Raw genomic sequence first — 127,291 nt, 5'->3', positions numbered from 1 at the left:
ACTTCACAAAAACAGCATCTAGAAAAAAAAATCACAAAAAAATAATTTTTCTTTTCTATGTTCCACGTCTGAAATAAACAGATGTGTGGCTGAGACTTGGATCCTTTCTGCAAAATATAAAAAAGTGCAAATTTCAAGATTGCAAAAGAAGGAAAAATATATGTGAGAGAAATGGGTCATGGAGACTTTGCTTTTACACTCATTAGACGGTACCAATGGTGACCTGCAGAGTGCAAGGCTGTGGTGGGGAAGGAGCTGGTTCTACCCTGAGCCCTTAGCTGGAGCCTTCAGGGATCCAGCCCACTGCCAGAGGGAGTGAGTAGGAGGGTGGCACTGGGCAGGCGCTTGCTGGGACAAGGAGCAGCCTGTCTGTGCAGGCACAGGAGTCCTGGCAGGTGGGAGGAGACCCAAAGCCTGCCCTGGGAACTGGGTGAAAAAGTCATGCAAGGAGGGAGAGCAAAACTCCATCCAACCTGGCCCTGAACAGGGTCGTGGCACCCGCAGCTTCTCTGGGCAACCTGTGCAAGGGCCTTACCATCCTCACAGGGAAGAATTTCTCCCTAATATCCAGTCTAACCCTGCCCTCTGTTAGTCTGAAGCCATTCCCCTTTATCCCGTCACTCCATGCCCTTGTCCAAAGTCCCTCTCCAGGTCTCTTGGAGTCCCTTTATGCACTGGAAGGGCCTGTAAGGTCTCACTGGAGCCTTTTTGGCTCCAGAATTAATAACTCCAGCTCTGTCAGCCTTTCTCCAGAGCAGAGATGCTCCAACTCTCAGAGCAGCTTTATGGCCTTCCCTGGAGTTGCTCCAACAAATCTGCAACATTTTTATTTACTCCATTTTTGATTTTCTCATTTTGCAGAAGAGGCAATCAAACTCCTGCCTCATTTTCAGCAAATACTTGAGCACAGTCCATTCAAAAACAGCTGATGCTCCTCCATTCACACACAACATCCCCCAAACTCCTGGAGCAACATATGTCTTCATCTCCCTCCTGTGTAATGTATCCTAAAGGACATGTGTGGCAACACTGCATCTTACCCCTGTAGCCTATGCCGCTGTACCTCGCCAGGGAGTAGCCTGCTCCCAGTCCTGATCTTTAGAAAGTTTGTGGGTTTTTTGAGCTGAGTAAAAAATCAGGTGAAGTGGAAAGAGCAAGCCTTCTAGCCCACAAGCTTTCTACAGTACTGGAAAGGTTCTCAGTGGAAAGCTGTGCCTGATGGGAAGGATTAAATGAGCAACCTAGATTGGCATGTTACTGCTGTACAAGAGCCAAAGAAAACCCTAAAGTCCCAAATACAGCTCATCCCCCCCCTGCAAATGCATCCATACCCCATGTTATCTGGCTGGGCAGCTCTGCCAGCAGTGAAGTGTTGGTGACTACTGCAGAAATTTTGACTAGAAATTACTTCTAAATGGCTTTCCTATGAGCTTCCTAAATGTGTACAAAAGGACAGCATAGAAGAGTAGGACAGCAAGAAAAAAAAAGTGTGTTAAAATTTCGCATCAACTGGCTACTTGTTTTTAGGGAAAACCAGAAATTTATGCCCCTGGTTAAGCTTATCATAGTGTGCCACCCACTTTTGGGGTACTTAGCAGAAATCATCCCAGTCATAGTTGGAACATTCGTTTTATTCCCACTGGCTTTCAGGTTTTGTTATTGTACTTTTCTTTGCCTTGGACACTCAGAATCATAGAACTGTTTAGGCTGGAAAAGCCCTCTAAGATCAAGTGCAACCATTCACACAATTATTAGTGTTAATTAGGGTTGCTCTGTGCCTTGTACAGTCCTCCTGCCCTTGAGATCAATCTCAGCCCAACTGGACAATGACAGGGGTTTGCTGGTGCACTCATCTCAGCTGCAGGAGGTTTGAGCCACGATTTGATTTATGTCCCACAGGGAAGTTCAGCATCAGGCATTTAGGGTAAGGTATATACCCTGAGTATTATTTGATCTTGACAGCTATGGGGTTAGAAGGACAAATGCTGCCAAAAACCTTAGTTTCTTTTCTTTATTGGCACTTATTCAGTTGCAGAAGCATGGGAGAAGAATTATTCCGATCTTGGTGCATAGGAAAAGCAGGATCAAGCCTTTCATTTTGCATCTTTAAACTATCAAGGTTTGGTTTTGCTCATGCAAAATTTTTTCATCCCTCATATGCTGCTGGTGCTGCATATGCTGGACAGGGGTGATGTACTTCTGAGTGACAGAGGTGTTTCTAGCTGCAAAAGAGCTCCTTTGATTCAAAATTCAAAAATGCATAGTTAGGATATGTGTAAGACCTTCAGTGAAGTGGATAATTTGGATGGTGGCCTTCTTTCTCCCATGAATTCTTGTAATTAGAGGTGTCTCATTAACCAAGAGTTGTGTTTTCTGCCTCGTGGCAGTTTATGGAGATTTGATACAGGTATTTCAGTTTTGTCATTTAGATACTTAACTCTCCTTGCAAGCATTTGTAGTTAAACTGCAGGCAGATTGTCAGTGAGATGTGATTCATGTAAATGTTCCTCATAAAAAACGACTGCAAAAGCAAACAGAACTCCAGGTTCACTGAGGAATATGAACAAACCAAGGTTTAACCAGCAATGAGTCAATGCAGAAATGAAGTGCCTCTTTATTGGTAAATAAAGGCTGGTTCCCTGCTTCTAAGCCCACGTGCCCCCAGAGGTTTGGAAAGTGGTGATGCAAACTGATGAGTCACCGTTTAGAACAATAGTTTCTTCATGTGAAATGACTCAGGATGAAAGGAAAACGGGTTTTTCAAGAATCTGATGAAATTTAAAAAAAAAAAAAAAAAAAGGACAGTTTTAACCCTGAGCTAAATTATACCGATTTTTAAAAGGTAAGGTGGTGTGTGCCTGAGATCAGGGGATCAGGTTGTACCTGATTTCAGCTAATTTTCTACTTCCAGATCATGCAAAAAACAATTAATACCATGTGTATGAACACAATGCATCTAACAACATCTCATTTAACACTGAAGTGTGGTCATTTGTCTGCACCACAGTCCCTGCCCTCTCCACTTTGCCCAGAGGTAAAGGTTGGTCCTGCTGGACAGAGGGCAGCAGGGCTCTCTATGAGGTCTGGGGATTCTCTTGGATGGGAGACGTCCCCTGCCATGCCCCAAAGAGCCTCTTCATGAACCAAGGACTCTGCTAGAGACAGTGCTATAAAAATAACACATCTATATTAGAGATGTGTTGTTATCTATAATATCATCTATATTAGAGATATCCCTCTTTCCTCCAGTGAGGGCAGAACATGCTGCTCTGTAGTTTTCATGGCCCCACAAATATCCATTCCAGGTGTTTTGTGGAGTATTATTGCAGCAAATATCACCTTAGAAATATGAATGCAAATATGTACATTTTTTCTTTAGGATTTAATTGCAACAGAACAAATAGGTAAAGGGAAAGGCAAGCTACAGTCTGTCAATGAAAACACCATAATCAGATTAATCCAGCAAACCAAAAACCAGGCTTATTTCCTCTCTGTACCACATGTATCACATGATGGGTAACAAATTTCCCAATACTTTTCCTCAGCCCTTTGTGTCCTGCACGTTGTGGGGTTTATCTGAAAAAGAAAGCTGTCTTTCTGGGCTGCTGGCATCTCCCCACTGCCAAGCACTTCATCCACAGTCCAGGTCTCCTTCCAGTCAGGCATGCTCCCGGAAGGATTCCTGCTCTCACTGCTTTCCTTCCATCCATAGGTGGCAGCAGGCATTAAAATCTTTAACCTCTCAATACTGATGTTTTTTTTTTAAGAGCTCAGGGAGTTGCGCAGCGATCTCCAGAACTACTGTACACAGAGCTGGTGTAAGAGGAGCGGATTGTTTTCAAGGAGTGAAGCATTCTTTGCAGCTGTTTACTGAATTGCAAAGACAAACAGCAGAAAGTCAAACTTGGGAGCAAGAAAGGGCAAATAGGCACCTATTTGGGGCGAACATACCCTTGCAAAGGGCAGCAATTTCATCAGATAAGCAGTTCTGGAAGACTAATGTGGTTAACAGCTTTCCCCTGCAAAAGAATGTGGATGCAAAAAGCTGCGGTGTGGATTTTAGCAGCTCTGCTCTAACTTGCTTCATTGTGCCTCTGCCTGCAGCTGCGGATCTCTCCTCTCTCTGCCGTGGTGCTGCCTGGCTGCTGTCTGGGTCAGCTACAGGCAGCAGGGCCAGCCCTGCATGCTGGGGACACAGGGACAGTAAGGGGCAGACTGGCTGCTTCTGCTCCAGCGGCACATGGGCTACAATCTGCTCCATGGTGGTGGTAACTCCAGCTCCAAAGGCTGCTCGGCATCTCCAGGTCCTGAGATCTCCACCCTGATGCCTCCACCTGCAGCAGCATTTCACGGGCTGCCCTGGGCTGGGCAGTGCTGGGAGCCAGCCCTACTCCAGCCTCCCACCCCAACTCCTTCTGAGGATGGAGCAAGGGGAGGAAGAAGGTCAGCATCACTGTCTCTACTTACATTAATTTTAGGTTGTGGGTCCCTGCTCAAACTGCTCTGCACATCCTGGGAACCATGGTGCCACGTGCCAAGCATACTCCAGTGGCTGACTGTAGTTTGCCTTTCATTCTCATGCGTGTCGTGCCAGTCTCACACAAATAAATCAGATGGTGTTGACAAGGACCAGCCAAAAGCCACGTGGGCTGGAGGCAGGGCTGGGAGGTTCCCGGAGTGAGGGCTCCCCAGAATGAGGCACAGCTTGCTTGGAGGAGGCAACGAGTCAACGGCCACCTCCCAGGGTGATTAACTGGGAATTGTTAAAGCATGGAGAAAGAAAAGCTCAGCAGCAGGTGCACTGGCCAAGGGTGAGGGAAGCCCTCCATAGAAGTCATTATACTTGTGAAAAAATTAATCACTGCTTCAATTGAAGGAGGTAGTCTTTTCCACCTACCCAGTAGCTGATGGGGTGTTCCTGGCACAGTAGTAATGACTCACTTGGAAACCACAAAGGTGACAGGAATTTTGACAGGCAATCTGAAGTAAAACCTTGCGAGCTTTACATGGTGCTTGTAAGATTAAATAGTAATAAAATGGTAGTTTCAGTTGTGCCTATATGAATAGGGAGCTCTGTGACTTGGCCTGGAGGGGAGGCATCCAAAGGAGAAGAAGAAAGCCTGGTTTTGTGGATGGATGTCTTGAGGCCATGAGGAAGCAGGATCAGGCCCTGTGAGCAGAGAGGCTGGGAGGGGACACAGTTCCATTGCTGCCTCCTTTAGGAGAGACAGAGCCCATCCAGCTTTCTGCATTTGCTGGAGTGGGGGCTGTGCTCAGCTGAACCTCAGGGAAAGGCATTTCCCCCACATTTCTATCCTCAGCCTCATTTTCTGATCCTGTATGGAAAAGTACATGCCAATTTAAATTTAACTTTTCCTAATAACATGATTGAATACATGTTTTACGCATCTGGCTCGCACAAGGCAAAGAGGTAATTTCATGTGGGGGTGCAATGCTGGTGCCAGTGCTGGGATGTGGGGACCGAGGCTGCCACATTCCCTGGGTGATCATTACCCCACACCACTGGCAAAGGGATGTCCACAGCCCCTGCTCCACTGCAGATCTCTGAAGTGAAGCACAACTGCTTGTTTACAGCCACGAGCTGGCTCTGCAGGCAAAATTACCCCTATTTTGACACCTCTCAGAAGCATTGAGTGACGGCTCTTGGAGAGGAGCAGCAGCTCCACTCAGGCTGCTGTTGACAGTTCCAGATGACAGGAATATGAAGGCTTAATTATGATATAATTAAGTTGAAGTGATCATCTCATGTCTGTTTAGTGTCTAACATAAAAGGATCTGGTGATCTTGGTCTAGTTTGCAGTGGCCTTTGGTTGGAAACCAGTAGTGTGGGGGTGGGAGTGGGTGCTGAAATCCTGGGAGGAAAGGGGGTCATGGAGAGGGGTCCTACCTGGGCAGTGGAGGCTGCTCAGGAAACTGGGCTTCTGCAGTGTTCTGCCTGTATTTGGGTGGCTTTTTACTTTCCCTCCTCCAGGAACTTCCCAGAGAATGATTTCTGTGTCAGTCAGCTGTGAGAACAGCCATTCTTCACCTGCTGTAGCATAAAATGCAGATTTGTGCATGACATGCTGTGGCTGTCCTGTGCTGCTGCCTGGATCACCCTCACTGGTCCTGAGCACCCATCTTCCATGCTCCCAATACCCAGGAGCACCAAAAAAAAATAAAGGTATTTTCAAGAAAAGCACTATTCAAACCACTGATGTATACTCCAGCTTCTTGGTAGCTACCAGTGTCGTATTTCCTTGGAGGCAAAGTTCAGAGGATGGTTCTTGCTGTCCAAGATCAGCACCTTCCCTGGGGCTGCACGGAGCCCCTGTGCTATGAGCACCCCAAAACTGAGCCTTGGTGGTGGCTGGTGCCACACAGAATCACACAGGATCAGAGATTATTGTGAGTTGAAAGAGACCCACGAGTATCATTAAGTACAGCTTAGCTCACAAGTAAACATTTCTCTCTCTTCCCACATGAAATTGGATTTTTCAGCCTTAAATTATAGGAGTATAGTTTTTAATTTATAGATATTCAAGATATCTTGACTATCTGAAGATGAAAAACTGTATTTATAGAGCTATCTATCTGTAGGCATCTATCCATATAGATATCTCAAGATATTCATTATAGATGTGCCTATAACATACTTTTATAAGACTAAAAACCTTTATACTTTAAGGAAGGTGTGGATGCTGGCACTGGTGGGTTGTTCAGCTGTAATACCTGAGTAGCTTCTGTGCCTGCTGGTGGGAGCTGACTAAGGAGAAGCTCTTTAACCCCACAGCTTCCACAGAGATTTGTTCCTGGGTGGTTGCTGGTGCCATCCAGCCTGGTTTGGTTGTTCTTCTCTCAGCAAGAGCGGGGTAGGAAACATTAGGACAGGTGTTAGGCCACGTTTGTGTTTTAAAGGCATTTCATATTGGGGTTCATATCTGCCTTGGGAGAACCTAGAGAGGGATTGCAGGTGAGTGGGGGACATTTGCAATTTAAGCATCACACCCAGTAGAAACCTGACCTGCTCAGGCTGGGGTCTGATCTATTATTCACAGCCTCCATCTGTCCTGCTGCTCCAACACACTGAGGGCTTGCAACTACTTCCAGAACAAGTTCAGCCATTCCCCTCTGGCTCAAGCAGTCCATGCCTTTAACCAAAAAGATCTCAAAGTGCCTTTTGACCCTGAGCTGGGGATGCAGCAGCTTCTGGGCAGATGAAACAGGGACTCTGTCTCTGTCAGGTGGATTCTGCTCCATCACAACAGCAAATGCTGCTTTTATTTGTTTTCACTATTTGTTTGCATTAACCACATGGGAAGTAGCTGCTGTACAGCCAAGCAGTGCTTGTACCTGACAAGAACCCACGATTTCAGACTCTCCACTCTTCCTATGTGGCTTTGCTGCATTGTTTGCTGCTCTAGTGGTTCACGTGGAGCTCACTAGAAGTGCCAAAGCTGGAACCATAGCAGAGTTGTCGCTCCATGGGCACAGTAAGTGTCACTGCAGGCAGCAGGACAGTTTCCTCAGCTGCTCCTGGGCTATCCCGGGGGGTGAAATGGCTCTGCAGGCACTCAGTATGGTCCACGTGGCAATTCAAACCAGCCCAGTGGCACTTCACTCCCAAAAATGCTTTCCCCAGCACTGGGATGCCTGCCTGGAGTCAGCAGTGTCCAGACTGGAGCATGCAGAAGTGGGATGTTCATTATCAGGATCTTGGCAATGGCCTTGCTGGGGCCTCATATTCCTGCAGAAAAGAGCAATTCCCACATGCTGCTACCACAAAAGCTGTTCCTTCATGCATAGCCTTGTGTCACTCTGGGTCACCTCTGTTCCCTGTTCCGAGACTGGTCTAGGAGATTTGGAGTGGGCCAGGGAAAACCCTGTCTGCAGCAGGCTGAGTGTTGCTCCTCTATGCAGGTATAGTTTATTTGTGGATTTATTTTGCCCGGTCCAGCTTGTTGGGTGATGAGCCACCAGGACAAGCACACAGGGACAACCTAGCATCATTTGAAGGAGCAGCAATGGCTCTGGTGTGCTGTGCAGCATAATCACCACCCATGGGGTTGAAGTGCAAATTTGCCATCAAACTAGACTTGAAAAGCCATAAAATTATTGTGGTAACATCTTCACACTGTTTACATCTCTAAGCAAAAAGTCTGCGCTCACAGAGCATTAGGAAGCTGGTGGTCTTCAGGCAGCAGTAGTGCTGAGCATCCTGGCATACCTCGGGGTCCATGTCCTTATCCCTGTCCCTGCTGCCCTTCCTGCCCCCCTCCCTGCTGCTGGAGTGGGAAGGTGCTCAGCAGGGCTGTGAGGGGAAGCTCTCCTGGAGCAAAGCCCTTTTCCACTGCAGCAGACCCAAACTGCTTAGAGAGCTGCGTCAAGGAGGGGGCATCTGGTTTGTCTTCCTCAAGCCAGCTGGCCCAGATCGACCACAACAAACCCCCAGCCTTCCGAAAAGCAGCAAAGTCTCGAGCGGAGCGGGTGGCTGTGAGGGCAGGCAGGAAGGAAGAAGGGCTCGGTTTGGCCAGCTCCCCCCGGCAGCATGTGGGGTCCTGCAACTCAGGCTGACACCGGCTACTGCTGCGGAGATGACTCGTGTTTCACAGCAAAGATGATGCTCTTGATGTCACCAAGTGATGCCTTTGCTTTTCTCCCCTCCCCAGGTGAAGGTGCCAAAGGCCTTCCAGTACTCCAGCCTTTATTACAAGGGCATGGAGTGACGGGAGAAATGGGAATGGCTTTAAGCTGAAGGAGGGTAGATTTACATTCGATATAAGGAAATGCTTCCCTGTGAGGGTGGTGGGGCACTGGCACACATTTCCCATAGAAGTTGTATCTTCCCCATCCCTGGAAGTGCTCAAGGCCGGGCTGGATGGGGCTTGGAGCGACCCGGTCTAGTAGAAGGTGTCCCTGCCCATGGCAGGGGGTTGTAAATGAGCTTTAAGATTCCTCCCAACCCAGTTCAAACTGTGGCTCTATGAAAACTGCTCTGAGGTCAGAGGATGGCTCTGGGGATGGCAAAGCAGGGGTCAAACCCTGCATGGGAGCAGCAGCACCACAGCTCCTCTTCATTAGGAGGGAGTTATGTTCCCTGCTTTGATGACTTGGGGACACAATTACTCATGCTGGTGTGGGAACTGGACATCCCCCGGTGCTGCTGAGCTGCACCGAGCTGCACCGGAGCTCAAATCCAGTATGTGGGATGGGGGTTAGTGATGAGAGGAACAAAGCTGGAGCTGGGTGGGGGACAGAAGTGTTTCAGTCCAGGCTTTTCTTTCAGTTTATGTTTGATCGTGAAACAAATTTGTCTGTGGAACATCTGAGCCTGTCAGTCTTCTTGCTCAGATGGGGGCTACGAGCATCCTAAAAGGCATCCATGGGCAGCCAGGCTTGGGAGCAGAGTCTGACGGTCAGAGGTGCAGGCAGTAACCAGTGCCAGCCTGCCCACTACCTTCGGCTCCTGGTGCGGGTACAACCTCCCCCGGCTTTCCGTGTTTCAGGTGTCATTCATTCCCCCACCCCTAGAGTTCAGAGTTCTGACTTTCATGCTGGCGTAAATCAAACTCTAAGAGCAAAATGTAAATGAAAATGCTGCCTGTGGCTGAGTTTCCATTTGTACCAGATCACAGGAGCACCCTCGTGGGGACAGCCCTGATCTGAGTGTCATGTCCTACAGGAGGACACAGTCACAGCCCCACACAATCTCCCTGGGAAAGACAAAAATAAAAGGATGGGGATATTTTGTCAGCAAAGCCCCTGCTCCTACTACTTCCCTTCTGAGGGCTGCAGATGCTAATTCCAGCTGGGTTTAGCCTATGGCTGAATTTGGAACATGCTTCAGTTGCTGCTGCAAGCAGACTCTTGGTTCTTTCCAGTCATTCAGCAGTCAGCCAATTCCTTGCTTATTCACCCCATGAGTACACCTCTCCAGGTCCTTTCCTCCAATTCCCTCATTTCTAACAAACTGTTTTCATTGATACATTACAGAAACCAAAAGGCAAAATGAGTTTGTATATGCATGACATTTTCACTTCTGCCATCTCAGCTCTCCAACAGCCAGCAAACACCATCCTCAGACTGGAAAATCAGCTGAAATGTGATTTCTGTGAGGGCCCCAGAGTGGTTCCTTGCTGAATCAGTCATTGTCCACTGAATTATCAAGAGATGAAAACCCTTAGCTAAGCCAAAGACTTTATGAAACTATAAAAAAGCACCAGTGAGCAGTCTCAGAAGCCAGTAATAGCATCCTAGGTTCCCCAGTTAAGAAGCAGAGAGTTCACTGAGTTTCAGGTTGCAGGTTGTTTTCCAACAGGCAGCTGTGAGCCAGGGGCAGCAGTGACATCTCCCTTGGTGTCAGGTCGGCTGTTACTTCATCATCACCGAATATCCTCTAATGCTTGGGATGGAAAACACTGCAGATACCTGTCAGGGGGGCTGGTGGGATGCTGGGTGGGAGCTGTGGTTGTTGATGGAGTGGGGAAGGAGTGGCCACTCCTGGCACACTCTCAGCTCTGGTAGTGCCAGTGCTATGGCACGCCCTTGCCTCTCCCAGCCTGTGCCCCTGGAGCTCAGCTATTTATACTCCTTCTTTCTCCTGGTGTGTTTGTATGAGCCTGTTTTGGAGTTCTTGTGCACCACACACAGAGCACTGGGGAGATGCTTGCAGGCTTCAGATCACAGCAGTGACCTAAGTCCTCACAGCTCAGCAGACATCTGGCTCTTGCTGTGCCAATAAATGTGTCTGGTGGTTGACTGTGCCTTGGTATCCTTGTGACTCAGCATAAAATATCAGCCATGGATGCTTTTGCTGCTAAGGGAAAACTGGTGCCAAACAGGTGATGCTCGTGTCACAGGGAAGAGTGTCCCGAACCTGCCTCTGGCCACACAGTGATGCTTCTTGGCCCTGTGCTGCTCTAGAACTGCTCCTGTGTGGTGGATTAAAAAATGTGATTGGAACCAGCTTGTTCCCCAAGGCTCTCCCTGCTTCAGGGGGGCTGGACCATCCCAGATCTGTGTGCTGGTCTCTCTGTGTTTTGAGGACTCCTGTGTCCCCAGCATAGCACCTGGCTCAAGCTGGCTTTAGGAATCCAGAGCACAAGGGCTGGCATCCCTGCTGCTGTGCTTTATCCACCAAACTTGCTCATTTTAAAGCTGGAGCTGCAAAAGTTGCTGATTTCCCTCTTTTAGAAATGCACTATTTATCCTGCTCTCTTATTAAGGTCAGGAATTCATCCCCTGCCTGCTGGTCGCTCTGTGGTGTGTCAGTATTGTTGTGGTATCCCATACAACAAAAACCTATTTATAGATGAGCATTCTTGGAAGGGGTTTTGATACCTTGTTTTCTGCAGGGAATTTTCTCTCTTGCAGGGTGCCGCACTCCAGCCTGCACAGGGACATGTTTGGATGGAGGCAGAGCACGTGGCATCCATTCCCACATGGATGGCTGGTGTCCTCAACATCTCTCTCCCGAGAATCATTTTCCTAGGAATTATGGCTGCAGATGTGTTATTTTGCCTTCTTGACTGGCTGCTTTTATTTTTCCCTGGAATAGCTCCATTTCATTGATCTAACACTCATGCTCAGTGTCAGCATTATAAAGTACCACTTAAAATATACACACAGGCAGTCAATTACTTGAATCTTTATTACATCTGGATGTACAGCAGCTACTCCTGAGGAAAAAATACTGCATCTGATACTCAGAAGAGTGGGTTTAGCTGGGAAACACCATCCCAGCACTTCAGGAAATGCCGAAATCCTGCCACTTTGGGAAACTTCATCCCAGCACTGCACACACCAGCAGAGCTCAGACTCCCCTAGGGCTTATTCCTCAGGGCACCCACAATACAAATAGTACCACCAGCACCTGACTTCTGATTTTGGAAGGGAGCTGCATTCCTCTTACTGCTTAATTCCCATGTAAACTCTGTTTGCATGATTTACAGCTGATGGCTGACAAGGTCCAGGATCTGTGCCCAAAGCACTCTCTCACAGATGAGGGATGGATATGGGCGAAGCTGTGGGCCCATCCTGTGCCCCCAAAACTTGGCTGGGGGCTGGGCATCTCCCCACCATGACTTCATGGTGGATCTCTGGCATATTTGGCTGTCTCAGGAGAAGGAAGAGCTCATGAAACCAATACCAGTCCCCTCTCATCCCCAAGCTATGGGAAAACGTACCTGGTTAAATCTTGCATGAAAAAATGCCTGGTTAGACCCTCCACAAGCCTAGTTTTCACTTGTGCATTAAATGATCGGGGTTTGTTAAATAGAATTTGGGATGGGCAAGATGGTAGAGGCAGTGTTTGTGAAACCCTCTGGATCAGCCAGGGTCGGCACTGGCTGCAGTGGGATTTTTCCCTTGTTTTGTGGGTTAGTCATAGGTTTGTTTATTTTTTTAGAGATTTTTTTCTTATTCATCTGTTGCAATCACAGCAAACACATCATTTCACAGCCCTACATGGAAATCCAAGACCAAGGAACTATTTTTAGTGCACAAAATGTCTCCTCTAAATGTATTAACTTTGGAAGAGTAAATATTGAATACGGTCTCATTGCATTAGAGACATTTATGCAGAAGTACAGCACCAGCAGTTTTAATGGTTAGGGGAAATTATGTTATACCACCAGCACTTAATCAAACACAATAAAACAAGGTCTTACTGCAATTCTTTCAGGATAAGCTGAAGGAAAATTAATTCAATTTCACATCTGTTGCTGATGATTTACTGACACTGGGGTGTATTTGACCCATTAGTATTTATGGTGGCACTTGCAATCAGTATGCAAAACATACAGGAACTAACCTAACATTTATTTTGCAATTACATTGAAATGATTCTTTGGCCACGTGCTCCAAACCAAGGTATTCAGCACCATCTGTGATGAGGATACTACAGGACAAGGCCTGAGTGAGCACCATAGCTAAGCCCTATGTGCTCTAACTGCCTACAAATTTATGTTTAGTAATAGTTTTTGGTAACTTTATGGAGGAATCATTTCTCAGGATGGAGTGGTGCTGCTGGTGGAGCCCTGTGCCCCAGGTCTGCCTGTCCCTGTCAGCAGTGCCCCTTGTGGCTGGTGGCCCTCCTCTGAAGATGGTGATGGGCAGCAGGATTGCTGCCTGGGTTTGGTACTCAGGGTTTGGGTTCTGGCCTCCTGTACCTCACTCCTTCAAAAGCCAGCTTGGGGGTTAGAAGGTGTCCATCTAAACAGATGTCAGATATCAGCTGCTGGGCTGTTCTTGGGTGTCAGCTTGGTTATTTTATCTCCTGTGAAATGGGGTCTCTGGGAGAGGAGGCAACATACAGAGGTGATGTAGGCTTTTTAGCAGCCTCAAATTCTCTCTTCCTTTGCTTGCAGGCCTTTCTGCTCCATTCCCCATGCCCATTTCCACAATACATGCAGCTAGACCATCCCACCCATCTCTGGTCTAATGCAGGTGCCAGGAGGTAGGGATGCATCTTCCCAGGAATGCTCTTCCACGAGCCTTAAATATTTTGGAGACAAAATCCTTACCAGTTTGTAAAGATGATGCCTCATGTGGCCCAGCATCAGATCTCTGAGATCCATCTAGGCTTCGCATCATCTCCTTGGACATTTTGGGGCTGGGAAAGGGATTGCTGTTTCAGGTTAAACAGTAACAGTCAGACTGGCCTTGCTCTCTGCTTTGTGGAATTGAACTCCTAAATATCTCCCTGCCTAGAACAGGTGAAAAACTTGCTGCAGAAGGCAACTCTTGAACTGTTTCTTTGACAGGTTCATGCACATTGCTGTGGGCATCACACCTGCACCAAGGGGCTCTGGGGACTAGACTGGAGTTTGAGTTCATCACTGGGGATGCCTGCAGAGCTGTGAGCAAGAACACAGCCCAGTAACAAAATCCTTAGCTTGCAATAAACCAATCCTTTGCCTTTTCATTGAAGAGCTACATATAAGACCATGGTAGTTGCCTCCACCTCCCAGAAGACCCACCTCAGATGAATGGTTTTGCTCTGTCTTCACTGTGTACTATGCCCAATTATCACCAACAAATTGAACTAAACATGTTTACTAAATAGCTCATTTTAGTTCAGCAGGTTGGACACTTGGGCAATTTTACACAAGAAAAAATGTGCCAGTAAAGGCCAAAAAAGTAGAAGAGCCATTCCTTGATGACTCAGATATTTGCTGAAGGTAGCACCCTTGCCTGTGGCCTCCAAACCAGCCAAGCATGCACATGATTTGGATCCCATTCAAGTTTTTAAAGCTGTGTGATGAGCCCTGTGCTCCCACACACTCCACAGGTGGAGGGTCAGACAGTCAACCACAGCCTCTATCATCAGTCAGAATGGTTTGGGCTGAAGGAACATTAGAGATGATTTAGTTCCAATCCCCTTCCATGTGCAGGGATGCCACTCACTAGATAGGTTGCTTGTTGGTATCAGCAGGATACAAGAAGTGTCTTACAAACAGGAACACATTGCTGGAATATTTTTGATTTCACAGCTTTTGCTCCCATGAATAGCAAATCTAGCAGTGTGTTTCCCTGCCTGTTAAACCAGCTCCTGGTGCAAGAAGCTGTTCCTCTGAGCATCCTGTCTCGCTGCAGGAATTCCTCTGCATGCTTTGCTTCAAGTCTGCAAAAAAAGACTTAAATCTCCACGAGAAAGGTGGCTACCTTGAATTACAGAAACTTCCAGACAGGGGGAACTTTGTGAACATCCTCTTGCTTGGACTTGCCCTTCCAGCTGTGACAAACATCTCCAGCTGTGTTTCCCAAGAGCTGGCTAAGATCTGGCAATGGAAATGTAATGGAAGTTCAAAACTTTGCCACTCACAGGCAGAGTGGCTGCATCAGCAGACTTGGATCAGCCCTGCATCCCCACAGAGATGCATCCCTGGGATGAATTTGCTTTGTGTGACCACACTCACTACACTGACAGCAGGTACACAGAAAACACTGCTTTTATTGACTGCATTTGCCAACACATTGAGGAATGCAAAGGTTTTTTTTTTTTCTCCATAAGCAATGGGCCATGGTCCCAATGTGTATTACAGCATACACTGTATCTAAACAGGATGAAAATAATGGCAGACAGAGCTATTCCAAGGCAACACAAATAGCATGCATAATACAGTCTCACACAGAACGAGTTTGGTAGCATTATATTGCTTTAAGGATTAACTAACATGGGAAATGTACAAAAAGGAGAAATAGGTTTCTGCATTAATGAAAAATACATTTTTTCTCTACAAAGGAATTTCTAATACAAGAAAATAAATATTGCAACATAAGCCAAAAATAATTTAAAATTGCTCTTTTCAATATATTTTCAATATTTCTCTTTTGTATTAACAAATGGCACATCACGTTCTTTGAAACAAAGAAAACAGAAGGGTTTCTCCTCCTGTGACATTCATATCGTTTCCTGTAACTGATGTGAAGTGGGTTGTTTTGAATGTGGAATGGTGCAAACTGCAGGGGATTTCCTTAAAGAACAACCAAACCTCATGCCCTGCCCTGTAGCAGCATATTCCTGCAGCCTGCATCCATCCTAGCTCCATTCTGCATCCAACCTTGGGGCGAGCTCCATGGGACAGCAGAGGCATAAAACAGGTGCAAGGGGGAAAAGAAAAGGAATAAATCAAAAGTTTGGTGTGGCGAAAATGGGTGTGGAATGGGAGCTGTCCTGGAGAAACTCCCTCAACCATCAGGGTTGGGGCTGGTGTGGGGCTGTGCTCCACCAGGGAATGATGCTTTCTGCATCCTCATCTCAACAGCTGCTGCTTCTCCAAGGAAACAGGTGCTCTTACAGTGCAAATGTCAATTCCTGAAGTTTATACATTTTAAAAGATAACATTTCTGTACTAAAATAAACTTTTCTTTAATTTCCTTTCTATTAATTTTAAAATACATTTACATTAACATCAAAAATATTTTCCTTGTGCATTTTCTCTCCAGAACACCAGACTCCCCTGCTCTGAGGACGGTCCAGGCAAGGGATGCTCTGGGGTGGCTGCAGCTATCCTGCCATGGTCCAGCCCTTGCTCAGCCTCACAGCTCACCAGAGCCCTTTTCCTCCTCTCTATTCCTGCCATCCCATTCTTATCCCTGCACCCCACCAGCACCCTTAGCCTTCCCCCCATCTCCTGGTGGCAAAACATGATGTCTGATGTTTAGGGAGTGTTTCAAACTGTTATTGCCCAATGCTGGAGGTTGGTTGTTCTTTAAAGTTTCCCCCCTTTTTGCTTTCCTGTACTGAGAAGACAAGTAGTGCAGAAGCTGATGAATGGGAACTGTGTACAGTGAAATTTGTGGATTGCTTTTTTTTTTTTTTACCATAATTGAGTGAAGCACACGGAAGCAAGATTCATTAAAAGGCAGCATATTGATTATTGTTATGACTCGTATACTAGGATACTGGAGCTAAAGCTAGCAAGCCTGATAAGATAAACTAAGTCCTATTTACGGTATTTAACATTATCTGAACATACTGAGCCTTAATTAATGACATTTCCAACCTCAATGGATTATGCTAATTTATAACAAAGGTGGTTCCTGTTTTATTGGTATTTTGCTGTTTCTTTTTTATTTCCCCACTAATAACTTGTGTCACTTTCCTCCCATGTGAGGATGATTCCTCCCCAGGCACGGTCAGTCTCAGCCAGGTTGGGCTTAGGCAGGGCTGGGCATCCCACCCGAAGCCCCCACTGGTCACCATGTCTGGGATCAGCTGGGCTGTCATCGCTGATCTTTGCTGCAGTTTTATCAATAATAAGGACTTTGGAAGGCTGATAAAGATGATGACTACAACATCAATCAAAATAGTCTCAAGAGTTTCAAAAAGAAAGCTCACAGTGAAATGAGCAAAAAAGCATTGGAAACCAAAATGTCAGGATGCAGTCTCGGAGCAGCAGCATCCCTCGGAGCAAGCTTGGAACCTAATGCCGCAGCAGTGTGGTATGAGTGTGTCTTTAGTCCTTGGTTGCTAAATAACTTCCAATTTTTTTTCATAATGACAAGTTTCCGGTTTCTGGCTGTTCTGCTTGACTGTCAGTATATTTCTTTGGCATCCACAAAATTCTTTGACTGATCGGTTTGACAATTGCAAGTTTTATTTTTGTTTAGTGATGGATTTAACCGGTTGCGGAAGTGTCCCAGGTTTGGGTTGGTTTTGTTTGTTTGGTTGGTTTTTTTTTTATTTTTTTTTTTTTTTTGGTTTTTTTTTTTGGTTTTTTTTAAGCATTTTTAAAAAAACAACAACAAAAGTTTCAGTGAATTCCTTTTTTTTTTGTTCCCTGAGCTCACACTGGGGTCACTCCAATAAAACACGTAGCATGACTTAACTGTGACCTTTGAAGCCAAAACCGAAGTAATGGTGCAATTAAGTGCAAACATGGAAATTCGCCTGACTTATAGGTAACATGGGCTTTTAAACAACATTTAAGGCTTGCTGGGGACATTTTATGCATTAAATTACTGTAATACTTATTATGTCAGCTTCTGTGGATCACCCCTCCACAATGAGTCAACAGCTTGTAACCAGGATTTAAGGTTTAAAAAAAAAAAAAAAAACAACAAACCAAAACAAAGGATGGAGAGGAATAAATTCACCATTTCCATTTAGTTGGAAAACGCAATGGTGATGGCAAGGTTTGCCATTTCCCCTCAGTGACGGCACGTTTGGCCTTGGGGCCATGGTTTTGGTTTGCAAGGGGGATTTCAAATGTGCTGCCCTGGCATGGTGGGACCATGGCAGCACTGGAGAGATGCATGGGCAAAAAAAATTGCTCAACTTCCCGGGTTACACCAACCCTGACTCCCCACGGTGGTTTTAAAGGACGCTTTCTTCCTCCATCCTGCCCCACACTTCCATTTTCCACTTCCTGATCCATTCAACTGAGTAAATAATTTCAGAGTTTCTAAGAACCTCAGCAGGGACATGGATGGGGAGGACTTCTGCATCCTGGCCCCTGGACAGATCCCAACCAGATGGAAAGGTGAGGGGAAAAATAATCACCAAGGGTTTTTTTCCCCTAAAAAGAGAAATGTAGCATTGCTTTCTTCCACCCCAAGCATTTTCCTCCAACAAGCTTTTTGTGCTTTAGTCATTATTTATTTTAGAATCACTTATTTAGCTTTCTTCTTTCTGCACACAGAGGTGGGAATTTCCCCTCCCACAGCTGGCCACTGCTGGACCCTCTACTCACTCCCTGCTCTGAGGACAACCATCCCAAGCAGAAATCTGCCCCTCATTAAATAATGCCCATTAATTGAACTGTCATCCCTGCAGAAAGCATGGGTACTGGTACCCTCCACTCTCTCAGCATCCTCGACATCAGTCCTGGCAGGTGCTGGGTCACATTCCCAGGAAGTGGGGTCTGGCAGGGAGCTGGGAAGGGACCACTGCTGTCACAGTCATCGATGTTGGTGAAGCTGAAGCTGTATCTCAGGCGTTTCAAGAAGAAAAAGACAACAGTGCCGAATTTCCAACTATATACACATATTAAAAACCCCCCTCGCCTTGCTACCAGGCAGAAATTGGACATGGCAGTTGGAACTGGGTTGAGGCCTCATCAAGCCGGCGTGGTCAGAGGAGTTAGGATGCCAGGATGCTCATCCTGACAATGTCCTCGCCAGCTGCATCCAGCTGGCCCCGCTGCGCCCGGCCACCTCGGGACTCCCCGTCCGAGTCGCTCATCTCGGCGTCGGAGAAGTATCCGTCCGTGTCGGCATCGAAGCGACGCAAGGGAGCTCCACCAGTGCTGTCAGCCTTGGGGGGCTGCGACCTCTGTGTCCCCCGACTCTCCTTTGGTAATTTGAACCGCACAATGGTTCTGGGGCTACCTATGGAGTCAGGCACTTTGGCTGCAGGGCTGGACTCCGTCTGAGCGCAGTGCGGTGTCTCCTCTTCCTCCTCCTCCTTGCTGACGCAGCCCCGTGTCCCAGCAGAGGGATGAGGCTCGGTGGCTTTCTGGAGAGAGCCCTTCTTGGCCACCTTTTTGGCCTCGCCTGTCCCTTTGCGGTCAGTGGGAAGCTTTGCTGCCCCTTTTTCCGACTTGCTTGGTCTGGAATCCAGAGTGAAGGGCTTGGTGGGATCATCTGAAAAGTGGCTGGCATTGTTAGTCCAGGACTCTGAGCCCTCTGGGTGGCCCCCACCCACTGCAGAGGGGCTGCTCCTTGGCAGCTTTTTCTTAGTGTTCGTTCTTGTTCTGCTTTTCACTTTCTTTGTGGCCTCGCTCTGCCTGAATGGGGACCTGAGGGAATGGTCCATCATGAAGCTCAGCAAGGTCTCCTCATCCTGGAGGAGCTCCTCGGAGAGGCCAGGGGTGCTGTCCTCATGGTGGGCGTTGTTGAGTGACCACTCGCTCATCGCCATGTTCTCGGCGGTGATCTGCACTGACTGTGCCAACCAGCTGTTGAAGAAGGTCCCATCGATGGGGAAGGAGGTTGACAAGCCTGGGAAAAACAAAAGTGGAAGACTGCCTCAGAAACTAGGAACAGCCATATTGCCCTCTACTGCCATCACCAACTCCACCAGAACTCCCTGGCACTGGAGAAACACTCGAAAGATCAGCTATAACACACCACACCGGCCACAGAGCAGGGTTTACTCCAGCACTGGTGCTGAACTTGGGGCTCACTGAAGTCACAGCACAACAATCTGAGCAGTCCCTCACATCCAACTCTCCACAAATCTCCCTGAATCCAAAATAAGCTCCTTCCTTCAGCAAAGATGACAAGCAACGACACATGCCAGCACAAGTGGAAACATTCTTGTGCAAAGGCAGAAGACAAACAATTCAAGTGTAAGTTAAAAAAATATGGTGACAGAGCAGGACTTGTGCCCTGACAACGGATGACAGGGTCCCCAGGACCAGCTGCTGCCAGGCCACCACCAGAGCCAAGCAGCCAGCATGGTGATGGGACCACTGCTACATCTGCAGGTCTGAGAACACCTCTAAAGGCATGGAAACTGAAGAACAGAAGCAGAGATGAAAGCTGGAATGGAAAAAGCTGAAAAACTTCCTGATAATGATCATTGAGAGCAAGAGTGAGCACTGTGGGCTGGGCTAATTGGGTCCAATTAACAATGAGAAAGGTGCATACCTACACAGGCACAGGCAATTTTAATCTCTGAAACAAAACCCCACAGGTTCAACAACTGATTTGGTTTTATGGACGGAGGAAAAATGAGGATTGGTTTTGGATTTCAGGAAGAGCTCTCCTTTGAAGGGTAAGTCACACCCACAATGTTTGCTGGTAGCAGTGACAGCTTTACATCACTGTCAACTGTGAGCAGCAACACAGGCTGTGACCCTGCACCTCCTGCAACTCATGAGAGCCTTTCTGGAGAAGACAGTAGCCCACCCTGACACCAGCTCAAGGCAGGGAAGGTGAAGCAGGAGCAAAGATGAACTTTGGGCACTGCGTGGTACCCAAACACCAAAAAGCCCTAGTTTTGTAGGCAAGGGCGCTGCCTAACTCACCTTCCCCAGCCCTTCTCTGATGACAGCAGTTCCAAGGGATGCTTCAAACCCTTCAGAAAATTCAGCAGGTTACAAGACCTTGCTGAAGCTTTGGGTTAAGCTGCCTGGTTTCCCAAGCTCATAGCCATGCAGCTTTCCTTTGAGATTCTCCAGCCTCCATTATTTGCTGGAATTTGCCCCAGTAAATCCAAAACTTCTTTAGAAAAGAACAGAGAAGAGACAGAATGAGTGTAAAAGTCCCATTTTCAAAGATCCTAAAACCCAACAGCTGTGAGGTGACCAGAAAGCAGCATAGTGAGACAAGCCATGTGCAAAGCAGAGCAAGGCAGGGTGGTCCAAACCACCAGACCTCCCACAGAAACGCTCTGTACCCCCTGGAGGGTTTTTTACAGCATCTCCAGACTGCCTGAGAGCCTCACAGGACCAGTGCTCCCCTGTGCCCCATGTGGCAGCTAGGCACACATGAACTCTGATCGCTTCCTGCCTCTGCTGGTGAAGGTGGCAGCACCAGAGGAAGTCAAGCAACAACCCAATTCCATGTAAAAAACATATGCAGTTGTCAAGGACCTTGTCCAAACCAACCTTTTCGTTTTGTTTCTTCTTTTCCCCTAGCCTGGCCTGCTGCTGTAGCCAATGGGGATGAGCTGGAGGTGGTTGAAATATCTGTGGGGCTAGGCTCCTCACCCCCTGAGCAAATTCAAGAGATGGATGTGCCTGACTCCTGGATGTTCCTGCACCACTGGCACCACCAGCATGGCCATATGTGCCATGGACAGTACATGAAACCTCACAGGCCACGTGCTGTACTCACCATCGCTGCACAGCACAGAAGGCATGGGGGAGCAGCCCTACCATGGGGTGGGTAAGTCTGATTTTATCACCTGAAAGCAAAATCTTGCTCCAGCAGTACATCACAGGTTTTGTAACACGTTCTCCCAATCCTGGAGCTACAGGGGGAAATTTTAAATCCCCTGCCCTGCCACTGAGCATGTTTCTGACCCAGTCTCTCTAGCAGGTCCTGGATAATTCAGGCTGATTCCCACAAAGGAGAGATGGAAGGTGTAACTCCACTGCGTTGCGTGCAGGAGGGATCAGGGGCTGGGACTCTCAACCCTGCTCCCCAAAACAGGGAGCCTCCAGCATCGCGGGTCAACTCTGCGCCATGAAATCAGACTTACCCAGTTGTCCCAAAACAGTTTCGTTGACCGATTTCCTTTTCTCTGTCTTCTCAGGACTACTTTTTCTACCATCTCTTCCTTTCCTTCTCGGGTCACTTTTCTTACCCTTTGTCTTCTTCCCAGTTTGCTCTGACATTTTTTAGGAAAAAAGCAAAATGCCATGTAAGATGAGGCATCAGGGATGCTGCCATGAGCAAGTTCCCCTAGGGCACACCCCTGCAGTGAAGACTTGGAGCAAACCTGCAAACAACTCCAAGCCAAAGGGAGATCAAGGCCATTCTGTGGCCAGCTGTAGGCTAAGGTCTCTACACGTTAAGAAAATCGGAATCCTGTAGGCTATGAAAAAAAGGAGATTTTAGCCTTGAAGAGGAGTGGCCAAAGGAGCAGCCCCACTGAAAGCAGGAGAGTTGCTGGAGACTCTACAGCCACAGACCTGGACCAGGAATTTGGGGTGAGGACCCACTAGGGAGTAACCCCAAATCCTGCCCAAAAACTTGCAGGAGCCATGGTGACCTACAAACCTGGTGCTATGTCACCCATCGCCAACAAGAGCACCTCCAGAAAGACCATCAGTGGCACAGCCAGACTGACAGAGCAAAGGTACCACCAGTTTTAAAGACAACCTTGATTTGACCTTTTGGCAAAACTGTGCAGGAGTGAAAAAACCCCACAGTCATATAAGGTACACGAAGTAGGAAAGATGACCAGGGTTGCCTATGGAAAGTTAGGGATGCAACTCTTAGCTGTACAGACATTCAGCTACAAATCAGCATTTCCTAAATAGCTTTGAACTTCTACTGGATTTATTCCTCTTGGGTAAACAGGACAAATACCCTATAAAAGTACAACTTGTACTGCCAAGTAAAATACTTCCAACAGTTTTTACTTACTCTGTTAGGCCAGAAAGTCCATGCAAAAACTTCTATTAATTTTCAGAATGGGAAGGATATTGCCCTTAAACCAAAATGTGGGTGGCTCATGGAAATGAGAGGTGAGACAGGCAGTTTTTCAAAGTCTGGCCCATAGGCTAAAAAATGATCTTAAGGAAGAAATCAGTTTATTGTGTCAGCCAGCAGCAAATCCTCAGCAGAGAGGCCATGGGGTGGACAGGTCAGAGGGAATAACCTCTGCCAGCAGCAGTGGAAATGTACTGGGTGAGCAGGGGAGGGAATTTGCATTGCACCTGCCTCAGTCTGAATTAACAGAGGATTTACAGTCCTGGAGTTGCCAGCCAGGAACCCCTCCTGACCAAAGGACTTACAGAAAGAAAGAAATGCAAAAGCAAATTTGATATTTGCTACGTTCCTGCCAAGTAAAGGGAGGAAAGCATTTTTCACTTCGCTTACAAAATCAAAATCTGATTTTGTTTAGACAGCACAATGGGGCTAAAGAGAAACCCGAGCAGCACTTTTTGAAGAGGAACCTGTCAAAATAGTAGCCGTGTTTCAAAGCCAGACAGTGTTTACTTTCCACTCTGTACAAGAAAAACATGGGGAAGAGAGGAGGGTTCATTTTACACAGGCAGTTCTCACCAATTTTATTAAGAATCTCCTGCTTAAATGATCATTTGACAGAGGGAAAAATAAACCCCTCCTGTTCAGAGTTTTGTGTGGGAGACAGTCCAAAAAAAACTTTGTGCCAAAACTGTCTTCGGAACAACCCCAACAGATCTTGGTTGATGGCTACCATAACAGCAATTAAAAACTAGCCTCATCCTGGTGAAATAATGGAGACTTCTTCCTTTCTCTTAGGAACCCCAGGTATGGAGATCATCCTGGTCAGGAGCTGTAGGGGAGGATGCCAATGGAACCATTCCCCACTTCCAAACCAGTAAGTGCTTTGTAATGCTGGAAAAGGCAGCAGTGAGTTATCCAAAGCTTTGGTTCCACTGGATGCCGAGTATCTGTAGCTCCTGGTATGGTCACTTGGGAAAGGAACTCCTTCTGAGCTCAGGACACCCTACAGACTGATGGCAAAAGGCACACGGGTCCTCTTATGCCCTCCTGGCGTGGGAAGGACCCAGATGCTCAAACCACCTGGAGATTCCAGGACCAAATTCCTGGAGCTGGGCTGTTTCCCTGGCAGCAGGGATTCACAGGAGCTGGGTTTCAGAGGAAGCAGTCAGTCCCTGCTCAGGCTCAACCAGTAAGTGCAACCCGGGAGAGACAAGCAGCTCAGCCTTGGTCAGAGTGAAAAAGGAAAGTGCAAACACCAGCCAGGTAGGGCAGGAGAGAAGAGCATCTGCATCACAAGATCTGAAGTGATCCCTTCACACCAATCCCCACCCAAGCCACTCTCCCACTGGGAGTTTGTCTCTCATCACTCTCCTTCAGGCAGAACAAACATCATGGGAACAGCAGCCATGCTTTTCTCAAGTACACCCATAACAGTTTTGGGATGGGCAATCACACAGCACCACCACTGGGCAGTGCAGACAACCCCAAAACACCACCTGCAGAGCTTCAACACAGCTCCCCATCCCTGGCTGGCATGTGCACCCCACTGATGAGGCTCCCAGCTTACCTACTCCAGCTCTCCCTGGGAGGAATTGCCAGCTCACATCCCACTGCTGCATCAGAGAGGGGGTTGGGCATGTACCCCCAAGGCATGTTGGGGGTACAGGTCCGCAAGGGCATTTCCAGCTATCTAACACCTTGTCTGCGAGAGAGGTGAGTTTAAAAACCCATCCTGGCAAACTACCCTGTTCCTAGCTGAGAGCTGCAAATGTTGGGTTGGGTTTGCCCAGCTGAACTAAAGAGCATCCTGAAGTCCCCTGCGATGCCTCCAAAACCCACAGAACCTGGCAGTGATAGCACATGGCAGGTGGTGCTCCTGGCAGAGATGCTGCTGGCTAGGGCGGTGAGGTGGGGATGCAGCTCAGGAATAACACGTGCATAATACGCTGGGTGCCAGGGAATGGATGTGCAGTGTGGGGTCTCCAGTTGGTGGGAACATGTTTGTGTGTGTTCAGGCTGGTGAGCTGTACCTCTAGTCCAGTAAGGACATGAAGAGTAACACAGAGTATGACAGGGACTGGGATTTACAGGACCCACATCACCCCAGAGAACACCCTGGGGTCCCAGCCACTACTGTTCCAAATCTCTGCCTGGCTTTGGCCATCAAGAGGAATTTGCATGGACCTGAGTCACAGACATCTCAACATACACATTCCTCAGCCTCCAAAACTGTAGTCAAAGGAGACTTTTGTCAAGGAAAGCTCAGCCCAGACAGTTCCTGAAGAAACCCCAACCATGTGATGGCTTCAAACACAACTCCAAAGCCACAAACATAACCACTGTCAGAAACAGCTGCCAAAGCACCAGATGTGGCTGCTGGAAAAACTGTTCTGCAGCCACAGGATCTGGTCTGCCCTGCCACCAGAGGCAAAGGAGGAGAAGGAGGAGGGAACAGGAGCTGTGGGCTTCGGCACTGTTTGTACAAAACAAGAAAAAAAAGTAGGACAAAAGGAAACCAGCTTAGTTTCAGCTCCTTAATATAAGTTTGCAGAGGCTTTGCAGTCAGCAGCATGATCTCCACAAATGGGTGTATGAAGTGGGGAGCTGCAGTTGACCAGAGCTAAAGGAGCTGGTCTCCTGGAGCAACAGACCCCCACCAGCAGCTTAACCCTTGATTCTTGACAGAATGCTCAAAGGCATCTGCGAAGAACCTTGTAGCAAGGCTTCCACCCTGTGCCAAGGAGACAGCTGCAGAGCAGTCCCCATGCCCAGGATGTGCCACCTCCTCCCAAGCAGCCCCACCTGACAGAAGTCACCAAATACTGTCTTAGCATCCCCACCTAAGCAAATGCTTGGTCCTTCTGACTGATTCCCTGGAGGGGGAGGATTAAGAGGGATCTGTGAAAACAAATAGCTCCAGCACTCCAGTCACCCAGAGTCTGGCTTTACTGAGTGTTTCTGAGTCAATATATGAACCATGTCAAAATAATGTATCAGGACAGGGGGCAGCTCTGCCTTCCATGGTGAGGGAAGCTGAGGAACACAACTTGGCATCAGTGGGGACAGTGTCTATGAGAACAAGATCTGTGGTACTGACCTGGGTAAAGATCTTTCTCAATAAGCTTCATCTGGAGATGGAAGATCTGCTCCTGCAGTTTACAAATGGTGTGTTTCATTTTCTCCCGTCTCGTCACCATGTAACAGAGATTTCTAACCTACAGAAACACAACAAACAGCGTCTGGTTTAGGCAGGGTCAAAGCAGGTCCCCTCAAGTTGTGTTGCTGTTCCTGCAGGGAAATCCCCACTCCCTGGGTTTACATCCTTTTCACCTCACTGTCATCTGTGCTGCACTCTCACCATGGCCCCTTGGGTGAGCCAGGGCTAGCAATGAGGGCTCTTGGTCCAAACTGTGTGATGCATATGGGAAAAGCCATGCAGTGAATAATTCCAAGCCTAAACGTCTCTGTCCTAGCTCCAAACAGCCAGGACCACACAGTGGGCAAGGAAGGCTAGCTGGCTTCTCCAGCATGGGCACTGGAAGTCTGGGAGGGAAAGATGCTGCAGAAGGAGCATTATAACACAGTCATGCAAAGGTACAGCACCAACCATTGTGCTGAGTCCTTGGTCCAGCAGCTGCATCATGCGCGTGTCCTGTTCACACCTGACACCGCCCCTGCACAAAAATTGCCAAATTCTATGAAGCAGCTTGGTGCCCCAAGTCAATGCACTGGTTCTCATCCACAAACTGCACCTTTTGCAAGGAGGGATAAACCCTCTTCCAGCCAGTGCAGGGAAAGGCCTGAGTTGGGATGGGGATGTCAGAACCTCACAGAACCGCCCTAAAGCAGATACCAGGAAAAATCATAGAAAATACAGCAAAATACCCTGGTGATGCTGACCCAGGTCAGCAGCTGGAGCAGTTCCCTACCTCAAATCTGGCCCCTCCACATGGTTATTCACACTTGCTCAACATCTACCTGCAAATCACTGGTGCATTTTGTCCCAGTTCAAGAACTTTAATTAACCGTGTCAGTGGGGTTGGAAAATGTTCTTTTAAAGTCCCTTTCAACCCAACCCAACCCAACCCAACCCAACCCAACCCAACCCAACCCAACCCAACCCAACCCAACCCAACCCAACCCATTCTATGATTATCTGAAGCTCCAAACACAAACAGCAAAGCACAAAATATAACTGCTCACGTGAGCCAGTATTAGCAGCAGCTAAACCCTGCTGGTGATAAACACCCCCAGTAGCACAAGATGACAGAGCTGTTGCTGATAAGTCCTAGCACCAGCCACTTGATGAGTATCAGTGCCATGCTTTTGCCAGCCCTGTGTAAGGGTGGCTGGAGAGCCAGGCTCCAGCACTGCTGCCATAATGGACATCAAGGCTTTTGGAGCAAGCAGAGGCTTTCAGCTGCAGAGCAGAAAATGCTAATAGCAACTAACATGATCTGACAGCATTTACTCAGCTTTCTGATGCTCTGAAAAGAGCAAAGCTGCCTGTAATGAGGTAAGGAGGAGGTGGTCTGAACAGAGGAATATGCACATGGGTATGTCCACATTCATGTGTGACCCTGATGTCTTTGATTCCCCTCCCTCCTGATGCTCACACCCTTCTCTATAGGGAATACTGCCAGCCTTCGGGGACTGTCCCAGTGTGGCCAGGAGCCTTTGTGCCTCTCACAATGACAGAGCAAGCCAGGACATTGTCCCACACTTACCTCGTATCTGCCACCAAAGGCTGTGAAGGCAGCAGGACAATTCCACCCAACCCCTAATACAGTCTCACTTAAGGACAATTTGGGAATATTTAGAAAAAAAAGGAGAAAAAGCTGCTCTTTTTGTTGTTGTTGTTGTTGTCGTTGAATCCCTAGCTGTAAATACAACACAGGGAGTTATATAGTATATTTTACTATGCTCTCTTTTTTTTTTCTTTCCGGATTGGAGAAAACATCAAACTATTTCTTTATGAAGAAAACAACTGCTTCTGGCAACCTGAATCTCCAAAAGTTTGGCTGTATCTCTTCTCTATGATTTGATATTTCTGAAAGAAAACATTACTTTAGCTTTGCTTAGAGACTGCTGGTATTTACCCACACTTACACAGCTCAACATCACCCAGTGCTGCTTCCCCAAGCCAAGTTTAGATGCTGGTGTGAAAGTCTGGAAACCACAGCTTTTTGTTAAAGCTAATTTAAACACCCAGTCCTTGGAAAAAGCTTTTTTAAAAAGGCAAAGAGGGTTAAAAAGGCCAAAAATAAAATGGGGGGACTTTATTAGGATTCCCAGGTAATAACAAGGAATAGCTTTAATTTGCTGACAGTGTGAAGTGCAGAAATGTCAGGGACTAAGAAATGACAGAGGGAATTGCCATTACTCTGGCTGTCCCTATGTCATCTGCTCTCTGCTTCAGCCTTCCAAACTCCTGGATCCCTACACCATTATCAGCCCCAAAATTACTTCTGCCAGATTAATTGTTGAAATTGCTAAAATCCAACATGACATTGATGTCCTGTGGACACCCTCTGAAAGCCTTCAGAGCCTTTCAGGCTGCTCATCTCTGATCCCAATTTGATGTGATTCATCACTATTTGCAAGTGAAACAGGGTGGCTGTGACCTGCCCCAGGTGCAGGATCAGATACCTGGGATGCTCTGCCCACGACTGGATTTAAACCCCCATCACTGGACTTTGATCTGGCTGGTGTTTATTGTTCCACTCTGGGAAGCAGAACAAACAAACAGCTCTTCCAGGGCCAGGCAGTGAACTCTCCTGGTATGAAGTTGCTAAGCAGAGGCTGAATGCTGATGGGCACACCCCACGAAGCCTGGAGGCAACTCTGGTAAATGAGAAATCTGGTAAAACACATAGTTTTGAGACAAAGAAATCAAAGAGAAGCTGCCATGGGCAAAGCATGGTATCCAGAGATGCACAATGGTTCAGTGCAGCTGGAAAAGCCAAGCTGGGAACAAGAGGAAGCAGCAGGGGGCAAAGCAGCCTGGTTTAGATTTACAATATAGAGCAGATGAGGGAAAAAAGTGAGTTGAACTTGTCACCCTCGGATCAGGCAGATGCAGCCTGTTGCTGGATGCACTAATGGTCCCACTAATGGTGGCACCAGCCCAGCCCAACACACAGATGGAAATGTGATAAGTAAAGGCAGGAAAAAAGAGGGTCAGACTAGCAGAGGGATGGCAATGATGACCACAGGGATGAAGGCCCACAGGATCACAGGAAAGAGACCAATAGGTTTAAACCCAACTACTTTTATACAGAAGGTGGCTCTCAGGCTCCAGGATCCACGTGGGAGGTGGGTGCAGCAAGGGACGAGGGCAGGTTGGTCCAAAGCTGAACCCCCCACCTGGACATGAACACAGTGCCCACCCACACTGCCTTTCTCCCCATAGGTTCAGTTATGCCACAGACCCACAGCAGCTTGAAGAGGGAGTTCAGGGATATGCAGGGGCAGCATCCCCACCACCTTCACATCCCAGGGTAGAGCATATCACCTACAGCACCCTCAGCCCTTGCTCAGGGAACCACATCCACCAGGTCAGAGCAATGCTATTTTCCTGGTTTCCTTCTTCCTCATTCCTAGAGATTCCCTAAGTCTTTCCATGGTTTTTGCACCACAGGTGGGTGGGTGGTCGGTCTAACAGGGACCTGGACAAGGGCAATGGATTCATCCTTCTAGCAGGAACAGGAGAGAGGGGACCAGGCAGGGCTTGGGTCTTAAGCGAAGGAGGAGGAGCTTGGGCTGTGCATGCCAAGCTCAGCATCCCTGCCCTGCCTGTCCCTGTCCCAGTGCTACCATGTTCTATGCCCATGTGCCCCCCCAGCAGCAGCACTACTGCACCTGTCCCCTCTATGCCATCTCCTCCAGGTTCTGTGTGCGCTTCTTCTTCCCCTGTGCTTCTTCCTCTAGCTGCTTCTCACCTTCACAGCTGCTCCTCCTCACCAGCCTCTGCCCCATCTCTGCTCATGCCCTCCATGCAGCCATGACAGCCAAATCCACAGGCACGATGGGGCAGCAAGCCCAGCCCAGGGGGCTCTGGCAGCACTTGGGCAGCGCTGCTTCACTAATGCTCCCTCTCACCCAAAAAGCTGCTGTAGAGGCTGCTGCTTCCTCTGCTGTGGTTGGGAGGATTCAAGGATGTCCTGCACCACTGGGAGCATCAGGTGCCTGCATCCTCCATCTGCATCCTCTGGCCCAGCTCTGCTTCCGCCATCAGCTCCCTGAGGAGCTGACCCACTTTTGGCTGCAACAGGGCAGGGGATGCCCAGTTCTCAGTTCTGGCCCTGCTCTCACTCTGCCTTTCACTCATCTTTGATGTTTAACGTAAGTAAATAATGATGTGTTCTCAAGTCTTGCTGCTGCAAAGCATCTGAGGAGAAACACAGGATAATTTTGTGGTTTGAAACTATTTAGGTATAGTGGACATAAGCTGCAGCATTATCTGCCTCCCATCCAGCCCTGCCAAGGCACCTCTCCCTGCAGACATTTGTTATTTTGAACCCCTGGCTGAGACGAACACTAACTTATTCCATCAATGTCAGTGTTTTGGCAGTGATGATGTGCACACACCGAGCACTGCTATGTTTCTGAATGAAGACAAAAGAATAAAACTGTCAGGGGAGTCAAACTGAGTCAGGGGGAACAGGGCTTGTACTGTCTGTGGTGCCAGCAGCCCTGATGGAGCATACAGGTACACCCCTGAAGGAGAAGCTGTACTTACCCTCTCCAGGTCTTGCCTGAGGTGCATGAAGAGCTTTAAGCGTCGGTAGAGAACATCCTGCTCTTGCTGAGCCAAGTTGTCCACTTCATCAGTTTTTGGTGTCAGCAGCGGTTTGTTGGAGTTTGCTTTCCTCTTCAGCTTCCAGTACTGGTAGACAAAATCCACCAGTGATTCACTTAAGTCAAGGTTCTCTGCCACCTCTGAAGGCTTCACAAGCTCATAGAAGTCCTCCTCCAACTGCTGGAGCTTCTGCTTCCGCAGCGTGACCTTCTCCAAGTCCAGCTGGGCTTGGTCGGGCTCTGTCCGTGCCTCCTCAGGCAACTTGGTGGCCCCGGTGCTGTGCTCAAGGCAGAAGGACTTGAACTTCACTTCATCATTGTCTGCAAGGATAGTCCGCATGTCGAGGTTGTGGTCGAAGGCGCAGGTGACGTGGAACGCGGTGACACAGGCGGGCATGGAGCACTGCAGGAGAAGGACAGGGCTCAGGGCCAGGGCAAGGCACCATTGCTGAGGGGACACTCACCAATACTACAGGCAACAAGGGCATGCCACAAACCCAGAGGGAGACCATCAGAGTGACACCAGCCATGAAATGATGGATGCTCCGCAACAGGAATTCCTGATAGAGGAACACCTATATTGACCCACTTGCAGAGACCCAATGGCCCAACACCCCAAACACAAGCAGAAGAACCCCAGGGTTCAACAGGTGGCATTTCCCCACCTGACCTTCTTTAATCCACCTCTGTAATGGGCACTGCTCATCTCTCACCTACCATAACCAGAAGCTTCCAAAGATTCTTCCAACAAGACGTGTCAAAGGCCAAAGAACAGCACAGGCCAATGGGATGCTGCCAGACTGTTAGTGGATTTCTCCTGATGGAGAAATGCTCACCTGTATTTCACCCTGAAGTTACTCCCCCTCTGTTTCCACATCTAAAGCAAATATGCCATTTTTACTGGAAGCATAGAGAATGTGGCAAGGTTTAGGAGTGAACATGGGATCTAAGAAGCAGCCAATGCTCCTAAATGCCTTCCTCCTCGGGAAATTACACACCCTTTAACTTGCTCCATTTAAAAAAGAAAGAAAAATGCAACTGGAGCAAAACACCACAAAATGAATGCTTCAGAACTTGTACAGTGGCTATGATGTTGTCAAACTTGCATCAGATCAATTTTTTAAACTATTTGCCTAACTTACCTCAGGCTTAAATTACTTTGGATCCCACAGACAACAAATCTCAGCCTGGTGTCCCACAGAGGAACTCCCACCAGCCAGCACTGTGCCTGTGTCCATGTCAGCACCTTCTCCCCCTCCACTCATTAACTACTTTTAATGGCTCAGAGTGTCAGGTAATTATTTCAACCATAACCCCTTAGAAATCAGTCTATTCCAGCTCCTAGCGACCAGTTAAACTGCAATAATGAGACATTTTAAGTGGGCTATTACTGTAGGCACCACTTTGACATATATAGAAGAATAGTTCTTGTGGGGGATCAAGATGCACTTGTGGCCTGAAGGACCAGGTAGAGGCATGTGAAATTTCCTGAATGTTGGTAACAAACCATTCAGTTTTACTAGGGCTCTGCTGCACCTTAATTCTCAAAAAGAAAAATATATTCTGGTAGTAGTTGAGGAACAGAAGCTTTACAGCTTTTTATCATCATCCCATCCCAGGGCTGGTGGATCACAGGATTCATCAGCCCTGAATCCTGCTCAGGCACCCAGGGGCGAACTTTTGACGTTGTATTTAGATATTTTTCTTTCACTTTTTTTAAGAGTCTGCTGGTGTTCAAGAAGCTGCCAGGACCAAGAAAAGTGTAAGCAAGCATTGTCCAAATCCTTCACTTCCAAAGCTCTGCAGGCCCTGCTCCAAAGCCTCAGAAAGTAGTGGGAAAAGCTGTTTGCAGCTCTGGCTGTATTAGCATGGCTCTGGGCAGCAATGCTGGGCACTAACTCCAGCAGGCACCACAAGCAAGGAGATTTTTGAACTCCAACATCACGCTTATCCTGTTTAAAAATGGCCACTTGGTCCTAACTTCAGTCTGAAATTGTTCACAAAAATATCTGGTAACTTGAAAACTCAACTCCTTCTGCTATGCTGCTGGCACTTGCTTGGAGCCTGGCATTGTGAGGGACCCACTGATGCTCCCTGTGCCAGCCCAGGGCACTCACCACCGCAACGGGCAGAAGGTGCTCGCTCTGCCACCCTGGCCATCCCCTGGGACAAGCCCTGTCACAGCCACATCAGCCACACATGCAGCTGAAGCACCAGCTCCGTTGTCAATTATTTATTTTTGGAAACGAAGGAGGGACAGAGGGATCCCAGCTTGACTTGCAGCTTCCAGATTTACTCAGGGCAGTCAGTATATTACATGCTGGCTTTTAAAGCACACACAGTACTGTCCCTTCTGTTTCTGCCATCAGTGATAAAAACAGCATAAACAATACACCCATGTCTTCTGCCAGGACAGTGTCCTGTTAACAGGAATAACCATCACTCCACCTTAGGAATAAAGCAAATCCAGTGACACTCATCCTGGATCTCTCTACTCCAACAGATGGCAAGCAGCACTTGTCAGAAACTGTGCCCAAAACACTGACAGAAAATAATTAGGCAGCTCAGCAGCTCAGGGCAACAAAGAAAGATACCTGGTTGGCCACAGCCACTGAGTGACCCTGGATAAACTAACATTACAAACATATTGATCCATCCTAGAATGGTGCTGGAATGAAGCCACTTGTGGCGGAAAGGAGGGATCTGCCACACGGAATAAACCAGGCTCAAAAGACTGGAGCAGCCCCTGCTTTGTTATTGATTGCACTTCATTAACTTACAGCACCTTTCATTCAAGGATTTCAGCACACTTTGCTTATACAGGCAAATCCATTTCCAAACAAAATTCTGAGAGAGAAAGGGTAAAAACTGCCCCAGAGATTTAATGTGGGCTCTTAGTCTTAAAATCATTCTAAGTGGGAAGAAACAAGAGAGATGATTTTAGTTGCCAAGGGTATTCAAACAGAAGTTTAGCAGCTTGCAGTGGTGCTCTGCTGCAGTCTGGGGCTGAGCGGAAGGAAGCAGCTCCTCCAACAGACCTGTGAGGGGAGCTCAGGAAGGAAAAATTAATTACCGGTGCTGAACACTGGCCAAGCCATCAGACACAACACTTCTGCATCTTTAAAAAACTACCATGTGATTTTTCATGACCACAGATGGTCTGGAGCCTGGTAGAGCTTCTCAGCTAAAAAAGGCAATTTCAGCCTCAAAGACTCCTCAGAGAATATGGGGCAGAGGATGGATGGGACTGGGGCAGCACGGGCAACACACTTTACTCTTACCTCTGATACCACACGCTGTATTTTCAGGACTACAGGCAGAAGATAGCTTTGGGAACCACTAGTTATCCCGGTGGATGAAGACCAGTGGCACTTAATGGGAGGGGGCAGCAGTTGGCAGAGAAGTGATGATGAACGGGGGAGTGTTGCAAATGGAGGACATTTGCAAGGTCTTTTTCTCCAAAAAGCAACAAAAAGAAAGCTGGAAGATAACAGTGAAGACTGTGCCCTTTGGAGAAGCTTGCCAGCAACCAAGACAGCCTGGCATTCTGTGCTGCCTCAGTGAGCAATTCCAGTCGCTCTGACAAGCAAGGAGGAGGGAGCGGGGCTCCAAAAACACTGGCACCACAGCCTGGCTCCTGACACTCTCTTTTCCATCTCAGAAATGCAAACAAAAAAGTTCCTCCTGCATTCTGAGCTCTCCTGCATCTGCTGATGTCTGATTACAAGAACCACCATGAAGTACCGACTTCCCCTAAACAGAAGTCAGGCAAAGGGTGTCTCCAGAGCTGCATCCCTACACAGCATCTAGCAGTTCAGGCTTGGTTTCGGTCACACCAAGTTACACGATGCTCACAGATCTGTACCAGAAAGCAGGGGTTGAGTTACTTGCAGCAACAAGGACAAAGGCATGGACAGCAATGGGGAGCCTTTCCTGGGGCTTTTCTAAGTTTCGCTCTTTTGATGGTTGAATTTGGATGGGGAAAAACAACTCCACACACAGAGGTCCCTACAAAGACTTCTCATGTTTGTCTTTGCAAATGTGGCTGAGGTGAATGTTTTCTCAGGCTACAGTGCTACCTCTGAGATGCCCTGCTGGGATGACAGTCTTCTACTCCTCCAGCCTTATTCCCAGATTTTGCCTTCATAAAACCCTCCTGGCCAATTGGAAAAACCCTCTCCTGGAAGCAACTTCCTTCCCTCAGTAGATCTGCCCACCTGCAGCACCTGATTGCTGCTGCCAAGAACAAACACCCAGTGCTTTTGCAGAAAATAACATCCTCCTTTCAGAGCTGGGCCACAAACCCAAAACGCTGACAAGGGCAGATCCCACCTGTATAAACAGGCACTAGCAAAAATATGCTCCATAAAATATGCTCCATAAAATATGCTCCACAAAATATGCTCCATAAACATAAGCTTTTGAAACAGAGTTCTGCACCATGGATGAATGCAGAGAGTATTTATTTACCTATGGGTGTTAATTTACCCCATAAATCTTTAAATAAAGGCACTGCCTGCTTTTTTATCACTTCTCTCCCTTTTCCTTGAAGCAAAACCATCCTGCACATAGCAGGGTGGCCTCGGCAAATGCTCCAGTGGCAATCTCATGAAGACTTATAAACCATGAGCTGCCAGCACATGAGGCAGCAAGACTTCTGTTCCATCTCAAGTGACCTTTAATGCAAATCCATTCAGTCCTCGGGATCTCACAGCCCCCATGTCATGATCACACTGAAGTCTGAAACACACTAAATTCTTTTCGATGCTGCCAAGCCTGTTTGCTTCCTTCTCTGCCCCTCGATTCTTTGAAAGCAGTTGCCATTCTGACACAGTATCTCCATCTGGCAGGGTGAATAAGCACCCAGAGCCATCAAAAAAATGAGTCAATATGACAGATTTAAAGAAGTATTGTGAGATTTCATTTCAAACTATGGGGATTACTTTTAAATAGCTGCCTTTAAGGTATTATACCCAAAATGATAGCACGAAAATTGGAGAGACTGCAGAGCTCCTATCCCTGCTGTCTTTCTGCCACCAGCCAGCAGCTCCTGGTCCATGGTCACTGCTGCAAACGCTGACCTCCACCATGCGGCTCCTGCTGAGGTACGGAGCTGATCACTTGGGATCAGGACACATCCCTGAATTTCTCTCAATTTTTCAAAGCTTACTGGTTATCCTCTGGGACCACCAGGACATCAAACTAGCCAAGCAGGTGGAAGGAGGGGGAATCATGGGGTTCAGCAGGGCTCCCCAAATGCCCTCACACCAAGAGTGCTGCATAATGGATGGGAGCTTTGGCTCTGCTCCCCAGGAACAGAGATCATGGTGTGGGAAGCTATATCCCAGTTTTGCAATGCAGCAGTCTGGAGAATCCTGCTTTCTATCTGAAAAGAGAATGTCTGTCTCTTCTTTTGTGAGGAGGGCAGGCAATTGGGCATCTGCAGTGGTTTGTTTAGGTGTGGCAAAACAGAAAATGTGGAAATGTAATACATGGTAAGTACTTTAATTTCCAAGCCAGCAGGTCAGTGAGGACTATCCAACCCTGGTGCACCCTGATATCCCCCCCAACTGAAAGGCTGACCACCTAAGGTTTGTGAAATACTTGCATTATGTATCCCACGAGCATCTCACTTTTCGGGCAGCCTCACAAAGCCCTTCTCCTGGAGGTTTCTGATCTAAACCAAGGTCATTTGCAGTCCCAGCAATTAGCATCACTACAGCAACACCACTGTGTTATACAAAGAAAGTTAATCTAGATTTTTAGCACTCAGTGTATTAAATGATTGCAAACAACATCTGATGATGCCTGATGGGCACTTGCCATTAGACTTACTCAGAACAGAAATAAGTGTCATTCAGACCATATCCTTCAGCATCTCAAGATTCTCCAGTGGCTAATACAGGTACAAACCTGGAGGTCTGAGCTTCTTCATTGCCAAGTTACATACCTGAATGCATGTCCCAGTACACTCCTTGCAGAGGCTGCAGGACAAAGCCCATCTGCTTGCTGGGATATGGGAGATTTTTGTAATGGGTTCCATTTTTTCTGGACATCCAATGCTAACCTGGCCATAAGATAGAAGACAAGTTGCAAATATCAGCTACAGTCCCAAATCTGTTGTAAGGAGGCATTTGTGGCAGTATGAATGAGGGATGGATTATATTTTTTATTTCTGAGGGTTAGCTGTAACTTGCAAGAAAACCCAAACCCCCAAAACCAGAAACAAATCTGGAAGACAGAGAAGGAAAAATTTACATTGTTTTTTCCTCTGCATTAATTCCTCATCTGAGGCGTATCTCAGATGGGCGTATGAAATTAGCTTTACTCTCCTCAAAGGTATGTCCCCTACCTCTGTGGCCTTGCACCCCAATTCTCTGCTCTCCCTTAACAGGGGCCCCCTTGGCTACTAATTAAACACACGGTGTGATAAAGCCAGCATTGCGGCTCTGGCACAGCTTGACAAGCCCAACTGTACTTGTTATTTACACCACTAATGAACACCCTGGGTCAAGACCTGAAACCAGGACTGTGCCCACCCATATATCAGGAGGAGGCTGGAAAACATCTTACTTCAGGTATCCATAAGGCACAGCTAACATGGACCCATTTCGTCCCGCTCCGGGTGGGCTTCAGCGCTCCCCCCCTCTTGGGGCACAGCAGACACTTGGGCTGAACACCAAGGGCACAAGTCCGGCACAGCCAGCTCCCAATGGGGACCTTCAGGATGCCATAGCACGCCTGTGAAGACATGATGGACAAGGATGTCTTGGCTTGCAAAGCATAATGTAGCAAAAGTTATGTATTCCATCACCATTTGTTAAAAAACAGGTGGGGCAATGTTTATCTTCTCCACAACCCATCCTTCCTCCAGGGAGATAACTTCTGTTAATGGGCCATTGAATCCCACTGCATGACTGATAAAATTACATCATCCCATTGGGAGATGCTCCACCCAGGGGGGGGAGCCAAGCATTTTCTATCTAGATAAAATCTGAGATTTGGAGCTCCAAAGCAGCCTTTTTGCACTGGATTCCAGAGGAAAACTAGACCCTTCTACATCACCATTGGACCTTCAGAGGAAAAATGCACCTTCTACAGAACCACTGCTCCAACAGAACCACATCTGTCCCTCCAGAAGGACTGCAGCCACCATTTAATGGGACTGCAACCAACACCCTGACTGATAGTATGCCAGGTTGTATTCTGACTCTGTCAGTGGTTTTTTTTTTTTGTTTGTTTGGTTTTTTTTTTGTTTTTATTACTGTATTTTTATTTTAAATTCTTTTCCTAGTAAAGAACTGTTATTCCTATTCCTGTATCTTTGCCTAAGAACAACTTAATTTCAAAATTATAATAATTTGGAGGGAGGGGGTTTACACTGTCCATTTCAAGAGAGGCTCCTGCCTTTCTTAACAAACATCTATTTGTTTCAAACCAAGACAGAGGGTTAATCCTGCAGCCCAGGATGAACATCCTTCCAGACCTCCTCCATCACTCCCACCTTTATCAGTCCCACTGCATCCCAATAAACAACAGACTCAACGCCAAAGCCACAGACAGGGAGCTTAAATTCTTCCTTACTACCTTCCCTGTTTTCACATGGATGCTCATGGAGGATCAGGAACTGAGAAAGTTCCCAGTCTGTAACCACACTGGTTACAGATCCAGCACAGCCCAAAGGGGAAGCAAAAATAACTATGGAAAGGTAGAAAGGGGAAGCCAGTAGTCAAAAATGCAAATGAGATGGAAGGAACCAAAAAGGATAATAAATCTTAAGGATAACATATCTAAAGGGGGCACATACAAGTCTCCAGCCAAGAGAGTGAGAAATGAAGGACTCAGACTGCCCATGGAGCTCCCTGACCTGCTGTGGTAATGCAGGATACCAAGAAGCCAAAGTGTTTCATAAATATTTCTCTTCCGTACTCGGGGAAGAGCCGAATTATAAGCCATGTCATATAATGATAAATACTTTCCACCTTGACCATAATTTAGGACTGTATTAAACAGCTACTGCTAAAATCAGACAGTTTTCAACTGGCAGGTCCTGATAACTCAGATTTAAAGGGTTTTCAGAGGGCGACACACTGCCTTGGGCACTAACACAGGGCTGTGTCCCTATTTAAAGTGAGGAGACGTAATTAATTCTATATCTGGCTGCCCTGACATCCCTGCAGAAGGCAAACAGCCAGTGCTGACAAGAACCCTGGGCACTCGCAGCTGCAAATTGAGTCCAGGCATTCGCCAGCTCCACTTCTTGAAGTTTACTCCCAAAAAGCATAGCTTTTTCTCCTGCTGCTGCAGGTCATTGTCACTGCAAGTGAGAGTGCTGCGGGTGGAGACAGGAACAGAGGGGGCACATGGAGATGTTGGGAGTGTGGCAAAAGTACATCATCAGTCTTTAGAGGCCCAGAACAGACTACAACACGACTTTATGTTGCCCCAAACCACAAACTGACTCTCATAGTGGTTTCCAAGTGGAAGAGGCCACTTTGTGAACAGGTTGAGGTAACAAGGAATTAAGAGAGGAAATATTATTGCTGCGAGTCTACACAGTTCAAAGAGACTTAACTGTGTGTTTCACAGTGCCTCCAAATCTGATAGATAAATCACTTCTGGAACACAGTTTTATAAAACATGTGATTTAGTACCAGTCAAGAATCAGCCTGATATGTACTAGCAGCAGAATGAACTGGTAGACTCATCTCAAAATCCAGGAGAAAGCAGGAATTATGACCAGGTGCCCATCTCTAGCAGACTCTTAGATCTTGGTTATTTATTTGTATTTTAGAGCAGTTGAAGGTGCAATTCTGCTGAGAAGCAAATACAGGGCTTCCATCCCAGACAAGGAGCAAGCTTTAGAAACAAGGTGCATTGTCAGCTAAACACACTCTTCCAAGTCCAGTACCAGGCAGAAGGTGTTCCAGAAAAATGAAGCCAGAATTCTGCATAGGAGCAGCACAGCTATTTTTATTGCTACATCTATCTGGGGTGCAACACCACTGAGAAAAAGATGCCAAAAAATCAGGGAGGATGCCAAGCCATAGACAAGCTTGGTGTGGTCCGTGGAACAGAGGGTGGGTTCAGCCATGTGCCCACACCAGAGAAAGGGAATTCAGTGATGACAGGCCTGTGGCATGGTGGCTGCAAACTAGCTGGATCATTCCCTTGCTAAACAGAAGTGTGATGTTGTCACTTGGAGAGCAATGACCTGTGATTTAGCAGCGGGGGGGCACAGTTCCACCTTGCTAACAATTTTAAAGGGACAAATGCATGTGCTTTCTTAAAGCTTTACTTCATAAGAATTAAATAATAGCAAGCCTCATGTTCGGTGTTATGCAGATTAAGTGAGTACAATGATACCACCTGGCACTATAACCCACCACCATGTGTCTTGAGCCCCTTCCTGATGGGATGCAGAAGGACAAGGAAAGGCTCTGGTGAAGCCCATGGCACCAGCACCCATATGCCCCCAGGAAAGTGTCATTCCCAGCAGGTTTTGGACGTGGTGCTGTCAAAGGCATGGTGCAGGTTAGATAACCATGATGCCATGTAACACCCTGCACTGTGTCTCTGGACTTTGTGGCTCAGGGTGTAAATCAGGGCAGAGATTAAATCACAGGCAGCTTATGGACTGGCATAGGGCTTAGGGTTGGACTTTGCTCCCTGAAAACAACTGAAAAAACCCTCTTTCAACAGCCTTGAAATCCAGGCTGCTGTATCCCCTTCTGCAGCTCTGGGGCTGCTGCTTAAAGTGGAGCCCACGGCTCCCCCGGAGTCCCTGCTGTGGCTTATGTCAGCTCACAGCCTGACATTGCCACTTGGGCTTGTTAAAAAAGAACCCAAGAACAAAAAAAAAATACCCTGAACCCGACCCTGCATCATTCTGGTATTTTGTGGAATCTGATTCACTGATGGAAACCACTCAAAACACCCACCTCCCACAACTATAGATATCTCCAGTGCTCTCCCACCTCCAGGAAGCATTGATGGAAAAGCTGCCCAAAAGATGAGCAAATGGCTTCTCTTTAGAACTAAAAAAAAAAACCAAAATCGTTTGCACAGAGGGTGAAGCCCAGGTGCTGCTGCTGTCATCCCAGCACCACACAGTGCTTCCCCTTGAAGCACGACCAGTAAAACCTCCCTGGGTCCATGAGGGACCCAGGAGACCCTCATGTGGCTGCCTTACCCTTGTCAAGGTTGCCCCAAAAGCAGGAGGCCCACAGACTCCCCCCAGCAAGAGCTTGAAGGATTTGCATTCAATTCTAAAAATAAAATTATTTTTCTCTAGGCAGAAAAATAAAATTAAATCCCACGCTCACACAGTGGGGAAGCTGGGACAGAAACCCTGTGATAAGAGACCGCACTGGTGGAGCTGGAAGGTTCCAACCACTTCCCAGATAAAGCAGAGGAGGAGGAAGCTGGGGGAGTCTGTGAATGCCCACCCATCTGGTGAGCACAGGACTACAGACCTGCATCCCACCCAGCCACCAGCCAAGTCTTGCACACAGTGCTGGTCACTTGCCGGTGCTAAAGATGCCACTGGGGTTCAATAAATGGGGTAAAGAAGAATACCTGTATTAGAGAATGAGCAGACATAAAATAAAGTATCATAGAGACCAAAGAATAAGGAGGAAGGGGCACTTCAACCTCTGGTTTCTGTGGGCACTTATAAATGATTGGGGTAAGAGTAAGAAAAGCAAGTTTGCTGTCTGCCAGCTATCCAAGACCCCACAGTTATCCCCACTCCTCTGGAGCTTCACTTCAGACCCACAAGAAAACTTAACAGCTTAACAGGAGTCTACAGCAGCCCAGGGGAAGGGATGGGTGGGGAAGGGGGGAACCCAGAGGAGGAGGGTACCACAGAGTGATGAGCAGAACCAAGCACTGCCACCCCACCCTGCAGCCAGGGCTCACCTGGTGCACGCAGACGTTGCACTTGTCACAAAACACCATCTCGTTGCCGTCCTCCCCCTCTGGTGAGCGGCACACGTCACACACCACGTCTTCGTCGTACTCAATGCCCAAGCCCTCCTCGGTCTCAATGGCGATGTTCATGTTCTCGTAGCACATGGTCTCCAGCTCCTCCAGCACTCGCTCCAGGGTGATCTCGTCCAGCTCAGGCTTTTCTGCAAGGCAGAAGGCAGAGCATGAAGGAAAAGCCACTGATGCAGCTCCGGAACAGGCGCCCACTCACCTTCAGGGCGCGTTTTGCCAAGGGCTGAGCATTTCAGATGGCAGCTCAAGAGGCAAATCCACAGCGACGGTAAAAGCAGCGATTTGGAAAACGGCTGCTCCTAACTCAGGATGCAGTTTATATTTCATAGACAGTAACAAAATATTGCTGCTGGCTGAAAGGAAGGAAACCCATTCAGCTGAAGCAATGCGGATAATTGGGACTGACAGTTTCAATGTTCAAGGAGACAAGTTTTGCAAAGATGCTTTCTGCAGCAAGGGCTCAGACAAGCTTTAGCAACACAAAGTCTGTGCTTTAATTGTGAAAACTGAAAATTGGCCATTTTAAGGCCAATTAAATGGAAATGTAAAACTGAAGCTGAAGGTAGAAACTGACGATAAATTATGGTGGTTTTTTGTGTTTGGGTTTAGTGAAATCAGAAGGTCAGACCCAGGTAGGTCTTTTATTCTCCCCATACCAGGATCTTTAATGAAGAGAGGGGGCAGAGATGCTTTACCAGAGCTTTCCCCACAGAGACAACCAGGAATATAAGGTCAATAACCAGGAGACATTTTTTAGAGCAGCAACCTCTAGGAGTGGGATACCCAGTTGCCTTTAGATGGGGCATGCTGCTGCCAGGAGCTCTGCAGCCCCAAAACAGTGCCACACTGAAGGCTGGTCCCAGAAGTGCTGCCTCCCACCGGCACAAAAAGATCCTGGTGTGATAAATGCAACATGAGGTCACTCCAGGCAAGGAAAAAGAATCTGTCAGGAGCAGGAGTGAGGTTCTCTGTGAAGGGTTAGAGGCACAGTTAAGCCTTCATCACACCCTGTCTCCCAATGAGCACTATGTCATCAGAGGAGAAGGTACAGGGACAACAGAAGTATCAGCAGGATGCAATATAAAACAATTAGAGTTTGTATTCATTAGTGTGAAATATCCACAACTGGCCGGACAGTGGAGGAGCCTGACCCAAACTGCTGTCCATCCTCCTTGATGGAAAGCACTAGAAGAAAATACCTTATTTATGAGCAGAGACAGAAAAAAAAAGGCTCGAGGAAGAGCCCATAAGGATCAGTTACTAATTAAATGCTCAGTGAAAAATTTGGCATCCTGGTCATCTCTCAAGCTACAGTGTGATGTCCCTGTTCTGGGTTGAACTCCAGGGATCGGGTTGCAGAGGTCTCATCACCTCTGCTGGATGGGAGCTGGCAGAGGCTGCATCTTTCCCCCTATAGCCACTGATCAACTGAAAAAACTCTGTCAAGGGGGAAAGAAAGCATCATGTAGGCGAGCTCGGCATGCAAACACACCATTGTCTGCCTTTTTAAGCTCTTCCCCAGTGTTTCACTGGCACGGTTTCCTTGGCTTGACAAGTCCCTGCAAACATCCAGCCTGGCATTTTACATGTCTATGTTGAGTCTGAGATAACATCTTAAAACAGGCAACACTGTTCCCTATCACAGCCCTTTCAAGAGCTGGAGCTGCTGTGCTGCAACATGCCAAGGAACCTGCTGATACCTGCTTGATCCTGGAGAAGCTCCATTGATGGGTGCGGGATCTCAGCCCCAGGCTGGCACAGGCTGCCTGTGGCTTCTGAAGCTCAGTAATGTGAAACAACTGGCATTAGCACAGAGAGTTCTGAGCACCAGGGCTGGGATGGAGCCGCCATCTTGCTCTTGGCATAGTTCCAGTTGGATGTCATGGAAATATGGAATGGTTTGGATTGGAAAGCACCTTAAAGATTTTCTCATTCCCGCTCCCCTCCATGGGCAAGGACAACTTCCACTAGATCAGGCTGCTCCAAGCCCTGTCCAAGTGTTCCCTTGAACACTTCCAGGGACAAGACAGCCACAACTTCTCTGGGTAACCTGTGCCAGGGCCTCACCACCCTCACAGAGAGAAATTTCTTCCGAATATGTAATCTAAATCCATCCTCTTTCAACTCAAAGCCATCCCCCCCTTGTCCTATCATTGCCTACATGTTACAAAGAAAGCCAGAGCATTATTTTTGCCTTAAAGGAATCCCTCTATGAACACACCACCTGAACTGCACTTGCTCAACATGACTTTATGTAACAAAACAGTCCAGCAAAAATATTCTCTTCTTGGTCCGGGTTTCAACTCCCCATCTGTGACTATAAGCCTGGCCACCAGAGTGCCAGTCTGGGGTTACTCCATTCCTCCCAAAAGTTCAGGCTCTGCTCTTCTGGAAAGCAAAACGATCATCAAGGTGTCCCCAGTGCTTTTTCCCACATACTTTCGAGAGCTTCCCTGTGCTCATGGGAGAGGGCAGGCAGAGAGCTGGAAGCTGCAGGCAGCATAAGGAAGGAAAGGGAGGGCGTTTTCCACAGGAATCATGAACTCGACCTTGCCCAGGGGTCAGGATCATGCTGGCATTGCCACCGTTCCATTTCACCTCGAGTGGAAAGAAGCAGCACCCACCCCACCTCCTGAATTTTCCACCAGCACCTGCTTAACCCCGGGAAGGAAGTTCATGCTGATCCCAAAACTCGTGCGCCAGAGGAAGGCCTGAGCCAGAGGGAGAGCAGCACCTCGGCGGGGTTCCCTTATCAGCCTCTGTGCCATGCAGCTGTTACAGCATTACATGGGGAATATGGATCCGTCCCTCCTGCACACATACACACGCAGGCACTCTCACACTCCATTTAGGTGTAATTACATTAGGAATGTGTTTGCCAAGCGTCATCCGGAATACTTCGGAGCTTATTGAATTGACAATTGCACTTGATGGGGATGAAGCGATTAATCGTTTATGAAACACTAAACACTGGGGCCTGGGGGTGAAGCGCTTTTTCCATTTGCGCTCCATTTATCTCCTTCTGTATCATGTGAAGTTTGTGCTACTAAACTCCATTCATAAAATTGTCATCTTTTTGAGTGCAAATACTCTCTCTTTATTGATCATGGCCAGCTAAACAGCAAACAAAAAAATTCTCCACCAAGACACTCCCTTGTGTATGTGCACAAGCAACCCTATTATTGTCCCCAGAGAAGGAAAGTAAAGACACAGACAACTGATCTTGGCTACAATGAACAAATCCTGTGATGTCCACATCTGGGACCATCACCAGGTCAGCAGACTCCAGCTGCTGACCAAGAGATCAGTATTTTCACCTAGTTAAGGTGTGCCAAGGTCTTAGGCAAAAAAGCAAAGCTTTTCTGAGTGTCCACAGAAGACAGCAGTGATAGCCATAAACTTCTTCAGAGTTTCAGTTTGGAGGGACACAGACAGAGGTGAGGTTTTAATCCCGTGCCAATATAATCCCTGGCTATTTGGAGCTGCATTCAAAACACTGACAGAGGAAGAATATGTCCCATCACCTCTTCCAGAAGGCCACCCATATCCTTCCTTTCTCCATTAACACTGAGTGCATTAACGATGATGGGTTTTGATGTGGCCACCCATCCTCTCTGGAACACCCTGGTATTGCCCCATAATGGGAAGGGCTGTAATCCAGGGAATGCTGCCTCCCACGGCATCCCAGATGAGAAAAACTGTTCCCTCTTTGCACAGGGCAGGATGCTGTGTGGTAGCACCCTCCCAGCTAAAGGAAGCACTAGAAAATGCAACTTGCTTCAGAAATGGAGAAGAAGTGACAGATGATGATGCACTACAGGAGGTTTCTGGATTCGATTCGTGAAAAGAAAAAAAATCTTCCCCGCATGTCTGTGTCAGGGTCTGCCATGATCGCTGCAGTCCCACAGCCACCCAGCATTCCCATCACCTCACAGGGCTCCCAAGGGGCCCAGCCCAACTCCACATAACTCAGCCCTTACAACTGCCCATACAGCATCTGAAACACAGCATTTTAACACTGTATCCCAAAGGATCTGGGATTACCGGGCTGGCACTGCAGCCACAGTGCTACGCCTGGTAGAAGTACCAAGCATATTCCTTTACACAACACCGCCCTCCGTCGTAATTATTCCTGTAATATCATAACTTATGTGGCATGAAGGAGCAATATTCTTCTGCTAAATTAATCCTCAGCTACTCCTTGTCATGGTGTGAGCCAACTCACTGCAAGAGGAGGAAATAGCTGGACAGCCACCTTTCACAAAAGACAGACCTATTTCTGACTGAACTGTGCTCCACTAATATCAATTTACTGAAACAATAAATCCTTTCCCCCTGTGCAGACTACCTGGAGATAGAAACAGCTCATGAACAAACAGCTATCAGGACTGCAGGCTGTGCCATTCATTGATTCACAGACTATAACCCTGGGAGTCTACTTTTCAGGAAATATATATATAGATACATATAAACAAGCAAAATTACTGCTTTTTACAATTATAATAAAAAAGGGAAAGCAATTGGGAGATGGATGTAGGCTTGTCTCTGACTATCTCTGAAAACCTGAGCTGAAAGAATGAAAGGTCCCTGATGGGATGGGGTGTTCACACATGGTACAGGGATTACAGACTCCAGAGATCTCCTTCCAGCTCACTGGCCCTTCAGCTTACCCAAGGCAAGCCACTTCAAACCTGTCTGCTTTGGAACTTGTGGGAACACCAGCCATTCTGCCTCGGGCTGACTGACCCCCTGGGCAACTTTCAGGGTCATCAGGAGATGACAGCCAACCACCTGAACACCACACCAGACTACCTGGGACTCTTACAGCCACCTCCAGCCCACCACCTGCAGACACCCAGCCCTTGGAAGATGCAGCAATTGCACATTTATCTTTTATCAATGCCATTTATAAACAGACCCTGCATGAAAAGTGTGACCAACACACAAACAGTGAACTGAGCATCCACAGTGAAACCTCCAGACATTTTGTTACAAACACAGCCTGCTAATGCACTTAAAAGATTTACACGAACCAATTATCACCCTTTCTGCCACCCACGGACATCAATTACTGCTCAAATTTAAAGTGATGACAAAATGTTTCAGAAGCCACTTTAGAAGCTGCTGCCTCTCTGCAGTGATGCTTGGCTCTGACAGGGCTGTCCTAGAGCACTCCTGATGAAAGCCTCCTCACCTCATCAGCAGCAAAACTAGAGTATTGCTGGAAACTTCCACAATTACTGCCAGGAATTTACGGAAACAACAAAACAGTGACTTGATGTAAAAATCGATCATGCTGAAAATGTGGAGGGAAAATGTCTTAAGAGTCTCCCACTGATCTCCAACCCTGCTAATCTGTACATTAATACGTCACATACAAACAATTAATACATTCATTTACACATTGTATTGATTATCTGTATCTCTAAGGAGGTAAATAAGCTCAGCTCAAGGCTCGTGGTGTTTTACAGGGGGAATAGCTTCAAACTGTCAGAGGGCAAGGGTGAGACTGGATATTAAGAAGAAATTCTTTCCAGTGAGGATGGTGAGGCCGTGGCACATGCTGCCCAGAGAAGCTGTGGCTGCCCATCCCTGGAAATGTTCAAGGCCAGGCTGGATGGGGCTTGGAACAACCTGATCTAGTGGAAGTTGTCCCTGCCCATGGCAAGGGGCCTGGAGTGGGATGAGCTTTAACGTCCCTTCCAAACCAAACCATTCCAGGATTGTATACTGGGGTGGTCCTGCACACTGGGACATGGACACACGTTGGTGGGTGGCAGCTGCTTGGAAAAAGGCTATGCCTGGGGAGTGCCAACTTGCTGCCTCAAGGTGATAAAGGGGCTCCCAGAATCCCAAAAGGATGCAGTGGGATGGGAGCAGCCTCAGAGTGTGACACCCAGGACTGCCACAGGGGGAAGCAGCCACTCTGTGAGGAGCAGAACTGACAGCAGCCTCTGCTCCACTGAGTACATCTTGCCTGGGGTACTCCATTGACTCCAGTTTTATTTCACATCCACTTGACCAATCTCACCTCCGCCAAGGGAGGTATCATCTCATTAGTACACAGACATATCTCAAGTATGCAGCAATGAATTCCCTCCTGAGCTTCAAAAACAATCCATGTGACCTTTGCATGTTCCTGCCATAAAATACCAGGAACACCTCCAGTTCCCAAGATAGAAGCTGTGGTGGGCATATGTGAGCAGAATACACCATATGGATTAAGTCAAGGGAATACTTAGAAACTTTGACTCTGCCTTCAGCAGAATTGATTCCGACAACAATTTTAGCAATTTCTTGAGGATTTTCTGTGTGTTTATGAAGTGCCGATCACTGCAAAAGGATCTTTCAGCCTTGGTCTTTGAAGTCTCTCTTCTCTTACAATAGCATTGGATTTAGCGAAGATCACAAAATATGTCATAAAATGTTAATATAAAAATGAAGACTTATGGCAGGGCTCCTGTCTAAAAGGACAGGCCTGTGCTGCCTGGAGTGGCATGGACATTAATCTGGCTCCATTCAGACTTCTTCAGATCTGCTTTTTTTACAATCTCACATTGCAGCAGCAACAAATAAAAAACTTGGGCATGCTTAAGTACTGACTTCATCTCTAGCACACAAAGGTGCTTTAAACAGTACATTTCCATCGAGTACAGCAACAGCTACTGAGGCATCTTACTGGGGGGTTTAAAACTATTTAAAGCTGTTTTATGTTTAAAACTTTTGCTTTTCATGTAAAACCTTTGCTTTCTGGAGTAATTCCACTTAATTGGGAGAAGAGTCAGCAGGCAGAATGCAGAGAGCTGGAGCTATCTGGAGGTTTATCTGATCTTGGTGATAAAATTCCATCCCTAGGGTGACCTAAAAAGGACTGGAAAAGGCACGTGCTGTGTACTACATGGACCCAGGAAAGGCAAGCTGGATGATCTCATAGGTGTTTTCCAGCTCTCCTCTCGGCGCATCCTCAGGAGCCAGTCAGAGATGAAGATCCTTCTTTGTCATTAAGTATTTCGGGAATGACATACTGTGCTCCTGCACAGCCCAGTAACAACGGTTCAGCCAAACACCCATGAGGAATTTAAACTTCTGCCTGCCTCCTAAATTAATGCTTGGAGATAACTCCTGACTCCTCTGAATGGGAGGAGAGGCTGCCTTTCTCTAGTTAAGTCATGTTAATGATCTTGGAGATTAGCAAAGCAGGTTTGGAAATCTCAGTGAGTCATTAACGGTGTCATTAATGTCAAGGGCTTCTGGGAGAAAGTGCTATTTATGGACTGCCTTTGGACCAACCCAGGCAGTAGCAATCCAGCCTTGGGTGGTGAAGGGCACCCAAATCCCACCCTGGCTTTTCCCATCTGGGAAACAGAGGGAGCAAAGCTGCCTCTCTGGCCAAGCCTAGGAGCTGAGCAGCAATTGATTTGCTACAACAGCTTTCCCCTATGAGCACCCAAACCCCATCACTTCCACAGGCAGGAAGATGCATCCCCTCAAAAAAGTTTGATGACCTCCAGCCTCCATGGCAGGCATGGCTGCCATGGATGATGTGACCATGTCCTGCAGCCAGGAGCACCAGCTCCCATCCTGCTTCTCACCTGCCAAACCCCCACCTCCCTGCAGCATCAGGGATGGGGTATTAATCAAAGCCACATCTTTTCCTTTCCAAGTCACTGGAAAAAATGTACTAGCCCTTGCACTGCTAGAGAAGTTGGGAGGACTGGAGGAGGGGGCAAGATACCCAAATCTATTGGGCTGAAACTGTATCCATGGTGGATTTCACATGCCAAACACTGGTTTTCAAAGCTAGTCTCTCCCCAGCATATTTAAGGCTCAGCCAGTAAGGACAGTGCTCCCTCAGTGACAGGAATGGGCTGGAGAAGCAGGTGATGGGCAGTGGTGTTCTCTGCACTACCACTGCTGAGATCACCTTCGTCCTTATCACCATCTAGAGTTGGTGATGGCAGGAAGGCTCAAGGGCTTCCTCATTTTCTATAGTTTCATCCAGCCCAGCCCTGGACAAACATCTCCTAAGGACGCTCCCTTGGAAAAGGTGACTGGCTGATAAATGATGAAATGGAGGGAAAAAATACAGCTTGCTCAGAATGGCTGAGGGTCAGCAGCAAAGCACTGCCTGTCTCCTGACTTGGGATTCCCTGGGACACTGAGGTGCCTGCCCACCCACATGCCTGCACGGAGCAGGGGTATGGTTGGGATGAAGATCTAGCACCCCTCCTAAACTCAACTCACTCCCAAGGCAGTGCTGCTGGAGAAGCTGCCACTCTACCCCAGCACTTGTGGGTTTGGCATACACCAGCCCAAAGGTCACATGGGGACAGCCAGCTCCTGTCTGGCCTGGGGCAGGGACCTTCCAGTTACCTCAACCTTCCATCACCAAAGGAGCTCCACAACTAGACACTGCATTTGAAACCTAATACTTTGAAGAAACAATAAAACAAGGCAAATTTAATCCAACTGAGCTGGAGAAGACAGATCTCTGCCCACTTCATTTCTAGAGGCTTATGAAATACATGCAAGGGGAAGTGGAAATAGAAACAACCCTTCTCTGGAGCCCAGAGACACTTCAGGTGGCCATGAAGCTGTGGAGATGGCAAGGGAAATGGAGCAGGGGATACAGCAAAGGCACAGTGAGGTCACAGTGAAGCCCAGTATGGTAGAAGGCAGTTTCTTGATGCAGTAACAGCAGCTCTGCAGGGTTAGGAAGGGTGGATCCTCTGTAAGGTACCTGAGCAGGACTGAGGCACTTGTTTTCATCCAGCAGCACCCTCTGCTCTGCCAAACACTTCAATGGAGCTGCCAGTGCCTCAAAACCTACGTGTATTAATGACAGAGCTGATGCTGCTAATACAGGACCAGCTAATGAGGGCAAAACTGACTTGTGACTTCTCTGTGATGCTACAGGCTCCACAACATTGAGATTATGGGAAATCCAACATACAGGATACCTATATCAGAAAATCAGACGCAGCTTCTACAGCTTTCTCAAGGTCATGAGTACACAAACTTTCATTATAAATCAATCATGAGGACAGATCTTCCTAAACCAAGATCAGTCAATGTCACAACCAACTTCTGAGCTCACCTGTGCTCCATGAAAGCTCATTGAACTGCATCTTCTTGACCTCATTCTGAATCATGCTGCAGCCCTCAACCAGCTGCCTGTGAGAGCCAGCACAACCCTCCTGCTCTGCAGTGCACTATCCCATCTGCTCAAGCACCTGGTAAAATCCTTTTTCCCACTCTTGAAAGGCCTTTGCCATCAGGGACTAACCCTTCATGTAGGCACACCTGAGCCTTCACTGACTTCACAAGGGGAATGCTTTATTGAGGGCTTACTCTTACCTGCAGAGCAGTAGCCAGACCACAGCAACCCTTCCCTAAGAAGGACTGGAAAATCGCTCCACTGTCTGGCAGGACTACACACCAACAGGTCTGTGCCAACAAACTTGCCCAGCAGACCATGCTAAGCACTAGTGCCAATGGTCAAATTCCATGCTCAGGTACCTGCACTTGACCAAAATCCACTAAAGGTTTTGAAGAATGTGCAGTGATATAACAGCAGTGATGAAGGCAATGTTATGCTGTGGTATCCAGAGATGCCTGGAACAGGAAATGATCAGGACCAGCATTTCTGACATTTCTTCTTCAAGGCCTTTTAGTTCCACATGCTGAATGTCCACTGTGGGACACCCAGGCCAGAAAGAAAAAAAAAAAACAAAAAACCAAAAAAAACCCAGCAATACTCACCCATCTCCTTAAGTTCCATGTTAACCAGTTCCAACCAGCAGGCATCGAGCTCGTCCAGGTCATAGCGGCTCATTCCTTGCAAGTAAGTCCTTGTAGCTTCTGAAATCTCAGAGCCAGGCAGGCTGCTCGGTGAAACCTGTGAAAGCGAGCTCTCCAGCTGGGGGATGATCCTGGAAGAAAAGAAGGGGAGGCTGAGAAAGAGCTATAACTCAGAAAAATACTCTGTTTCTTGCCATGGAGGGTGAGACCACACTACCCAGCTCTGTGAAAGAAAGCAAAGCCACTGCACCTGAAGTCAGCCCATGGGCTGGCACTGATGACCCCAGCAGAGCAACTACAGCAAGAGTGCTCCCATTCATCTACGGAAATTAACTCTACACAAGAAAAATAGGTGCAAAGCAGGTGATCCAACTATGGACAGCAAGTCCCCCAGCCATTAACTCCTCCATGAACACCTCCAGTGTGCTGCACACTGCAGTGCCACAGCCACACCATGCTGGGCAGCACTTTGGCATGCTTGGTATTGGAGAACATCCCATGGTGGCTTGTGAGATTTGTTCTGAGTGCTCTCTAATCACAACCACAGAGATGGGGAGAGGAGCTGCCTCATCTGCTGACAGAGAGCAACCAGGCACTGGCTGTCAGCTCTTCTGCTTTTCCTTGGCAACTCTGCAGCAATATGCATTATACTTGCCATGCACATGTCAACAGTGTCATGCCTAATGACAAGCAAGCAGAGGACAAGCTGGAAATGGGAAACAGGCTGCCAGCTGACAGATCTCGGTGAAGTTGGGAACTGGAGCTTGCACAGATATTCTTCCCCTGAAATCCACCTGGCACAGATGTCAAGCCAGAAAGATGCTGCAAAGAAACAGCAACCAAACATCAACTTGCTGCAGCACCTCAACCCCTTCCAAACAGCTTCTCCCCATGCAAAGCTGGAGGACTCAGCCCTGCTCTTGCACCAGTAGCAGCTGGGAAGGCTGCTAATCCCCAGAAGACTTTTATCTGCCTTCTGTCCTGCTATGTAAGCTAATGTCAGAGCATCGAGTGCCTTGTGTTCTGTGATGTGTCTGGGGCAAAGCCATGGTGTCCATCACATAACCAGATGAACTGTGGTACCAGATGCTCCGAGATTTTTATGTGCCAAGGAGAGACACTTGAGCCCAGCTGTCCTTGGGAATGAGACCCTACCTGCCTTTCACAAACTCAGGAAGGAAATCTGTGTCAGGGCAGGAAAATGAACCTGAAGTTTCTACAGTCCCAGACATGTAGTTTAATTACTGTCCTCTGTGGTCACAAACACTGGAGGTACTTCCAGAGCCAACAGCAGGAAAAGCAACAATTTATGGCTCAGAGGGGGAAACATCAAGAAGTGGGTTCTTATGTCTTCTGCTTTACTTTCCCCTACAGTAAATTGCAAATAAAGATGTGACCCAGTGTCCTGAGTACACCTCCAAATTTAAGTTCAAGAACTAAAAAGAGCCACATGGAAGGACAGCTCTCAGTCCCCACACTTTAAAAAAATCTCACAGAAATCTAGGACAGAACTTGGGGATTCACTGACATCTCTAACGCAGACAGCATTAACACTGAAACTAGGCATGCCCCAGCCACAGCTTCAGGACTAGTATCTAAAGAGCTCCCAGACCCCTAAAATCAAGAATCACAGAATGGATGGGTTTGGAGGCAACCTTAAAGATCATCCAGTTCCCACCCTCCCTGCCATAGAGGACATGCCATGGGATGTCCTCCATGGGATGTCATGCCATGGGCATGGGACAACTTCCACTATTCCAGGTTGGTACAAGCCCCATCCAGCTTGGACACATCCAGGGATGGAGCAGTCAGCAGATTCTCTGGGCAACCTGTGCCAGGGCCTCACCACTCTCACAGGGAAGAATTTCTTCCTAATATCTAATCTAAATCTGCCCTCTGCCAGTTCAAAGCTATTCCCCTCTGTCTAGTCTCTACACACCCATCTAAAAAGTCACTGTCCAGCCTTTCTTGTCACCCCTTTAGCCACTAGAAGATGCTATTAACAAAAAGATAAAGCAGGAGCTGCTGGTGCAAAGTGCACTGGTTCACATCAGACCAAACCTCTCCTCCCCATGAGCCCAAGTCCAAGGTCATCCCTGCACAGAAACAGAACCTTGCTGTGGGATCAGTCAGGCTGGGCACAGCCTTGTTACAGGAGAGGAAAAACAGTCCTCCACCTGCAATGAACACTTTGGTTGGGAAGAGCTGTCTGAGCAGGCACGAGGTCAGGGCCATAAGCCTTCATTAAGCTGAGTTACACAAGCTGCTCACCCAACAGCCCCTGCAACAGGTGATGCCCTGACACCGAGCCAGCCACGGATGCTCAGGGCGGCAGGAGGAGAGAGCTGCTATTTTTATCCTGGCATAAAATTGCAAAGATCTATGCTCTGTGTACATATCCACGGAGTATCCTAAACAGGTCATTTACTGTATTGACAGCACTGAAATGCACTCGGTGTGATAAAAATGCTGACATGACTGGAGCAATCCCATGGGGTTATCTCACACAGTGCATATGATACTACCTGCCAAGAGCAGTGTGTGGGACACAGCACCTGCCTGAGCCTGGGCCCGTCCACTCCCACCTGGGCACACAGCCTCCACCTCCTTTCTGCAGATATCTTATGGAGAAGTTTTGCTGAACCTGATGCTCAGAGACAGGAGACAAGTGACTCTCCCCTTGAGTCATGTACCCACCTCCCCAGTACCCCCCGCCGCAAAACCCTGAATTCATGTTTAGACTCTCAGGTCCTGATTTTACACAATCCCTGGTGAGGCAGAGATCACAGGGAGCCCGAGGGCTCACTGATGATAACAGCTCCATAAGCACTCAACATCCAGCTTTTTTTGACACTGTAATTAAATACAGTTTGCTTCAGTTTAATGGAAACTGGTACTTAAAGAGTGACATTTTGCCTCTCACCACATCACTGATGATGATCAAGGTAATGAAGATACAAACATCTAACAAGCTCACCAGCACTCTGTTAAAAGGTTTGAAAAGTGCCAATGCAGTGATGGCAGGTGCCTCTCCCTGTCTGGGAACACAGGGATCAAGGAGGGATGATCAGGTGCTGCAGCACTCAGCAGCCACTTCCCTACAATGAATAAGTACTAATATGAAAAGTATCTTCCTAAGAGGATCACTAAACTTTACTTTTGAAATTTCCTCCCCATAACCCCATGCTGATCTCACAGCATGGGCTGGGATGCCTTGGAGTTAATTCAGGCTTGGGGATGCTGGGACATGTTTGTGCCATTTTCTCACCATTTCAAATATCAGCAAACACAGAAGGTCAGAAATTAAGAAACTGAAATAGCAGCTAAATTATTTTTCATACAGTAAGAAGCTTGTATAACCCTATGAAGACCTGCTGGAAGCTTGGCCCAGATCAACTCCCTAACTCATCTGCAGCAGTTAAGCATCTCAGCTAAACACAAGGGTTTTATGGATTGCAAACAATTCAGCAAACCCTGAGAGAGTCTGTGCCTGTTCTCATGAGCATTCCTCCCACCTCGAGGGGAGCTGGAGGCTGACAGATGCTGAGGCTCCCAAGCCTCTCGGAAGACCAAGCAGGATGCAATGCCCAGAGGTGCACAGCCTCCCACTGATTCCTGGATTTGCTTTGGTGGATATAATCACGTTCCTAAAAAGCAGCCCACTCCTTCCTGACACAAGCTAAGGCACCTGCAAAGGGCTTCTTGGTGTTGAGATATAAAGATCAGTGACTGCAGTGATAATGCCTTAGGCTTGGAGGAACTCTCGAAGAAAGAAATCCTATAGTTTAAGACAAGAGAGCAATCCTTTTGAAAAGACCATGCCCAGACTCAAAGCAATACAGAAAACAGACCAAGCTGGGCACCCTTCCTCACCTCCAATAACTTCAAGAAACTGGAGCCCAAAAAACTGCAAGCTTTGTGCTGTCCAAACACTGCAGCAGAGACATAGCAAGAAAAAGGGAACAAAGCACAGAGGCTGCCCCCACCAGTGTCTATCCATCTCCTGCTGGGCTCTAAGAGCTGGGAATGTCATCAGGGCTCCCCTTTTGTGCAGGGACAAGTCTTAATCTATTGGGAAACCATTTTTCCAAATAGCTGCTTGGTGGACAAAGAAATACCCAGGCTGGGTGATGAGGAGTCTGCACAAGAAACACCAACCCACCCAAACTCCCTGCACCATCATGGCAAAGAATCACAGATGCAAAGCCTCCAGACCATTCACAGAAGGTCAATTACACAGGAGGAGCGTTTCCTCCTTTAATTTATCCAGCCAGCCAGAGACACAGTGTTTTTTTAAAAATTCTGTATCAATCAAAGGGCTGAAAATTTGGATCAGCCTGAAAAATCACTACAATCCCGAGGCCATTAGTCTGAAAGTGGGTCTCAAGGGCACTTGAGGAAAAGGAGTAAGTGGACCCCAATACTCTTGAGGATCACATCTATCCCTGGAGAAATTACATAGTAATAAAATATACTCAGCAAATTCCCACAGTTAATCATCTCTGTAAACTGAAGGCTTCACTTGGCTGAAGGGAGAAGGCATTTTTTGCTATATGCTCCCTTTTAATATATCAGATAGAAATAATTAAAGCTGCATAGTATTTCTCATCCAAAAATACTTGATTTTATTACAACAAAGGCTTTAGTAAGTCATCTTTTCTTTATCTCCATTCCAGTCTAAATTAGTCTTGTCCGATGTCCATAAATAAGTCAGCTTAGGAAAGTCAGTGGAAAGATAGCTCTGCCAGACACCTTCAGTAGATGCTGATACTCTTACTACTGCTAGCTCTTATGGAGGAATTCTCCTGTGGCACACAACGGCTTTAAAAGGGCAATTTAAAGGGATGATTTTCATTTTCTGTTTATTAAAATACTATCTTGTAGGCCATTCAGACCAGATGCCCCATTTTCTTATGAACTTAAGATAACAGATTTTATAGATGCTATTGCCTCTCAACAGCAGAGCAGAATTTAAGTCAGAAAAAGTGCCTGGGGGTATAAGGGTGAAGGATGGGGTTGGAGATAGTGGTGGATGCTCACAGTAATGAGCCACAACCCACACACAAGGGTTTGTGACCCTCAGCATACCCACACCCAGATTTACTGACTGTGTTACTCCTACTTCTTGTATTTTTATGGCTTCTAGTAAAGGCTATACAACCACGAGCCAGAAACTATACTCCCAAAGCTGGATTCAAGGATGAAAGGGAATGCCAAGAGATTATCTGTTTAGGTTTTAAATTAACTGGCCTGATGTTCACACCTGCAAGCAAGCTGGCCTGACCAGCTGGATAAGCCTAAAAGCATTTTTAGGATCCAGGTCCTGGTGCTAACCAGAGTCTGTTAACACATCCTCCTATGGATGGAAAAAAGAGGGCTGGAAGCAGCTGGCCCCAGAGAGGGAGGAGAGAGGTGACACAGTGTATCTCAACAGGCCACTGTCACCAAACCCTTTTATGTAAAACAAACAAGAACCTGAGCAGAATGAGATGGCACTGCTGGGACCAATTTGTGACAAAATAAAAGATTTGCAGTATTTCCTTATTGGCTGCTGTAGCCAAAACCCCTTCAAGATTTGACAACAGCCTCTGAAAATCCATGAAAATTCATCATATATACATCAAGAGAGCAGCCACAAGAAGACCTGTGGGTCTGGGAAGGGGAACCTGTGATGGCTAATGGCCTGGTCTGCCACCCATTCTGCAATCATTTGTAGGCTATCTTCACGGCAAGGGCTGTAACAAGTACATTGCTAGCAAAAAGGTTGACAAAGGGAACTTAAGGTCAGCCCTTCCTGTGTATATCCACGCTTGAGCAAGCAGCTCAATGCCACGGTGCAGTTTGCCCTCACTGCTGCTGATGGGCACAGTGGGTGGCTGGGCTGCCACTGCCCTTTGCTATAACCTAAAGCCACCTTTAAGTGCTTGTCCCAAAACCTACACAGGCAGTTACACACGTAGTCCAGCCACGAAGCTCCATTCGGCCGTTGCTTCTGTACTGAGAAAACAAAGCAGCTGAATTTGGCTGCAGGAGGATCCACCAAGCTCCAGTAACAGGAGCAGCTGTGCCCAAAACGCAGCCCCTGACTGCAGAGACATCGGTGGCTAATGCTCAGCTCCGGGAAAACCCCTTTGTGTACCCAAGCGGCACTGAGAATGTTCAGGAAGGGGTTAATGCTGCTTGCAGCAGCGTCCTGCCCTCCCAGTACCAGCAGCCACTAAGTGCAGCTCCAGGTGACGTAATGCCTGGGTGGCTGTGCAGGCTGCACTCCCCATCCCTCCTGCCTGGAGATGCGTCAGGGACCACGGACCACAGGATGCGTCAGGGACCCCCGGCATGTCTCAGGGACCCTGCTGTCCTCTGCCAGGCGGGGACCAGCCCAGGACAGAGTGGCACAGCTACACCCACTGTCCCTTTAGTTGCCACTGCTGTCTTTCCCAGCTGAATTCTGATACTTGGCGCTATCCAGTGAATATTAGAAATTTTCATTATCAGCTTTTAAAGCATCCCCAGCCATCGGGAGCATCTGATCCGTGAGCAGCACAATACAACTCTGCAGGGTACAGCCTCGGCACAGCCTTGCCACCTGCAGCTGCTGGCACATCAAACTCCTTCTGGCTCTGGGACCATTCAAGGACTCTCTCTTTGGGCTTGGAAATCCCCCTGTGACAATCCCATTTCTGTGCAGAATGTTAAGGGTGGAATAGGGCGGCCCCTTCCTAGTTGCTGGCAGTTTAGGACTTACATAGGCAGGTTCTGGAAGTTTTACAAAAATGCAGCTGAAGCTTCCAATTACAATAAACAGGTGCAATAAGAAAAATGCTTACTACTCCCTCCTCATCTGAAACCTCCTTCTCTAACACCCTGTAATCACAGTGGGTCCTTCCAGGCCCCTGGAGTAACACAATCCTCTAAGGAGAAAGTGATTCACTCTTCTTTGATGTGAGAAAAAGAGGAAGTGCACAGGAGGCACTAAACAGCCATCTTGTGAAACCCAGCTTTTCCAATTCCATTTCTGAGCTGTTTATCACCAGATAAAAATCCTGATACCCAGCAGATTAGAGGAAGATCAGTGCTGGTGTCCCTGTCTTTCTCCTGTTTATATTCCATGCTAAATCTCACTGATATTTAGCTCAACAAATGAATTATTTAAGTTGTAACACTGATTCAGTGCCCAGAGAATAATTTTGATGTAGATGGGAATAGGGACCTGATACAAAAGAATTCAGGTGCAGAGCAGTGTCTGCTCTCCCAAGGAAGAGAAGAGCACCATAGCACAGCTTGGTTCATCTCCATAACTTCTGTGAGAGGAGAACCACGACTGCAGGGACTCAGCAATGGCAGTGGTTTGCTGGTGGGTTGATTGGAACAACAAAACGCAGATGTTTTCCTGGTTGACTAGACAAAAGCAGTGTCTGGGCTGAAATCAAAATACACACATAATTTTTGATGCTGTGCAAGGATCTTCTCCATGTTCCTCTTCTCCTTTTCTCTCTGTGCCATTCAGCTCTAACAGCAGTGTTGAAAGCAGCAGGGGGACTGCGCCCTGCTGCTGGGAGGGGACACAGCCTGTGCTGCTGCTCTTCTGGCTCTGAAACCCAGCAAAATGCAGCAACCTCCAGTTCCAGGGCAGCTGCAGAGGACGTTCACACAGCACCTTCTCCCTGCAGGCAAGGAAGGCAGAGCCAGCATCAACAGGTGCTGCTCTCCCCCTTCTCCCAGACCATCACTGACCTACCTGGTGGCCCTTCAGGTACCCATGTCACACAGCAGCCTTCTCCAAACCAAGCCTGCAGGCTGCCAGTAGTCTGATCATGTCCATTTAAGCAATAGATGTCATGGAATTGCTACTAGAGAAGTCAGAGACACTTGATTGCGTGTTTTCTGGATATAAAAAAAAAATTAAAAATATTGCTTCTTTATGCAACTTAAGCCAAACTAACAACATTAAAGCATCTGGAATTAATTATCCCAGCCAGATAATGCTTCCATAATTACTCCAGTAATGCAAACAGCTCAATTTGCCTTTGTATCCAACTACTAATAGAGACCAGAAACAGAAGACATGATCAACGGTGGCAGTTCTGCACCTGCCATGATCTGTGCATGAGCCATGGCAGATCAAGAACTGGAAAAATCCCCCTGACATTGTTACTCACAAAGCTGAGGATGGGAAAGCTCAAAATACAGATTTGGGCAGAAGATGACAACTCCCATCCACCAGCATGGTGTCTTCGCACAGGTCTCCTTAAAGAAACCCAGCTCAGTGAAAGCAAAGCTTTGAGGAATTTGAAAAGGCAGCATCCAGACTCTTTTAGTGTGTTCTGGATCACGGAACTAACGCTGAACCCTGAAACACATGAGAACAATTCTGATACTGCCACCTGAAGCAGCACACAGCCCATCCCAGCAAACAAGGGATCCGTCAGCCTCTTCCACCGTCCACAAGGAGCTAAACTTGTTTGGGTGAGCGTCATGAAACTCCAGAATGGTTTGAATTGTAAGGGACTTTTAAAGGTCACCTTATCCAAGCCACATGCCACGAGCAGGGACACCTTCATCTATATCAGATTTTCCAAATCTTCTTCAAGTGCACTGAGAGAAACCACCTAACAGCTCTCCACCTCCCCAAAATCCTGGCAACATAGCAAAGCTCACTTACCAGCAATACTTCATCTAAATTCAACACCATTACCCACAGCAGCACCAAGAACTGCTGCTGGCTGTCCCGCTCCTCCCATCGCGCTGGGGAGAACTTAAAAGTAATAGTTCCTTGTGTTGTTCAAAGGGGACCCAAGGTGCACTAAATCACTAAGAGGTGATTTCATCAGTGCTGTGGTTGCAAGCCCAGCAATCAGAGCTGCTGGAGTTTGCCTGGCTACATGCTAAATCCATGGTTCTGGATGGTGAGCAGAAGCAATGGAGTGATATGTGGAGGCTCCCAAGGCTGTACCAAACCAAGGGAGTCGGTCCCAAGAGCTGTAAACCTTGTTACACAGCAGCAAGAGATCAAGATCACTGGTTCCATACATTTGCTGAAGTACACTTGACCTTCTGTGTGCTTGATCCAGTATAAACCACAGGCATCCACTGGGAGAATTAGCAAACATTCAAAATAAAAGTCCAAGTGGCTCAGAATGAGGTAAAAACAGACTGGATTAACACGTTTCTCATAGCAAACTAATAAAGGTGAGGACTTGCTGAAAGCCCACACAAGAACTTGTCAAGCAGAGAGTAAATCAGAAATGATGACAAGTAACAGGTAGAGTAAATCACACTTTCTCCTTTGCAAAGCACTCACAGGCGCTGGGCATGAGCCAACAACCTTCTGTAGCACCAGTACCACCTTCTGCATGGCCCAGACCCTCTGCTGCCCCAGGTGTGATTCATCCCATCCTAAACCAGGTACCTGAAACACTGGCAGGACAGACCACCCTGAGCACAGCCCATCACTCCCCACTGCCTGCAGGGACAAGGGTTGCCTGGGCAGATCTGACTGGAAACCTCCCTTTCCCAGTGGCAGAGCTGGAGACAAAACTCACTGATGTTACATCACTTGGATCATTTTGCATTCCTGGATCAGTGCCACTGGCCAGTCCATCCCCACCACAGCCACTTGTCACTGTGGGGGTTCCCAGGAATGGGCAGGGCAGGGAGCCTTCCTCTCCCCACACACGGCCCGGGGCTTGTGATCAAAACATTTAGGCCTAGGGCAATTGGGATTTTCATTTCTTTTGATCAGAGCACAATCTCTGAGGGAAATGTACATGTATTTCTGGAACATACCAGAACCCATGCATATTTAAGGGCAGGCAGCCACAGAATGGGGATAACCAATCCAAGAAATAGCCCTTTGTAAAATCGCCAGCATGCCATCTGCAAGCTCCAAACTCACACGTTTTTCGTGATGAGCTGGAGGGAAAGGGAAAAAAACAGGGGGAAAAAATGATTCTGTTAAGAAGAAAAAGCTCTGCTCCAAAAGCTCCTCAAACTGCTGCAGAATCCTGCCTGCCCCTTCTGCAGCAAAGCCCAAGGGAAGCAGCTGATGAGTCAACAGCCAGCCTGCGTCGCCGAACCGAGGAAAGGAAGTCCGATCTCGCCACCCGAGAACAAAATGTGCTGGTTCATCGAGTACATGGTGAGAACTCAGCCTCAAGCAGCCATCCCCACGCCGGGAGCCACAAGGATACAGCCTGGCTGCCGGCCAGCTCTCCCGAGTGACAGGGACAGGTGACGTCCAGGCATAGCTGGGACATCTGCATCGTGCCACCCTGCTGCCAGGCCAGCCTGGCCGCCTTTCCTCAGGCTACCATGGTCCACTCTGCAGCGGAGTCCGCTCCTGGAGGGATTTTCTCCCTTTGCTGGAACCGCTCCCTCACGGCACTGGGTGATCTGGGATGCAGCACCCAGCCCCGTGAGGAGGAGCTGAAGTGTCTTTTCACTGCAAGATGGGGGCAGGGATGTGTCCCAGTCCTACACCCACTACTGGTGTAACAGTTCATTCCTCTCCCCGCCCCAGTACACTCATCTCCAGCACTGCTGCCCACAGACAGCAGCTCTGTGTGCCTTCTCTTCCAATGACACTGGTATCATAAAACCACGAGCTGCCAGCAACTACATGCCCTTGTAAAGAGCTGCTGGAATTCCTGGAGACGTGGGGGCAACTCTTATGGGAGCCCAGTAAAGAATAAAACAGCTCGGAGGGGATGAACATTGACTGGACAGCGCCACACCGTCACGATCCAGCCAGCCCTGCACCGGCTGGATGCGTTCCCAGGAGCACAGCAGGAAGCTGCTTGACCTGTGCGTGTGGCCATTAGGGAAGGGAAGAGGGAGGAGGCCAGGACAGGGACACAGCCACTGTACCAGCATGGCAGGGGGCTTCTGCGCTGGTGCCCCCGCCATTGCTGAGCTGGTACTGCCGAGGTTGTGCCTTCCTGTTACCACAGCACTTTCTGTTTTCTGTTAAAACAGGGCCACAGCGATGATGCAAGTATAGATTTGCAATGCCAAGAATATCTGGGAAGCCTGCCAGCAAGAAGCAGCCTTCCTGCTTGTCCTCCTGCTGTGTGCAAATTCACAGGAAACAGAATCTACAGCACATACTAATGTGGCTTAATGTGAGATCCAAGAGCCACCTTGAGATCCTGCTTGGATCCCTGTCAGCCTGGGGAAGGATCCACATGCCAAGAACATTAAATCATTAAATAAAGGAGGAAATAAAACCTGCACAGCTGCATAAAATCCCATGTAGGTGCTGCTGCTTTACAAAATGATGCTGTGCTGTGCAAGCTCAACACGCTGCCAGCATCACCACCAGTAGGAAGGGACAAGTCCAGGTCAGGTCCTGGCACATCCACTGCTCAAAAACGGCTTCACAGCCTCCTATGAGCACCCACATCAACCAGCAAAGTCCATGTCCTTTGGGGTTTATTATGATGTGACTTAGGGAATACAAAGCTCATCTGAAACATCTTGTCATTTATAACAGGAGAGGTACCCAAAGCCCTGATGCTCCCAAACTGCTGATAACTCTTACCTTTACTTTATCTTGTTTAATCCTGAAGCTGTACTGAGATGAGCCAACTTGGCATCCAACAAACAACTGCACCCCACACCAAACTGGGACCTTGGATTTGGCTCTCCTCATGCTGGAAATCTCTGTGCCTCTGTTTACAGAACTGTAAAGTAACTGCAGAGCTCACACAGGGGCTGTAAGGCTCAGCTCTGATTCAACAAAGCCAGTGGAGATCTTTCCACTATGGGCTCTAAAAGAGGTGGAATACACGGTACCCCTGGGATGCTGTGTCACCACCACTCACATCACAGGTGGATGACCAGGAGACACATGGGCAGGGGATGCCAGCCTGCCTGTTGGAAAGGAAAGCTGCCTTGACTACTCAGTCCTTTGATAGCTCCCATCAGACTGGAAGTGGTTTTTATTGCCACACAGGAGCCCTTCAAGCTCCGGGCAATTCTCAGGGGTATCACCATACAAAATAAAACCCTTTTGAATAGCCATGAGCCAGAAGTGATCGTGGAGAGGAAACAGCTGATCTCCTGTGCTGCCTCTGATGCCCCTGGCATCAGGTGGCTGCCAGCAGCATCCTCCTGGGACAATAAGCCAAGATATGCTGCACCTCTTCCCTCCCTGCTTTCCTCACAACTGCACTACAATTTGTGCTAACCTACAAAGGACCCTCGAGTTTAAGGTGGCTCTCAGTGGAGGCATTTTGAGACAGCTGCTTTCTGGGGAAAGCATTCCTTAAAATACAGCTCTTGCCTTCTGCCTCACCCCCAGCTTTTGATATTTTACAGCTCCAGTAAGACAAAATGTTTTAAAAATCTAATTTTCATCTTTAGAGACACAAAACCTTAGAGGCAGGGTGCGGGCAGGGAGAGCCGGTTTTCAAGCAGCCAGGCGCGAGATGAAAAGAGCAGCAGGGGAAGTGGCTCCCGCAGACTCCGTGGCACAATCCACTGGCTGCTGATGGCTCAGCCCAGGAACCACCTCCTGAGCATCACCACGATGGGCTGGCTATTATTCTGCAGGCAGTGCTTGTCTGCTCGCCAGCTCCCAGGGCTCTAATATCTTCTCTCCAGCCCCCCCCACCTCCCACTAGGAATTTCACATGGAAGTGGCTGTCAGAAGTGACAACATCAGGACCAGATTAGCAGAGGAATCCATCCCCAGGATGCTCTGTTACACCTCTGAGATGGGGGAAAGAGGGCTGACAGTGAGGAGAGCATCAGCTGCTGGACTCCACACTTCCAGTCTACAAAAAACATCAATGCTGGGACTTTTTTCAGTAGATTAAAGGAATTTGGATTATCCATACCCAACACGGAGAGGATGGTCGATTTACATGAAATTTTTTGAGTAAGGAAAAAGGAAAGTTTGGAAGCAAAGGAGGAAAGCAATGCTGAGGCCATGGGGCAGCAGCCACAGGGTGGGGGACAAAAGCAGCAGCTCAGGCAGGACCAGGAAGATGCCTTCTCCTGGGATGGAGACTGGGGTGAATTAAAGCAATTAAACAGTAATACTGCATCCCAGCGGTAGGATGTATTCCACCTCTGCTAGAGCCCCATGGGGCAGCAGCCACAGGGTGGGGGGCAAAAGCAGCAGCTCAGAGAGAGATGGTTCAGGCAATTGAGACACAGTGCAAGACAGAGCAAGACAAGAAGAAAGAAGCAGAAGCTGAAGCTGTGGGCAAGTAGCACAGTCTCCAAGCAGCCCAGGAGCAGCCTGGGATGAACAACCTAGAGGGGCTGCAGAAATCCACCTGGGATTAGCTGGGAGTGATGGAGTCACCAATGAGTATCTCTGAGAGGTCATAGAGAATGGGTGAGATTTCAGAATTACAGTCTGGCTTGTGTTGCAAAGGCCCTTAAAGGGGACATCTAGCTCCAATCCCTGCCATGGGTAGGGACACCTTCCGCTATCCCAGGTTGCTCAAAGCCTTGTCTAGCCTGGCCACTCTTCCAGAGAGGCAGCCACAGCTTCTCTGGGCAACCTGTGCCAGCACCTCACCACCCTCACAGGGAAGAAGTTGTTTCTAAAATCTGATGCTTTAAAAATAAAACAAACTCTTTGTAGAGCAAGGCTTGAACTCAAAACAATGTTGAGGTACTGAAGAAAGAGCTGGAACTATTTCAGGAGGCAATTCATCAAGGATTATGGAAAAGTGCCAGTTTTGAGAATAATCAAACAAGCAAAATAATCCCAAGAATCAGGAAACTCTTCAGAGGATAACCTGACACTGGAAGTGAAACTTCATGCTCAAGGTGAGTGGGCAGCACCAGGATGTTCCCTCCAAAAACCAAAGGGGGGACACCACCCATATCATTGTGGTGATGGGGGTGCTGGAGCAGGACAGAGTGGGATGGGGACCTGGGAAGGAATGACCTGTTCCAGGTGTTGCTCTAGGAAGACATGTATGAAAACATGCAGCAGAGCTGCTGCAGGACTCCCAAATCAAAGGGCTTGGAGACAAGCAGAGAGGCACATTTACAGCCTGTCCTGCACCCTAGAAGCCCCTGGCTATGAAGTCTGGGATGCCAAATGCCACTGCTGGGAAGCAGCACTCTCAGCTCTACATGGGCACTGCCAGCCCAGGCAGAGCCAAGCTATCACTTTTTGACTGGAAATAGCCCCAGCACAACCCCTCAGTTGGGAAGCAAAGCACTGGTGAGGCCAGACTGTGGTTAACTATCAAAGACAACTAAAAAAAGGTATTTCACACGCACTCTTTTTTTTTGTCCCTTCTCTTTTTTTTTTGGTTGTATTTTCTTTTTTTTCCCCAAGGATTAAATCAACTTAACAACCCCCTTTACAACTTCCCTTTTGATGTGTTCAGACTCATTAAAGTTTCATTTCTTTCTCTGTTTTCCCTGGAGGAGGAAGGGGAGCGTAAACAAAAGTTTATTTCAGAAGCAGGGTCGGCAGCTGCAGCAGCAGCTGCTGTTGCTGTGGGACAAGCGGAGCCTCCACCAGCCTCTGCTCCATGCTCAAATCCCTTGGCAAAACACATACCCCTGCAGCCATCCTGCTTCCATGAGCAGCCCCAGCATCACCCTGGCATGATGCTTTACAAGTGTTTCTGCAGGATGCACACACAGTGTCACACGTCACAAAGGGAACACGCAAGAGATGCAAAGCTCCTGTAAACCCGGTAGGGAGCTTTGGGTCTGATCCTGCAAGTTTTCAGATCCAGCCCTTCAAGTTCTGCGGTTCCTTCCCAGCCTTTTCCATTTCCCCCACTGGCAGCACCAACCCTTCCCTCACAGCTTTGGCCACTGCCCTGAGCAGCTGTTTAAGCATCTATTTTAAAACTCAGTTCCTATTCTAAAATAGCTAATGAGCCTCCGATCTCCACTGACAGATGTCGTCTCTACAAGGTCTGGGAGGTACTTCTCTGTTTGCTAGGCTCCTTTACCCAAGTCCTGAATCTCAGCACACCCAGCACGTCTTCAGTCGGCACAAACATGGTAAAGAGGGAAGTTTTTAGTTTAAGGGCCAAGTCCTGCTCCCACCTACTGTGAAATACGAGCGGTACAACCACGTGCTCCTAGACAGAGAAGCATCAAGCAGCCAGGCAGAGGCTGGCATTATGCGCTGTTTTCTGCTGTTATTTTTTTATCATTCCTTCGATTTTATGAGATCTTTTTGAAAATTCCCTGACCAACAGCAAACAAGGAGCTGTCCCAGCTGGCCACTGCCCAAAAAAAGCCACACACACGAGAGGGAGTTTTCAGGATGCGGTGGGAGGTCCCTGTGCATCCCTGTGCAAGCACAGGATGCTGAGCATCACCTTTATGTGCTCTCCGAGATGGCGTGCACTCCACCAAGGCAGAGGGAACCCCACACGAGAGGACCAGGTAGAGGAGGCCCCATGGACAGAACCATATGGAGGAGACCCTGCTCACTTACCTGACCACAGGTTCAGGGATGGCCTCAGCACTTGCTGGCACCTGGACACCCTTCTCCCACTCCTGCCTCCAAGGATCAGCCAGAACGTAGTACTCGTCAGGACTCAGCTGGAAGGAGTCAGGGATCTTCATGGCTGTTATCAGATCCGTCCGGAAAACCTGCACCAGGAGAAAACCCATCCTGAGTGCAGAGGTCTAGCAGAGCCTGGGGGCACACGTGCCCAGGGAGTGTGTCCCTGGAAAACTGCCTGCAAGGGACAGCACTAGGGGGTGCCTACATCACCAATGGAGTGCCTTCAGGGTGCCCAATTAAGCCCCTGAAGTTTTGGGCAGGAGAACATGGCAACAGGCAGGGACTCCCCTCCAGCCGGGCAGTGCCAAGAGTCCAAGCCCTGCAGCTGCACCACCTTCAAGGTACCCCACACAGAACAGTCAGGAAATCCAGCCACAGGGTGCAAGCTTGGACAAGACAGAGACCAAAAATTAGTTTTAAACTGAAGAAACAGGCTGCTTTATCTTAGGGGATTGAGGGTTTCAGCACAGAAACACAAATCTATTCCAAATGCCAAGGGATCTACAGCAACTGGGCTTCTCCACATTTGTCCTTCACAGGCCACAAGAAAATTACATTCTTGACATATGAATGAAGATGTGGGAAAGAGGGAGCCACTTTGTCCCAAGCACCTCCATATCCTCCTCACATCACCTCACCATCCTGAGCCCCTTTAGGTCCCCTTCAGATCACCTCACTGCCCCAGGCACCTTTATGTCTCTATCACTTCACCTCAGTGCCCTGAACAGGGACAGACAAAAGCTGAAGACAGAAATTATCCAGCTGAAATGCAATCCAGGTGCTGCTTACACATCCACAAACATATTTTTCCTGACTCAATAAACCCCTAGGGAGATCAACACTGGTCCCCTCCTGTAGGAAAATCCTCCAGCCCTTCAGTCAGTGAATGGGCTCATTCTCCATCTCACTCCTGGCCCTGCAGCATCTTCTCCCAATATACAAGGATGAAAAACTCATTCTAAAAATATCTCTCACAGTAAGTAAGGTTTTCCTTCCAGAGGGTTGCCTGACAGCAATGACTTGAGCAATCCTGCCTCTTGCAGCATAAAAATAAATTGTAAATAAAAATGGATGATTTCTCCTCTCTACCATCTGCTATTAGCCAGAATAATAACTGCCAATACCAGCAATCCTGCCTGGACACCATTTTGCTCCATCCCTGCTACATCTGCATTTCTTCCACATATCTCAGATCAGGTGTTTTCTTCAGATATTATTTAATCTCTTCACAGTCTGTTCTCCAAATGAGAATTGCTTTGTCAAAATCACAATATATTTTTACATTTTTTGATACAAAGATAACATACTTTGGAGAGTGTTTGGGAACCCAAATTAACTGAAATGCAGGAAACTAGACATTAACTAAGACCACTGAGACCAGTATTTAGGTCAGTTTGTTTAATCCTCAGAGTCTCAGCTGCTAACCCAATTAGAGTTAAATACAATATATAAACAACCTTTGCTATGTTGGGACATCTGAATTTTACTGGTACTTTCCTCCTGATGCAGCTGTTTGGAGACATTTTTGGCTATGTCTACATAAACCTGGTTTGAGTTGGTTAGACAGTCTTGGCATACCCTTCAACAAACATAGTTAACAGCCTATACATTACAGTCAGCTCAGTTTGAGAAAGATCAGGATCCCTTAAGTCTCCCCGTGCTACAAACACATGGTTACAAACACCACAGTAACCTTTTAACACACTGCAAGTGTGGGAAATCAAAAAAAAATATTAAGACGGGCATTATTTAAACATGAGAAAGGATATGTGAGATATCACAGTCCCTCCAGCAGTGTGGGTCTGTGTACCAAACAAGCACAGGAATCCCATTGTAGTGTGTTTTCTAATACAAAGGGTAGAAATACACCCCGTTCTTGACAACCCTGAGCTGACAGGTCACAGCCTGGGTCAACATCATCTCCTTAACCCAGTTTCAGTGCCCATCTCCAATGAGGACAACATGAACCTCAGTAATCCCTCACACCTCAAGGCTCTCAGCTTGGGTGGATGCGACCCTCCTCTCTGCCTGAACCACACAGGGCTGAGGCCACCACGGGGAACAATGCCACCTCCCTGTTCTGGCCACCAGCACCATACAATCATTGAACCACAGAATCCTTAAAGCTGGAAAACCCCCACAGGATCATCAAGCCCAGCAATCAACCCAGAACTGCCAAGCTCAGCACTGAACCATGTTCCCAGGAGCCACAGCCACACGTCTTTTTAAGTCCCTTCAGGGATGATGATTCCACCACTGTCCTGGGCAGCTAGTGGCAGTGCTTAACCACCCCTTCAGTGAAAAACTTTTTCCTAATGTTCAATCTAACCTTCCCCTGGCAACAGCACAATACTGTTACAGAAAAGATGGCTTTGAAGACACATGCCCTTGGGATTTGTGGGCAAAACAAGCAGGAATGGTTTTCAAAGGTGCAGGGCACCCACAAGTTTTCTGAACAACCTGGACTGGATCCTGCTGACATGTGAGTACCCTCCTCCCTTGATGCCCGCTCAGTTGCCTCCTGAGGACACCTCCTTTGATGCTGTGGGGTGCAGGTTCATTGCATCCTTCCTTCACGCAGGCAAATACACTCAATTCTGCCAGGAAGCTGCTCAGGGCAGTGCTGGCAGTGCAGGGCAGGATGGCAGCATGCTCCTACTTCCACCTCAGTGCATACACCCAGCAGCCAGCTCTAGAGCAGTGGAGAACATGGGGCTGCCCTTTCCAGGACAACCAGCCCTTGGGAGGGTCCAGCCATAGCATTACCCTGCCTTGAGGCCTCCCCAGTACCCACAGCGACTGTGGCCTTCCCAGAGCCTTAGCTCAAGAAAGGATCCTCATTTTCTTTTGCTAGGTCAGCACCAGGTGACAGCAGTGAGGTGATAAGTCCTGTCTCTTTGGGGTAACACCAGGGTTGGGCACCCATGGAACAGTGTCAAAATCCTGGCCCATTGCCCCCCTCCTACTGATGAAGAGGGAGATGGAAAAGCCTGCACAGCAACAGGACCACTTCCCAGTATAATTTCTCCCCTCTGCATGGTGCAGATCCCAGGCTCGTGTTTCCCTGCATTAAGTCTTCCCTAAATTCATCCCTTCTGGATTTTCAGCTCACACCAGCATAGAAGCTTAGTTTTAATTTTAAGCCAAATAAGCGTAATTGTATCTATTTCCCTGAATATAAGGCACATCACAGGCTAGATTTGCAATCTCACAACTCCATTTATTTAGTCCTTCTTGGAAAACAGATGAGCTCACCCATCCGACAGCAGCATGCATGCCCACACTTTATCACAGTGACACCTCTCTCTTTTCATGAAGAACTGGATATGCTCAAATTATTAACTATCAAAGCAGAACACTTTAGAAATGATAGAACAGCACAGAAATTGTAAAGGAAAGCAGATCAGTTGTCTGGAAACCTCCCAATAGCTAATACGCTCAAATTGTAATCTAAATGTCTTTTTGTTTTGAATTGTCTGGGATTAGGGTTGGGAAAAGACTCAATTATTCTACTCAAACTCTTCTGAATTATTTATGAAAACTAAATAAAGGATAAATTGGGCACTGATGAACCGAGGACCTGGCAATGAAGAGAAAGTTTGGTACCAGAAAACAAGCAATTTTCCCTCAATAGGAGTGTTTACTGTTTCTCCCCCGGCCGTGGGAGCTGACAGATTGTCTGCTGCCCTGCACCCACCCCCCCGACACCACCACAGCCCAGGCCAGGCTCTGTCCTTCACTTTCAGCCCTGAATGGGACCTGAGTTATTGTCTATCGATCTGCCAGCAATGGGAAAGACCAAACCAAGGTGTTCCTTTATTACCTCTGCTTGCTCAGGAACCTCATGGAGGTTTAGTGATTCTCAGAGATGCATCATAACAGTGCCCAAGGCCAGTTTCTCCCTTTGTTACCGCCAGCTTTAGAGACAGGAAAAAACAACGTGAAATTTCGAAGTCCCAAGATACTTCTTCCTTCATATTTCCAAAAGAAATGGACATGGAATACACACCAAGTCAGTGTAGCTGTGCAGCCTCAGACTCCAGGCAAAGAAAGGAACGTGGAAAAACCTTATTCTCCCTTGTATTTCACAGGCCAGGCAAGCCTGGACTACCCACCCCATCCTTGCAGCCCACCAGTTTGTGGTGTTGGACTGACTCACCAGTAGAGCCAGTCCTGGCAGTCCAGCAACATGAGAACTCACTGGGACACCATAGCCATGGTGCTCCTCAACAGTACATCAGTATTTTTGTAATTTCCGTAATTTTGAACAGATTTCTATTATTTTTATTATTATTTCTATTATTTTTATTATTCCTATTATTTCTATGTCTATGATTATTAAATAATTTCTATTTTGAAGCAAAAGCTGTATTGGTTTTACCTCTCAGGAAAAAAAAAGAAAAAACAATCAAACCATGAGCTAATTAAATTTAACATCCTCTGATGTTCATATCCCAATGTGTCACTTGGATTCAGCCTGGCATTGGAACGATGCTCCTGTGGGTATGGCAGAAATCTGCAAGGCAGGGGTTGATTTGGCTCCTCCTTGAGCCCCTGGCACCTTGTACATCAGCTGCTCCACCTTGGCGAGGATCTGCTCCTTCTCCCACTGGACAAAGCCCTACAGCCTCTCCCTGTGCCCTGTGACAGCTGCATGGTATCTCTGGGAGCTCTCCACAGACCAGCATCAATTTGTCCAATAGCTGGACAACCTCAGATAAAAACACATACCCCTGGGAGATGCCAAGGCAAACAGCGCCTTGCCGCAACAGGAAGGACAACTGACATGCCATGAGGCATCAGCAATGCTGCTCCCCATCCCTCTGTTAGCTAAGGACTCCCAGGCTGTGCTGCTTTCCAGCATTCTCCTTCTCCACCTCTGCCCCATCACCATCCAGCCCCTCTGAGAGCCTCTCCACCACCTTTCCATACAATTCTCACATCAATTTCTAGGCTCTGTGATTCACTCACAAATGCTTTTTAATGAACTGAACAGCAATCTCCTTGCCATTCAGTTCCCACTTCATGTGCTCTGCCAAGGACTTGGCTTTTCCAGTGACTGTACTGTAGCTCTGAGCCTGCCAAATATCCCCTTTGCCCCAAATAACCCACCTGAGAACACCAAACTTGGATCCCATGGTTAATGACTTCCACTGGTACAAAACCAGCTCCTGGGCGAGAGCCAAAGAGCCGGATCTGTTTTTGGCGTTAAACCGAAACGAACAGAAACACTCGTCCAGCACTGGGTTCAATTAGCTTTTAAAGCAGCGGCCAGCCCAGGGACTGCTGTGCCGGATCCGGTGCAGCCGACTGCGCCGGGCGAGGCGGCACAGCCTCGGCATCCCCCGGCACGGGTACCTGGCTCCGGTGGCCTGCTGCAAAGCAGCCCAGGAGAAAACAGCTGCAGAGGGACCAGGCAGCTCAGCCCAACACAGATGAGCTCCAGCAGGCTGGGTCTCTGCATACCAGGCTTCCTGAGCCGGTGGGAATTCTGTTACGCATTTTCCCCTGCATCTGCACCCAGCTGACTTTAGAGCTTTCAGACCTTGCTCTTATGGCAGAGGAATAAGCTCAGCCCCTCCTCCTTCAAGTCCCAGGACGGGATGCCATTTTTTAAATACATAGTTACATCTCTGTCCCTAAGAAGTTTTAGCGAAAAGAACTCTTTCCAAAACACTCCATGCTGCAAAGCAATAATACAAAATGTAAGAGAAGAGAGGCCCAAAATGAAGTGCGTGCAGAAAACACAGCGCTCACCAGGGTGAGGGTGGGCAGGAGAGGTGAGAAGGGATCCTCACAGCCTGCATCCGAGATCTCACCTTTGAATTCACTCCCTCCATCACCCAACAGACCTTTAATCCTCCCTGATGCCCTCACACCCACAGCAGCCACATGGTACTTCACAGTGATGACCTTCACACCCACAGCACCACATAGGATCTCACAGTGATGACCCCTCCACAGCAAGCAGGGGCAGTTGGTGCTCCGAGCATTGCTCCCAAGCAGGGCCAGCAGCAGGTCACTGCAGGCAGGGTGTGGGACTGCTTCCTGACATTGAGATAAGGGGTTTTCTTCACTATTTGGCTCAACGCTCTTTTTTTCCCTCCCTGACTGCAGTCCTGGCAGCTGACTTCTGCATACCTTCAGCCATAACTACCTTCCTCCATCCACACTGGGACCAAGGAAGTCTTCAGCTGCCTCATTCACAGGACTCTCTCCTCACTTCCAGCCAGCTCTGTTAGCCCTTCATTCTCTCAAGCATAAAATTGTTTGTTGTAGCTCATGAGTCACAAGGATTTTTAGAGGAAGAGAAAACAACAGGAACAATGGGACCCCTGAAAATAGGTTTTGATTGTCTTGATATCAGTTTGAGATGGTAGCTCTGTAGGTGCAGCCCTGGCTGCCCCACCCTACTCCCCCTCTGGACCTCCCAGTCCTACATCCCTGCTATTCTGTCACATTTTTCCAGCCCTTTCCAAAATGAGAGGAGTGTTGATACTCAGTAGCAAGGTTTTGAAATGTGGTGATGCCAGGAGCGTGCCTGCAACCAGATATTATCTGCTTGTGGGGGAAGAAATGCTGAACTCCCATGTTCATTTGGGGAGCCAGCCTCCTATCTCTTCATCTAGTCTTATTTCCTCTTGAAATACTGGATGTTAAAGACTCAATGAACAACAGAACTCAAAATAGGAACAAGAAGCATTTTTGTCCAGCCCTTCTGAGCATTCAGAAGACAATGATTTTAATCTGTTACCCTCATGCTGGCAAGGGAAAACTGACAAAGCCAAACTGTAGTCAAACCTTTCAACAGAGAGGGATTTTCTCTCCATCCAGCCCCATAAAAGCATGTCCAGTCTTGCCTGGTCACATCCATTAAAGCTCTTCTCCAAGCATAGAAGAGTAGAGGTAGAGGAACTAAATTCACATTGCACTGGATCATTACATGCCTAATGCAGGAGGAAAAAAAACATGATCCAATGCAGTAAGAATTATTTTTTAGAAAGGAAAAGAGTTAAATCCTTGTAAAGAGATATAAAGGGGCGCCTTTCAAAACACGGAAGTAATATCTAAACAAGGCAAGCAGAAAATAATGTAAATTGTATGAATTTGTGGTTTCCCCTACATCCTAAGCCCTGCCTGCATCTGCAGTCCCCTTTCCTCCCAAAGGTCTGGAGTGAGGGAGAAGGGCAATAAGGATGTCCAGTGGGATGAGCAGCACCTGCACACCACAGCTGAGACTGCACAGGGCTCCTCAGCTGAGAAAGGACAGCTGGAGGGCTGGCAAGCAGGTGTGCTGCACAAAAAAAACACAGGCTCTTGCCTCTCCAACATATATTCCAGCAGTGCAGGTGAGCACTGTGGATCTGAAATAGCTCTGCAGGTAATGACTAACAGAACAGCTAAGGCAGTGACTCAGAGGCAGCATCCGAGGGAGTCCCCAGGCCACTGATGGCTGGGAGCTGGCAGATAAAACCAGCAACTATCATTACACACTTGCCTTGTTCTTAAGATTCTCTCCTTAGACACTGACAACTGTTCCCTGTCAGGAACAGGAGAGAGGCTTGATGACTGCAGTCAAACCAGCGAGGCTCGTGCTCACATCCCCAGCAGCTCTACAGCCAGGGGCAGGATTGTACTAATGTGCCACTAACAGAAGCAGAAATCTGTCCTTCAGGCATGTCTTACTCCTTGCTGCAGATTCAGATCCATGGCAGGGATAACCTGAGTGAGCATTCCCTCCTTCCAGCTCGCAGGGTGGAGAGCATGACCAGCAGCTCCATACAGGGACCCAGGGAGATGGGTACCAGCTACCATGCTCCATTTGCAGACAAGTTAAGAGACAAATGAGCACTAATGAGATTAATTAAAATCACCAGATTGGTACTGCTGTCACTGCAGATGCAAGAAGCTGTTGGCAGCTGCCTACATTCATCCTCTGCCTTCAGGCAAAGCAGTGCAGCAGAGCCGTGCCCAGGGCACCATCAGCATCAGACCTGAGCCCCAAAGGCACTGCTGCCCAGGCAAGGGGCAGGGCAGGACAAGTGTCACCTCTGTGAGGGAGAGAGCCAAGACAGAGGCCTAGTGCCCGGGACAGTCAGGAAAGAGTCCGGGCAGAGCCCGTGACAGGCACAGATAAATATGATCACCCTCCCTGGCAATGGCCCCTTCGCAGATGTTTACAAACAGCTCAGTACTTTTCCACCTTAAGAAGCTTGTTTTTCCAGATGCCTTATATCGGATAGTTTTTAATGTGTGGAGTTAATCCCTTCTCACAGAGTCTTTCATAATAAACATCACCCCCTGACCAGACTAATAACTACATAACACTAATGCTTTCGATTTTTTATTTTTTTTAATCTCCTGCCAGGGTTGTCAGGAGGAATGCAAGTTTCTCTGGGAGCTGCTGTCCCATGGGGACAGCATTGGAGAAGGGCAGGACAGGTTGGTGGGTCAACACACCCATGAACCCCGTTTCCCCAGCCCATCCTCCAGTATGGCCATCCCTCAGGATATGCCTATACCCACTGCAGCTCTTGATAAAGCTACAAGCCATGTGTAAACCTGGAGTTTGAGTTACTGTTAGAAAAGATATGTCCAGACCCAAAATGACCCAGGGTTCAGCATCTGCTAATACATTAATCCTGCTCTCCCTATTATTCTCCTGTGGTTTCCATCCTCAGCAGGATGGAAAAAATAAAAGGTGATTCACTATTTCATGTGAAGTAGTTTGATAGTGGTGTAGTTTGTGTTTTACATTTCTCAGTACTTGCTCCAATAGGACATGATGCCTGTCTCAGTCTATGCCTGAAATCCCCCTGTGCTCCTGCAAGGATGTGCCAAACCCCATAGTGTTTCAGAGATGACAGCAGATCCCACACATGGACCAGACAAATTGATGGATGCTCAGAGGAAGAGAGGTTGGGTCACTCATGGAAAATTTAGAAGATGCTGCTGGAGAGGAAAATCATACTGGAGTGACATCCAAACCATCTCCCTTTACTGCTGCAGGTCCTGGGGTGACACTATATCCAACCTCTGACAATCTCCTGACCCCTGAGTTTCAGCTGGTGCTGATTTCCAGCAGACCTAGACACCAGCAAGCACACAGTCAATTCACAGCGAGGGGAGCACAGCTGAGATCTAGACTGCTCCATCTGCTTGTGTGCCCACCATGCTTTTGTAAAAGATGGTTTGTCAGCTTGAGCATCCTGGCCAAACTCCAGCTTGAGTAATCACATCGTCTCCCCAAATTCCCCTGGAGTTTCAGTTCAGATAACCCACAGAGGTTCCCTTTCTGTCCCAACTGTTGCTAAGCTGGGCACCGTTCAGCTTTTGCTCCACTTTATTTGCTCCACAGCTACATTTCACTGAGAAAACTCCTCAGGGGATAGTAGAGCAATTAAGCAGAGAGATGAGCCCTCTGCAGGAATCTGATGTCTCCCAGGTGCCATGGACTAAGATCTAATTTTCACTCCAGCTGTTGTAAAGCAGCAACTTGGATGCAGGTCTTACCACTCTTCATCAAGTTCAGAAGCATTTTCACTTGGAATCTTGGACATACATTCAGTAACAGCCAGGTAAAATCATAGATAGCTGATTAAACTCGTAATAAAGACAAAAATGTGTCTTTATATGAGAAGAATTTTACTGGGCAGCCGCAGGGTGGTACCTATGACATTGTCATGGCACAAGTCACATCCTCTCACACCTAACATGAAGCATCTCTGTGGCAGGGAGTCCTGACAGCATCTAAAGGGCTCACCCAAGGCCTTTATGGACACATCAGGCACAGGGATGGGTAGTTATTTCAGAGAGGGGTAGCGGTGCTACAGGAGGAGGAGATGCCCAAAATGCTTCATTTTCCAAAGGAGGATTCAGCACACAAATCTCCTCTGCACCCACACTGAGACATCTGTAACCAAAACCCAACATTATCAGTGCTAATACTCAGTTTTCCAACAGCCTTGTTAGCAGTCATGACATCTACACCCTGGATTCTTGCTCTGTGGAGTATTTCCAACTAACTCAGCTGGTAGTAACAGCTTTCCAGTCCCTCTCTTTACCCAACACACAAATAACTTCAACTTTTTCAGTCTGTGTCCTTTGCCAACACAGATATATCAATGTAAACCTGTAAGAGCAGTAAGAACTAAGCACAGCTGTAATTCAGGCAGTGACCACAGGAAAACCTCAAAATCTCTACTCAGCTTGATGCAAAACGAGGATGTTATAGAGGTTTGTGCTCATCAGGCCACAGCATCAGGAGAGGGGAAACAGGGAGGACGTGGGGAGTTCATATGAGCCATGCCAGCTTCATCTGCTTCTAAACTTAGCACTGTTTGACTCCAGACCCCAGTCCAGAGGGAAGGCAATGTGAGAACAATGTCCCTCTGGCTTTGCTCACGCTGCTGCTGCAATGAAGATGACCACTGCCAAACACTGCGGTTGCTACAACAGCAGCTCATGCCTGGTATAGTTTCCATGGCTAGTGGAAATGTATCCGAGGCACAAAAGGAAAACAGGACACAGCACCCCCCCCCTTCCAGCACAGTCCCAGGGACAAAGAACTCCTCCCACCCAAGGCCAGGACCCTGCACTACAGAGCCAGCAGGTGAACCTGAGCAGTGTCCCCAGAATGGGCAGCACTGCCCATACCAGCAAGGGGAAACCCTGCAGCAAGGTCAGACACTGACAGCCTCAGCTTAAAGTCCTTGAGCCTCGTGACAGGGGGAAACCAACACAACACAATCTGCAACTCAGCTGCACTCTCTCATTTCACAGCTCTCCATGCCTCCCACTCGTTCATGGGGAGGAGTCTCCACATCACCCTCCCCTGCCATCAATGTTATGACCTATGCCATTAATAAAAGGGCACCAAGGAGGGCACAGAAACCAGGCAATCTTGGTATGCAGACACCCCAATAACATAGGACCTCCCAATAATCCCATCAAACTTAACTTCTCTTTACTTGCCTCAATAGGGATGGGGTGGGCACAAGGACCCCAGTGGTTCTGGGCACAAGGACCCCCACCCTTCACCAGAGATACTCATCGTGTATCCCCATAGAGACAGAGCTGACACTGCTGTTGGGAGTTGTGGCTCTGCAACACGGGCTCTGGCTTCTCAGGTACACCTTGTCCTGGCACCCACTGCCCTCAGACAACCATGGGCACATGGGTGCCACATCTGGGCAAGTACAGTCCCATGGGAAAACTCTGCTTTGGGAAAAGCCTAAAAGTCCACGTACCTCAGAGGGCTTCTTCTCCTTCTGCCGTGACCAGGGGGATTTGGTATTAGGAATTTTGGAGCATCTGGAGGTGGATGTGGTGTGACCTACAACAAGGCAACAGAGACAGGTTACCTGAGAAAGAGTCAAAGCTTTTCCTTACCTTTGTCACCAGCCTCACTGCTCCAGCCTCAACCAACACTTTGGGTCAGCACTAAGATACATTTATACCTCGACAAAGCATTTTTTTTGGTGCAGTATCATCACCACTGCTGTAACCCCCAAAAGGGAATGGTAGCTAAAGCCTGAAATGTGCTGGAACCACTACATTACTGATCTTTATTTCCAACCCATTTGTGTCATTATCACTTAAATGTAGGACTGTATTTGTTGATAATAAGTAACAAACTGATTATTGGAATTTCTGTCTAATAATGATGACAGTTCAGTCTTGCCTATAGGAGGATCCCTCCATACTCCAGTATATAAAAATGTTTCAGTGAGGCTGCAACAAAATAACTACCAATAGGCCTATTTAACATTGATTTTATCCTAGGAGGCCTAAATAGGAGGAAACAACACTGTGCACATAAGCAACATCGGAACACCATGGAGCCATGTACATGCAGACCTGGGGAAGGGCTCTGGCCAGGAGCTGAGCTGGCTCAGGGATCAGGCTGAGGTACCACTGCAGTGGGAAACATCTGTTCTTCCCCCAGCTCAGGCAGCTAAGCCCATGTAAACTTCAGATGCCTATTATTCCTGGCAGGGAAAGAGGTACCAGCTCAACCCGTGTTCTTTACTTGAAGTGCACTTTCTTGTACTTCACAAAATTAAGACCAAATATGGGGGCATCCCCTGTTCCCAAAAGGCAGCTTGTTTTTTGAAGTGTCACGCCGGATGTTATTAAAGAAGGTTCCATATAAATGAAACTCTTCATAACATTTCGGAGCATAACAGGACTGTGCAGACAAAGCCCAGGGCAGAAATCCCTATGCTGCAGCCCCATGGACACACTGCTTTACTCAGCAAGCTGCTCCACAGCTTTCATGGAGACATCAGCCATTGATTTCCACCTAGCCCCCTCTTCTCAAGCTACAATATGATGTTACAGCTATACAGGCCTGGATAACACAACTACCCTTTCCTGGTGGAGGCATGAAGAAGGTCACCACTCTGTTTACAACTATCCAGCAGGAGAGCATTTGTCAACAGCTTAGGTATCACCTGCAGCATAAATATCCAAGCCCCATAAAGATAAGGCCATGTTATTTAATATCATGATTAAAGATGCCTTATCTCCGAAAGGCAGCGAAGCCAGCGAGCACAGCTCAACTCCATAAGCTTTTGAGTGTCTGGGGATTAGGAAATGAAAGTTTGGAGCATGGCTTCCAAAACAAACCCCCTTCTGAGATAGAGATGTTTCATTTTAGGAGAAGCAAGAGGCGTTGACAGAGCCTGAAACACTTTCTGTAGGCACAGCTCAGCCCCCAGGGCTCCAGCAGAATGGGGGTCCCCACTGGCAGCTGAACAGCAGGTTCCTCTTGGCAGTTGTGGTGCAAACTCCACTCACACTGACAATTTTTTTGGCTAAAGCTGTGGGAACAGCAGCCAAACTCAGCAAGATCAGCCTTTCCATAACCCCCCGTAATATCTCCATCATCCTGTTAGGAAAAGGCCCAGTAGTTTCATGTCTTTAGTAAAGTCCCTTTTGTTCTCGGATATCCAGCAGCCAGATCCTGTAAAGTGTGGAGAGCAAATTGCCAGCACAGCCCAGATGAAATTACTGTCACATTTTTAGGAAACCAAGAGCAACTAGTAAGAAACTCCAGAGTCCAGACAAGGGATTAAGCTGGTGCCTTGAAAGCACTGTGGTATGTCTGCAGTGGGTGAAACCCTGGGATAAGTGGGAGAGGAGAGTGCTCTATTTATAGCCAAAATTCAGCATATTTGCACATGCTTATTGTTGAACACATGCGTCTGTGCCTTCCTGAATGAGGATGAAGTGAGGTAGATGCTGAAAAGCAAGCGTGCGCTTGCAAGTTTTGATGGCTTGAACCTTACCCCTTTCCCACATCACTCTTCAGTTTGCAAAAAGGGAACAATGCAGCTCCAGTTTTACTCTGACTCCAGTAAAAACTTCTTTTTCCCCTGGTACAACCCAAATCAAGAGCAAACTAGTCTCAGGCAGCAGTTCACAGCTCAAGGGTGTTTGCTGCTTCATTAGCAGATCTGCAATCAGCAGCTCTCCTCACCCAGACTCCTGACACGAGGGAGACACTCTCATCAGTTAAGAGGAGCCAAAGCCTAGTGTTCAAATAAATTGATATCGGCTTGTTGCTGCATTTCTGATAAGCCCAGTCCTGCACACTATTTATTGTGCAGAGACTTCCCAGCAAATGCAGTTTCCTCCACTCTTTGCAAAGTAATTATTCAAGCATTTTAACTGCTGGAGGTGAATAATTTCAAAGCTCTGAATTAAAGGTCTTACTGTCAGTGGTGTCTGAGTTATCACTGCTGATGGAGTACTTGCGTCGTTTTTCTTCCATCTGTAACAAAAGAAATTGAACATTACACTTTGTGCCCAGGAAACTCATCTCAGCACCAAAGCACTGCTATGTGAATATCTGCACACCCTCCTACCCCAGCACCAGCCAGTCTTTACCCTCAGGACAGACAACTACCCAGAGGCTGAAAAAAACTGCAAGAAAACAATTCTCTTGGATTAAAAAAAAAAACAATTTTGTTTTTCTATCAGATTTCCTACTTCCAGTAGTTACAGTGGGCGCATGTGGATTACACAGCTTTGCATGAAAATTTGTCTATGCAAGATTTGCATGCAAATATCTCTTCCTCTGCAAGTGCACTGCCAAGGGAGGAAGCTCCAACAGGGACCAGAGGATGTCCTACCAGATGTCCTGTGAACCACCTGTGCGAGCTGCAAAGTTAAGAAGTGTGAAGACAGAATGGAAACTGCACACTCTTGGTATGTCTGCAGGGGGAAGTAAGAGCATACAGGAGCTGAAGAGAACCCCTGTGTACCACATGCCTGGGGTTTTACCCTCTGACTCATCTTCCCATTCAGATACCTACTTCTTTTAAGACTTCGGGAGTATCTGTCACATCGGCCAACCTGAAGCATTTCCCATCACTGTGCACTGCCCTGCCAGGAGCTGCCCTCGGCAGCACTGCTGGCACCAGAGCTCCCACGGGTGAGCAAGTGGCTTCTGCACAGCTGCTGTGACTTCACCATCCTCTCAGAGCTAAAATCACAGCAGTGGGTACCACTGTGCTGATGAGGAGACCCGTTTCAAGCTCAGCTGATTTGCTTTGAAACTTTGAACAAGCCACAGGAGTGCTTGAAATCAGCAGGTTCTCCTGAACTCACCCCTTGGGAACCAAGTAGTCAGAACTCAAAGTAACTGCTTCAGGGGAAAAAAAAAAAAAAAAAAAAAAGAGAGAGAGAGAAGAAAGGTATTTTAACTTTAGAAGATCCAAATTTTACCAAGGTGGCTGATCAACATGGCCCCCAGTACAGGGTTTGGGCAGCTCTGGATAGAAAGGGCTACCTGTGGACCAAACAACGATACAACAGGCAGAAAGCCAAAATACATCCACAGAAAACAACCTCATGGAAATCTTCCTAGTACTTTCTGAGATATTTCTGAAGAATGCGAATGTGTTCATAGGTCATACCCACTATTGCTTCCACAAATGGTTAAGTGGGAATGATAATGAAACACTGGGTTTGGGTGCTTTGGTTGCAGCAGGTACAGGCAGCACACAGCCTGGGATAGCAAGCTAGAGCATGACATTTCCCTCCAAACATCAGGAAATGTTCCATAAAAGCATATAAAAACCTTGTAATAGCTGTGTTTTACAATATATGAGCTATCACAGCATTATAAGGGAAAATACTACAAAATATCCTAAACTGTTTAACAAAATATCCTAAACTATTTAACTACCAGTGTTGGCATCACCCTGTCAAAATGTGACTTGAAACACTCCCTAAGAATATGGCAATATCAATACCTTTCCCCCAGTGATTCAAGGGGAAACAGATGTTATTAAATCAGCCTTGTTCCAAGTAACCATTAGATTTTGCTTGGAGGAAATAAAATTGAAGACAGCTCTAACCGTAGCTTGCTTACTTACTTTTAGTGAAAATCCTACCTCAACCTTTTAAATTGGTTCCTACTGGTCTGAAGTGGCAAACACTTGGTGCACAAAGACAGAGCAAGGCTTTTGTTGATTCTGGAGTTCCTAATCATAGAGATTAATTAAGCCAAAGCCAAGAGAAGGGAAAAACCACCTGAGCTGAAGCAAAGGAATGCTGCTGACAGCCAGTGAGATTTCCCAGGTTTCCCATCTTGGTTTTTACAGCAAGACAGCATCATTGACATCACTCTCCTTCCAAGGCAGGGAAAAAGGTTTGCAGTCAATGCTCAGCACAGGTAGCAGGAGGCTGGCACTGGTTTTGGCTGACATATATGAGATGCACTGATCATCCCTCTAACTGAACTTGATCCCTGCATCCTGCTTCTGTACTACAGCTGCCTACGGAATTAACACACTCTCTACATCACAAGATTAATTGATATTCACAAACAGAAGTGGTTCACATTGCAGGTAAAGACAGTGTCTGTACTTCAGTAAATCATTTTGCCATTGTTTGGCAGGATCCAAGACAGCATCCTCCAAACCAAACTGCATTAATTTTTTGAATGAATTTCTGTCTTGAGGAAAGTACGGACATCTTCTGCACAGCAGCACGGAAAGGCTGGGCAGGGGATGGCACACAAGGTACTGCGTGCCTGAAGGGAGCAGAAGTTTTGGCCAAAACCAGGCCATTCCAGAAAATGGTTACATTCCAGGCTGTGCTAAGAAGACGCTGTTTTCTAAGGGACTCATCTTGAGCAGCCAAACAGTAGTAAACCGCTGGCACTTAAGAGAGGAATTTACTGTAGAAGGGCCTAATTGGGCCATTTTCCCATCTGCATCCCAGAGTTATAAAGTGTGATGGTGGCTGAGCCCCCTTTTGACACCCGCGGTGGGGGGAGGGCAGACAGGATCTACTGCCCAACAACCCTCCCAGGGCTGGAGCTTCGGCTCCCAAAAGCTTTCAGGAGCAATTCAGCTGGTGAACTACTGAGCAACTTAAGTCACCACAAAATATGGTCTCTGCTCCAAAATTAATATTTTGTTTACATTATAAATTAATTTCACCTTTAACTGACCCAATCCCCACATGGCATCTTTAATAAAGTCCCAAACAAATACAAAAAAAATTTGTAATACTTTGAAAAGGTCACTGTTAGGTCAAACTTGGCCGAAAATCTAGTTTTTACAGAGCCAGAAACCAAGTGAAAGGTTTCTATGCAGGCTTGCTTAAAAAATTCAAACAGAAACAGATGTGGCTTTCTTTTTATAAACAAATGAACATCCCCCTGAAGTGTCTGCAACTTAAATCCACAGGCACAGCCCCGGCTAATGCCTGGAAACCAAAAGCTGAACTGCTTGCAAACCAACACATATTTAGCATTGCCTTTGTTCAAGCTGAGAAATGCAGATAAATGCTAAACTAAGGAAGATGATGGCCCTTCATCAGCCTAAACAAATGTAAATCACTATGTCCTTGGACAAATTAGCACCATGATTTGTGTTAAAATGGAGATGATGGCCTAAGGCTGTCTGGTCCTGGCTCACAGCAGGGAAATATTGGAGAGGAGCTCTTGGGAATGCAGTTTTGCTCAGCCCATGCAACCTGGGAGAGGTGAACGCAACTACTCCTGGCACACAGAGACGCCTGTGCCCAGATCCTGAGCTCAGCTGGGCACACTGCCATGGACAGGCACCCACTCCCATTCACACTAAACCGAAATGCCTCATCCAGCCTTCAGCTAGTACAGAAATCTTTCTCTGCAGACCCCTTCACCAGCCTTGTGCTCTGGGGAACCCCTCGATGTTTCCCAGCTCCCTGCAAACTCTTTTGCATATTAAATCATCAAGTCCATGTGAGATTTGGAGATTTTTTTTGTGGCATCCTAGCACCCTGCGCAGAGGCTGTTTCCACAGTTTCCAAGAACGAACCATTCTGAATTGTGGCAAGCAAATAGAGAAATTCATACATGCCTGTTCTCCACACTTCCACAGGGAACAGGCACAGAAATCTGCATAAGTTTCAGGGGAAAAAATATTAAAAATATATTTTTAAAAAGATAAGTATTTGGTCATCACCTCTTCCCAGCCTCTCCGCGGGTTGAGGGATGCGCCGCGCTCGGTCCCCGTGCCGTCACCTCTGACGCTGTGAGCAGCACCGGCTGAATGATGCGCTCTGTTTGTGAGCTGCAATGAGACTGCAGAAAAACCACTTCCCTGTTTGTTCTTCCAGCCCAGAAAAGGAACACAAACAGAACATAGTGCCCCCAGCGGCACGCACACGGCTCCGGCCACCGACCCCGCGCGGGGGTCCCCGTCCCGCATCCATCCCAGCGCTTGTGCCCGCCGGATGACACCGAGACATGGGGCTGCTCCTCACGCATCCCCTCAGCGCTTCTCCTCTGCCTTAAATGTGTTTTTCCTCTGTCTAGGAACACCAGCCAGTTGTTAGAAAGTCTAACAAAAAGGGTGGAGGGCTGGAACATCCCAGTCTGTACACCGTGGGAGGGTTGTCCTTGTCCCATTGCCTTTTCCCATGAACAAAATCTGGAGCCAAGTGCTGCTACAGGAGGCTCCGAGGGAGCAGCAGCATCCCCCAAGTTGGCACAGCCCCATTTTCATAGTAACAGAAGAACTAACTTTTGGACCAAAGGATGCAGAGCAGCAGGGCCAGCAAGACCTGCAGCAAATAGCGGTGCTCAGCCCCTGTATCTGGGAGGAAGCTATTCCTAACCTCCCCGGTAGCCTGCAAAGCGTAAATGCTAAAGAGCGGGATCCTGGTACCTAGAACAACCATTTTCTGGGCAGCAGGAGCCTGCCCCTGCCTGCCAGGGCTCGTCTGTCCCTCGCCTCCCCTACAGGCTGCTGCCAGCCCCAGCTTTCCAGCAAAAGTTCAGGTATCCTGGTGAGGAGCAAGCCATCCCTCCTCTCCTCCATACCAACTCTGCTGTCTTGGCTCCCCAGGGTAAAATTTAATCTCATTTCAATTTAAAACAAAACAAGCCTTCGTTTACTTCCTGTGCTTTGCCTTTCTCCTCATCTACAAGGGGATCTTTTATCTTTACTACTCCCATTTATAACTTTACTTCGCTCTTTTGACTCGTTACCTTCTATTACCTATTTTTTTTTGCTTTAACAAGCCCAGACAGAGCACAGGTAAACAGAAAGGTTTACTGGGGGCACTGGGGGCACCCCTACCTTCGTGAGGGAAGGTGCAGGTAGGGGCACAGGGCATGAGAAGGGACACCGGGCACAGCTCCACGCCCATAGCCAGCTGCCCCATCCTGCAGGTCTCTTGAGTATAAAAAACTCAGAGGAAAATCAACAGGAGCTACAGACACTCCAATCTTTTGTGAAAGATGAAAACCCACGGAAAGGTAAAGACCAGACCTGATCTGAAGGACCACCCACCCACCAACTTTCAGAACTTGGTTGTCAAACAGTATCAGCAGCCATCAGTACTTTAAAGGAATTGCATCTCCTTGCCTACAGACCCCTCAACGTTTACCCTCCATCTTTTGCTCTAAGCCTACAATTTTGAACATCAGCTCAATTTTCTTAAGAAAAACAAATTTAACCTTCGATTTAACCTTTCTACAAGCTATTTTTACTCCTATCTCAAGCTTATTTTAACCCCAGTAGCCAATAAATGCTTAAAGGTCAAACACCATTCCTAAAAGCTGGGGTTCCTTACCCCTGGGGAGAAGGCTGAGAGCAGATTATTTTTTTCCCCCCAAGCAAAATCTCCTCTTAGAAATGTCCAAGCGGTCGGAGGATCCTGGCTCAAGCCCTTCAAAACAATTTTCACTGTGGGGGCTGAGACGGCACTGAGAATTTCCCCTGTGAATGCCATACCATCCTTCTCTTCCCGCTCAAAAGGTATTGAGAGAGATCATTTTTTTCCCCCCTAATTGCGATCGAGGTCGACAATTCAGCAGCCTCCCGCCTTCGCAGCGCTTCCCGACTTCCACATCGCTGCTCCCACCCCGGCCACGGGGCAGCCCGGGGGGGCGCTCCCAGCCCAGCATTCTCACTGGGAAGCGGCTCGGCAGGTGGGGAAGGGGCAGGAGCGCGGCGGGGACGGCGCGGGCGCCGCCTGCTCCCCCCGAAGGATGCAGGAGGGAGCCCGGGGAGGGGGCAGGTGGCCGGGAAGAGAAGGGGGGGTGGGCGGCCCGGCCCGGGGGAACAACGGCGCGGCGGGACGCGGGATGTTTCCAAGGGCGGGCGATGCCGTGGGGGGAACGGCGGAGCCTCCGGGCCCGGCAGCCCCAGGACCCAGCGGCGCGGTGCTGCGGGGAAAGACGGCGGGGAAAGCCCCGCGGTGGGGAGGGAAGGGAAGGGAAGGGGGGAGGAAGGGGAGGGCAGGCGGGAGCCGGCAGCCGCCACGCCCCCGGGAACCGCCATCCCGGCCCCGCGCAGCGCTCCGCGCCCGCGGCCCCGCCGCTCCCGACCGCGCTGCCGCCGCCGAGCCCCTCCTGCCCGCCGGAGCACCGCGGGGAGCCCGGGCGTCCCCTCCTCTCTCGGCGGGCAGGGCGCGGGGCCGCTGCCGCAGTCATTAATTCGGAGAATAAAGGGGTGAACCCAGCCTTGAAAAGTTCTTGTTTACGTCCCCGCCGCCTCCCTCCCGCACTTCCAAAGGAGAGTGACCGCCGTGCGCCATCCGCCCCGGGAATGCTGCACATCCCCCGCCCGGCAGCCGGGGGAGGCAGAGAAAAAAAAAATAAATTAAAAAAAAAAAAAAAAGACATAAATACAGCGAAAGCAGGGGGAGCTGCAAAATAACCATCCGCTGCAAACCCAGCCCGCTCCCGCCGCCACCCCGCCGAGCCTTTACCTTGGCTAGGAGTGTCCGCCCGGAGTTGCGCCGGTCTCTGGGGTGACAGGCGGGAGGAGGCGGGGGCGGGGGATGCTCCCGCAGTCCCCGGCCGGGAGAGCCCCCTCGGCGGCTCAATCCGATGTCATTGCCGGGGCTGCGCCGCCCGGGCCCTCCTTAGGAGCGCCCGCCCGGTAACTCCATGGATGCGGCCCCGCTCCCAGCCGAGATGGCCGCTCCGCCGCGGCCGGGTGAGCCCTGCCCGCCTGTTTCTCTTTCTTTTTCACCCCGCACTTCCTCCGGCGCTCCGCGCCCCGCCGCCGCCCGGGCTCCGGCTCCGGCAGGGAGGCGGGGAAGCGACTTTCGGAGCGGGGACGGATAATGGTGGCGGTGCTTCCACCCCCCCCCACCCCCCCACCCCCCCCCCCCCCCCCGCTTCGGCCGCCCCAAATCTTCAATTTCTTCGCCTTCTCCCCTCCCCGGGCGCAGCGTTAGGGCCAGGTGCGGGCAGCGCGGGTCCCATCGCGGGCCGCGCCGCCGCCCGCCCCGCGTCACCCCCCCGTCGGCCGCCGGGGCCCCATGGCGCTGCCCGGAGCCCCAGCGCCGCTTGCCCGCAGCCCCGGCGTCCCGCAGCCCGGCCCTGCACGCACACACACACACACACACACACTCTCACACTCACACACACTCACACACGCTCACGCTCCCCGCCCCCCTCTCCGCTCCCCCTCTTCGTGCTGTGCACACGCGTGTGCGGGGCGGCTTCGCCAACCTTAAAAAAATTTAAAAAAAATAAAAAAAAATAAAAAAAAGCTTACACTTAAAAAAAAAACCCCACACTCTTTTGGCGCCATATTAATGACGTACTTAAAATTTGCCATTTCTCCTGCGTCAAAAAGACTGCTCTTGCCCATCGCGGGGCGGGAGGGGGCCGCGGTGCAGAGCTGCTCCCTCCCTCCCGCACCCGCGTAGCGAAGTTCCGCGGCCGCGGGGCTGTGGGAACAGCCGGGGTGCGGGGAGAACGCGGAGCCTTCTCGCCGGCACCGTGGCCGCTCCGGAGAGGCGAGGAACGGCGGGGCTGGGATACGACAGCAGCAGAAGAGACCCCCCCGACCCGTGCGTGTGTGTGTGTATGTGTGTGTCTGCCCCCCAAAAAACTTCGCAGACTTTCTGCGGAGAGGCGCGGAGCGGCGCGGCTGGCACCCAATTCTGCGCGGGGTGACCCTGCTGAGCGCTCCCCAAACGAGCGTTCTGGACTCTGGGTGGTTCAGGGCTGCCTGTTGCCAGCTGTTTTGCGCAGGATTTAAAAATGACAGCAGTGCTTTCAGGATAGAAACGTCTTCTTAAAATAAAATATAATAATAATAATAATAATAATAATAATAATAATAATAATAATAATTGTATGTACAGCATACATCTTCCCCAACCCCCAAGGGCCCTAAAGAGGCTTGCACTGTTTTAAATCATTGCTGCAGAAGATGAAAATTCGAGTTAAAGACTCTCTTTCAGTGACAATCTGCCATCTCTTAAAATTCGTGTAAGCTGGTCAGCCCTAAAACTGTGAATTACCAATAGTAAAACATTAGGATCCCTGTCGTGGCTCCTTATAAATTACCAAACTTCCGTGAATTCGGCTGTAACTTTCTGCCTTGGCAGCATGTGCTGGATGTTTTTCGAATGTTCCAAGTCCTTTGGCACTTCCAAGGATGAAAGCAGAGTAGGGGAAAAGCATCACTTTGGTGATGCTTGCAGTGGTTCTTGGGCTTGCTGTGGTTCTTAGGACTAACACTGGAAATAGGGTCTTGAAATTTGGCATGAAGCAGCCTTTTATGGCCTTTTAGATAAATCCACCCGAATTTGTCATGTTACTGGGTTTTGAAGAGCAGTTCACTACACAGCAGTAAACATGCCTAGTTCTGGCAGCTGAAATCTCTCAAAATGCTGCTCTTGGGGCACCTACTGCTTCAGGCGCTCAGAGCCTTCTCAGCAGCCCCCAGGGAACAGGCTAAAAAGCCTGGGATTACAAGAGCAGTGGGATTCATGAGCACATCCCCTGTTTTTAAGTCCCTGACAGGACTTCATCTACAGATCCCACCTCATCTACAGCACAGTCTGCCTTAAGGGATATTGTGAAGGTCACTGTGTTACCTGGTCTGGACGTCAGAAGTGTCCAAAGTGAGGCACTCCATACCAAATTCTGGTGATTTTCTTGTGCACACATACTCTAATGCAAGTTCTTAGTTACACTGTCACAATCTGATTTCTCTGTGACACCTGCACAGCATGGATCTGCTCTGTAAGCCAAAAAGAAAACAAATTTGGCCATATCCTCATTTTATCCGCATAACCAAAGTCTGCCCAAGGAGCAATGCAAGGGCTGCAAGGCACAGATTGTGACAAAAGGATAAAACTCTTCCAAAGAAGCAGATTCTTTCTGTGCCCTTGCCACAGGTTCCGGAAAGTCTACAAGTCTACAAGTCATTAACCCAAACAAATCTACAAGTCATTAACCCAAACTTTTGGCTGCTGATGGCTGTATTGCCCACACTGCGGGTGCATGGCTGGAAACCTTTAGCCTGAATTGCTGACATCCATCTTTGTGCAGCTGGAAGCAGTGGGTGCTGTGCTTGCATGTATGAAGTGCTGTATCATGTTAAATGCTCTGAAAACGCAGACGTTAAGCTTTTCAGATGGAGTACCCTGAATTAGTCAAAACTGACCTTAATCCATCCATGTGTCACTCTGACCCATCTTCAGAATGAGTGTTTGGAGAGGATTAATGAAGGTGCTGAAGCACTGAGGCAGTGTAGTGGAGTGCTATAGAAAAAGCCATGGGGAAATTAATAATTCTGTCTTTTGAGGAACCTGCACGTCCCTCTCTGGTCCTGTACAGCATACTACAGTCTTAGCACCCTCTGGGCCATTTCTCCAGGATTTCTGGTACACACTCTAAAGAAGGTCACAGCACAGAATGGCAGGTCCACAGCGTGCCTAATTCCAACTTCAGTATGTTTTTACCATCCAGAATATGAGCACCTTGCTGTGCTTTGAAAACTGCACAGAGAAATATTGGAGCTTTATTTTCTATTGCTGTGAAATCCAGAAGTGGTCAGACATGTGAATAATGCAGTGAATAAGGCAGTGCTCTGCTCCTGTCCTGAACAATAGGCATTGCTGAGCCCCTTGCTGACCATCTCACTACACACACAGTGATGCAGAAGGAAAAGAGTACCTGAACATGCAATTAAAGTCTTGCTCTGTTTCAACAAAAGGGTGTAGATGAAGTTGCACTGACAAGAGTTCAGACATTTCTGCTTTTTAAGTACTCCCCTTAATACATTTTTGGCTACCATATATGCACACTTAAAAACAGCTTGTGTACAAATGCATAAACGTGACACACAGAGACAGTAGCTGATGGATAGTTCTCCAGAAAGGTCATGTATATGTTATATACAACACTCAGTTTACATTGCATGATATTTATGTAACACTTATGAAAAGCTCTGACAGGGTGTTGCAGGGTGTTGTCAGTTGGCATTTGCTAAGAGAGGAAATAAATCTAATAATAAAAAAAAAAGAAAAGAAAAAAAAGAAAAGAAAAGAAACAATACTACTCAAATCCTTTAAAAGGACAGAATTGTCTGCACAACAAAGGCTTGGCTGATTGATGCTAAAATAAGCAGTTATGCAACAAGTAAGAAATACAATCTCTAGGGAAGAAACCAGCAACATTTTTCTTCTATCTTCATTCACTGATGCTTATTTTTGCAAACCTGAAAGGAAAAATATAGACAGCCTTTCGATGATGAGCATGCAACTAGAATTAACAGATGTTTTGAAGTGGAGAACAGTCTCTGTGAGTTTTGTATGAGTTCTGCAGAGTTAAATCTCATCACTTATGCTGAGTCCCCCAAAATGCTGCAGAGCTATCACCTCAGGGCCGCTTTCCCACCTTGGAGAAGCATCCTGCTGGAATGATTAGGTATGAACATCTGGATTTTAGGGGTGAATTGGCTCACCTTAGAGCTACAAAAGTGTTAAAGCAACTTCAGGAGAACAAGCATATGAAATAGTTCATCTTCAACACTTTGATTTAAAAAAACCTCTCAGTAAGAGTTGAGACCAGTGAAAATCTCAGTGCAGACAAGAGGAAGGAGGAAAGTCCAGTTGCCATGTTGGCATCAGATTTGATTACCACAGTACAGGAGAACCAGACAGATGGGACTGGTCCATGGGAGTGCAAGTAGTCCCCAAAGAGAGCAAAAATCCAATGTCATTTTGAAGATCTTTAGAACTATTCTATTTTCTGACATTAGCTAGTGAAAAAAAGCACGAGGGAAGCTCAGCTCCCTTAGCCCATTCCTACTGCAACACCCACCCAGCCCTAGTGCTGGGCGTGGGAGGACCACCATGGAGCAGGGAGCTGCTCCAGTGACAGAGAGTTCCTAGAGGTCCCTCAGAAACACCACGCAACTTGAAAACAGCACGGCAGACACACAGCTGCTAATTTACTGCTTTAGATGCCCTTTTTTGAGGCCTCTGGTAGACCTAAGTCATCAAAATAGCCTCATGGCTACTTTAATTCCTTTCGATGACCAGGGCAGTGCACAGTCATTCCAGGAGGGCAACACAAAGATGATAAGAATCTTTCTGCATCCATATGCTATCTGGGGTCATCCAATATCCCAGCTATAGTCAGGATATTTAGTTTTTATTAAAATATGTGTTAATTTGGAGAGTAGTAAGCAGGTACAGCAGAAGGAAAATTAACAAGCTCTGCTCTACATTACAATAATAATAATTCGTATCTTCAAGAATGAACGACAGATCAAGGGAAAGATGGCTGCTACGGTCATTATATAAACTAATCCCTTTTCTTTCTCATTCATTCTGCGTAATTCTTTTCCTCTCTGAAGCTAAGGAAAAACACTATACCTACAAGAGAAAAAAATTGATTTGGCAGATCAGTGGATAGTGAGATTTTGTTTGCAGTCTCAATTACTTTCAGTAGCCAGAAATTTGGTATCAAAATAAACTGTAAATTTAAAAAAAAGCAGACATAGGATTACAAATGTCCTTCTCTTGACAGATAGCTCGGTAATTCTCTGTGTTCTAGCAACAGCTGCTTTAATATCTTCCAAAGAAATGGCAGCCTCACACTGTCTGAAGGGATTACCTTTAAAGAATGCATTCGTAATGGCTTTGTGCAAAGATACATTCTTGTGGGGTTTGCACTGCATTTTTCTGCCAAATGTCAAGATTCCATTTTTGTTGTTGTTGCTGTTGATTTTCCTGTTTTCTCTAAGTTTGCTGCTATTGCCGAATGCATCTAATACATCTCATATTTCATGCATTCCTCAGACTGGAAGAGCTGGGGCTTTTAGAGAGCTCTTAAAGGTAGATTGGGGAAAATGAGGACCATCAGTAGTCAGGTGAACAGCTTCAGTGCCCCGTCCTGGGACAGGAGAGCTGCTGTAGCTCCTCTTCTGAGGAATCCTTGTCTCAGACTCCCCTGCAACTCTCTTCCTGGCTGTCTTTCCTTTGCTGTCTTTTTGCTGGCTTTTCACACTTTCCACACGCGATGCGGTGAGGGGATAACACAACTCCTTGGACCTCACAGGGCTTCATATTAAGACGTTTGACTGCTACAGCAAAACTCTGTGGTTCTGGGTGATGGATGGTGAAAAATGGAAGTAGATTTAGAATAATTCAATTGGAGGGACCTACAAGGAACATCGAATTCAGCTGCCTCATTAGCTCTGCTCTCCCTTGCAAAAGGTTATCCCACAGGCAGCCCTTGTCCTGCCCATTCCCACCCCACAACACAGGGAAGATCAGCCGAGGTGTAAATGCCCATGTGCTTTACTTCCTGAGCAGGCCAGCAGAGCTTTCCTCTGCCCACAGGTGTGCTGGCTTGGGAGGGAGGTTCACAGTCCAGTGCCAGTGTGTGGCAGATCCCACCACAGAACATGCAATTACTCTCCCAATTTAAAAAAAAAAAAAAAAAAGATACATTAATGATGCCAGTCACAACTCAAAGCACCATTGAGTGAATGGTACATATGCTAAACAATACATGCATCAGGACTGCATTAGTCCACATTTTATATGGATTCCCTTTAAACATTCAGTTTATAACCAAGTTGACTATTTCCCTGTATTTCTGTGGAGTTGGAGGGTGTAAAAAAGACATTTCTATTTCATTGACTAAGCTCCCAAGGGGAGAGTTTATGAAAGTGCAAGTGCATAATTTACTGCCTGACAGGATGAAGATGGTATCTGGTTTTAAAAGAATATTGCACCCTGAAAAACAAAATTGCTAGAACAGACATTTGTTTTCCTTAAGCACCATATTTTAGAAGCATTTCATTTAGCTTAGAAGAACCATTACAAATATATGCATTGTAAATTACAGCTGTATAACACGATATTTATCAGATAATGTCACTGAATAGTCTCCTGTTGCAATATAAATGCCATGGCATTTATAGAAAATAAATGTTGAAGTAGTGAGCTTTCTTTTCAAAATGGAAAACCATTATCTCATCTGAAAGTCATAAATAAAATTATGAAGGTTTGCTTACAGTGTTGGTTTTAACCATAGGGGGGCTGACATGGACACTCCATCAGTGTTCCCATGCAGCAAGCCTAGCCTGGATAAGGGAAGCACATGGAATAGGAAACATCATCTCAGAAAGACCTGAGAGTAGCTGGAAGGACAAGTCAGCTGCTAATGCATTTAAGGAAAACAGATACATATGGAAAGTTGGGGATTTCTTGATATACAACTTAACATGATATTTATGAGATTCCTGCAGCACTCTCCTGGCTTCATGAATTTATCTTTCTGTGGTTCTGCTCCTTTAACCACTGTTTGAATGGTTCACATGGTGTATTAGTTGCTTCTTTCTCTCTCTGTTTTCTTTCTCTGCATTTTTCTTTGGACAAACCAAATCCACTGGTCCTTTTTAATGATCATACTCATAGAAAATTACTGGTCATCTGACTTTCCACGCTCGCTTCTTTCTCACACACTTTTTTTCTGCCCTGTAACATCACACAGTCAGAGCTGAGGCTGGATGTGCTGAGCTGAGCAAAATCCCTCATCCTTCTCACCAAGTTCTTCCATCCATCCATCCATCCATCCATCCATCCATCCATCCATCCATCCATCCATCCATCCATCCCCTATCCCAGTCAGAGGAGCAATGCACACCTGGCACAGCTCAACTGGTACATTGTCAAATGCACTTTATAGGATGAATTATATGATGAACACTTTAAAATATATGTCTAAAATAACTTTTACAAGAAGTGGCTGGATGGATGGACAGCTGATTCACTGACACATCAGCCATGGAGGGGAAGTAGAACACATCAGCAGAGCATACTACACAACAGCACCCAGGTTTCTGGGCCATATTCAGGAGAAGATATGTCAGTCTTGGTAGCTCCTTGGAGAGGGGGTCCCATACTGAGCATTTCCCATCTGCAAACACTGAGGACCTCTAGGCTATGCACCATATTAGTAAACTATCACAGCAACAAGAGCATGGAGACATGTTAGATCACCAATTGTGTTGCCTCCTGGGACAGGATTACAGACCTTCTGAAGAGGATGCTACTGATTTGAATTTACCTTTTCCTTTTGAAAGTAGCCACTCTTTGCTAGCCCTTCCAGGCTGCTGAGCAGCTGCATTTCTGTCCAAGCTCCATGGATGAGCTTTGGTGAGCTCCACAGATGACAGGCAACCATTGAAGCAACAATTCCTTCATTTTAACAGGACTTTAACAGACTGTATATGCAATGCATCCCCACTTTATAGTGGTTATAATCTTCAAATCAATCCTACCTGGAAGTTTAACATTAATGACTTTATTATGAATGGAAAAACCTTTCAGAGCTAATGAACAGAAACAAGATCACTTGGCTCCTAGCTAAGGAGGTGACTCTGTGGTCACGACCAACACTTGGAGCACAGCTGTACAGTGCTTGCTTTAGCACAGCCCGAAGAGTCTGGCAGGTTGCACTGCCTCTGCCCTTGGAGCTGAGACCTAAGTTCAGAAAATGCTCTAAGGATCTCAGCTCCTTAAAATAAAGATATCAGGGAAAAGTTCTTCACCCAGAGGGTGGTCGTGCACAGGAACAGGCTCCCCAGGGAATGGTGACAGCACCAAGCCTGACAGAGCTCAAGGAGCATTTGGACAATACCCAGATTCCCTTAGGACAGCACCCTCAGGCACATGGTGGTATTCCCGGGATTATTTTGTGTCGGGCCAGGAGCTGGACTCGATGATCTGTGTGGGTCCCTTCCAATTCAGGGCATTCTATGACTCTGTGAGTGCTATCAGCAGGGAGGAGGCAGCTACCCATCACCCAGCCCTCGACCCAGATGCATTACCCTTCCCTGCAACAGGAGCTGGGACTGTGGTCCCAGGGGGAGCCTCGCACTCCCCAGCCAAGGACAGCTGCTGAGGTGTGAAATGGGGGGGTTCCGTTTAATTTTATCTTGAGAAATCAGGAGAAATCAGGACCCGAGCAGTTACACATTTAATTTCCAAGCTGGTTCCACAGGGCAGGAGGAGGGGGTGAGCCAAGGAGGGTGCCCGAAGGGTGCCAGGCATCCCGCAGTGCCCTGGGGCTGTGGCATCTGCCCTGGCATACCTCAGGGAGCAGCAGCGCAAGTCTGGATGCTGGAGGAAAAATAAACAGCAACAGTGAGTCACAAAGGCAAGCGGCATATGACGGGGACAGGTACTTATGCAAATAAACTGTTAACACCCAGACAGACGGAGCTGATAAGCCTCCTAGGCCAGCTGGAGGCTTCTTCATCCTGCTGGGGGGAGGAGGAAAACAGCTCTGGGACAACAATAGAAAACCAAAAAGCAAGAGCAAGGCAGCTCTGGAAAGGTTGCACAGGGATGCCTGATTTGGGTACCAGTCTGCTGGGGACCCTGCCATGCCAGTGTGTCCCTGTGCTGCTCTGCTTCCAGGAGCGTCCTGCCGTGCCGGCATGGGTTAGTGTGTGCCATGGTGCCCATCACCGAGGGGGTGTCCATTTCCTGGGGGTGCTGGGCACCTGCCAGGACACGTTTCCCCACACGCCCATGGCAGCATGGTACTCCATCCTGCAGCAACGTTTGAGATTTGTGAGGCTGTGGAACAGGGGCTGAATGGGGAGCTGCCTTCCCCCCATCTGGAATATCCCTGTGACTCTTCCCCCTGCCCTCTCAGCTGACCAACGCCCGCAGATGGATGAATGAGAGGCAAATTATCCTTCTGCAACACTGCTGGGGATCCCCCAGGATCCCCATCTCTGACCTGGCTGGGGTGCTCATAATCAGATAGAGGGGTTTAAAATAATCCAGCCTAAGCAGCTGAAAACCAAACTGGAATAGGTAATGGGGGTCAGAAAACAAACACTGCAGGGCACAGCCAGGGCTCTGCAGGGCACCACACACACACTCGGGGTGGGCTGAGCTGGGAGCTGTGGTGCTTCCTCAGGATGCTGCCCAAAACCCAGAGTTTCCCAAGCCCTGCACTTCTCTGATAGTGGAAAAGCTGTGCAAAAGACTGCAAATGTTTCACATGGAATCCTGAGAGCCAGATGGCACCTTGTCCCCTCACTGCAGCCATTACCAAAAGCCTGAGTCAAAGAAGAAAGGATTTTGCTGCCCAAGAGTTCCGTTAGTCCCAGCTCCACCAGTGCCAGCAGCTCAGAAGATGTGGAACACCTCCCTGCCCCTGTAGCATCATCACTCACTTGTCATTCACTGGTCTCCATCCCGTGCTGGCTCTGCCAACACCTCCACCTGCCTTGTCTGTGGGCAGGGAAGAGGGGACAGAAGCGCCAAAGAAAGGGAGTATTATTAAGTTTAGGGAATTTGTTTTGCCTGCTGTTCAGATTTCCAGCTCGTTTTAATGACGTAATGCTCCAATGGTGACAAGTCGAAGTTTGTCCTTCCTGGGGTATTCCCTTAGGAAAAGTGTATTACTACAATGTAAAACTGAAAATTGAAACAGGCTGGTGCTTCACCATAGAAAATGCCTCTCCCTTTTCCCTATTCAGTGAGGCAGGGATGAATGTTGTGAGGTTTGAAAGAAAAACTGAAAAAGCCTTTAATTAATCCCTGGAGGCTAAACCCTGCCAGATATGGACAGGATTTCTCCTCTGCCTCCTTTTCAGAGCAAGAACATGAAGCTGCCTTCCTGCTTCAGCTCTTTCTGGAGGGTTCTCATGTCCCAGAGGAGGATCCAAAGGATTTTACAGAGCTTTTTCTATGGAGAGAATAGCTGCCAGGGAAGCCTCATTGATGTCCCAGGACAGTGAGGAAACAAGGAGCCCTTGCTCAGACTTTTGGAAGCTTTTACCTGCTGGGAAGAAACTTTTCAAGTTCAAGGTCAGGTCTGTTTGTCTTCCCTCCTGACAGACGTAAAGTGTTATGCAATATTCAGGAAGTCACTTTTATCAGACTCAATTCAATTTCTAAGATTAAGAGCATGGAAAAACAAATACTAGTCCTGGATGGAAAGTGCTGGCACTAACCAGTTCAACACTGTTTGGACAAGGATTGCTAATAGGGTATCTCTTATTCCCACAAATCAGTAGAAACAGGTCACAAAATGTGCTGCTTTTTATGTGGGGGTGATGAGGAGGAAGATTAACTCTTGCTTAGAGAGAAGAAACCATAGCAAAGTTTTTTTTGGAGAGCAACTTGTGTGTTTGCTACTGCAGCATCTGGGAGCATCCCAGGATGTAAATTCAGCCCCTGGCAGAGGGCAGAGGACTGCTTTGCTAACATTACCTGTGCTGGACACCTTTGCCCTGGTGCTTGGCAGGGGTATGGCTGCAGGACAAGTAAAAGCTTTGCTCACAAGAAACCTGACTTGCAAGGGAACAGATGAAATATAGAGCATGTGCAAATTTCACAGGGATCATCACTTGGCACAGCACAACAGCATCATTCAGAAAATGCACGGGGAGAAGGCACCAGAGAAAAGAAATCTCAGATTACAGAGGGAAAACTGTACTAAGCAAGACCCAGGCTGGTCCTATGGTCCTGAAGTCCTGTAGTCCTTAAATAAAAGCACCAGGAACTGCAATGGAGAAGAATGGATCATTTAGTCTGTGGAGGTCCATGCCAGGGATTACACCAGCCCCAGCCTAGAGGACAACCCTGCTTTCATGACAGTTTTTCCAACCAAGGACCTTATAAAGTTTCAATTATAACCACTATTGAGATTAATTCAGTGCTTTCTGTTGATACAGAGAAAAAAAATTGAAATTTAGCTTCCAGCACTGTGAACTCCCTTAATTCAGTACCTTGTATATAGATATTATACATAGAGAAAGTTAAAATGTAGAAATAAGGAGCTCTGGCATTTGATAAAAGCTAAGGGAGAGCCTGAGGTTTGAAAGAAAACCATCAGCACTAACAGATTTGCAAGTTCAGCTGTGGGAAGGACCACAAAATCCAAGCATATGCTATATATCTTCTTTTTATTGACTGCTTTGTGGGAAGCTGCGTTTCTTGTTGGAGTTGGGAGCTACATCTTGCTCTCTGTGTTGATTTTGATTATAGAGTGGTGGTAATTAAACCTCTGGAGCATTAAGTTACCATTTTAACCAAATGCCTGCATTTTATCTTGATGGGAAATTGAGAGTGAGACTCAGATTTTCACAGTAAATAAAAACTGTTGGCTGTTTCACAGATAATCCTTTTCCTCAGCTTATGTATGAGAAAATCCTCCTGTACAGTTTCTTCCAGCCTTTTGCAGAGGCACACACTCCTTGAAGAACCTCAGCAGGAGCCCTGCCAACTTCTGCACACTGTTCAGCTTGTAAAATAATAATTATAATAATAATGTGCCTCCTTAATGACACTATTAATCCAGAGACCAGCATCCTTATCTCCATGTAAGCAAACAAAAGCATGCAGAATTTTGCTCCAGTGATATAAGTGTCCAAGGTCAAAGTCAGGAGTTACCCAGCACCCAGGTTCAGTCTATCAGCAATATCCACTGCCTGTCTCTGAGGTTATGCTCTTATCTACAGAGAGATAGGGAAGGTGCAAATCTGGTTAATTCTTAGACAATTCTGTGCTGACAGGCACAGGTCTGCCTTGCTGCACACCTATAGCTTAGGAATTGGGCAAATATACCATTTCAGCTTCATTCAGTTACTGTCACCATGTACTGTCCTGAGCCTACCTGAACAAGCAACTGAAACAGGTGAATCTCTTAAGTCCACAATTTTATTGCAATTAGCAGCAATATTGCTGAAGTCAGACTGAGATACTTAGCAAAAGACTGCGAGGCCACAGTGTGTGCTGGCTGCCTTCAGTGCAGGCATGGGCATTGAGTGCTCTGGAAATCAGTGATTCTGATAATAAACACTTGTGCAGAGGATTGGGCTCAGCCCTTTCAAAGCGAAGCTGTTGCCACAGAGTCTTTCATCCTCTGCTTTCAGAGTAAAGTGCACCCTCCCTTCCCAGAGCAGCAGCAGGTTTCCCACAAAGTGTTTGCAGGATTTGCTGTCTGCAGAGGTAGGTATTAGTCACCCAGTGGCTCCTTATGCAAATGTGCTGCCATCACTGGGATAGCAGAGCCAGGAGCTGGAATTCAGGCTGCTGGAGATGCCAATCTGTGTGTGCCACCCTAGACCAAAGACAGCCACAGGGTTCCTTTGGGGCCATGTTTCTCAGCAGACAGTGTTCCTGCAGGTCTGTGGCTTTACTGGTCAAACTGGAGCCTTGGGAGCTGCATCTTTTGGTGGGGACCAGAGTCTGAGCCTGCATCACTTCACCTTCCTCATCACTTCCCCTCCGGCCATCTGTTGAGAGGAAACATCTGTCCCAGCACTTGAGGGCAGGTACAGAGACTCCTGCAAACCTCAGGAGAGCTGCTGGCTGCACAGCTCCCTCAGGGAGAGCTCTCAGGAGGAGATGCCTCAAGCACACAGAGCTGCTCCCTCCTCAGCAAGGCCACACGAGCTCAGGCATGGTCCACGTCACCTGCTAAGAGATCAGGAGCGGCACTGGTCCCCAGCATCCCGCCCCATCTGCAAGAGGAGTTTAGGACCTCCGTGTGCAAACCCAAGCAAGCCCCGAGCCAAGGTTGTAAGGAAGGTTTTTCCAGATAAAAACACAGTTGTTGCTGGTGTAGTTGAGTTGGGAACTCAAATAGAGTAAGGTGGATTCCAATTTTAAGAGGATTACAAAGAAGTCACTTATATTGGAGAAACCTTGAAAGAGTACAAAGTATTCTATTATTTTTATCTAATAAAGGTAATGAAAACTGAAGGAAGTATTGCTAGTGATGGTACTGGATCCAGGATTTCACACCTTCTCATCTTACCAAACTGAGATATGATGCCCTCCAAGTGTAACTGATAAATCTTCCAACCCATTTCCAACTATTCTGCATCCTGGTTTCATACTCCCAACAAAAACAAACTTTAAAAACCAATATAAAACCCCATTTTTTTTCCAAACCAAGCAAACTAAGGAAGGAAAACAAATCTATTTAACATTACTTGATGTAAATATTTAAGTAAGAGAAAGATAAAGCTGATTATCTTCTCCATTTGAGAGAACAAATATGGAAGTGTCTTCTTTGAAAAATTAATCTAAGCATTATTCTGCAAGGGAAATGGTAGCTGATTGCATATTTTCCCAGAAATGCTAAACTGCTCTGGTGGTTTGGAAAAACATAAGTAAGAATCTGTTTTTCAATTATTTTTCTTCTTTTCCACAGACCACTGCCATTTTTTATTTGAGTGATGGCCAGAGTTATAAAGGATAAACTACCACAAAAAAAATTCTCAGAGTATTTTTCTGCTATGAACTTCCAGAAATATCAAAAGAAACCAAATTTGTGTGAAGCTGGTGTCCCATGAGGAAGAATCAGGATGGGTACACCCACAGTCATCAGTGTTTTGTGACACTGGGTAAGTTACCAGAATCAGTAATGATATTAAAAAAAAAATCATTAATCAAAAAATAAATTGGCAAAATACCCAAATAACTCAAAAATATTGCAAGAGCTCTACAGAGCAGCCCAGTCAGTGTTTTCCACCCCCCTACACCCTCTAGTCAGTCAGAAATATGTTTTCTGCCATCCTCCTTCTTTTTTCCGTTTCCTTCTCACCCAAGTGATACCAGGCTGGATTTCTTGGAACTGTGTCTCAAATTTGCTTTTTTTATCATGTCTAAAACTTTATTTTTAAAAATAATCTCCCCCGAGCCTCCCTCTTCTTACACCATTTATTACAAACTTTAGTTTTAACAGCTACCCTCAAGGCCACATCAATTCACTCCACAACCCTACCAGTCCTTCAGTTACATAATTTACAGACCTTCTCCTCTTTATTCCTGTTACCTTTGCACATCTCCTCTGACCTGGCTGAAGCAACAACCTACCTACACACAGCCAGCCCACTACCTTTACCCAACCAGCCTCTATAATCCTTCTGTCAGCTCCTTCCCAAAGCTCAGACTCATGTTCTGCTCAGCTTTCTTTTAAGTCTAGGAAAACCTTCCTGATAAAATCTGAACAGCCACTCCTTTCTCCCCCTTCAGAACTATCCTTACAACTCACTTCTGCCAAAAACCCAGCCAAACTTAGCTTCAGCTGTGGCTGGGCAACATAATTCAGTATTAATAACAGAGCATTCCCTGGAGGAAAGGTGCAGCAGAGCTGGGAACCACCAGTGAACTGCAGCTGTCACGGGCACAGAGCAGAGGGGAGCTGACATCAGACTGATCAGATAAGGGCCTGGAGTGTCAGGATCAGGGGAAATGGCTTCAAACTGACAGAGGCTGGTTATTACAAGAAATTCTTCTCTGTGAGAGTACTGAGGCACTGGCACAGGTTGCCCAGAGGAGCTGTGGCTACCCCATCCCTGGAAGTCTTCAAAGGCAGGTTGGATGGGGCTTGGAGCAACATGGGATAGTGGAAGGTGTTCCTGCCCATGGCAGGGGTTAGAACAGGATGTGCTTTGAGGTCCCTTCCAACCCAAACTGTTCTATCATGATTAATCGGTGATTGATTAATCAATATTACAGTCAAAATATCCTTTATGTCATAGAACACTTGAATTAGTAAGAATTAAGCACAGAGGAATGAGATAGAAATGTCTCACATATCTTTCCAGTGACTCTAGTACATGATGAATCTGAGAAATGCAGCTGAGGTGTGAGGACACAACTAAAGTTATTATGCCAAGGTGGGTCTATACTGCCCAAATGTCCCTTTTCCTGTTGTCATGATGTGGGACAAACAGTAGGTCTGACATAACACAGGGCCAGGTATGTTCCCAGAAAAGCTGAAGCCATGGCCAAGAGGCCTGGAGTATGTGCCAGAGTGGATGTTGCTTTGGTTCCAGGTAAAATATTGTGTGTAAAATATTAGAGGTGAGGAGATGAGTGAATCACAGCTTGAGAGGACTGGGACTTACAAAAAAACCTATTAGGACGGCTTCAGTGTCCAGGTACCCTTAAAAAAGCTGTTTCTAAATAGTTAATATAAATTGCAGGGTTTTTATAAGTACAAACTATGTAGTTTTTGTGTTCTTTGTAGATTCTATGACAAGAGTGAAATACAAGAGCAGAGAGCACTGAAACTGGTGGTATCAGGTGTAGAAGGAAGTGACCACCAGCATGCTCAGAAGCTCCTGTAATTCCCTGGGCCAGTCCATCACAAAACTTAAACACAGTTAGAAGCATCCCTGCAAATATTCCCTGCACATAAACCAAATTTCATTTCCAACAAAAAACTCCCAGAGTTTTCAGCCCTAACTCCTAAGCCAAACCCAGATTACAACAGCTAAAATGTCAGAGCTAATTAAGAAGAGGAAGCCATGCATAAACCAGCCAAGATGTGCATCTGCCACCAAGGAGAAACCCCATTCCTGCAGTGCCTGCCAGGACCCGGCGTGCACACCACGTCCTCCCAGAGGCAGAGAGCTGGCTGGCAATCCTGGTCAACCCTGAATGACATGCTGGAGTGCTGACTTCCCTTGTGGTTTAAAAGAAGAGTAAAAGAAAAAGAAAGAAAAAAAAAAAAAGCTTTAAACCTATGATTTTAAGTGATGCCCAGGGGTATGTTTAAGGATCAGCTACTACCAAATTCCACCCTGCCTGCTGGGGCACCGTCAGGCTCTGGTGGGGTTGCACAGCAGATAAGAGATCACAGTGTTTGGGCAATTAGTTTTAACCATCATTATATAATATTGATGTCATATTGACTACCTATATATATTCTGGCATGGGGACTGGAATTGCATTGATTTATTTAGTTAATAGCACACACCGGTGCCAAGATACCAGGTCAGTGATTAGTTGCCTGGGCTGAACTTCAGTGTGTAATTTCCAGCACAATGTGACTGATCAGCAATACCATAACTGGTAGCAAATGTCCTTCCTTCTATTTGTTTTGTTAAGTGACTTTTTCATTAACACAGCAGAGCCAAGAAAATAAATATGAAGTTACTATTGGACTGCAGGCAGAGAATAGCTGAGAACTGGATGCAGACTGGGACAGAACTGTGCAATACTGTCAAACCAGCACTTCTCACTCCTTTTTTTTTAGTTACAAATTTTCTGTTTTGCTGCATATAGGGCTTTGATTGCTTCAGAAGAGATGGCCTTTGGCTAGAAGGGAGTTGGCCAACACTGTGTTCAGTAAACCACAAATTTATTGAATTCATGCCCCCAAAAGCCCTGAGTGATAGGTTTATTATTAGGTGAAGCCATGATGTCCCTACTTGGAATATGGCCCTTGGATGTCCCTGCTAAGAGTCCAGTCCCTGGGAATAGGCTCTCTGCTCCCTATAGCAACACCCAAGCATCTGAACAAGCTGGAAAACTCAGAACTAGGCATAGAGATTTAAGGGAGGTAGCACCTCCCTCCTGAACACCAAATCCAAGGCTGAACCAAGCAATGGGTCCATTCTCCAGAGCCTCATTCCAGCTCAGCCCTGCTTCTGCAGCACAGCCTTGCACATCTGTAGGATTACATGAAATGAGCCTTGCTCTTTGAGAGAGCAGAAAGTACCAGATATGGTCTGGGCCTAAGTGAGTTGCAAAGTTCTGAAAATATTGACTCAAGCATTGTATCTTTGGGTAAGTGCAATTATTTGAACAGGAGAAAGACAGAAGTGAGCTGATGTGGTACCAGCTATCCCATGAAATAGCTCTGTATATCACCCAGATTATTTCATACCTTTCTGATTTCCAACAGATATATAAGTCATTGTTTTCTGGGTGTATGACTCCTCACTACTTCCTTTTAAATGCTCTTTCCACCTCTTATTTTACCCTATTCTATTAATGTCAGGCCATTTCTAGCTATTCTAAACATACATAACTGTGTAGGGCCTAAGCAGGAGTACTGGTTGTCTAGTGACTTCACAGCAATGAAGCATTATTACAGATTTTTCGCATTATTACAGACCTTTCACCACAATGTATTAGAGGAGAAAAGGCAATAAAAAAAAAGTCAAAAAGATTAAATGTATTGAGTCAGGAGAGAAGAACCAATCCATTATTTTTCACTATTTTCAGCAGTTTAGGACTTTATACTTTGATACTTTTCATCCACTGGACTCTGCCAAATAGAGCCATTGTTTCTCGCCTGCTAGCTCCCTGAAAATATCTGGCAATGATTTACTCCAGCATGAATAAAACTAAAGACTAAGCTACTTAACCTATGTGTGCTCTTTAAAGTATTAGATTTAAATCTCCAGGATACCAGCATGTTGCAAGCAGGCACACTTCATTAATGATGCTGAAACATTTCCTCAAATCAGGATGGAAGTGTTTGATACCTATTGTTTTATTTTCAGTTCAATTCAGTTGCAGTTTTCAAGGGGCTCTGGAGGGCCAGACTTGCAGGGCTGCTGGAGCACCAGCACTGGGGATGATGCAGTTTGACTAAAGCAGTGGTGAACAAGGCATCACTCCCTACTTGTTCAGGGCATACAGGGCTGAGGACTCTGATTTTGTCTGCACTTTATAAAGAGCTCAGCATAGTCATTACTCAGCAAATAACTAAAAGAAACAGGTTTGTAATTTGGATGGTTCAGAGGGCTGTAAATTATTAGCATTTACTATGCCCTGGTGCACATACAACCCAGGGAAAACACCCTTCATGTAAGGGCCTGTCTTGCAACTTCTGCTCAGAGCATTTGCTCCTTGAGTGGGGTCACAGAAACCATCACCCTCATTAAAGTCGTGAAGCTGCAGGCACCCTGTGCCGTACTTAATTTTGGATGTGCTCTTCAGTGCTCTGGTGCCTGGACCTGCTGAGCCCTCCACCTCCTATCCAGACTTGGCTCCTTCCCACATTACAGACTACTTCTGTCCCATCAAACTGCTCCTTCCAAAGCCTAAATCCCAATTTCATAGGATCTCTACCTCCCCAAAGACCAGAGCAGTGCTCCCAGCAATGTGCACAGCAAACCAGAAGGCTGCTTTCCATACAAAGGGCAACATAAATCTGCTCAAAACTATTCGAGTGTGTGCATTAATTCAGCCTTGAGTTTTTTCACCTCTGCTCTTGGTAGTGAAGAAGGTTGGTTTGGTTTGGTTTGCAGCTATTCCAGAAGTTTTACATGAGATGGAAACATTTACCAGTTCTCAATGATCTGTCAAGGACAGTGTCTGCTTCTTGGCTCTGCTGAAACACCAGCGAGCACAGCACTGCTGCCAGTGACTAAGCAGTTTCTATAAATCAAGCTGCTGCAGAGTTCAGAAGCCTAATATAATTGAAAATGTATAATAATGATAATATGGTGGTTTTAATGGTAAGAAGGTCACAGATAAGTATAATAGGCATTCTGATGTTGAGACTTGTAGCTTGGTTTCAAATAATTTTAACATTCTATTTGATGTCTAGTCTTAGAGCAGTAGAAACTGGAATTAAACAATGCAATTCAAACACAGCAAAGCTGTAATCTGATTTTATGTAGTACTTCTAGCCTTGCTGCTTCACCTTTTTTCCTCTGAGCCCTTTGTCTCTCCCACGATGAAGTATTTGTCATTGCCTGTTTGGTCGTTGGAACCAGCTTGCCTGCTGGGATGCCAGCAGTGCTGCTGTTCCCTATCCTGCTCTATTTAGCAGCAGAGGCCACCACAGCAGGTTCATGGCTTGGCTGTGAATGTCCTCCCCAGTGCCACAAACACACAAGGCTTTGCATCCCAAATGCCTTACAGTGCCCCTGCAGCTGGCACAGGACGAGTGCTGCTCATTCCATTTACTGTAACTGTCTCATTAATACTTTTATATTGGTACAACTTAATCCAACTAATTGCCATCATGAACCAGCAGCACATTAAGGCCCTGGGTATAAAGGACTATTGTGCTGCACCAAACGTAATCCTTCTTAAAATGGCCTGTGTTGGTACCTGCCAGTTTTCCAAGATTCCATCTGTGCAACACACTGACGTGGAAGGTTTTGTAGACCTTTGATGTCCATGTGCTGCAGCAAAAGTCTCCAAAGCAGGCACAGCTTTGCACTGCCAGCTCTTTTGGCACAGGAAGGGTTTGTTGCATGTGTGTTCAGTACCAAGCAGTACCAGACACTGTGGCTGGAAGTAATAGACATTTCCCAGAGCAAGGTTAATGAAAACCTTATGAGCAGCCATCTTCATATAGTTTTACTGGGAGAAGCCATTTTAATGGAGTTTCCCCACATGCAGTGTGGTTCAGGACAAGGTAAGCTCTCCTCAAAAAAGCTGAAGGTTCACCTTTGGATGTTTTGTTTTAGGAGGATGGGGATGGATGCTGAGCACCTGCTGATCCAGCTCTGCCTAGTGCTATTCATTAGACCTTTCACCAGGTCTAGTGTAAGCCTCCATGCCCAGTACAGGGAGGTTGGAACTAGAGAGATCTTTAAGATCTCTCCCACCCAAACCATTCTGTGATTCTATGATTAGCCAGAGTTGTTCCTGATGGCACAGACAAAGCAGGGACTTTGGTGATGTACAAGCTTTGCGATGGCCTGCTGTGCAGAACAAAAGAAGGAAACATCTCTGGATGCATAAAACCATCCCACAGCAGCAGTTTATCCATCATCTTAGGGAAAGATTCCTGTATCAAAACCAGCCCTTTGCCCAACAGTCATCTTTCACTGCCTGCATTCATAGTGCATCCCAATGTTGCTCCATCATTAGGGAATAAAGAACTTAATCCATAAAGTGTCATCACCATATTACCTTGCAAAACAATGTCATGATTATCAAGTATCCAAATAGTCCAGCTCCTACATCACGCTCTTGTCACATAGTCAAACATCTGAAACTCCAACTGGAAAATAATCCAACTGTATGTCAATTCAGTGTGGTGGTTAACTATTACCATGCATAATTTGTGGGTGGGGAAACTGAGGCATGGAGGGAGAGCAATATGTGTGGGATCCTGCAGATCCTGCAGCCTCATCAGGCCAGGGGGAAGAGCCTTGCTGCTCCATCCCATGATCCCAGGTGTGCCCACATAGCACATGGGGAGTCCTGCACTCCTCTTCTGCCCTGGTTCACAGGGCCTGGCTCTGTCTCCCCTGCAGCTCAGCCCCTGATTGAGACTAAGGGTAGCTGTAAGAATTAATCAAGCCCTCCACCTCCTGTTAATCCCCTGCTCTGCCAGCAAGTACGCCACCAGTATTTAAGCATCTAAAACTCAGCCTAATTTTCTGAGTTCCTGGATGTCTGCATTGAGTCCAGAGATATCTGAGGTTCCTTAGAATTGTGGGAAATCAGGGCATTGCTCTAGAATTAGTATTTATGTGTCTTTATATAATCTTAAATGAAGAGAATAGCAGAAGCCCACAATACCCTACCTGAGCTGAAACTCAGATGAAGGTGGTGTTACAGTCAAGACACTGCAGTGATTTATAGGAAGTCCTGCAGAAATAATTTCATTTTCCTGTGCCCTATTTCCACATCTGTGAAATGGGGATAACAAGACATCATGTTGCGAGGTGCTGAGCCACGAAGAGTTATTATGGGAGCTGCAGAAGTTGCTATAAATACCTGAAGAAGGAGGGCATTCAGTGTTACACTAATAGAATACAAAGTCTATAAAAGCCTTTGCATTTTAGAGATTAAGGTTTGAGATAACTACAGGAAGCTAAAAAAATCCTCCCAGAGCTTTATCCACAGGCACTGATGTTCCCCTGCAGAGCGGGGTGGTGGGAAGGCAGAGTTTTTTCTTTACAGGGATGGGGATCTAAGAGCTAGTGACTGCTTGAACTTCACTTGCACATGGAGAAGGTTGTAGTTTCAAAAGTGAGCAGCAGGGCTTTGGAGCTCACTTTCAAGTTCAAATTAGGGCAGATTTGGAGACCACAGACATTTTTACCACTGTTGGGCTGGTTTCTTGGCTTTCTCATGAAGTCAGGTTATGTCAAGTCCTCCTCACATCACCCAAATGGTACATAAAAGATTTCTTCTTTAGAAGAAATCCATCCCAGGCTTCCCATGGCAGTTCTAGCCCTTTCCTAATTTAAAAAGGTGCTCAATTCCTGCATAGCTGTGACCTCCTACTCCTCAGACTTAGAGACTCTCCTGCCAGATCCAGCAAATGTAGACAAAACAAATGGGTGAATTCTAAGGAGAGGGGAGGAGAAAGACCTGCCCCAACACAGCAAGGTACAGCAAGGTTTGTCTGGAATCACAAACCTCCCTTTAGGTGATAGAGCCTGTTTCTGTGGGCAGCACAGCTGGCAAGTTTGTGCAGCATAGCCCCGAGCCGGGAGGGAGGAGTAAGCAGGCTCAGACAAGGGCACAGCTCCACCTGGTTGTACCTCCACTCCCAAGGGGGTGGTCAGCAGCCTCCCCATCTTAGAAGCCCCCAGTATGTCCCCTAAGGGGCTGCAATCGGTTGGCTTTCCTTAGTAACCCTTCCCAGACCTTTGGAAGAAGCCCATGGATGCCTCTGCACTTACTGTAAGTGAAAAATGTCTCTAGAGGAATCTCAAGACTCCTGCAGAACTGAGGATCAGAGGGATTTGGAAAGGCTAATCCCCTTCTTCCTCCATGGCTATCACCCCCGTGCAGGTTAATTTAGCAAAAAGGCAGCAAAAGAGCTTACCATTGACAGTTTTCCCCCCATGCTATACTGGTGGCTGTGATGAGAGGCAAAACAGAAAGAACAGGGGAAAGCTGTCAATAATCCCATCTCACTACTATTACCATCATCCCTCCTGTATATTATATTGGCAGCAGAAGGGAGGTGCCTCAGGCAGAAAAAATCCATGAAAAGTATTTTGCTACCCCCAATCTTGTCAAGCAATATTTGTTCCTGGTGAGATGTTTCGTTTCTCCAATTCAGCTGTTTTCCCAACAAACAGATCTACACCTTTCACTGGTTGGTTCTGCAGGTTAAAAACTGACTGAACACACTGATTTCATGAGCCCTCTGGAGCTTCAGCAGTTCCTTCAAAGCTGCAATCAAATATATTTATTGAGCACTATATGTGAGAGAGATTAAGATGAATTATGAGTCTCTCCCTGTTAGTTGCAGGGTCTACCTGACCATCCTGCATGTGTCAGTCTGGGGGGAAGGAGAAATGAATTTACTCCTAGAGCAGCCATGGTTAAAATGTGCTGGACAAGGTCAATTTAAAGTGCTATTCAGGCAGAGTAGCTCCCATTCACATGGGAAGTGTTCAGTAGGAGGGGATGAGAACTCAGATCAGTGAGTGCTGGAGCCATTGAAAAAATATGTGAAAGATTCCTGTTTAATTCCTCTGGGCTCAGTTCTTATTAATTTGAATATATTACTGCATAAAGGATAATTTAACTGTAATATTGTTTAATTAATCATGATAGAATGGTTTAGGCTAGAAAGGACCTTAGAGCCCATCTTATTCCAGCTCCTCTGCCACACTTTCTTTTAGACCAGGTTGCTACAACAGGGCCTTTAACACTTCCAGAAATGGGGCAGCCACAACTTCTCTGGGAAGCCTTTTCCAGCACCTTACCACCCTCACAGGGAACAATTTCTTCCTAATATCTGATCTAGTGGTCAATTAATGTTCATTAAGGTGAAGAAGTGAACTCAAAACTGATAAAGTACGCTGTTAGATCTGCTGGAAAAAATACTGAATGCTCATAAATCAGCAACAACAGGAGAGCCCCAAGTCCTGTGGGGGTAAATATAACTGTATATCCAGAGCCACAGCCTGGGAAAAGATCAAGTTTAGAGCCAGTCCCCCTAAATATTAGAGTGACGTGTTTGGGGGGAGAAAATATTCCTGGGGTTCAGGCCTTTATGCACATGCTCACCACCACATCTCCTGGATCCTCTTCTGCAGCCTTTCAGACAGGGTGAGACTGAGCCTGCTGGAGACAGGGTAAGGAGCCAGCTGGACCCCAGCATGGTACAGTCTGGGACCTTTCACACTTAACAGAAGCCAATCTCAATCACATGCCTATAGCTAGGGAAGAACCAGGTGTCAGAGATTTTGACTGCAGAGTTCAGTTACAGAAGAAAAAACTGATCTCAGAAAGAGTCCCAGCCTCTCTCCTGCACCTGGGAAGAATTCAAGGCAGGGAGGATGCAAGGGGCAGCCTCACATTGTGAGATGGAGCAAATGAAGAATTTGGATCTAAAAGCCTCCAGACTCTGGGGGAGTTCAGGTCCAAATCTGTGCTTTCCAGCTTCACACTTCTCCCTTGTTTTGGTATCTCGTTTCACTTGGCTCTCTGACCATGCTTTTCAAGAAGCAGCCGTGGAAACCTATTGGTTTCAGTTCTGTCTAATATTCTGGGAAACGGTTCAGAAAGCTGGAATTTGACCAAGACTCATGTCTAAGCTCCACTGGACCCTTCAAGCACCACTGTTAGCCTTCTAATAGTAATAATAAAAAAGTTTCACATGTCAGAGCCATGGATTCAAATCTCACACTTAAAGAGCTACTTATCACAATGAGGTACTGCATGGTGTGGCTCTCTTCGAGGCACTTCTCCCCTGAAGTGACATCCATTTCCACCCATTTACAGAAACTGACAGTTTATTGTTAGAAACCCAAAGCAGAATCAGTCATATCTGGTGGCTGCAGTTCCAGCATTCTGGAAACACTGCCCAAAACCTCTGTGGGGCTCAGGGTGACTTTGAGACCACTCCAGTTTCTCCTGGCCCCCCATGACAAGCCAAGCCCTTCCTCAAGCACCTTAAGCAAATCCACCACTGCTATCCAAAATCCTAAAGCAATTTATTTAAATACTTTTTTAAACTTCCAGCATGTTTCCTGTTATTTCATCAAATACTTGGATTTCTTTTTGGTGACATTATTTGTTAATACATGCAGTTCATAACAGAAAAAAAGGTTGATCAAAGAATAGCAGGTAAGTCTTATTTACTGACTGATAATGAGCTAAATTTCCGCTATAGCTTTGTGTTAGCAAGTCCCACACTTAGTGCTGTTATCAGCATTTCAGCTGCAACACACTCTTCAACTTCGGATAGACTATTTAATAATGAGAAAAGAGGTTTCCCCCCACCCCTGCCCCCACAGAACTCAATGCCAATGTTAGGATGAAGAAGGCTGTAACTTAACAGCTAGTGATTAATCCAGACAAAATACTGGTGTGTACAAGGTGCAGGAAGATTGGAGCAATGCTCAAGTGACTAATCACGAGACAACAGTGCAGGTCTGCAGTCATCACAGAGAAAGCCTCTAGCTGGGAAGGGAGCAAAAGCAGCAGAAATGGTTGTAAGTATAAAAGCAAGCTCTGGGCAGCAGTAACTGTCAGAATTTAGGTTCAACTTCAGTTTGGGATAAACCCTCAGTTATTTGGATTGATCAGTTCAATTATGTAGCAGAATAAAGTGCATAGTTTTCATATCATATAGCCTTCTTTAGGAAAATGTCAGATATTCAAAGACTGCTTCCCATATCTTACTGACTCTGCCTCCCTTTCCTGGGAGGAATATACTGACATTCCTGGGTTTCAGTCGTGGGTGGGATGCCAGGGGTCAGGCAACATCTTCCAGACTGACAACCTAGACACACAGTACCTGTGTTTTTAATCATTCATATCACCCATAAATATAATTTTTATCTTTTAAAAAATTCATGATACTTCAAGAGTACAGGGCTCTGGGAGCATGTGATGTGGTGGTCCTGTGTCAGCTGGAGTCTGTGGGTGCTTCTGAACACTCAACATCACTTTGAACTTCCCATTGCCCTCCTGCACCCAAAAAAGGGCATGTCATACCCCACACTGCAGTAGTAAACTTAACTCACCTACGCCCAAAAATAAAACTTTCATTTACCAGCTAGAAGGTGGCCCTGGACAGCATCATGTTCCCAGCTCAAGCCCTGTAGTCCTGGGGAAGAGTCATACTTTACTGAGTTCTTCAGCCTCTGCCACAAGTCATTTTACTAAACTGAACTTTAAATGAAGAGATTTAAGGTTTAAAAATGCTTATAGGGATGGAAGGCAGGAGCCCAGCCTGGTAACACACCCAGCAGAGCTCTCAGTACCTGAGCAAGGGGAGCAGAGCAGACCCACAGGTCACAGCCAGGCTCAACCAAGACCCACATCATCAGGCAAGTTCGTGGAGATGGGGCAGCTCAAAGAACACGACACAGGTCAAGGTGAGATCCAGTGAAGGCAATCCGGGTCAGCCACCATCCAGCAATTCCCAAGCAGGTCCATCATGGCAGAAGGTCCATAGACCTGAGCCTGAGGAAGGGGGATGTACAGCCAGCACGGTGTGTGGCTGAGCTGGAGCCCAGCATCTCCCCGACACAGCTAAGGAAGAGATGGAGGGCCCTGGGTTGAGCTTAAACGGGCTCCTGAGCAGAGGTTGAGGGGGGGTGTCCCATTCTGAGAGGGACCCAGCTGCTCCAGGTCATTAATGGCTGCTAGTGCCCACACCTGACCCTGGAGCCTGTCACAGTGAGAACATTCACTTTCCTTCAAAGTGAAGAATGCGTGACCATATCTATGCCTTGCATGTGACAATACCCAAACCTGCATCTGTACTGTACTTCAGATATTACTAAATCCAGCCTGGGCAGGGTTAGCAGTGTATTGTAAGACTCTGCTTCTAGTTTTCTCTATGAACTGTAAATAATTCCCAACAGTCAAGGTATCTGTGAAGGAAACATAGAGTGAGACTAGGCCAGCTCCTTGCTTATGGCTACATCAAAGGCAAAGCTGCTCCCTTTAAAGTCAGACAGGAGACTTTTTTCTGGAGAAATCCACACCCTGACTCCTAGGCATATGCGCAAGGGAGGGTTTTCAACTTCTGACTTAAGTGACTTGAAACAAATCAGATGTTGAACCATATGGGTTTGGGGCTTTTTGAGACTGTAAACTTTTTTCATTACAGATAGAGGTAATGATGAGGCAGCTCTAGAGCTGCAGGCCAAGAGGGATGGAGGGTGATGCCATAAAAACATACAGGGAAATAAAATTGCAAAAGGTGATTGCATGCTGCCGGGTCTGGCATGACAGCAGGACATCACATAAAGGCTGAAGGACAAAGTCTGCTCCTTTGAAAGGCACAGTGCTGGCTGAACAGCAGTCTGAGGGCAATACCTGAGCTCTGCAGAAGACAACAAATCACTCTTGCCCTTGCTTTTAGTTCAACTGGGCAGTCCAGACAGGTTAGAGGGATCAGAGCACACATTATGCCTGGTGCAAGTGCCCATTACTCTGTACAGCTCCAGAGGGCTGTATTTTGGCTGTGCACTTGTCATTTATCTTTCTGCTTACTGCTGACTCTTTCTACTGCGCTCATCTTTGCTTCCCCCACATTACTGCATTGTGCTTATTTTAAAAACAAGACTATTGTTCATTCTCTACAGTGTCACCCTTTTCCATTCCCTATTTCCAGTGGTCTCCATTAGGTAAGTTTGTAACAGAGCAGTTGAGAACAGTAGACTTAAAAAGAAAAAAAAAAAAAGAAAAGAAAGAAAAACCAAACCAACCAACCAACCAATCAACCAAACGAACAAAAACATAACCACAAACAAAACAAAAAACCAAAACAACAAAAACCAACAACCAAATACCCACACCAGAAAAAAAAAGAGAAAAGAGGGAGTCTGTGTCTCCTTACCTAAGGTGAGCCTGCAATAGCAATCTCATTCCTCACATCTTTCCTTGTGTTCACGAATGGCACAGACACAACTTGTCACCTGAGAGGGGTGAGTCCCTGTAAGAGTTCTTAAGAAGTTTGGGGAAGTTTGTCCCGGCACCCTTCACAAATTCTAATCTTTATCCTTTGTTTTATACCTTATATTGAATTGTTAAACTTTAAAGGGTTTTTTAAATTGGTGAATACTAGATTTTAATTTTCCTCTAGATTATTTTTAGAAGAAATTACATAAGAAAGGGAAATTCTGCAAGGGACAAAAAGCAGAACACCATCAATGTGTCAAAAACCTTACTGACATCAATATATTTGATATCTCCTCCTTTCCTTCTATCCCCATGGCCTTTTATTCTTTAAAATTAAATTAGAGAACTGTGACATGACTTGTGCTAGGGAAATCTATATTGGATGTTGTTCATCTTCTTTTCCAGGTATGCATCTATTTGCTTCACCATTTTTCTGTATTTTGAGAGTAATCTGCCTGTTGTACAATTCTCCTGTTCTTTTTTCTCTCACCTCTCCCACCTTTTAAAGATAGGCAATACATCAGTCTTCTGGTATCACCCCAGCCCATCCAGGAATTCAGAGATACCATTAATAGTTCTGAGATTACAGTTTTTCAAGGACTGCAGGATTAAGTCAGCCCCAGCCAATTTCAAAATCTCTAACTTATCTAAGTATTCTTTAACCTGATTTTACCCTAATCTGTGCTGAAATTTATTTTCCTTAGTATTAATTTAGTAAACTCTATTCACTATTTATTTTTTACTGAATATTGTGATATAGGCATTAATTCATAGAACCATAGAAGCACAGAATCACAGAATGGGTTGGAATGGACCTTAAGGATCATTTAGTCCAAACCCCTCAGGAGGACAAACCTTTCATTTACTCTTCCTCACAGTTTTAATGGGCTTAAGAACTATTTCTTGTTGACACTGATGTCTCTTGCTGGCTCCATTTGGTTTTCTACCTTTTTCATTTGAATTTTCCCTTATGTATTTGAGCTAATTCTTTATGATAATTTTCAGTAATCTTAAAATTGTAGTTCTTTCTTCTGATGTTGATAAAGAATTTATGATTTACTAACTAAATTACATTCCATGTGCTCTCTCTAGGATAGCATATTTCTGCCTTTTCTCTCCAATGAAAATCTGTCCATTCTCTGATTTTATTGAAATTTGAATATAAGGTTTTTGAGTGGCTTTTTTTTTTTTTTGGTAGTAGTTGGCTAGTTTGGGTTTATTTTGTGTTTGTTTTGTTTTGTTATCAGCTACTTTTACAGCAAACAGCTCATGAAAGTCAGAACTCTCTTGGCAGTATCACCTAAAGAGCTGAGGGTTGCTGTGGGGCTTATGAAGCTGCAGAGAAAGGCAGAAGCAGCCTCACAGAACTTTGCATTGCTCTGCAGCTGGGGGTGCTAGAAGAGCCTGTGGTACCACATAAGGGATTTCAGAAAGTGCTATCTGCCTAACCAGCTAAAACTTGTATAAAGTGTTCATGTTGCCGCAATTTAGTCTGAATTTGCAATTCCCTGGTTATTCATAATTTTTTCCAAGGGTCATGAAGAACGCATCATTGAGCTGGCAGTGCTGAGCCTAGGGAGTTCACTATACCAGGAACTCAGCTATAAGTCTGCTTTACACATCTGGAACAATGGAAATGGCCTTAATTGAGGTTATAAACTAGCTCACGATGACATTTCCTGCCAGTTCTGTGTATCATAGAGGATATGCATGCACTAAAAACTTTTAATCATTTCTGAGCTGGAATAAAAAAATCAATCTATTTAAATATGTTGTTAAGAGTAAAAGGTTACTGAAAACTTGTACTTTCAGTTGAGACTGAATGGTATATATAGAAATATCCTTCACAAAGTTTCTTCCTATACGTTTTGTTTGAGATACTTTTAGGGCAAGTTGAGAGTGGCTAGTTCCCCTCACTGCACCATTTTCTAAACTTATATCAGCAGCAGGTTTCAGTCAGTCTGAAGATCAAAGGCTTTGATCTCCAGTCATCTCAGCATAACTAAAAGGAAGCCACATCTGGAGAATTTATCTAATTCTGCGAGCTATAAATATGTTTGGTTTTGGTACTAAGCAGTTAATCAAAAGGCTGAAAGAGAATACATGTGACAACCTGCAAAGGTTGGATTGTACTGTAGGAATTGATGAAATGCCTTCTGATGCCTATTTCTGCATTAAGTAAACCACTCAGGGGTTTAGCACTTTGTTATGGTGAACTCAGTGCTGAGGACACAAGCCTTCCAGAGTCCTTAAGAATTAAGTCACTTATTTATAAGCAAATATAAATTTACTACAGGGGAATAGCCCAGAGACTTTCCTTGCAAGATTTTGAAACAGTCCACTCTGAAGACAGGGATCTCAGGATAAAACTTGGATCTAGGACTGAGTCCTGAATTTTTCATTCTCAAAATCTGCATCAGCTTAAAATGCCTGGATTGAATCTCTGATTTTTCCCATTTGCTCAAAATCAGCCATAAACAGCACCAAGTTTAATTTAATCAGGCAGCACTTAAAATATGTAATCAGGCTCCAGTGATGACTCCCTGCTTCAGCCTCTGAAATACAACTGATTTGTGCGCAGAAACACCAAGACAATTGGAACTCCTGATTAGCTGAATACACCACTTGTGTGATTATTTTTAAGCTTATGTACTTCTGCTACAGGTTTTTCAAGAGTGTGTAGCTGCTTTATTTGAAGGCTGCACCTAAATGCTTGTGGCAGATCTACAGATATTGGAGCGGCTGAAAGAGTTTGAAGGTCAGTGGCCAAAGTCTGTGCTGGGAAATGGAGGGATTTGCAGATACAGCACCTGATTGGGAACCAACCTCACAATTTATGAAGACAAAATGGAAAAATTAGCAATGAGGATCCTCCAAAGATACTTCTAAACAAACAAGCATCGTGCCCTACACCTGCCTGTGTGGCTGCTGGTTCTCCTTGCAGGGCACCATTGCTAAGGAATCTCCATGTCTTTTACCTGCCAGAGCTGAGAGCCAGCTGCAAAAAATACCAAAACTCAGAGTAAGACTTTTCTTTCTAGTCATCTTAGTTTCTCTCCTTTAAAACTCCTTTTCCACCAGAAGGGAGGAAAGATCTGTAATGAAAGACAAATTGATGAGCAGCCCAGGACAGCTCCCAGTTTCCCAGCAACACAGACACTTATGATCATGACTATTAAGACTTCACCTTTTGATGAATCTCATGTCTATGGCTAATTTTACATAATGGGCTTTATTAATTATGTCTCAAACTCATGTGTGATATAGCTAAGACATTCAGTTTAGAGGCAAACCCCAGTTACATGACTGTCAAAGCTGTGAGGATTGTAGTGAAGTCAGAAGTACTCCCCTCTGCTGACACCCTCATCTTTGGGACCAAACCCAACCCTGCCTCCTCCCCAGCTGCAAGGATGGCTGCTCATATTTTCCCAAGGAATGATTATGCTCTGTAGCTTCTCATAGCATCCTTCACCTGGCACAAACAACCATCAAAAGCTGAACAGTACCTCCAAATCAGAAGAAATGGAGTAAACAGTATAGTGCTGTAAATACAGCATGAAAAGTCATGTTTGGGAAACAGTCTCACCATACTTCTAAGCTTCTCCATGTTTTGTAGAACAATTTCAGAGTAGGACTGACTCATTTACAAAGGAAGCCACTTCTCCTCTCTTCAGGAACTTGAGAGAGGCTGGATTCACTGATCTTGTTCCTGTCAAATACTTGCTGCAGTGAAATACTCAGAACCACACTTACTCATCAGAGGACCATCCTATTGGGAAAATATTTCCTTACTTTAACAGGATACTTCCTTACAGGAAGTAAGCAGAATACTCACAGAGCTCTAATTGGAATTCTGTCCACTAAGTATTTTTCTTGACCATTCACACCCATCATTGGGTAATGGAAATTTGATTACAGATGATTTGCACCAGAAGAAAATAAATTTAATGCTTTCAACTGGGATGTGTACATGGAGTCTGTCCATACCACTTTTTTAATTATCTGGCTTAAAGTAATTAATTATTATTAAACCTTGTGCGCTGAGTTTGGGCAACCACTTTCAGCAGAAGAGAATTCTGGACGATGGAAGGGCCATTTAAAACTTGGTCTCCAGGGTTTATTTCACCAGATTTTTGCATGCTTCATTGTCCAAGTTTGCAGTGTGAAACCCAGTGGCAACAGAGAAAGTTCAGCTTTGCACTGGTTTTGAGAGAAAGAAAATGAATCTTAATACTCTAAAATTTATCCCCAGGGTTGCAAAGAGAGTACTTTAATTGGTGTAATGGGTGTTCAATAATTAGTAATGTGAACCACTGGAGAATCATTCCAGCAATAGCAGTTAAATATTCTCGACAGGGGAAAGTAAACACGATGCAAAGGCTGCAACTATAGACATACCTCCCTAAATAGACTTCCTTTGCAGGACAGGGTCACCATACTGAAGAAAAAAAAAAGCCACAAGGCAGCCAAAAGTAAAGAAATCTGTCTCATATGTGTGGATGTGTTGGTGAACAGGGTCACACCACCTGCTGTTCTCCAGCCTAGGTGTGTAAATCCCTACTGTAAACCCTGGAGGGTGAAGGAAAACCATCCTTTCACTGAATACAACCTGAAAGACAATTTTATGGGAAAAAAACCCCTCTGTATTGGTGTCTTACGGAGGTCAGATATAAAGTGAGCACTGAGGATGTGGGCAGCCCTGGCTCCTGATGGGTGTGGAGAGGTCAGTGTCCCAGCCCCTGCATCCCAGGAAAATCTCCCACACAAGATGCCTGCCCTGACTTATACAATGTTGATTGGCTGGAAATGGCCAAAGGAAGCCTCTGCTCTTGGGGTTGTTCTGACTTCACTTGGTTATTTCCCATAAAGGGTGAAGTCTTTCTACTTACTTCTCATAAAGTGTGAAGTGCCTGCTCTGGTCCCTGTGCCCAACGCCAGCAAAGTCTGACCAGTGTGAAACATGAGCCAGAAGGATTTTGGTAGAATTTAGAAGCTCTGAGCTGGGGTCAGTGCTTTATTTGTGTGTTCTCATCCATTGTGGTTCATTCCTCAAGCAGCTCTACAGTCCATGAGTGCCAAGACATTGCTCCCAGCAAGCAAAAAATCCTTGTGGTGGTGAAACTCTAAATGGCTATTTTATTTAGTATTTAAAGACCACTCTTCCTATTATGCAGGTTAGTACCCTTGAAAACCCTCTGATCAATACTGGAAGGCTTATGACCAACATAAACCCAGGAGCTGCTGTAAATGGGTCTCTGCAGACATGGTTTCTGTGCATGGGTATTACTGCTCAGGAATGAGACTCCACATTCCATTCCATCTGCTATAAGACTGCTGGATACTCAAAACCACCCTCACTTAAGCTTTGAGTCGAGGGTACTTCAGCTTCTAGTTTAATCCTTGAGAAATAAAGCCTGAGCCAACGCACCATGTACAGGGCTCTCAGAGGAAGGCAGAAAGGCTCTCAAGGCATTTACTCACTCACAGGCCAAGCGTGCACACAGATTTAAGTGGCATATTAAATGTCTCCAGGTGATTCTGGGCCCTTCAGAACCCACATCATCACTTGGTTTCTGCTTTTATTTTGTCATTTGCCTCCTGGTCTCCATGGGCACGGGCTGCTTCATGACTCCTGCCTGCAAAGTTTGTAACCACTCTTCCCATCACCAGATACGTCCCCTCTTCACAGCCCTTAAGTACATATCTGCCTTTATTCCTTTCTGCTGGGGCTTTTCCGCTGTTGTCAGTCACTTGCAGAGCCCAGATTTCCCCTGATTTTCACCCAGGTCAGCATCCTCACCTCCCTCCAGCAAGTGATTGAAGTAATTGACACTGGGTGGTTCCTCTCAAAACTCTTTAAGCTCAGACCTGAAGCAGACAACATAAATTTTGAAACAAAGCTCTGAGCCTTTATACAACGAGGCATTAAATAATACAGCAGCCTCATGAATTCAGGCAGAACTCATAACTGTGATACTGCTGAAATATCCTAAGCCTTCACTTTATATTTACACGCCTTGATGCCATAGGAAGCTGATGACTCTCCAAGGGCTTTGCTACAGAAGAAAGTTGTATTGCTGCAGAACTTAATGTGAATCCATAAACTGATACAGTTCAACCGGAGTGAGGACTGCAGTGACACTGATTTCCATATAAAGTGGCTTATTATAGGTTAATCAAACGTGGTCCCAACCAAACCAGGAAAAACTGGTATTAATACGTATTGATTGAAATGTAGAGATTAGGTGTAGCAGGTGGCTTTCTCCTGTAGATGATCTCTGAGCTGTGTGGCTGAGGACAGCACAGTGAGGTGCCAGCACAGGGAGCTCCGTCTCCAGAGGGATTCTCTGCCATCCCTGCAGTGCCTTGTCCTGTGCTCCAAACATTGGTCCTTTCCCCTGGTGCATGGCTGTTTGGTTGGTGTGGAGGTGATCATGCTGTACCCCAACATCTGCCTTTACAGAGCTGCAGTGGTTACCTTCACCTTGATGGGAACAGAGATTGTACAGAACAGTGTTCAGCTCTTAGGTAGAGGGAGCAGATAAGAAGCTACTCTTTCTCTAATTTCAGTGATCCTTTAATTAATATCTATCTGCTTCAGATCCTTAGATTCATCAATACATGTAATTTTAAAAGCTCTAGGCACCATATAAAGCTGTAGGTCTGTGCTGTTAGACAATCACACAGTATAAAAATGACTTTGCCTCAGTAACTCTGAGTTGCAATTTTCTATCTTTTGCTACAGAAACAACACCTTGGATCTGGATAGAAACTAACACAAAGAACAGTGGCTGAGGAGATTCTGATGTGAATGTGTTTCCCTGGTTATTTTAGGGACTTGTTGAGTAACAGTGTGAGGAGAACCCACTCTGTTCCCTGTGTGTGTTTGGAGTCTGCACTGTGATTAGTGGTACTTCACAGCCTGTCTGTGAAGAGTTCTGCAAAGTTTTCAGACTGAGTAAGTCACAGAATTATACACATTTCCATAATTATGCATGTGTATGCTGATGCATTGTTATTAATTGAGTAGCCAGCTGGGAAATTCCAGTCCTAGTAATAAGCCCTAATATGTACAGGCCTCAAATTAGATAAGAATGACTTAAAATACATCTCAGGACTGTGCTGTCACTTGGTGTTAACACCTGCACAAAAGACATTTGTATGAAGCAGAGGAATTGGGAGGACAGATCCATCAAGGCAAGACACAAGGAAGCCCTTTGCCCCAGGATCAGAATGGGAACAAATGGAAATAATAATTCTGAGGAGTGAGTAACTGAAATTCCTGTTACAATGACTGTTTTAGCCATAAGCTAGTGAAGAGATGAAAAACTGCCATCAGAATAAAAAGTGCTAGAAGCAGCAGAAACACATGCAACAGCAAGGTTAGCACTTGGGTAGGAAAAAGGAGAAAAAACCTCTGCAGAATCTTTGCTCTCAGCAAAAACTGAAGGCAAAACCCAACAGATTCTGTTTAAAGAAATCATTTGCAGTGATTTTCTTTACTCCCAAGTTAAAGTGTGCATGTTCTCACTCCAGCTGAATAAGGGAGCCTTTTTGCTGATGCAGAACACATCTTACTAGTTAATTTTCAGTACAATGCACAAAGAATTAAGTGCACAATTCCTGGTAACAAGAATGGAGATCGCACACATCTCCTTCCTCCCTGCACATCACAGAATAAATAACCAGGAGTGTAGGTCAGAGAATGCCAGACACATCACTCTGGTTTGGTTATCAGGAGTCGGAGGGCTACAGCTAAAATCTACCCTAAAACAGAGGAAATATTTCTCTGTACAGCAATTCTTCCTATCTACCATTTACAAGAGCAGTGACCAGCCTTTAATATGCAGCAGCTGAATACAAATCAGGCTGTGAGCTCTGCACTGTGCAAAACCATCAGAAATAAATGCCTGAATTTTACCTTCTCAGGAAATCATGTCAAATCTCAATCAGGGCACAATTCAGCTCTGATGGGCTTTTGTAAATATGGGACTGACCTTTATAAGCATGTGACATGGGCTTCAGGGGCTTCAGTATCTGCCTGATCCGCCAAGGTGATGAGCTCCTTCCGTGCTCATTGAGCTCATCAGGATTTAACAGTGTGCAGGCTCTGAGCTCAGCTCTAACCACTTGGTTCAGCATCTGTGATACAGGAATGACATTGATCCTGGACTTGGATGGGTCTAAGATGGAGCAGAAGCAGAGCTACATTCAGTCATGCAGTGGCAGGGGGGTGGGGGGGAGGGGGGCTGTGGAAGTGTTTTTTTCTTGCAGCAGAAAGGCAGAAAACATTATATCAGGTCCAAAGGAGGACCAAGAAGATGCTCTGAGGGCTGGAGCACCTCTCCCATGAAGACAGGTTGAGAGAGTTGGGGTTGTTCAGCCTGGAGAAGAAAAGGCTCCAGGGAGACCCTACAGCATTTTACAGTACCTAATAGGAGCTTAAAAAAAGGAGGGAGATGGATTTTTTAATACTGGCAGAAGTGACGGAAAAAGGGGGAATAATTTTAAACTAAAAGAGGAGAGATTTACATTAGATCTTAGGAAGTTCTTTCCTGTGAGGGTGGTGAGGCCCTGGCACAAGTTGCCCAGAGAAGCTGGGGCTGCCCCATCCTTGAAGGTGTTCAAAACCAGGTTGGATGGGGCTTGGAACAACCTAGAGGAAGGTGTCCCTGCATGAGATGACCAGTAAGAGCCCTGCCAAACCAAATAATTTTATGATCCTATGAGCATTGAGAAAATAATTTATGACAAAACTTCCAGCCTGCTTGTAAGATTATCATGTCTGCTGGTTTGTAGCTTCATCTAATTTAGTGCTTTCCTTTCTCAAGAAAAAAGGAGGTGTCTCCCTCCCTGACTGGGTGGAAGGTGCTGGACCCTTTCTGGAACTGGGAGTAGCTTGGACAAGGTCACTGTCACCTTTAGTATTAAAGCCTTCTCCTCCCTGGCACAGAGGGGCCATGGCCAAACTGCAGCTTGGAAATGGCCCAAACTATTCTTTAGCCCTGTCTAGGACACAAATGGTCTGGAGAAGTGCTGCAGATACAGCTCAGGGTCTCCAAGCAATTATTGTGAGGCTTCTAGCTGGAACTCTGAGCTCAGTCTGCCCTTTCTGCCCATTTTTTTATTTTAAGGAAATCACTAAACCATGACACCCTTTTACCAAGTAACAGAAACCAACACAATCTCTTTGGGTTTGATTGAAGGTGATGAGGATGCTAGATACAATTGGTGTTTGTACTCATCAGTGTCTCTTTTGAAGAGAAGGTTACTGGATTTAAGTACTACAACTCTAGTTTCCAGAATTGGCTAAAAGAGTCTTCCAGTAAATAAACGGGAATAATTAATTCCTGAATAGTACCCTGTCATAATCATAGAACAGTTTGAGTTGGAAGAGACCTGTTAATGGTCTTCTAGTCCAACTCCCCTGCAATGAGCAGGGACATCAGTGACATTGGGTTGGTTGCTCAGAGTCCTGTCCAACCCAGCCTTAAATGGACCCAGCACCTCTCTGGGCAACCTGTGCTAGTATTTTACCACCCCCACTGTATATAACATCTTCCTTTGTATCTAATCTAAATCCACCCTCCTTCAGTTTAAAATAATGAGAGGAGGCAGCTTTTGTTGTAGAGGATACACATCATCATTTCATGTTTCCCCTATAAAAACAAAACACACCACGGAACAGGATAAAATTCAGCAGAGTATTGCTAAAATGTACTGCATTTCAGGCTCTCATCAAAAGCAGCTGTTGTGGCATGCCCATGTGTTCATATGAGGGCACCCTGAGACTCTGCCAGCTACAAATCGTGTTTTGCTTGCAGCTCTGATGAGGAAACATTTTTGTAGCAAAGCAAAGAGTGACCCTTCCTGGAGTTCCTGCCTCTGAGTCTCTTCGTACATCTATAAATAGCAAATCATCAGCTCACCTCCTCTGAGCTCATTGAGCCCTCCCTGCCTTCCCCTCCTCCCTGCTTGTTGAAGCTGTCACCATGACTCAGATGTCACCTATCAGATTCCCTGTGCAGGGAGATTCCCCATACATTATATGGTATCATGAAGTTATTAAGCTCCTTAGGTTTATATCACTTAAGCTGCTTAGGTTTCTATCACCAGCAGTGATACAATGTTGAAGAACCTGACATTTGAAGCAGTGTAATTACAATTTAAGGTCTCAGAGCTCCTAAACACTTAAGTTAACAGAGAAGGTCGGCATCATTTTGACAACAATGCAAATTAAGTGTCAAAATTGTGTAGACGAATGTCATGTACAAAATGAAGGACAAACATAAGCTATGAGCATGTAGGACTGCAGCATTTCACAGACTGTCCTGCAGAATTCCCTAAGACGTCAGGCATCAATCTATTTCACTTACATCCAGCCCCTGCTCCACAAAAATATTATTATTTACACTCTAAAGCAACATTCTCTGTTATTATTTGCTTAAGAAATGCACAGATAAAAAAAGATATTCCTCATTTTAATTGACTTAATTTTCAGAGTTCATTTATATTTGCTGAAATGCCTGTAACTTCAATCTAATATTGCTTTCAACCCTCTGTAATGGCAATTACTCATGTATTCATCAAAGTACAGGATTGTTTGCACTAGAAATCTCCAGATAACCTGCTTACTCAGAGACACTGGAGGTATCTGTCAGGCCTTAATACTTCATTTCCTGAATAAATGTTTCATAGACTCCATACTCAGAATGTGAAAAGAGTAAAATATTCTTTTGATAATTTGTTTGAAATATTTGCTTCATCCTTTGAAAATGAATGTAACCCAGCATGCAGTTACCAGTGAGACAATTAAGCTGGATAAATTAATATATAGAGATTTTATTACATTTTGTGGTCTTTCAAATAATGTAAACCCAGAGTTTCACTCTTCTTCTGTATACATCTGACCTCTATCTTGCCAGGTTTAAGGCTGAAATGTTGCTGAAGATACTGCCAAACATTCCATTCGAGCTGAGTGTGGATGCCAGAGCCAGCACAGACACAGCTCCAGCCTTGTGGTCCAGGGCAGATACAGAGATTTTGACTCAATGATTTTAAAAGCATTTTCCAACCTAAATCATTCTATGGCTCTGTTCTATGTCTTTACCTGTACACACCTAACATTTTACCTACTAATATTGCAGTCTGCCCTGACTGTACCAAATTCAGAAACAGGAAGTCTTGTGATTGACCCAGAGGAACTGTTTCTCATAAAATTAAATTCCTAAAGAACTGTGTATTTGTTAATACAACCCACCCAGGAATGCTGTGACATGAATAACTACAAAATAGCAAGGAAGGTATAACTGCAAGAGCTGTGAGTCCATTCTTTCTTAGATGGATGTGCACCAGTACAGCTGGAGAGCCAGGCTGCTCTTCATGTTGACCCTCATAACTCTCACCTGCTTGGCAAGCAGTTTGCAGGAAAGAACAGAAACAAGCAGCAATTTAACTCGTGGTGCTTTACAATACTTTTATAAATGCAGAACTGCAGAAAAACAGAGATGGAGATCACCCAGTCTATGAGAATTATATTGTATAATCTGCTTTTGGAGCTGAAGTACACAAAGTGAGGACAATTCAGCTTTCTACTTCAGGTGTGCATATTTTTAATGAAATATATAAATTGCCAAGCTTAACTATTGATTATGATGTTGGTTAGCAAAAAGAGACCAGTAGTTCTCCTGGCATTAATAGTGATTTTGTTATTTTCTTCCCTTCTGTGCCTGACTGTTCCCTGTCATTGCCTGCCTTACACCTGTGCTAGAAGCCCTCTGTACTAAAGACAAGGCACTTGATTTGTTTCTGTAGAGCCCATGTAGGCTCCTTGCCATGAACAGGAGTCTGAGGCACTATAATAATTCAAATAATAATGTGCACACATAATCTAATGTCATGTATTGAAAACCTGTTTCTGCTCTGCTTTAAAACACCAATAAATAAGGATTTTCCTGGTGGTGTCACTTTTTTATTATGCATTTTTATCAAATAATGCAACAAGTAGAATCCCCAGCTGGTTAAAGCTTATTTCAAATTAGTTTAAAATAATGTGCTCTCTCTCTTGACCCATCCATCTCTACAAAGATAGCAGCAAGCAATCCAGGACATTCAAAGCATAACAACATTCAGATGTGTCTAGACATAAATAGCAACTTCTAAACCAAGAATTTGCCTCTGGAGCCTTTTCAGTAGGTCCTCAAATAGAAAATACTTAAAGGGTGATCATGATAGTATAATTTCTCTTTGTTTGAAGCAAGGATGGAGTGAATGTGTCATAAGGCACTAAAAAAGAACAAGAGGAATCTCAGTGAGATAAAATGAAAGGACTTCATTATAGACAGGACCCTCACTCTGGTTAAATCAATCATAAATCTGTTGACTTCAGTAGCCAAGGATTTAATGACACAGCTTTAACCAAAGCCACTTTTAAGCACTGTATTGTACAATTTGAGGCCTCAATTTTATTTTTTTTCTCCAAGTTTATACCCCAGAACTGCAGGATCTGGCCATGTGCCTGCAGCAGAGCCCCCCACTCAAAGCTGTGGCTGGTGCAGGGCTCATAAGGGACTTTTAACAACCCTTTGAGCAATATCCCAAACTTCCAGCATGGGAACACTCTTTCTAAATATGAGTCTACATGGGATTTCTTTGAGTATTAGTAAATAATTGGAATTTCAGCGCTAACAAGTTGGTGCTTCCACAAACTGACATTAAATGTGTCCTCAAGAAGAGGTGGCACAGAACCCACCAGAGATGCATCGACACCACCTGCTAAGAGCACCAGCTGTACTGCTGACCTCTCCCAAGCAGGAGACGAGGGAGACTGAAACTCTCTTCACATCCCAGATTGCAGGGAAGGACACCAGCAGTGAGTCAAAGGAGAGCTCTGCCTTTGCCTCATGGCCTATCACCCTAGAACAACACACCCCCTTATCCTCAAACACAAGTTTGAAGCAGGTGAATCACAATGAAAATACTTAAAATTTCACTGAAAATACCTAAAATTAAATTTTGCTCTTTATTTATACAGAAAAGCAAGCACACAAACAAAGCTGGGAACAACAAATGGAGTTCTCCAGTCCAGTCCTTTTCCCACTTAATAAAGGGTATGCTTTGCTACCACTTAATTAAATGGAAAAATTCCTTTAGGTCTCCATGGGAACAGCATTGGGTCTATAATGCTTAAAGTTAAGTACCAAATTCTATAAGCTTTGGCTGAAACTTTTT

At 46.6% G+C, this 127,291-nt stretch overlaps 1 protein-coding gene across 1 annotated transcript; it reads right to left on the bottom strand.

Annotated features, from left to right (window-relative positions):
- Nucleotides 1-14,990: 14,990 nt before the first annotated feature.
- On the bottom strand, nucleotides 14,991-84,364 carry JADE2 (jade family PHD finger 2). Its single transcript, XM_062501951.1, is given in 14 exon segments — nucleotides 14,991-19,446; nucleotides 21,656-21,784; nucleotides 25,709-25,826; nucleotides 30,353-30,814; nucleotides 36,362-36,478; nucleotides 36,985-37,152; nucleotides 41,332-41,543; nucleotides 51,175-51,344; nucleotides 66,644-66,801; nucleotides 77,965-78,050; nucleotides 80,435-80,492; nucleotides 84,184-84,285; nucleotides 84,288-84,346; nucleotides 84,349-84,364. Coding segments are annotated over 14 exon segments (2,715 nt in total). The 3' UTR covers nucleotides 14,991-18,586.
- Between the last annotated feature and the right edge of the window lie 42,927 nt (nucleotides 84,365-127,291).

The sequence above is a fragment of the Cinclus cinclus genome, chromosome 14 (assembly GCF_963662255.1).
Source record: "Cinclus cinclus chromosome 14, bCinCin1.1, whole genome shotgun sequence".
NCBI lineage: Eukaryota > Metazoa > Chordata > Aves > Passeriformes > Cinclidae > Cinclus > Cinclus cinclus.
This window is presented reverse-complemented; position numbering and strand designations above follow the sequence as displayed.